The sequence below is a fragment of the Salvelinus namaycush genome, chromosome 32, assembly GCF_016432855.1.
Source record: "Salvelinus namaycush isolate Seneca chromosome 32, SaNama_1.0, whole genome shotgun sequence".
Taxonomy (NCBI): domain Eukaryota; kingdom Metazoa; phylum Chordata; class Actinopteri; order Salmoniformes; family Salmonidae; genus Salvelinus; species Salvelinus namaycush.
This window is the reverse complement of record NC_052338.1, coordinates 26,138,259-26,261,751: the sequence shown is the minus strand read 5'-3', so window position 1 is coordinate 26,261,751 and position 123,493 is coordinate 26,138,259. Positions and strand designations below refer to the sequence as shown.

General features: G+C 42.5%; 9 protein-coding genes and 1 pseudogene across 18 annotated transcripts; 4 read left to right on the top strand and 6 right to left on the bottom strand.

The window, feature by feature from the left end:
- Positions 1-1,861: 1,861 nt before the first annotated feature.
- Positions 1,862-22,518, bottom strand: LOC120026991 (nuclear pore complex protein Nup153-like). Of its 4 annotated transcripts, none has more exons than XM_038971822.1 (21): positions 22,411-22,518; positions 14,067-14,286; positions 13,578-13,865; positions 13,155-13,327; positions 10,740-10,868; positions 10,497-10,613; positions 10,163-10,207; positions 10,019-10,072; positions 9,035-9,163; positions 8,513-8,695; positions 8,154-8,303; positions 7,785-7,889; positions 7,526-7,610; positions 7,323-7,424; positions 6,575-7,135; positions 6,207-6,398; positions 5,181-6,032; positions 4,659-4,976; positions 4,138-4,392; positions 3,789-3,972; positions 1,862-3,540 (listed from the first exon to the last, which is right to left on the bottom strand). In XM_038971822.1, exons 1-21 carry the CDS (start codon positions 22,486-22,488, stop codon positions 3,450-3,452), a joined length of 4,311 nt encoding a protein of 1,436 aa, XP_038827750.1. In that variant the 5' UTR covers positions 22,489-22,518; the 3' UTR covers positions 1,862-3,449. The 4 variants fall into 4 exon arrangements, with proteins under 4 accessions (XP_038827750.1, XP_038827752.1, XP_038827751.1 ...); XM_038971824.1 differs by having other exon boundaries at positions 13,188-13,327; XM_038971823.1 differs by having other exon boundaries at positions 14,067-14,283.
- Positions 22,519-22,995: 477 nt separating this feature from the next.
- On the bottom strand, positions 22,996-35,160 carry LOC120027031 (phosphatidylserine synthase 1-like). Of its 2 annotated transcripts, none has more exons than XM_038971877.1 (13): positions 34,892-35,160; positions 34,495-34,586; positions 33,900-33,944; positions 33,671-33,795; positions 27,880-28,038; positions 27,433-27,584; positions 25,902-26,043; positions 25,477-25,589; positions 25,188-25,253; positions 24,606-24,705; positions 24,216-24,284; positions 24,028-24,094; positions 22,996-23,927 (listed from the first exon to the last, which is right to left on the bottom strand). In XM_038971877.1, the coding sequence occupies exons 1-13, from the start codon at positions 35,152-35,154 to the stop codon at positions 23,884-23,886; spliced, it is 1,437 nt and encodes a 478-aa protein (XP_038827805.1). In that variant the 5' UTR covers positions 35,155-35,160; the 3' UTR covers positions 22,996-23,883. The 2 variants fall into 2 exon arrangements, 1 of the variants encoding a protein (XP_038827805.1); XR_005473268.1 differs by having other exon boundaries at positions 23,875-23,927; positions 24,028-24,109.
- A 295-nt stretch (positions 35,161-35,455) lies between these two features.
- mterf3 (mitochondrial transcription termination factor 3) lies at positions 35,456-43,785 on the top strand. The gene is made up of 8 exons (XM_038971878.1): positions 35,456-35,551; positions 39,683-40,057; positions 40,152-40,304; positions 40,558-40,747; positions 41,304-41,451; positions 41,631-41,702; positions 41,801-41,962; positions 43,530-43,785. Exons 2-8 carry the CDS (start codon positions 39,691-39,693, stop codon positions 43,722-43,724), a joined length of 1,287 nt encoding a protein of 428 aa, XP_038827806.1. The 5' UTR covers positions 35,456-35,551; positions 39,683-39,690; the 3' UTR covers positions 43,725-43,785.
- A 303-nt stretch (positions 43,786-44,088) lies between these two features.
- LOC120027033 (cytochrome b-c1 complex subunit 7-like) lies at positions 44,089-46,169 on the top strand. The gene is made up of 4 exons (XM_038971879.1): positions 44,089-44,133; positions 44,839-44,907; positions 45,042-45,208; positions 45,966-46,169. Exons 1-4 carry the CDS (start codon positions 44,115-44,117, stop codon positions 46,041-46,043), a joined length of 333 nt encoding a protein of 110 aa, XP_038827807.1. The 5' UTR covers positions 44,089-44,114; the 3' UTR covers positions 46,044-46,169.
- Positions 46,170-46,842: 673 nt separating this feature from the next.
- Positions 46,843-49,645, bottom strand: LOC120027075 (annotated as a pseudogene).
- A 1,176-nt stretch (positions 49,646-50,821) lies between these two features.
- On the bottom strand, positions 50,822-60,430 carry LOC120027404 (protein naked cuticle homolog 2-like). The gene is made up of 8 exons (XM_038972327.1): positions 60,215-60,430; positions 60,077-60,103; positions 59,893-59,978; positions 53,040-53,100; positions 52,693-52,787; positions 52,335-52,430; positions 51,940-52,219; positions 50,822-51,792 (listed from the first exon to the last, which is right to left on the bottom strand). Exons 1-8 carry the CDS (start codon positions 60,237-60,239, stop codon positions 51,299-51,301), a joined length of 1,164 nt encoding a protein of 387 aa, XP_038828255.1. The 5' UTR covers positions 60,240-60,430; the 3' UTR covers positions 50,822-51,298.
- Positions 60,431-64,182: 3,752 nt separating this feature from the next.
- On the bottom strand, positions 64,183-69,246 carry LOC120027004 (GATA zinc finger domain-containing protein 1). Its single transcript, XM_038971846.1, has 5 exons — positions 68,823-69,246; positions 68,524-68,646; positions 68,361-68,420; positions 65,351-65,534; positions 64,183-64,785 (listed from the first exon to the last, which is right to left on the bottom strand). The coding sequence occupies exons 1-5, from the start codon at positions 69,000-69,002 to the stop codon at positions 64,616-64,618; spliced, it is 717 nt and encodes a 238-aa protein (XP_038827774.1). The 5' UTR covers positions 69,003-69,246; the 3' UTR covers positions 64,183-64,615.
- Positions 69,247-72,836: 3,590 nt separating this feature from the next.
- On the top strand, positions 72,837-77,496 carry LOC120027003 (chromatin accessibility complex protein 1-like). The gene is made up of 3 exons (XM_038971845.1): positions 72,837-73,049; positions 75,917-76,040; positions 76,357-77,496. The coding sequence occupies exons 1-3, from the start codon at positions 72,897-72,899 to the stop codon at positions 76,434-76,436; spliced, it is 357 nt and encodes a 118-aa protein (XP_038827773.1). The 5' UTR covers positions 72,837-72,896; the 3' UTR covers positions 76,437-77,496.
- A 12,610-nt stretch (positions 77,497-90,106) lies between these two features.
- LOC120027416 (protein argonaute-2) lies at positions 90,107-113,744 on the bottom strand. Of its 6 annotated transcripts, none has more exons than XM_038972341.1 (20): positions 113,489-113,744; positions 111,456-111,503; positions 104,341-104,521; positions 101,464-101,584; positions 101,009-101,190; positions 100,527-100,663; positions 100,029-100,181; positions 99,706-99,793; positions 99,313-99,460; positions 98,977-99,096; positions 98,627-98,749; positions 97,380-97,516; positions 96,959-97,143; positions 96,551-96,710; positions 95,952-96,042; positions 95,251-95,457; positions 94,799-94,933; positions 94,591-94,692; positions 94,066-94,265; positions 90,107-93,783 (listed from the first exon to the last, which is right to left on the bottom strand). In XM_038972341.1, the coding sequence occupies exons 1-20, from the start codon at positions 113,511-113,513 to the stop codon at positions 93,675-93,677; spliced, it is 2,652 nt and encodes an 883-aa protein (XP_038828269.1). In that variant the 5' UTR covers positions 113,514-113,744; the 3' UTR covers positions 90,107-93,674. The 6 variants fall into 6 exon arrangements, with proteins under 6 accessions (XP_038828269.1, XP_038828271.1, XP_038828270.1 ...); XM_038972343.1 differs by having other exon boundaries at positions 95,263-95,457; XM_038972342.1 differs by having other exon boundaries at positions 97,380-97,513.
- A 6,171-nt stretch (positions 113,745-119,915) lies between these two features.
- Positions 119,916-121,416, top strand: LOC120026713 (homeobox protein Dlx5a-like). The gene is made up of 3 exons (XM_038971422.1): positions 119,916-120,279; positions 120,670-120,854; positions 121,105-121,416. The coding sequence occupies exons 1-3, from the start codon at positions 119,916-119,918 to the stop codon at positions 121,414-121,416; spliced, it is 861 nt and encodes a 286-aa protein (XP_038827350.1).
- The last annotated feature ends 2,077 nt before the right edge of the window (positions 121,417-123,493 follow it).

Sequence of the window (123,493 nt, the reverse complement as noted above, 5' to 3'; positions counted from 1 at the left end):
GATCTTGGAGATCTCGGAAAATGTACTGCAAGTGTATATATGTTGCGCCGTGAAAACAGTTCTCATGGGCACACAAATTCTCAATAACCTAGGTCTATGCCATTGCAAAATCAATTTCTTCTAACTGAAAGAGTCAACTATATATATATATATATATACACTGCTCAAAAAAATAAAGGGAACACTAAAATAACACATCCTAGATCTGAATGAATTAAATATTCTTATTAAATACTTTTTTCTTTACATAGTTGAATGTGCTGACAACAAAATCACACAAAAATTATCAATGGAAATCAAATTTATCAACCCATGGAGGTCTGGATTTGGAGTCACACTCAAAATTAAAGTGGAAAACCACACTACAGGCTGATCCAACTTGATGTAATGTCCTTAAAACAAGTCAAAATGAGGCTCAGTAGTGTGTGTGGCCTCCACGTGCCTGTATGACCTCCCTACAACGCCTGGGCATGCTCCTGATGAGGTGGCGGATGGTCTCCTGAGGGATCTCCTCCCAGACCTGGACTAAAGCATCCGCCAACTCCTGGACAGTCTGTTGTGCAACGTGGCGTTGGTGGATGGAGCGAGCCATGTCCCAGATGTGCTCAATTGTATTCAGGTCTGGGGAATGGGCGGGCCAGTCCATAGCATCAATGCCTTCCTCTTGCAGGAACTGCTGACACACTCCAACCACATGAGGTCTAGCATTGTCTTGCATTAGGAGGAACCCAGGGCCAACCGCACCAGCATATGGTCTCACAAGGGGTCTAAGGATCTCATCTCGTTACCTAATGGCAGTCAGGCTACCTCTGGCGAGCACATGGAGGGCTGTGCGGCCCCGCAAAGAAATGCCACCCCACACCATGACTGACCCACCGCCAAACCGGTCATGCTGGAGGATGTTGCAGGCAGCAGAACGTTCTCCACGGCGTCTCCAGACTCTGTCACATCTGTCACGTGCTCAGTGTGAACCTGCTTTCATCTGTGAAGAGCACAGGGCGCCAGTGGCGAATTTGCCAATCTTGGTGTTCTCTGGCAAATGCCAAACGTCCTGCACGGTGTTGGGCTGTAAGCACAACCCCCACCTGTGGACGTCAGGCCCTCATACCACCCTCATGGAGTCTGTTTCTGACCGTTTGAGCAGACACATGCACATTTGTGGCCTACTGGAGGTCATTTTGCAGGGCTCTGGCAGTACTCCTCCTTGCACAAAGGTGGAGGTAGCGGTCCTGCTGCTGGGTTGTTGCCCTCCTACGGCCTGCTCCATGTCTCCTGGTAGCGCCTCCATGCTCTGGACACTACGCTGACAGACACAGCAAACCTTCTTGCCACAGCTCGCATTGATGTGCCATCCTGGATGAGCTGCACTACCTGAGCCACTTGTGTGGGTTGTAGACTCCGTCACATGCTACCACTAGAGTGAAAGCACCGCCAGCATTCAAAAGTGACCAAAACATCAGCCAGGAAGCATAGGAACTGAGAAGTGGTCACCACCTGCAGAACCACTCCTTTATTGGGGGTGTCTTGCTAATTGCCTATAATTTCCACCTGTTGTCTATTCCATTTGCACAACAGCATGTGAAATTTATTGTCAATCAGTGTTGCTTCCTAAGTGGACAGTTTGATTTCACAGAAGTGTGATTGACTTGGAGTTACATTGTGTTGTTTAAGTGTTCCCTTTATTTGTTTGAGCAGTATATATATATATAGTAGAGAGATGAGCTCTCCCCTGGCTTCCCGCAATTGGCACCCTGGTTTCATTCTTTTTCTCTTTATTCTGATATACTAGTTCCTTATAAAAAACTCTTCTGTCAAAATTAATCCTATTGTGTTATGTGGTAAAGGAATGATAACATGTTAGTTATGTTTTAATGGTTTTATTGATGGCAATTACCCATGGTTTTTATTGTGTCACTCATCCAGTAAGAATCATGGCTTTAAAATTAAATTGACTTCCTTATTATCCAAAGTCACCCTAGTCCATTTAAACAAGCAATAAAAAAATATATACTAATGCTTTGTACAATACTGGTTTTGGTCCAAACAAAAGTGGATCAGAAAAGCCAATATACCTTTAGTCTTCAAAGGATCCCAATTTGCATTTAAGTTTTTTTAAATGGATTTCAGGCAACTTTGAATATAGGGATTTACATAAATTCTAAATGACAAAATGCTGAACGCAGAGTTGATTTAATGCCACGTTCACGTGCTAGTCGGAACGCTGACATTTTCAACTCGCTAACTGGTTGAACTGTAACTAACTACAACCAGCAAGTCAGAAATTTCTGAATTTCCTAGTGCTGACTAGCACGTAAACACGACATTACACGAATTCAACTTCACAGATAAAAAACAAAAAACACTATTTACAAGTTTTTATAATAATATTCAAAGGCCAATTAAGAGAGGCAGACAGAGGTAAAGGGAGAGAATATGAATCAGAATAAAGGGAAGAGAAAGAGAGGGCACAAGAGAAAATTAAGGAGATGGAGACCGACAGAGAGGGAGGGGTAAAACCCCCCACAAAAGAATAAGAACAGATTTGGAACTACAGATTTACAAAGTCGAGGAGGAAACTTCAGGCATCAGCCTCTGGCCCCGATCTCCACAGTGCAGGAGTAACGGTCCTCTCCTTCCCCACCCTCCTCACTTCCACCATTTAAAACACATTCATGTTTCTCACCTTCGACTGTCTGATGGCCGCCGCCACGTACGTTCAGTTTATACACACATGCCACAGACACACACACATCTCAGCATGTACAAAGAAACCAAAACACACCTCAAATCTGTACACGGATAACAAGCACGCGTCATTCAGCACACAGAAACCTGTACATACAGCATACACTCCATTGACAACATGGCTACATCTCAAATGGTACCCTATTCCATACCCCATGTTGTGCACTGCTTCAAACTCAGGTTAAATGAAGTGCACTACATAGGGAATAGGGTGCCATTTGGGATTTGCCCTACGGCTCTTATTAACCTCTGCATGAACTTTTGCAGTTCATAACTTGATCACCCATACTAATCAACGCAACAGTAATATTTTTACACTATCAACTTTCAATTTCAGTTTTTGCCTTTGTATTTTAATCAACAAAAAAGTCATGCCTAAATTCTAGCTGACGTTTGCAGGTGTTGAAAATATATATCTTTGCTTTTGTTAAGCAGAAGTCTCACTTGATTGTGTGGTTGTTTTTGCTGTCATGGGTTATTTTTCAGTTTATAGTTTGAATTTTTAAAGTCTGACATGTCCTGAACAAGGGTCCCTCTCTCTAGTTTCTTTGAGGTCTCCACCCCCCCACATCAGAGTATAACCCATACATCCCCAGATAGCATGTGAAGGATGCTCTGATGAACCCCCTAAGTACTTCAGTGTTTGTCCAGAGGAAGCAGTCCCATCTTTGCTTGAAAGGGTCAAGTCTAGTCCGATGGATGTTTTACTTCTTACGTCGGACGGCTGTTTTGATCTTGCGACCGGGGATTGAGTGCTGTCCAGCGGCAGCTGCAGTGAAGGTGGTGCTCTTTGATCTGTAGTAGGGGATATGACATTATCGTCAACATTTGTTTCAAATGTAGCACACACACATCCAATAACTTGCAGGTTTTTTTTCTTTCTTCATTATCGTCACAATTGGGACTAATAACTGAATGCATGCACTAAACCAGGGCATGCAGAAATTCAGAGAGAATATGAATACCAATGTATGTGTATATGGGCAGTTGAATTTGCACCAATCCAATGGTCCCTTCTCAAGAGTAGGAGCTGTTGGACTCACCCAATATTAAAGGTAGGGGGCGCTGCGAAGTTGAAACCACTTCCAGGTGCACTGGGTTGGGGTGCGATGGAGGGCGTGGCAGAAGGGGCGGGGGACCCTCCTGGTGCCCCTCCGAAAGCAAACACCCCCGTGCTGTTACTGGAGGTGCCGAACACACTGGCTCCGCCAAACTGGAAACCTCCACCTGGTAAAACCATGACATCAGGCATAAAAAGGGAGTCTGACATTGCGTGATATAATTATTAAAATGTAATCACACTGCAATCAGACTGAGCAGCTCAAATGTATTTTTAGAAATCACACACGCATACAAAAAACAACACCAAACAAAGTGACAGTAGTAACCCACCTGGTGTGGTGGGGGCAGATGAGCCAAAAGCAGGAGTGGAGTTGGCTTGGTGGCCAAACACGGGGACAGAGTTGGGCTTGGCTCCGAAGGCAGGGGACTGGGAGGCAGTGGCAGAGAAGGGGGACGGGGCGGTGGAACCAAACGCTGGGGCACTGGTTTGGGAGGTGCCCTGACCAAAGGTAGGAGCTTGTCCTGACCCAAACCCAGTCGAGGAGGCAGGGCTGAATACAAACGGAGCAGGGGCTGCTGATGGAGCTGACCAGAGAGAGGTGGGTAAGTGTTATATCATTCACAGACTACATTTCAGCCAACTAAAACAAGAGTGCTAAAGTGGTAAAACATATTTGGTCAATCATTGGTCAAAGCCGTCAACAGCTATACTTGTTAGATAAAGAAAAGTTATTCTCTGTGCAAAGTGTGTAGAAAAAGCACTATACTATAAATTGCAGATTAGTAAAATGATGCAGTGGCATGTCAGGGGTGGAAACCCCCCTCTAAAAGAAGTCCCAAAGGGAACCAACCTGCAGTGGAGGGCACCGCTGCTCCAAAAGTGAAGGAGGGAGCAGCAGCATTAGGTCCAGACCCAAACAGGAAGGGCTGAGCCGGGCCAGGGTTCAGAGAGACTGCAGGGGCAGGCAGGCTGTCCTGGCTCTGCCCAAACAAGAAGGACTTGGCTGGGGTGGCCTCAGTGGAGGCACTCTGCCCAAACAGGAAGGTACTGGGGGTTGGGGCAGGAGTGGAGCTGCTGAGGGTCCCAAACAGACTGGGGGCAGGGGTGGTGGAAGAAGAGGTGGTGGTGCTTGCCATGAACCCAAATGCTGGCTTTGGGGCTGCAGCATCTACAAGGAAAACAACGGAATTAAGTGAAGAATTATATCATGGTTTAAGTGTAGACAGTGTTTACATTAATTACAAACAGTTGAATAGTGAAAAATAAAAATTGCGCAAAAAAAAGATTTCCATAGAACATCCATTCATAAAATTGACAAATACAAAACAGGTTAATAACAATATTAACTACTGCAGCAGAGTATTCCTCTCACCTGTTGTGCTTTGCCCAAAGCTGAATGAGGGCTTAGGGGCTTCTGCTGCTGGGGTCTCACTCTGGTCTTCCGGCTTCCCAAAGGCCAAGGCAGGTGCATTGGGCTGGTCTTTAGGTGGGTCTGGCTTACTGAAGGAAAAGCCTGTAGATGGAGCTGATGCCCCCCCCTCTTTACTAGGAACACTGAACAGGAACCCAGAACCCATAGAGGCAACCTCCTTCTCATGCTTCCCAAAGGTGAAAGGGGCCTTGTCTTTCTCTTGTGATTCCCTGAATATGGTGCCCCCTAGTGGTGTGGTCAGCACTGTAGCCTTGGCTTCAGCCAGCTTCCCAAACATAGGAGCTGCTGCTGTGGTGGTGGTAGTCGTGGTTTCTGTAGAAGCTCCACTATCATTCTCTGTAGAAACAGCGAGGCTGAAAGTAGAGGAGGAGGAATCAGAGGTTGCCACCAGATGAAAGGAGAACCCACCGTAAGGGGGTTCGCTCTCCGTGCTAGCAGCTGCTGCAGTGCCGAACGAAAGCCCACCGCCGACGCCAAATTTGAACCCGGCACCCATATTGGGGGCTTCAGCCTTCTTCCCCTCGTCCACTGCAGGGGTGGAAGCAGCTGAAGCTGCAAATTTGCATCCCTCAGATGAGCCGCCAAATTTGAACCCTGCAGAGCTGCTGGTGTCTGTCGAGGTAGAGTCCGATGAGGCAGATGCACCAAATTTGAAGCCCCCTGAAGGGGAGTCCAAGAGGGTGCCGCCGAATTTGAAGCCCCCAGAACCAGAGTCCGATGACGCCCCCATGCCAAACTTGAATCCCCCCGAGTCAGAAGAGGACTGGATACCAAACGATGAGGAACCAAATGCTGAAAGAGACCAGTGATCACATTAACTAACTAGTTCAGAATTCTGTACAAAAAAAATACTTATGAATTTCCTTAGCACGTTCAGGCTTCACATCTATCCTCAAAATCAAAGATCTCGCTAAAATGACAAAGTCTCTAGAACACACAAAGATGGCAGTTGACAGCTGTACATACCTTTGGGCTCTACTTTAGCTCCAGGCTTGGGGGTCTGGCAGGCCACACACTCCTTGTCTGCTCCCTTGTTCTCAATAGAGCACACATCACACTCCCACGCTCCCTCTGGCTTCTTGAACTGGGCCCCAAAGCCTAGTAGAGGAGTGACGCTGACAGGGGCGGGAGTTAGAGATGGAGGCGCTGCCGTTGCTCCTGTTAGGTAGATGAAGATATGAGCGATCAGCAAAAATATAAACACTCAGATTCACATCATTTAAACACTTCCTTGAAGATCTTCTGATGTAAACTGAACATTTGGCCAAGATAGCAGTATGGGGCAACTTAAAAAAATAAATAATAAGCACCAGGTTGTTCTCTCGTCTCACTACCTGGCTTAGCGATCCCACAGGAAACACACTTGGTGTCCTGCGCCTTGTTCTGCACCATGCACACGCCACACTCCCATGCTCCCTCTGGCTTCTTAAACTTGTCTCCGAAGCCCAGGAGTGGGGCAGCAGCGGGCAGAGTCTTAGCCTCCAAGAAGGCAGGCATAGTCAGTTTGGCCTTAACTCCAGTCCCAGGCTTGGCTGTCTCACAGGCCACACATTTGACAGCATCAGGCTTGTTCTGAACAAGACAAGTGTCACAGTCCCAGCTTCCTGCAGGCTTTGCGAACAGGGACCCAAAAGTTGCAGCGGGAGTAGTGGTGGTGGTGGAACCCTCCAGCCCGGACAACAAGGGTATACTGTCGGTTTTTGCTAAAGAAGAGCCAGAGTTTAGTCGTGGGGTCACACACTTGGTGTCAGTGGGTTTGTTCTGCACCACACAGTCCCAGGAACCTGTTGGCGCTTTGAACAAGTCCCCAAGGGAGGGGGTGGTGGTGGACAGTGCTGGGGTCTCCTGGTGGGCTTTGGGGACAGGGGAGGTCTGAGTAACAGGAACAGCAAATCCTATGGGGAAGACGACAAGGGGTTAAAAACCACTAAAACAAAATAGAAAACTAATGGCACTATTTGAACCCTCCCATTAAAATGGCAACAAAACAGATGCCATAACCGTCATGACAGCTGATGGAGTACCAGTTTATGGCAACGGACTTGAGTCATCAAGATAAATCATCAAGCAGGTAATTCTCACCAGGTCCATTCAGGAGGTCCAGAACACTGCCCTGTTTCAACACCTTGGCTGGTTTATACGGCCCTTCAAACTCATCCATGCTCTCACTGGCAGCGTGCTTCACTACAGAGACACCAATGGAAACAACTATTAGCTTTGAAATTAATTTCCCTTTACATCAAGGTTTGGATCTTGTTCTTATCCTGGAGTTGATCCAAGCTTACCTGCTACCAATACTGGGGTGGCCATCTTCCCGTTGGATAGTGACAGACCCGTTTTCACTACAGGTGCACTGAAGGTAAATCCAGACTGAAAGACGAAAAAAATTACCAACATCCGACAGTGCAAGGTTTGGTTTCAATACCTGGTAGAGGAGTAAGAATATGAACTCACTGTTGAGTGTCAAAAACAACAATATTCTATAGGGGTAATACTGTCATCACAGCAGGCATACTCAAGCTGCAGTAAAGCTGTGGGACTTACAGACGGGGAGAAGGACGGTGGGCTAGCAGCAGTTGCCATGACGATAGGGGAGGAGAAGGTGAAAGGTGTGGAGGGAGGGGTAGAGGGGGCTGTAGTCGGTGGCACCTGGAATAAAGACGACAACTGATCCATGTCAGTTTCAGCAGATGACACACTATTTATTCACTAGGCCTTCATGGTCATTAGGATGAACACTGAACACATTGAAATAAAGCTAGTGGAAGTCACAATGTCAAAGCCTGCATCCCAAATGGCATCTTACGGGGCCTGGTCACAAGTAGTGCACCATATATGGAATAGGATCAAAAGTAGTGCACCATATAGGGAATAGGGTCAAAAGTAGTGCACCATATATGGAGCTGGACGGACCTTGTTAGGGATGGGCTCCTCCAGGACAGGTGAGGTAGTGAGAGCGGCAGTGGGCGTGACTGTGGGAAGCGGGAAGAAGCTGAAGCTGGGCAGACTGAAGGACGGGCTGTGGGGGAGCGAGATGGCTGGCAGGTCCGATAGCTCAGCGATCTGAAGAGAGAGTCAAATGGAAATTTAAAACAGCACGCAGCACCGGATCATTTCTACACAGAAGGGGTAGTAAGTGCCATTTTTAAATCCCACTTTTAATCTTTTCTGAAGAGATTTAGAACCAAAATTATTTGTTTATCATTTGCCAGGAAACCAAACTTTTCTCCCCAGAAAGGAGAGGGGTCACAGAGTGAGAACGGAGAACCCACCTGGTCTTCAGGACGTTTGGAAGAGGGTCTTGTGCTGGTCCTCTCCCTCTTCATCTTCCCACCTCCTGACCCTGTGCTGCTGGATGCAGGAGTGCTGGACAGAGGGTAGGTGGGTAGAATGCTGCTTGTGCTTTGAGAAGGACCTGCCACTGCTTCAGGAATCAGAGGGGATTGTCTTGTGGGCTGGAGGCAAAGCAGAGGTGGAACATGAAACACAAGCAGCAGTCTGGCTGTAATTTGGAAAGCAACTCTGGAATAAAACAGACTTAGTTTTTAAAGGCTTCTACACATCTATCCAACCATCTATGGACAGGTCTTAAATTAATCAGCACGGTGTGTAGTCTCAGTTGATCGCCGCTGGACATCATAGTTGGTCCCGATTCAACATGTAGAAACAGTCATTGACAGTCTGAGTTCGGGGAAAACTTCCCAACACATCATCTATAGTTAATTTGTGGTAGTTGGATGGATATGTAAAAGCCATTAGCTGACTAATGTGGAGGTGGTGCTGGGGGTCCTCACCGTGTCTCTAGGGGTCCGAGCCAGGCCCCCAGGGGTCAGAGAGGGCCTGAAGGACATGGAACGGTTCCCCGACACTGACGCTGCCACCGGGATCACCAGCTTCTGGACTGGGGGGAGGGGAGAGTCCAGCTGGAGGGGGAACACACAGAAACGTCAGATAAATACTCAAAATAATGTGTCCCAGGCCCGCGAGCACACACAAATGTACAACGTTAAAATGTTTGTCTCAGCTCTCCAATCCATATATGGCCATTATCCACAGCTGGATTAATCTGGCAAAATAAAACCAAAGAAAAGTTCTAATAAACTGGCACGTACCACTGCCAAACTTTCATGGTAACAAAATGTTTGTATGGTCCTTGAGAAATCTCAAAAAGGTAGCACTTAGTCAATATGGCCACAACATTGAGAGGAACCAGCCCTCGAGCCTTCTGCCCCAAAAACCCATCTATGGACCTGGACAGTCTTGTCAGACCCCCTTACTTCTCAACGGCCCATTGTCAGGGCTTAGTGACCAGCTGTCACAGCTAGACCATTTAACAGTTACGGACAGCCATCCAGCTTTGGCATAGCTAACTCTACTAGATAGCAACACAGAGAGACACACATGCTCACAAATGCTTACAAACACACTCTTCACTCACTCACTTAAAACACACGCCTGCTCACAGACTCAGGGCATGAACACAGCAGAGCAGTGGTGAACAGCTGCCCCAGCCTGACACCCTTTAACTACAGCAGACAGGAATAAAAGGGGCAGGAGGAACTAACAATGACGCCACTGTTCACACCAACTAACTGCAGTGTTCGGCTCAAGACCTTTCAGCTGCTGCTGTGCATGTTAGTTGTTGGGGTTCATAATATTGTGGACTAACAGTTGGGAGAAAACTGGTCAACAACACACGTAGAGGAGAGGAGACCAGCCATAATGTCAATTGTCAGTGTCAAGAGATTTTGTAAAGGGTGTTTCAAAGAAACACTTACCAGTTTCTTTTTGGCCTGAAAATGTGAAAGGTGTAGAGTGCTGCCATCCAGTGACTGAAGGACATAGGAGAAATAACTGTGAGATTGTGACAATGACAACAATTGAGGACCTAAAAAGTTTAAAGAGAAATACTCAACACTTACTGTTGACAAGGGAGAGGACACTGTAGAGGGGATTCTCTTGGCATCCTGTTAAGACAAACACACAACTGTGATGCACTTGTTAACATAAACAACCAATATTTACCATTACTTGGTAACCAAGTTGAGATGTTAACTTCACTTCCTTGTGAAGATTCACCACTTCTCAAATCGCTTTTCCAGAAATAGAATAGAAAATGTAAGGTATAAAGCTGACTGAGGTTGAAAGGTCTACACAATAAAATAGAACGGTTCTGTAACCATTGTGCCAGGCTAAGTAAGCCCCTGTTCCTGCTAATCTGAGGATTTCACATTCAATTAAAACATGTGTACTCACAGCGAGGGGGCTGGACATGCGCTCCAGGGACTGTAGGATGCGTCGGGCGGTAGCGCTGGTCACCCCACAGGGCTGAGCCCCAGCAGGCTTGGCCTTGATCTGTCTCCGCAATGGAGCCTAGAGGGGAAAATATAGCAATCAAATTAAATATAGCAGCACTTTTCAAAACCATTTCGCACAGAATATTGTTTCTTACCTAGGAGAAAATCAATAGTGAAACATTGTTGAGTTGTAGAGAACTACCTGGTAAGGTATGGCTGTGCGTGAACGGGCTGTTCTAACAGCAGCCGCTCCCCCGTAGGTAGTCTTCCCTGGGTAGAAGGGGGAATCCCCCAAATGACTGGAATTCAGCACTGAACTGTTCATCGTAGACTAGATGAGGAGAAGAACACAAATGCCAAATGTTAAAAAACACAATCATAAATAATGCTGCAAAAGCCAGAGTTTCCAAGATCCTATAGAAAGTCAACAGCCCCCTTGGATTTCGTCACATTTTATTTTGTTACAAAGTGGGATTCAAATGGATTTAATAGTCAGTATTTTGTGAAGATCCTTGGCAAAACATATGTAATTTTGTAATGTTTTTTTTAATTTAACCTTTATTTAACTAGGCAAGTCAGTTAAGAACAAATTCTTATAATGCCAGTAGTACACATTTGTGGCCTGCTGGAGGTCATTTTGCAGGACTCTGGCAGTGCTCCTCCTTGCACAAAGGCGGAGGTAGTGGTCCTGCTGCTGGGTTGTTGCCCTCCTACGGCCTCCTCCACGTCTCCTGATGTACTGGCCTGTCTCCTGGTAGCGCCTCCATGCTCTGGACACTACGCTGACAGACACAGCAAACCTTCTTGCCACAGCTCGCATTGATGTGCCATCCTGGATGAGCTGCACTACATGAGCCACTTGTGTGGGTTGTAGACTCCGTCTCATGCTACCACTAGAGTGAAAGCATCGCCAGCATTCAAAAGGGACCAAAACATCAGCCAGGAAGCATAGGAACTGAGAAGTGGTCTGTGGTCACCACCTGCAGAACCACTCCTTTATTGGTGTTGTCTTGCTAATTGCCTATAATTTCCACCTTTTGTCTATTCCATTTGCACAACAGCATGTGAAATTTATTGTCAATCAGTGTTGCTTCCTAAGTGGACAGTTTGATTTCACAGAAGTGTGATTGACTTGGAGTTACATTGTGTTGTTTAAGTGTTCCCTTTATTTGTTTGAGCAGTGTATATATATTTTTTTATCTCGGTCAAGGTGTTGGGGATCATGGCTAGACAGCAATGTTCAAGTCCTGCCATAGGTTTTTAAGCATATTTAAGATGAAACTAACTTGGCTACTCAGGAACATTCACTGTCTTCTTGATAAGCAACTCCAGTGTATATTTGGCTTTGTGTTGTTGATTACTGTCCTGCTGAAAGATGATTCCTCTCCCAGTGTCTGGTGTAAATCAGACTGAAGCAGGTTTTGCCTGTTTCCGTGACATGGTGAAAATACAATCCAATAAAGAGGCAGAAACTTCAGTTTAGGCTATTTGCGCAGGCAAACATGAACACCACCACTTCGCTCAATACACAACACTTAGCTCCATCACGTTCTTTATCATGTTTTTTTATATTTTTCCATCGGCAAAGACTGCCAAGTCTTTGTCGATGTCAAGAACACCCATACCATGATGCAACCACCACCACGCTTGAAAATAAGAAGGCAGTTACTCAGTGATGTGTTGTGTTTGCCCAAAAACATAAGGCTTTGGTAAAAAGTGGATTCCTTTGACGTATTACTTTAGTGCCTTGCTACATACATATGCATGTTTTGGAATATTATTTATTCTGGATATTTGTATTCTTCTTTTCAATCTGTCATTTCAGTCATTATTGTGGAGTCACTACAATGTTGATCCGTCCTCAGCTATCCCATCACAGCCATTGAACTTCGTAGCCATTTTAAAATCACCAAATGGCCTCATGGTGACATACCTAAGCAGTTTCATTCCGGTCCTGCAGCTCAGTTCAGAAGAACAACTTCATCTTTAATGTGTCTGGGTGGTTTAATACATCATCCACAGCATAACTTAACTTTATCATGCTTAAAGAGATATTCAACGTCTGATTTGTTATTGTTACCCATCTACCAATAACTGCCCTTTATGAGGCTTCAAACAGCTCCCTGGTCTTTGTAGTTTAATCTGTGCTTGAAGGACCTTACAGATGTTGTATGCATGAGGGACAGAAGGGGTAGTCAAAAATAATTTCAACTCCATTATTTTACACAGTCCATATAACTTACTATGTGATCTGCTAAGCCAAATTTGACTTCTGAACTAATTTAGGCTTGCCTAAACAAAGGGGGTGAATACTTATACAGTGACTATATCTTAGTTCTAAAAAATTTATTATTTGTATCACTTTCTTTTCACTTTGACATTATGGAGTGTTTAGTGTCGATCAAATGACTTTTTTTTCTTTTTCATTTCAATCCCACTTAACATAAAATGTGGGAAAAAAGATAAAGGTGTAGACTTTCTATAGGCACTGTATGCATGTTGGTTTTTCTGTTAAAAATTTACTTACATTTGTGTAAATGATCAACTAGTCAAAGTAAATCAACTGAACATCAGTAGCTAAGCGAGTAGAGTTTGTGGACTCTCGACTGGCACTCACAGTGGAGGACTGACTTGACTGACTGACACTCACAGTGGAGGACGTCCCAAAGACAGACAGGTTGAACGCAGGCTTCTTGAGACTGGACTGGGACTGCTGAGGCCCAGAGTGGGTCCGGTCCGTCTCCGGGGACCAGAGCTGGGGTAGCGATGCGGTCTTCGAATTAGGTACATCTGGGGACAGAGAAGATTCAAATTTGAGTAATCATACAAAATGTGTCATACATCTATGCAACAAAGGACTGAATTTTAGCAGTACCGACTACAGATGCTAAAATCCTATATTCAAGATTTGGGATACAATTTCTCAAAGCCACATCCTACCATAAAAATCTCTTCTGCTGACTCAAGACCTCAACAGGATTGCTAGTGGCCAAAACGTGATTCCGTACTTTTGACACACACAATCCCCAACACACACTACCTTTGTCTGATGCACGTGAAGAGAAGCCGCTGGTGGTAGAGATGTTGTCGTCCTCGTGCTGTGAGCTGTTGTCCTTGATCTCTTTGACAAGGGAGAAGCTGGGCGAGGCCCCAGCGAAAGGGCCCCCGGAAAAAGGGGCAGAGGAGGTGGAGGGCTGGGAGAAGAGAGAGCTGGGGCCCCTGCGGGCTGGGGAGGTGTCCAGGGAGGGGAAGTGGAGATGAGAGCGGTTGAGGGGGGGCCTCGACAGAACATCCTGGAAGTTCAGGGATGCCCTGCTTGTCGAAGGTTCTGGGGGTGTTGAGATATTACTAGGGTTAAGATGGGTTGATACATATTTTGAGGTTCAAAATTGCACTGAAGTCCCAAGGCAACTCCAACTACTGAAATTAGGCTTTACAATCCAAACACAAAATATGAAACATTAACAAATATTATAAACTGGGTGGTTGGAGCGCTGAATGCTGATTGGCTGACACCATATCTGCTAACCTGTATTGCTGGTACCAGGCTCCGGAGAGTCCCGTCCATCAGGAAGGGGTGCTACCTCCTCGCTGCCATTTGGGGGAGGGGCCTGGCTGTTTTGCTCCGCCCCCACTACAGCCCCTCCCCCTTCTGCAGCCTCCCCATTCCTGAAGTATTTCTGCAGCCATGTAGGAACGATGCTCTTGACTGTGTCTGTCACTCGACTAATCAGGCCAGGCTGCTGCTGCTGGAGAGAAAGTGGAGAGCGGGATGGAGAGAATAAAGGGAGACATTTAACACAATAGTGAAACTTTCCAAAAGAAAATAAAACCGTGATGAACATTGTTTTGTGAACGTCTAGTGTTACACATTATAGCAAAGTACAAATTCATTCAGGGCAACAAACTAGAAAAAAGACAAACCACACCAATGATGAGTGTCACTAGGTAACAGAGAGAGCGAGCGAGCAGTGGGCGCACAGGAAAGTAATTCCTCTCAAGCGAAGCGCAAAGCCCTACTTACTCAAGCTCTCAGTGAAAAGTGGGTCAGAGGAGTCTGTCTGACGCAGCACTGAGCAGCACAGGTCTAATGCTGTAACACACACACCCTTATACAGGAGATCTAGGCTTATCTACAAGCCAGAGGGAGATGCTTCCTGTTTTTAAATCAATATCACAAAAACGGTCCCGAAGTGCTCTACAGCTTCATTAACTACACTAAATGTCCTTTTAGAATGGGTCTACAGGAGCCTCAAGCCCAAGTTAAATTTTGCCGCAGCAGTAAAGAGCAACTGTAAAAAGGAGGTAGCTCGCACACCGCCCAGTCTCCTGGTAGCTTTTGACTCCTGATAACGACCATATGCTCCACTCCACTTCTGCTCATCTGTAAAAACCACCAGTCGAGGGCAGCGCAGCTGTCCACAGTTTTTACCAAGCAAAGACCAGTGTAAACAATCAATCAATTTTACATGACTTATCACAAGGCAAATTGTTTATTATTATAATAAGCCTTTAATTAGTTACATTGACTGCTAAAATTGACCGGCAAGATATAGCTGTAAAAGAAAAAAATGTGCCACTGCGAATGGTAGTTCAAGAGCTTTTGACTGTGATGGTCCCGGAATGGAAAAAGTTATGAACTGCTGCTCTAGATAAGTCTAATTAACCTATGTACCAGCCCCAGCCTCTCAGACCTACGTACCAGCCCCAGCCTCTCAGACCTACGTACCAGCCCCAGCCTCTCAGACCTACGTACCAGCCCCAGCCTCTCAGACCTACGTACCAGCCCCAGCCTCTCAGACCTACGTACCAGCCCCAGCCTCTCAGACCTACGTACCAGCCCCAGCCTCTCAGACCTACGTACCAGCCCCAGCCTCTCAGACCTACGTACCAGCCCCAGCCTCTCAGACCTACGTACCAGCCCCAGCCTCTCAGACCTACGTACCAGCCCCAGCCTCTCAGACCTACGTACCAGCCCCAGCCTCTCAGACCTACGTACCAGCCCCAGCCTCTCAGACCTACGTACCAGCCCCAGCCTCTCAGACCTACGTACCAGCCCCAGCCTCTCAGACCTACGTACCAGCCCCAGCCTCTCAGACCTACGTACCAGCCCCAGCCTCTCAGACCTACGTACCAGCCCCAGCCTCTCAGACCTACGTACCAGCCCCAGCCTCTCAGACCTACGTACCAGCCCCAGCCTCTCAGACCTACGTACCAGCCCCAGCCTCTCAGACCTACGTACCAGCCCCAGCCTCTCAGACCTACGTACCAGCCCCAGCCTCTCAGACCTACGTACCAGCCCCAGCCTCTCAGACCTACGTACCAGCCCCAGCCTCTCAGACCTACGTACCAGCCCCAGCCTCTCAGACCTATGTACCAGCCCCAGCCTCTCAGACCTATGTACCAGCCCCAGCCTCTCAGACCTATGTACCAGCCCCAGCCTCTCAGACCCCTCTCTGGGTCAGTTAGTGCTCGCAGGCCTTTCTTGTGATTCTAGGGATTTAAAGACGCTGCATTACTCTTGTGAATGGGGCCATGAGATCACAGGACTGTGCCAGAAAGCTGCTCTCATTGTTCTCCCAGGAAGCACTTGTGTGTGTGGTTGAAACAGTAAGACGGGATGGAGGCGTACAATTGACAGAAGTTCAAGTGAACCAATGAGCTGTTAGGCTATACAAACCGGACAATGTGTCTGACTCAGATTGTAGCATTTCATTAAAAAAAGGAACATAATTATTTTAGCCATTTCAAATGTGTGCAAGGTAATACGGAACACCAGTTGAACTTGCATCTGTCACTTAACATGTGCCACCACAACCATAAATCATAATATAGGACCACTACAAAAGCAGACAGGTCAAGTGGTCAACGTAGCTAAATATACAGATCCCAAACCCTGTCAACACTGGCTCGGGGTTCCACACAAACAGATGTAAATGCAATGTTCATTATTTCCTATATGACTGGAAGAGCTGACTGTCACACCACAATAGGCCCCTCACCTGGGGGAGGTTAGTTCTATGACACATCCTGTCTACAGACCACACAGGTTTAATCTCTAAAAGTCTAAGCCTTGGGGGGGGGGGGGTGAGTGTGACTCCTTTCCATATTAGTTAGTTGGCCAAACCATTCGGACGCTACAGATGTTTTCGTGAGATGACCGATTTTCGTGATGTCTCCTGGTCTGACAAACAGCGCTTTAGCTCTGCTATACATTCCAGCGCAGATGCGGAAGGCCAACATAGGCAGTTTGAGACGCAGCCAATGCAAAAAATAATGTCTCTAGCTTAAACATTTGATGGGTATTTTTTAATGTTAATTCAACTGATGCACCCGGTTAAGTTAAAGACTACTAGCCTGGTAGGCCTAACTATACTGAGCAAAAATATAAACACAACATGTAGTGTTGGTCCCATGTTTCATGAGGTAAAAAAAAAGATCCCAGAATTATTCCAAACGCACAAAAAGCTTATTTCTGTACAATGTTGTGCACAAACTTGTTTACATCCCTGTTAGTGAACATTTCTCCTTTGCCACTCTAAAATATGTAGTTTTGTCACACAAAACAATGCCACAGATGTCTCAAGTTTTGAAGGAGCTTGCAATTTGCATGCTGACTGCCGGAATGTCCAGCAAAGCTGTTGTCAGAGAGTTGAATATTAATTTCTTTACCATAAGCCACCTCCAATGTAATTTTAGAGAATTTTGCAGTACGTCCAACCAGCCTCATAACCGCAGACCACGTTTAACCACTCTAGCCCAGGACCTCCACCTGTGGAATTGTCTGAGACCAGCCACCTGGACAGCTGATGAAACTGAGTATTTCTGTCTGTAATAAAGCCCTTTTGTGGGTGGGCCTATACCCTCACAGGCCGACCCATGGCTGCACTCCTGCCCAGTCATGTGAAATAGATTAGGGCATAATTACTTTATTTCAATTAAAATATTTCCTTATATGAACTCTAACTCAGTAAAATCAGAGAAATTGTTGCTTTTATATTTTTGTTCAGTATATAGCAAAGTGTCAATGGCATGTGGAAAAAATCTATTCCGGATGCATTTTTAAAAGGGAGGTCCAACGCTTCGTGTTAAATTCAACAAGGCGGGATGAAAGACTGAAAGTGATTTCACTCTCGTGATTTTCCCTCCCTCCAAGGCCAATAACCTGAAACCAGCTGCTGTGATGACACAGTTCACAGTTACATGTCCATTTAAAAGTGAGTAGGCCTACCGCTTCCCTCACCAACACTTCCCAGCTGACGGAAGAAAAGCACAATAAATGCGTGTGGGGACCAACCAAATAAGTGGAATGTGCAGCTGACATGTAGGCCTACACAAACATATCCCTAACTGGAAGTTTGAGTTCACTGGTCTGAAGTGAACTCCAGTCAAATATTCTGCTAGTTTGGCCTACACGTCCTCTTTGTTATTACTGCTGGCGGGGCTTCTGGCCTTCACTTTCCAATAGCCAATCTAAAAGTCCCAGTCTTTGCCCACAGGCTATTGATAAAATTACTTTATAATAAACTCCTAAATGGTGCATTGTTCCTGTCAACTGAAAAAATGTAAAGATTTACAGACGTGTTTTGACTTTTGAAAACATACTGTGGCATTTCATGTCAAGGTGTTTTATGTTCCAGGAAATCTGGATACTGATATGACATAACAGGGATGGGCAATTAACTTTTGTAGGCCAGCGGATCAATTCCCCACCCCCCGAATTAAAAGACTAAGCCACAAGTTGAGGAACAACGTAATCAGATTCCCTCCCTCTTGCAAAGATTGCATTATCATCCCCTTCATTTGAGGAAGACTGATTAAATATTTTATTAATCAAATGTGGTCAAAAATAGTGATGTTAAAATTAGGTCTGACACCCCTTAGTCGACTGGTTGATTGTCGACAGGGCCTAAAATTACATTTGGCCCACCAGCCACTGTGGCAGGTAGATAAAAAAATATATATAATAATAATAATAATAATAATAATCTACCAGCCAAAATGTTTTTTTCCCCCCGCTAAAATTACACAAACAAAACAGATGAGCATGCTTTGTAATGTTTCTAAAACAATAAATGTATTACTAGCTAATTTGTCCTGGGATATAAACACTGGGTTGTTATTTTACCTGAAATGCACAAGGTCCTCTACTCTGACAATTAATCCATAGATAAAATGGTCAACAGAGTATGTTTCTAGTAATCTCTCCTCCTTCCTTCAGGCTTCTTCTTCTTTGGACTTTATATGGTGGTTGGCAACCATTTTAAGGTGTCTTACCATAAACTGACTGAACTGGAGTGTGAACCTCAGTTCATCTTTCAATCACTCACGTGGGTATATGCTCCTCAAAACCAATGAGGAGATGGAAGAGGCAGGACTTGCAGCGCGTCGAGTGTCACAAATAGAACCAAGTTCTATTTTAGTGCCTGGCTACGTTGACGCGCGCGAGCCGTGTGGGTGCAATGACTGAATAACATGTGTACATTAACTTTGCAACGCAAACGGCCTGGTCAGCATGTAAGAGCTTGTGCTGTTTAGTCTTAATACTTAGGCCTATATTTAAATAAACATGCTACTGTATCAATCAATCCTGGAATAGAACCACGTTCTTTAGTGACGCCTCTAGCACAGATGCAGTGCCTTAGACCGCTGCGCCACTCGGGAGCCCCATGTCATCACACAGCATATGAGTCATTCATGCTCCTCCCGGGTGGCGCAGTGGTCTAGGGCACTGCATCGCAGTGCTAGCTGCGCCACCAGAGTCTCTGGGTTCGCGCCCAGGCTCTGTCGCAGCCGGCCGCAACCGGGAGGTCCGTGGGGCGACGCACAATTGGCATAGCGTCGTCCGGGTTAGGGAGGGTTTGGCCGGTAGGGATATCCTTGTCTCAGTATGTAAAATGTAATAAAATGTATGCACTCTACTGTAAGTCGCTCTGGATAAGAGCGTCTGCTAAATGACTAAAATGTAAAATGTAAATGCTTTGAAATGCAATCGAGCATTTCCGTTTTAAAATTAATTAACAAAGGGAGCTTTGAATAATTATCCAAAACAAGATATAAATCACAATTCACGAATGCATGCAACCTTTTTTAGTATTTGCTGTAATTAAGGCTTTATACGGTAATATATATTATTTACCTTCATTAGAACAGACTCTAGTACATCATTTATTTTGTGTTTTACACTGTTCCAAATGGTCCGAAAATATATCGTAATCTAACAGCACCTGTTTGGCACACATAATACTCACACAGCGCTTGCTCATATACCCTCTTTTCTTGATCGCCAGTAGTTTCCACAACTATGTCAAATGTCTTCCACAGATCTGACTTCCCCTCCTGAGAAACCAGTAAACATTCGCCTGTTTCAAGTTTCTTTTTCATGTCCTTCGCATCCATTTTGTCCTCCCACTTTACCTAGAGTGGGTGAAAACGTGCTTTGGTGATGCCATTTCACTTCCTTGTGTTCTAAAATAAATTTGACCAAGACAAATATCATTCTTCGTGTTCTGAATCGTTCAGTGATGTCTTTCTAACATCAACATTATATCCAAAAAGTCAGACTTCGTAAAATAATAAAATCTGATAAAAAGCACCCGACAGAGTGGTGCCACTTTCACACAGCAACTTTTTAGGATTTTACATATGGTGATCGTCTGCAAAGTTGTTTTACAAAAAAAATATTAAAAAGACAGACTCAGCGGTATGACGTAGATGCAGAAAGTAAACAGCAAAATGGGTCAATTTCTGCAACAACTAAGAGCTTTGAAGCACGAGGCTCAAATTCTGTTTTGGTGCCCTGGCTAGCACGCTGTGAACTGCGTGAAGCGAACCCGTGCACATAGTGTGTGTGACAGAGTGAAGTCTTGCATCTCACTATCTGTGGTGCTGCTCATGGCAACATTGTTTAGGTGAGTCTACCTTTAACATGAGACAATCTGAATTATATGTTAAAGCTGTGGTGTAAAGTACTTAAGTAAAAATACTGTAAAGTACAACTTAAGTCGTTTTTGGGGGTATCTGTACTTCACCATTTATATTTTTGAAGACTTTTACTTCACTACATTCCTAATGAAAATATACTTTTTACTACCCGCATGTTCCCTTTACACTCGTTACATTTTGAATACTTAGCAGAACAGGAAAATGGTCCAATTCACACACTTATCAAGAGAACATCCCTCATCATCTCTACTGCCTTTGATCTGGCAGAATAACTCAACACAAATGCTTTGTTTGTAAATTGTGTCTGAATGTTGGAGTGTGCTCCTTGCTACCAGTAAAAGAACAAAAACAAGGAATGGTGCTGTGGTTAGCTTAATATAAGGAATTTGAAATAATTTACACTTACTTTTGAAACTTAAGCACATTTAAAACCAAATACTTTAACTCTAGTATTTTACTGGGTGACTTTGTACTTGAGTCATTTTCTATTAAGGTATCTTTACTTTTACTCAAGTATGACAATTGCATACTTTTCCCACAACTGTAAAAGGCTTTGAAAATCTAACGCTTGTGCTACACTCAGTGCTCCGTTGACATTTCAGAGAGATTTCTCACAAAAACTAGACAAAAAATAATAATTTTGCATTAATATGAAAATAATTTGGTAAAATATTAAAATGCTACATGTCATGTCTCAAAATCGATCTTACCTCCAAGAAGAAGACTAGTTCAACTAATTCTCGCACAGCATCCAGCCTAGCTGACAATGCTATTTTCCAGATTTGACCACTTACTCTGGCTTCCATTCATTTAGCCACCCTACAATGTTAAAAACTACAATAACTTTAACATATAGAGACATGAGGTTTGAACCGTATTGTGTTTGATTGTTCTCGGGTCCGGGTCGCCCTTTTAAAACATTGTATTATCCGGTTCGGTTACGATTGTCATCGGGTCCAAAAGAAGACCTCTAGTCCACTGTCCTCAAAGCAGCTCAATGCCCCAGGCTAGGCTACGTTTCCACACCGCCTCACATTTATGCCCCTTTAGAGATGAACAAACCCAAGTCATAATATTGCCTTGTTTTTAAGAAATCTGGAAACTGACTACTATCACGGCCTAATGTTGATAATATATTTATGTTGCCTTAGTAGATTGTAACCAAGTAATGTTTATGTTAAAAAACGATCTAGCCTCTAACGTTTCTCGCTTAGCTAATATTGAACCAGTCAACCATGTGGTCACTTGAAACGGTTCTGAAATTAGCTAGTTAGCAATGTTAACTAGCATTGTGCACTAGCTACACATTATGACCTAACCGGCTATGAAATGACAAAGACCAATGCCAAATGTCTTAAAAATAGAAAATATATACATTATTGAATTGGGAGAAACTATCACTCATCACAACTGATATGATATTCCATAGTTTACGTTGCATATCAATGTAGGCAAAGAGACAACGCAAAACTAGCTAGGTAGATATATTTAGCAAGCATCCGAAATTAGCTAGCTAACGTTAGCTACTTGTCGACTGCTTGCTAGGTTGAATAGCTACGCATGTAGCCAACGCAAACTTGACAAGAAGCCAGTAACGTTACTACATATAAACTAGTACATTTCAATATTTCTACAAGACAGCGTGTTAAATAACTATGGCTGTCGTTAGTCTTTACAGTTTTAAAAGATACACACCGGTTACCTGGCTAGTAACATTAACGTTAGTTCCCCGAACCGGCAAAATGTTTGTCTCACTTCGCTAACTTGCTCGTTTCCTTGACACAGCGTGGAGGCCATGAGCGCTAAGACTAGGCCACACAAAATGTCTCCAAGAAAACAATAACACAAGAGCGAAAAGACAACTGTCAATTAACTACATGCTATCCTTCAATGTGGAACATTCATACGAACACGGTCATTTTATTTACCTGTTTGCTTTTGGCGTATGGTTTCGAAGCGCTATGACATCTTCTGCTTCTAATTTTCCCTCCACCCGTGGCCGCCATGGCTAGATTGAATATCGACTCGGCACCGGATAGCTGTTCCAACTGTCCTGTCATAGCATTAACCATAGAGTTCAGCGACTCGGTCCTCTTGGAAGGAAGCTTCACGTTAAAAGAGAACCATGGGAAATGCAGTTTAGGCATTCACACTTGTGAGACTTTTCATGGTTTATTTACGTAGTGCCCCTGAAAGCTATAAATATCAGACATATGAGTGACAAAGGAAATTAACAGACTTAAAAATGTGATGTACATTTCCCAATGAAAAATAAATAAATTAAAACAGTTGCACTAGACTCAGATCCTCAAAATATGTGTACGCATGCATTCTTTTATCAGTGTCATTTATTCAATACACAATGCATGGGAGATTAATGGAAATATTTTAATCACTCCAGTCCAGTAGTAAGACTGATCAAAATGATCCTCTGCTACCTGACTCTCTGCTACCACCAACTGGTACAAATTGGTCATAACACAAAGGACCACAAAACACTCATGTTTTAAATATTGACTGTATCATGTTTTAATTATTTATTAGAAAGCTATAGTCATATACATTATCTTGCAACAGTGTGCGGTTCACATCATTCATATAAAAACACATGCACTCTTAATGCTTGTATAAAATCAAAGGTTAATCACATTACCTTTCACACACTCACCTGAACAAAATAGGTCACCATGACATTCTAAACATTTAAGGCCTGGAATTACTTCTACAAATCCTCATAGAAAAAATGTGAATTCTGACTTTCAATATACATGTATAACTTTAACTTATTGATTGAAAAATAATTGACTCAAATTCTGAATCAAACTCTGAATACTGAAGTTGTAAACTGGGCATCTCAACATTTCAGGCTTTACCTTCAGATTATTACATTTTTCATTGTTAGTTAAATCAAATCCATCCTGTAATACTTACGGTCATCATTTGAACAACACAAAAAGAGAAGGGGGAAATAAAAAATTGCATTCGGTACCCCTTGGTGTACAGTAAATTATGTGAAAAGTGTAAACTCAAAAGTTGGTGCCTCCTCATCAAAAGGTAAATGCAACTTTTGTTGAACAGTTCTTGATCTCACACACACAGTAAAGTGGGAGTGGTCACCAAAGTGTAGTAAGTCGCTCTGAATAAGAGTGTCTGCTAAATGTTTAAAAGGTAAATGTAGTAAAGCTCTCCGCTCAGCCTATGCTTCATTTACTTTCTCCTTGTTCAAACATCTATTCAACCAATGTAATATCCCCACCTCTTGAACCTCCTCTCCCAAATTCTCCTCCTTCCATCTCCCCACAGAGTTGTTGGGTGCAGTAGGGATGTAGTCCCTTCATTGGCTCTCTTTGCTTTTAATCATCGTGTCCATTGACAGCTTTGGTTCTCCCAGAGCCTCTCCTTCATTTAGATGAGCTGGCTGAGTTATTCCAAGAGTCTCTCTCACCTACAAGAGGACAAACAGGAAATAGGCTCCTTGATGAACATCAGCAAATATGATTATGCTTTCTATATAAAAACACATTCCACTTGACTCTGATGCTTACCTGTGATGTCATCAGGGACGTAACCACACAAGTCTATTAGGTTACCATCCTCACGCTCAGAGACGCTCTAAATGAGAGGGTTCTTGATAGTCAGTCAGAAGCAAAAATAACAATTAAAAATACTAAACTGGACAAAGACTCGTATGGCCAACATAGTCTTTCTGTGCAACAATTGACTGTGGGCTTACCTTTAACTCAGGCTCATACTTCTGCTCATACCGCACCATCCCATACAGACATAGAAGTGTGATGAAGGCCTACAGAGAGAGAGGTACAGAGCACTGACACCACAATGAGAGCACTCATCTCCTACATAGCAGTCACATGTCAGAGCATGCCAATGGTATTACACAGCCTAAATAGCACATCATTGTTATGGACACTTGCGATATAGGAATTGGAGCAGGGAGAATTGTTTAAGGTAAACACATGTTCGTGCACACACACACACACACACACACACACACACACACACACACACACACACACACACACACACACACACACACACACACACACACACACACACACACACACACACACACACACACACACACAGAGAGAGACACGGCTCTTACCACACACAGAAGCCACTGGAACACATACCGGCCTTGTGTTTTGGAGAACACATCCTGACCAAACTTGATGCACGCTAGGGCCTCCAGGAAGGCTATGGCCCTGTGGGTTAGATAGAGACCGTTGTTAACGGACACTCACCACCAAACATTCACCTCTAACAATAATTGCATTTTACAACAAGCATTATCTATAGCAAAATATGTTTTTTTGTTAATGGCACTATGTTAAAATGCACACAGTCACAGAAAACAAATACATTTCCTCAGTAATTCTAGTCACCAGACTGCAGAGGGTACATAGACCTTTGCTGCGCTTATAATATTGAAGGGGTGAAGCCAGGGGCATATAAAGCCCTCAATGTTTTCTATTTAATAGTGAGAGAGCAAGTCTGGTCACCATGGTTACTAGAGCCTAGTCAGGGCAATCCCTAGCTTAGGACTGAGATGAGGTCAGCATCTTTACAATATTTTGAATAAAACTGTACATGACCTAATTTCCCATTCACAGCATTTCTGAGACGTTTGTCAATGACGTGGTCGCAACATTAGAAATGGCCACTAGAGGATCCAGACAAGACTCACCCAAACATCCAACATTGTGTTCCCACTCTTTTGCACTGTGTGTCTGTCAGATATGCATAATACTGTCTGAAAGAACAGGAAGACGAACATTAGATACAGTTTATATACAGCCATGACAAAAACGGCTGTCAAATCATTACGATAAACAGAAAGGTTTATAGAAATAGTTCAAAACTTATTTCAACTCAATTCCATCTATATGAGAAGAGACTGCAGTTGTCTGTCAAAACCCCATTGTGCCTCTATAATGTAGAGCACGTGTGGAGTGGCATGTTGGAGGGGTCCCTACCGTACAGTAGGGGCTGTGATGATTCCAAGGAGGAGGATCCGGCACCAGCTGAGCGTGTGAAACGCCTGGAACACGAAGATGTGCTTCAGGAAGAAAGTGTTCAACTCAGTCAGCTGTTTAGAGGAAAGGAGGACAGACAGGAATTAAGTAGTCCAGCAACATGTATATTAAAATCATCACTGAACACACAACTTAGATACCATAACATCTAGCCCATAATCTTCAGCACCGTCAATTAGACAAGATCATAGAAAATCATTTTTTTTAACATACAAATAAAAATATTGTTCAACTCCGTTTGTTTCCCAACAGTGTTCAATCGCAAATGACTTATCAGTCAATATACACAGAGTAATGACATAAATGGACTCTGACTTCTAACCCTGACACTACATACTATGTATCATTTCCAGGTCAGAGGTCACCTGCCAGAGGATCATAAAGAGGTAGATCCCAGCCAACCTCTGGAAGGAGGACTTGGGGTCTAACCAGCGTATGTAGGTCCAGCTGGCTGGGGTGAACTGGAGCAGAACTCTTTTCAGCTTCCCTGTGGTCGTATGGATGTCTCTGAAGACACATCATAGATACAGATATACAACCAGAGGTACACCTACACACTGGGAAGTACCACTGATGGGTGTTCAGACACAGTTAGACACATAAGGTTAAACACACAGATACAGGCATAAAGAGAATTACATACGCTGAGTGTACAAAGCATGCCTTTCCATTACATAGACTGACCAGGTGAATCCAGGTGAAAGCTATGATCCCTTATTGATGTCACTTGTTTAATCCATTTCAAATCATTGTAGACGAAGGGGAGAAAACAGGTTAAAGGATTTTTAAACCTTGAGACATTTGAGATATGGAAAGTGTATGTGTGCCATTCAGAGGGTGAATGGGCAAGACAAAATATTTAAGTGCCTTTGAACGGGGTATGGTAGTAGGTGCCAGGCACACTGATTTGAGTGTGTCAAGAACTGCAAAGCTGCTGGATTTTTCACGCTCAACAGTATGGTGGTAATTACAAGATTATGTTATAATACTTTTATTCCATCAAATGGTTGTTTTATTCAACAGCATAGAGGGTTTTTATAACTCTATTGTGTCTGTGTGAACTGAAAGTGGGCCTCTGGGAGATAACACTGACAGGAGATTTACAATGTCTTTCGGATATCGCATTCCAGAGCATGAGTTAATGTTTCTGTTCTATAGGGTACCAGGGAGAGATGACCCCAGGGCCAGACCTTGGTATCTACACAAAGATAACTGTTTTTAACTGCAGATACTGTCTGCTGTGAATTATCAGTATCTTTCATACAAATCTTAACCTTGTGACCCATTCCATACATCTGTTGTTCGTCATATAGACTGAAGGGGGTTTATCTTAGCTATAAAAGACCTTTGTCTCGGGGCTCTGAACGAATCATCTGAGGGTGATTCATCGACCAGCCATCATAGAGCACTCAATCAATTCACTTTATATGTGTGTGTTGTATTGACCGGCTTCCTTATTAATAAGTGAATACAGATTTAGTTGAAGTATAACTCTAACTTGTGTGCTAAGTTTGTCTCTACTCATTTGATAGTAAAGAAATTAACCACCACAACAGTTTCCTATGTGTATCATGAATGGTCCACCACCCAAATGACATCCAGCCAACTTGACACGTGGGAAGCATTGGAGTCCACATTGGCTAGCATCCCTTTGGAACGCTTCGACACCTAGTAGAGTCCATGCCCCGACTAATTGAGGCTGTTCTGAGCATTAAACGGGGGAAACTCAATATTTAGGTGTTCCTAATGTTTTGTACACTCAGTGTAAATGAGAAAGCACACATGCAATTAATCAGAGCAGGCAGAAATTCAATAGAATAATGTAGTTTAACTGAATTGTGCCATCTGTCATGAGACTACAGGAAAAGGGAGGAATCCAATAGAAGGATAACTCACTTGATGCTGGCCCATTGGTAGGTGTGCATCTCCAGGAAGTTACACACAGTCATGCCCAGCCAGATGCCCCCTCCATTACAAAGCAGGAAGTCCAGGATCACCTGGTCCCACCAGCACTCAGAAAAGATAGGCAGCAGGTGCATGAAGAACAGCTGAGAGAGCGAGACAGAAAGAGAGCGAGACAGACAGAGAAAGCGAGGTGAATGAGGAGCTGACATTTGACTTAAATGAGCACATCCAATAGAATAAATCAGAGGCAACATATGGACTGAAACCTAAATGTGATCTGTTGTTAGAAATTGAGCAGGACTTCACAAAGACATGTGTGTCCCAAAAGGCACCATATTCCCTTTATAGTGCACCACTTTTGAGGGTCCATATGGCTCTGGTCGAAATTTGTGCACTGTATAGGGAATAGGGTGCCATTTGGGATGCACTTTTATTTACCTCAGTGAGCTCCCTGGTGACGCTGATGGTCCAGCAGACGCCGTAGCTGCGGATGAGCAGGGCCTTCATGACCCAGCCCGCAAAATTCCCAAACACGAAGATGTCAAAGTGGCTCAGGATCCGCTCCCAGGTTATCACGTGGCAGTTCACTGAATATTCCTGCAGGAGGAGAAAGGCCAGGTAAGAGATGAACACAGAAAAGGCAGATAAGACATAATACAGTGGTGGGAAAGGGGTATACCTTGTCAGTTGTACAACTGAATGCCTTGAACTGAAATGTGTCTTCTGCATTTAACCCCTCTGAATTAGAGAGGTGCGGGAGGCTGCCTTAAATCAACATCCACATTTTCGGGGCCCAGGGAACAGTGGGTTAACAGCCTTGCTCATGGGCAGAACTACAGATCTTTACCATGTCAGCTCGGGGATTCGCTCTGGCAACCTTTCGGTTACTGGCCCAACGCTCTAAGTGGATCAGCAGTATGGTGAGTCATGATGATTCTAGACTCTGACATCCAGGTTTCGCTCACGTATAGTTGAGTCAAGATTTGGGAGGAAGGCCTCATGAGACAATGGGTACATTTACATGAACACAATAATACGCTTATTGTGAATACTCTAATATAATATAGTTTGATTAAAACGTTTACATGCTTTGCAAGAAGAACGATTTCCCTACTAATTATTTTTGGGAAGCCTATTTGATTCTGAGTTCGGACATATAAAAAGTGTGTTTGTGAAAACTAATTCCTAAAATGCATACTTTCAGATTGCCCAAACTCACTTATTTTATCATTGGAATATGATACAAAATGAGGAAACGTGTGCTTCAGGACCATGCGGACGCCTCCGAGCGGTCGGGTAGGCTGTTTGGAGAGTTTATCCAACTGGATAAAAAATAAATAATAATAATAATAGATATCTAGATCTATATATAAACTCAGCAAAAAAAGAAACGTCCCTTTTTCAGGACCCTGTCTTCCAAAGAAAATTCGTAAAAATCCAAATAACTTCACAGATCTTCATTGTAAAGGGTTTAAACACCGTTTCCCATGCTTGTTCAATGAACCATAAACAATTAATGAACATGCACCTGTGGAACGGTCATTAAGACACTAGCTTACAGACGGTAGGCAATTAAGGTCACAGTTATGAAAACTTAGGACACTAAAGAGGCCTTTCTACTGACTCTGAAAACCACCAAAAGAAAGATGCCCAGGGTCCCTGCTCATCTGCGTGAATGTGCCTTAGGCATGCTGCAAGGAGGCATGAGGACTGCAGATGTGGCCATGGCAATAATTTGCAATGTCCGTACTGTGAGACGCGTAAGACAGTGCTACAGGGAGACTGGATGGACAGCTGATCGTCCTCGCAGTGGCAGACTACGTGTAACTGCACAGGATCGGTCCATCCGAACATCACACCTGCGAGACAGGTACAGGATGGCAACAACAACTGCCCAAGTTACACCAGGAACGCACAACCTCTCCATCAGTGCTCAAACTGTCCGCAATAGGCTGAGAGAGGCTGGAATGAGGGCTTGTAGGCCTGTTGTAAGGTAGGTCCTCACCAGATATCACCGGCAACAACGTCGTCTATGGGCACAAACCCACCATCGCTGGACCAGACAGGACTGGCAAAAAGTGCTCTTCACTGACAAGTTGTGGTTTTGTCTCAACAGGGGTGATGGTCGGATTCGCGTTTACCGTCGAAGGAATGAGCGTTCCACCGATGCCTGTACTCTGGGGCGGGATCAATTTGGAGGTTAAGGGTCCGTCATGGTCTGAGGCGGTGTGTCACAGCATCATCGGACTGAGCTTGTTGTCATTGCAGATATTCTCAACACTGTGCATTACAGGGAAGAGATCCTCCTCCCTCATGTGGTACCCTTCCTGCAGGCTCATCCTGACATGACCCTCCAAGCATGACACTTCCACCAGCCATACTGCTCGTTCTGTGCGTGATTTCCTGCAAGACAGGAATGTCAGTGTTCTGTCATGGCCAGCGAAGAGCCCCGATCTCAATCCCATTGAGCACGTCTGGGACCTGTTGGATCGGCGGGTGAGGGCTAGGGCCATTCCCCCCAGAAATGTCCGGAAACTTGCAGGTGCCTTGGTGGAAGAGTGGAGTAACATCTCACAGCAAGAACTGGGAAATCTGGTGCAGTCCATGAGGAGAAGCACTGCAGTACTTAATGCAGCTGGTGGCCACACCAGATACTGACTGTTACTTTTGACCCCTCCTTTGTTGAGGGCCACATTATTCAAATTCTGTTAGTCACATGTCTGTGGAACTTGTTCAGTTTATGTCTCAGTTGTTGAATCTTGTTATGTTCATACCAATATTTACACATGTTAAGTTTGCTGAAAATAAACGCAGTTGACAGCGAGAGGACATTTTTTAGTTTGGACACCTACTCATTCAAGGGTTTTTCTTTATTTTTACTATTTTCTACATTGAAGAACAATAATCATGAAGATATCAAAACTATGAAAAAACACACATGGAATCATGTAGAAACCAAAAAAAGTGTTAAACAAATCCAAATATATTTTAGATTCTTCAAAGTAGCAATCCTTTGCCTTGACAGCTTTGCACACTCTTGGCATTCTCTCAACCAGCTTCACTTGGAAAGCTTTTCGCACAGTCTTGAAGGAGTTCCCACATATGCTGAGCACTTGTTGGCTGCTTTTTCTTCACTCTGCGGTCCAACTCATCCCAAACCATCTCAATTGGGTTGAGGTCAGGTGATTGTGGAGGCCAGGTCATCTGATGCAGCACCATCACTCTCCTTCTTGGTCAAATAGCCCTTATACAGCCTGGAGGTGCGTTTGGGTCATTGTCCTGTTGAAAAACATGTCAGTCCCACTAAGCGCAAACCAGATGAAATGGTGTATCGCTGCAGAATGCTGTGGTAGCCATGCTGGTTAAGTGTGCCTTTAATTCTAAATAAATCACTGACAATGTCACCAGCAAAGAACCCTCACACAATGACACCTCCTCCGTGCTTCACGGTGGAAACCACACATGCGGAGATCATCCGTTCACCTGCTCTCTGTATCACAAAGACACGGCGGTTGGAACCAAAATGCTCACATTTAGACTCATCCGACCAAAGGACAGATTTCCCCCGGTCCAATGTCCATTGCTTGTGTTTCTTGGCCCAACCAAGTATCTTCTTCTTATTGGTGTCCTTTAGTAGAGGCTTCTTTGTAGCAATTCGACCATGAAGGCCTGATTCAGTTGATGTTCAGATGTGTCTTACTCTGTGAAGCATTTATTTGGGCTGCAATTTCTGAGGCTGGTAACTCTAATGAACTTATCCTCTGCAGCAAATGTAACTCTGGGTTGTCCTTTCCTGTGGCAGTCCTCATGAGAGCCAGTTTCATCATGACGCTTGATGTTTTTTTTTTGACTGCACTTGAAGAAACGTTCAAAGCTGTCATCAAGGCAAAAGGTGGCTACTTTGAAGAATCTCAAATATTTTAAAATTTCTTTAACACTTTTTTGGTTATCACATGATTCCTTATGTGTTATTTCATGGTTTTGATGTATTCACTATTATTCTACAATGTAGAAAAGAGTACAAATAAAGAAAAACCCTTGAATGAGTAGGTGTTAAAACTTTTGAAAGGTACTACACACACACACGTTTTTATATATATATATATATATATATATATATATACATACACTACCGTTCAAAAGTTTGGGGTCACTTAGAAATGTCCTTGTTTTCCATGAAAACATACATGAAATGAGTTGCAAAATGAATAGGAAATATAGTAAAGACGTTGACAAGGTTATAAATAATGATTTTTAATTGAAATACTAATTGTGTCCTTCAAACTTTTCATCAAAGAATCCTCCATTTGCAGAAATTACAGACTTGCAGACCTTTGGCATTCTAGTTGTCAATTTGTTGAGGTAATCTGAAGAGATTTCACCCCATGGTTCCTGAAGCATCTCACACAAGTTGGATTGGCTTGATGGTCACTTCTTATGTACCATACGGTCAAGCTGCTCCCACAACAGCTCAATAGGGTTGACATCTGGTGACTGTGCTGGCCACTCCATTATAGACAGAATACCAGCTGACTGCTTCTTCCCTAAATAGTTATTGCATAGTTTGGAGCTGTGCTTTGGGTCATTGTCCTGTTGTATGAGGAAATTGGCTCCAATTAAGCGCTGTCCACAGGGTATGGCATGGCATTGCAAAATGGAGTGATAGCCTTGCTTCTTCAAGACCCATTTTACCCAGTACAAATCTCCCACTTTACCACCACCAAAGCACCCACAGACCATCACATTGCCTTGACAGATGGTGTCAAGCACTCCTCCAGTATCTTTATATTTTTTCTGCGTCTCACGAATGTTCTTCTTTGTGATCCGAACACCTCAAACCTATATTCGTCTGTCCATAACACTTTTTTCCAATCTTCCTCTGTCCAGTGTCTGTGTTCTTTTGCCCATCTTTATCTTTTCTTTTTATTGGCCAGCCTGAGATATGGCTTTTTCTTTGCAACTCTGGATAGAAGGCCAGCATCCCGGAGTCGCCTCTTCACTGTTGACGTTGAGACTGGTGTTTTGCAGGTACTATTTAATGAAGCTGCCAGTTGAGGACTTGTGAGGCGTCTGTTTTCTCAAACTAGACACTTTAATGTACTTGTCCTCTTGCTCAGTTGTGCACCGGGGCCTCCCACTCCTCTTTCTATTCTGGTTAGGGACAGTTTGCACTGTTCTGTGAAGGGAGTAGTACACCGCGTTGTACGAGATCTTCAGTTTCTCTGCAATTTCTTGCATGTAATAGCCTTCATTTCTCAGAACAAGAATAGACTGATGAGTTGCATTAGAAAGTTCTTTGTTTCTGGACATTTTGAGCCTGTAATTGAACCCACAAATGATGATTCTCCAGATACTCAACTAGTCTAAAGACGGCCAGTTTTATTGCTTCTTTAACCAGAACAACAGTTTTCAGCTGTGATAAGATAATTGCAAAAGGGTTTTCTAATGATCAATTAGCCTTTTTAAAATGATTAACTTGGATTAACTAACACAACGTGCCATTGGAACACAGGAGAGATGGTTGGGCCTCTGTACGCCTATGTAGATATTCCATAACAAATCAGCCGTTTCCAGCTACAATAGTCATTTACAACATTAACAATGCCTACACTGTATTTCTGATCAATTTGATATTATTTTAATGGACAAAAATGTTGCTTTTCTTTCAAAATCAAGGATCAATGACCCCAAACTTTTGAACAATAGTGTGTGTGTACGCACATGCATACATATATACACATACATACATACATACATACATACATACATACATACATACATACATACATACATACGTGTGTGTCCCACTTCTAAAACCAAAGTTGCACCTCTGTCTCCCGCAAATGTCATTGGATTACATTACCCTCCGGATTGGAGAGCTTTCCAAACCTAAACCATGATCACTTCATCAGAATTTAGCCTACCTTTTCATTGTGAAAACATAGCATGGATTTAAACTAAAGGATGGATGTAATAGGATAAATGCTAGAGGGAATGGAGGGGGAGTCATGGATCATCTTGAATACAAGCTCCAGGGTTTAGTTTCCCCAAAGTATAGATCTAGGAACAGCTGCCCCTCCCCCAATCATAACCTGACACATTAGTTGGAAAAATGCTGAACTGACCCAAGATCAGCGTCTAGGGGCAACTACACCCACCGAATATGGTGTCCGGCATGCGGTGAATGAATACAGTAACATATTTAGATTTTTTTTTTTAAATCACTCACCATGATATCAGCCTCACGGGTAGCATAGCGTAGGTTGGGGTCCACCCAGTACATGAGTCTCTTCACCTGAGCCCAGTTCAGGAAGAGGAGGATGACCAGGAACAGGAAGTACAGAACACTCATACCTGACAACAACAGGAAGGAACCAATCAGAGCTGAGTTCCATGAACATGGCTCCATAGAGGAGTTCCCCTTATGATGACATATACTGTGCAGTAGGCCTACTCACCAAATACCATGCGCCAAATCGCAGGATGTGGTCGGGTGAATGGACCTGAAGTGGTTAAATTAAATACTGCATTTACACACTTATACATGCATCTACCATTATAAGAGTGGCTCTACCAAAATCCTCATACACTGCACTTCCAAAGTTAACGTAGCATATACTGCAAACAGTGGGTATCCCATTCACTCGTACAATCAAAACCATGTCAAGCTGCAAAAGGCCATGTTTGAGACTAGTTTTGAATCTTTGAAGAACTCAAAAGACCTGAACATCTATTATGTGACCAATGACCAAGTCCCATAGGGGCGGCAGGTAGCCTAGTGGTTAGAGCGTTGGGCTAGTAACCGAAAGGTTGCAAGTTCAAATCCCCGAGCTGACAAGGTACAAATCTGTCGTTCTGCCCCTGAACAAGGCAGTTAACCCACTGTTCCTAGGCCGTCATTGAAAATAAGAATTTGTTCTTAACTGACTTGCCTAGTTAAATAAAGGTTAAATGTAAGTCGCTCTTATCCAGAGCGTCTGCTAAATGACGTAAATGTAAAACAGGTGCTGGGCTGGGCTATTGTCAAGTACAAGGCAATGACTGAGTGAGTACCATTGGGGAAGGCCAGGACACTGATGATGAGGAAGAAAGAGACAACCAACAGGAGACCCACTCGAAGGTTGTTGTCAGCATCTGTATCCTCCCTGGCAGAGAGAGCAGGGTTTCACATTTAAAAAAGCATTGGCTGAGATATGCAATATGTACCTTATTCTCAGAGGATAAAGTGAGGTTTACTATGATACAGTAAACCGAAAATGTGACATTTAAAAAAAAGTTTGCTTGATTTTTGTATTTATTACAATAAGTAACATTAAAATGTCTAAACGTACGTAGTTCAGTTATACAATTGAGTTTACACTTGGGTTAGATTAATAGGCAAAGTTATCACAACCACTAGGTCTACTTGCTGGTCCAATGAGCCGTCTACTCTCTACTGTCATTGGGTTACCTGGAAAATACGAAGTAAATCAAACTAGCCACAGTGAACGTCAAGAGAGTGAGAGTGTGAGGCTTGTAGAAAACGTCGATGCTGATGTCCTCCACCTGTTGCTCGTTAATCATCCGAAAGTGTAACATGTAATTCACATCATCCTTGCTTAATGTCCGGGACCCCAAAACAGGTGCCATGGCGAGGGCTAAGGACTTTCTTTTTTTTTTTAAGTATCTGTCAGCACTTCCAGACAGGACGGGTTTGTCTGCCTGTAAGTACATGGATGAGTACTGGGAACGACAAGGGGCAGAGAGAGTACTGAGCAAACCAGACAACGGCGCAACCAACTCAACAAAATATAGGGGCGTAGTAGGAATGCATATTCCAATACCAGCACTCCCAATTCATTCACTGCCATTTTTCTTCGGATAGAGTTTTATATTTTATTATTTGTAACATTAAAAATTCCCGATGAAAGAGGGAGTTTTTCTATCGGTCCCTCATAGGTTGTTTGAGCTGCCTTATTGCCTTGCTGTATTCCTATTTTGGTACAGCCAAAATATGGACACTTCCGTAATCCTTCGGTTAGAGTGCACACGTGAGTAGATTGACATTGGCGCTATCTTGTTGTTTTTACGCCTGTTCAGTGGACATATTCATGGTTTGACCCATATTTTTGTAAGTTATTGCATGATGTCATCCATTTTGTACTAGCAAAAACCACCATTTCTATCCGCTAGCTGGCTACCCCGTATGATTGTTCTACGCAATCTAGCTGGCCATTGTTGCTTCAATGAGACATACACTCTTTTAGCCAGCATTTCCGACCTGCTTGCTTACAGCTGCACTAGGGTCTGACAACATTGTTGTGTATATTAAGACACTGGAACCAGCGCGAGATATGGCTCAGAAAACATACCTCAATCCAGGGATGAGAAATGCGTTATATTCCGAATTATCCCAACTGTTACAGAGAAGATTGAACAACTGATAGTTTTGAAAGATATCCTCATGATAGGTAGCAAAAGCCACAGCAGCCATTTTGGAATGGCAGTGTCAGTCAATCAGCTCATTTGTTGTTCAACACCACATACCATCCCATAATGGATGCTGTTGCTACTGATAGCTAGAATGAAGACTAAACTGACAGCGTTTTAACTAAAGATATGAAACAAACAATCATATCAATAATAAAATATGAAATTCCCAGTTTATGCTTCAAAACCAGGTCTTTACAAGTTAAGAATATATTTACTAAATAAACTGAAGTAAAAAAGTAACACAATACAATAACGAGGCTATATAGTATACATTGGGGGTACCGGTACCGAGTCAATGTGTGGGGGTACAGGTTAGTCGAGGTAATTTGTAGATGTAGGTAGGGGTAAAGTGACTATGCATAGATAATAAACAGCGAGTAGCAACAGTGTAATAACAAAGGGGGGGGGGGGGGGGGGTGGTGGTCAATGTAAATAGTCCGGGTGGCTATTTGATTAATTGTTCAGCAGTCGTATGGCTTGCGGGTAGAAGCTGTTAAGGAGCCTTTTGAACCTAGACTTGGCGCTCCGGTATCAAATCAAATTTATTTATATAGCCCTTCTTACATCAGCTGATATCTCAAAGTGCTGTACAGAAACCCAGCCTAAATCCCCAAACAGTAAGCAATGCAGGTGTAGAAGCACGGTGGCTAGGAAAAACTCCCTAGAAAGGCCAAAACCTAGGAAGAAACCTAGAGAGGAACCAGGCTATGAGGGGTGGCCAGTCCTCTTCTGGCTGTGCCGGGTGGAGATTATAACAGAACATAGCCAAGATGTTCAAATGTTCATAAATGACCAGCGTGGTCAAATAATAATAATCACAGTAGTTGTAGAGGGTGCAGCAAGTCAGCACCTCAGGAGTAAATGTCAGTTGGCTTTTCATAGCCGATCATTAAGAGTATCTCTACCGCTCCTGCAGTCTCTAGAGAGTTGAAAACAGCAGGTCTGGGACAGGTAACATGTCCGGTGAACAGGTCAGGGTTCCATAGCCGCAGGCAGAACAGTTGAAACTGGAGCAGCAGCACGGCCAGGTGACTGGGGACAGCAAGGAGTCATCATGCCAGGTCGTCCTGAGGCATGGTCCTAGGGCTCAGGTCCTCCGAGAGAAAGAGAGAATTAGAGAGAGCATACTTAAATTCACACAGGACACCGGATAAGACAGGAGAAGTACTCCAGATATAACAAACTGACCCTAGCCCCCCGACACATAAACTACTGCAGCATAAATACTGGAGGCTGTGACAGGAGGGGTCAGGAGACACTGTGGCCCCATCCGACGATACCCCCGGACAGGGCCAAACAGGAAGGATATAACCCCACCCACTTTGCCAAAGCACAGCCCTCACACCACTAGAGGGATACCTTCAACCACCAACTTACCATCCTGAGACAAGGCCGAGTATAGCCCACAAAGATCTCCGCCACGGCACAACCCAAGGGGGGGCGCCAACCCAGACAGGAAGATCATGTCAGTGACTCAACCCACTCAAGTGACGCACCCCTCCTAGGGACGGCATGAAAGAGCACCAGTAAGCCAGTGACTCAGCCCCTGTAATAGGGTTAGAGGCAGAGAATCCCAGTGGAGAGAGGGGAACCGGCCAGGCAGAGACAGCAAGGGCGGTTCGTTGCTCCAGAGCCTTTCCGTTCACCTTCACACTCCTGGGTCAGACTACACTCAATCATAGGACCTACTGAAGAGATGCGTCTTTAATAAAGACTTAAAAGTTGAGACCGAGTCTGCGTCTCTCACATGGGTAGGCAGACCATTCCATAAAAATGGAGATCTATAGGAGAAAGCCCTGCCTCCAGCTGTTTGCTTAGAAATTCTAGGGACAATTAGGAGGCCTGCGTCTTGTGACCGTAGCGTACGTGTAGGTATGTACGTGTAGGTATGACCAACTCGGAAAGATAGGTAGGAGCAAGCCCATGTAACGCTTTATAGGTTAACAGTAAAACCTTGAATTCAGCCCTTGCCTTAACAGGAAGCCAGTGTAGGGTACCACTTGCCGTGGGGTAGCAGAGAGAACAGTCTATGACTTGGGTGACTGGAGTCTGACAGTTTTTTGGGCCTTCCTTGGCCACCACCTAGTATATAGGTCCTGGATGGTAGGAAGCTTGGCCCCAGTGATGTACTGAGCTGTTCGCACTACCCTCTGTAGCGCCTTACGGTCGGATGTCGAGCAGAACCTTTTAAGGACCTGGGGACCCATGCCAAATCTTTTCAGTCTCCTGAGGGGTAAAAGGTATTGTCGTGCCCTCTTCACGATTGTCTTGGTGTGTTTGGACCATAATAGTTTGTTGGTAATGTGGACACCAAGGAACTTGAAACTCTCAACCCGTTCCACTATAACCCCTTCGATGTGAATGGGGGCATGTTCGGCCCTCCTTTTCATGTAGTCGACAATCAGCTCCTTTGTCTTGATCACGCTGAGGGAGAGGTTGTTGTCCTGGAACCGCACTGCCAGGTCTCTGACCTCTCTATAGGCTGTCTCATCGTTGTCGGTAATCAGACCTACCACTGTTGTGTCGTCAACAAACTTAATGATGATGTTGGAGTCGTGCTTGACCATGCACAAGCTCACAAAACCGGGCCGCCGAGTGATGAAGCGTGTAGCAACACTCACTATCGAGTTCCAAACTGCATCTGGAAGCAACGTCAGCACAAGAACTGTTCGTCGGGAGCTTCATGAAATGGGTTTCCGTGGCCGAGCATCTGCACACAAGCCTAAGATCTCTGGAGTGATGAATCACACTTCACCATCTGGCCGTCCAACGAAACAAATCTGGGTTTGGCGGATGCCAGGAGAACTCTACCTCCCCGAATGCATAGTGCCAGCTGTAAAGTTTGGTGGTGGAGGAATAATGTTCTGGGTCTGTTTTTATGGTTCGGGCTAGGCCCCTTAGTTCCAGTGATGGGAAATCTTAACGCTACATTATACAATGACATTCTAGACTATTCTGTGCTTCCAACTTTGTGGCAACAGTTTGGGGAAGGCCCTTTCCTGTTTCAGCATGACAATGCCCCCGTGCATAAAGCAAGGTCCATACAAAAGTGAATGATGGCAGTGTGACAAATGGCTTATTTGCATATAGGCCTACTATAGCTCTGATTGGCTATGGCACACCGGTCTGCGTAGGTTCTGGACAAGACAGATGTTTATTTACTGCAGTGTCTATTAATTGTCCAAACGCACAGCCGCTTTCCCATTCTATATTGCAATCGATTTTTCACAAATGCCTTATAGGTCATTCTCAAAATTTTTATGAATTTATGAAAACATTAAAATTACCATATCTAAGTACTCGCTTTTTCAGAAAATGTTTAATAAAGGTGTCATTCTTCCTGGAGGTTTATATGAACAGATTTTAATAAGATTCCATGTTGCTAAAATGCTGTCAGTTCCCCTTTAGTAGTCGTTCCATATTCTCGGTGTAACAATAATTCGGATTAGAACTAATATCTCATCCCTGGATTGAGGTATGTTTACTGAGCCATATCTTGCGCTGGCTCCGCGGTGTCTTAATATACACAGGGTAGGCTGTCCATCCATAGTGCAGTTGTGAGTAAGTGGGTCGGATCTGCTGGCTAGTCCCTTATTCATTGTTTATAATCTATTGGTTGATTCTTTACTCAACAACACCCATCCCCATCATTCAAGCTCAATTAAAAATTCATAGCAGTGGCTAAAGTACTTGCATGATGGTGTGTTCTAGTTACATTCAATGTACAGACCCCCTTCTCATGTCACAATGTCCTGTGTTTTTATCACAGATTTCTACATGGCTTTAACCTGTATCCAGCATTGTCAGAGATGCACCAGTTTACTGAGGTCAAGGAGTGTTGGTATCATCACCCTTCAGTATTCCACAGATGCCCAGCATTGGCCTGCAGCCCTCTGGAATTCTTTCATTGTTCCAGTCTTGCCCTCTGTGCTCCAGAGAAGTCCGAATCCATCTCAGACACGAGAGAGATGGAATCTAGGAGTGCGGAGTTACTGTGAATCTCATGCTAAGGTCCAACCATCTCAAATGAAACACAGGAATACTGATGAGTTACCTGGGACTGATATGGTGTCATATCAGAATCCTCTCTCCCATCAACTCATAGATGGAGGGATGCTTCTGAAGGAGTGGCAGACAGCTTTAGGTACTAATGCCACCCCTGTGTGTACACACACACACACACACACACACACACACACACAGTGGTCATTTCTACCTAATATTTTTGTCCTCTCCAGATTTGGATGATGCCCCAGGCCACTCTGCATTAGAGGAGATCAGTCATGAGGAGGCAGTTCGTATGGACATCCCAGCTGCCCTGCCTCCTGTCTCCATCTCCCTGAAAGACTATGTCAACGAGTCAGAGACGCTTGGAAAGCTTGTACAGCTAGGTAGGTTGGGTCCATTTAGGGTTTATATCTGATTAGCCATTATTCCCTCACTGTCTAATGTACAAGAGCAATAGATGTCATGTATATCTATGTCTCTGGATCGTATTCACTAGGCATCAAACTGAAGTAAATGGGGAGGGACTACCAGAGCCCAAAAATAAACACTTGCTTTTGATTTCCACTGCAGAGCATTTATATACGCTGTGCACTAATGAATGTGACCCTGGTGTTAACCCTTCGGTTCCCTCTTCAGGTGTTCAGCTATGGAAACTGGAGCAGAGGCCTAACGTGAGTTCCATGTTGCTGAGGCTAGACTTCCAGACAGACGTGACCCCACGGCTGGTCTTCCTGAAGCAGCTGGGAGTGGAGGATTCTCGCCTGGGTTATCTGATCAGCCACAACCCCTTCATCCTCACAGAGAGCCTGGAGAACCTGCAGGCCAGGTACCAGAGTTGAGGGGATGGTTGTTGTATTGGCAGGTTGCATTTTCTACAGTCAGCAACACACAGGGTTGACTATTGTAATGGACATTTTAAATTGTGTGTCCATGTAACTAACCTTGTGAAACTGTCCTATTATAATCTACTGTTCTTCTGAGTATAATTATGTGTTGCAAACCAGCTTGCTCCTGTGTCCTTGTAGAGATGAAAGGAAAACTGAAATTCCTGCCCAAGAACAGGAAACTATAAAGATATGTGCTTATCACACAATGCTTCGGAATTCAGACTGTCTACACTGAGCTGTATAACTCTGTTCCCTCTGAGCTCAGAAATAATCTTAGTTTTACTTGGACTCCAGAAGATCCTTATTTTATAATATTCACCACACTATCTTAGGGACAGAGAGTAAACTTGGTGTTTCCAACTGATATACCCGTTTTATCTCTTGTCTGTCAGCTTCAGTTCTTATAGGACTATGACAGGTGATACATTTCATTGTTACATTATTTACAAATAATCTGTAGTATAAAATGAGGTAATAATCTCTCTTTCACATTAGGGTGGCATATCTTAGGTCCAAGAAGTTCAGCGCAGAGTCTGTGGCCTCCATGGTGTCCAGAGCTCCGTACCTGCTGAACTTCAGTGTGAAGAGGATGGACAACCGCCTTGAATTCTACCAACAGCAGTTAGGCCTTAGTGCTCAGAAGGTCAGGTCTGAATTGAGTAAACAATTAAATGTAAAAGTCGTGTAAGGATTGACCCGAGACAACAGCAATTGGTCACATTATGTCCCACTAAATTTGTCATAGAACATTATTCACACCCCAAATTACAGACAGTAAGATAATGCATAAGATCATTTCACCCATACATTCGTATCTTTCAGACACGGGATGTTGTGGCTCGCCTTCCCAGACTTTTGTGTGGGAGCTTGGAGCCAGTTAAGGAGAATCTTAAGGTATGAAAACAAACGCTATTAAACATTAACTGTGAAATGTCTTAATTCTTGGAGAGAAAAATAGGATTCATTCTCAGAATCCGTCTTTTTCATCCTAGATATGCAAACTGGAGATGGGGTTTCGTGAAAATGAGCTCCAGCACATTGTCACTGTAATCCCCAAAGTTCTTACTGCTAACAAGAGGAAACTGACCCAGATATTTGACTACATCCACAACACCATGAACATACCCCATGGCCTGATTGTAAAGTTCCCACAGGTAAGCTATTTTATTTTATTATTATTTTATTTCACCTTTATTTAACCAGGTAGGCAAGTTGAGAACAAGTTCTCATTTACAACTGCGACCCGGCCAAGATAAAGCAAAGCAGTTCGACACATACAACAACAGAGTTACACATGGAGTAAACAAACAGTTTACAAATACAGTCAATAATACAGTAGAAAAATAAGTCTATATACAATGTGAGCAAATGAGGTGAGATAAGGGAGGTAGGGCAATAAATAGGCCATGGTGGCGAAGTAAATACAATATAGCAATTAAAACACTGGAATGGTAGATTTGCAGTAGATGAATGTGCAAAGTAGAAATACTGGGGTGCAAAGGAGCAAGATAAATAAAATAAATACAGTAGGGGATAAGGCAGTTGTTTGGGCTATTTATAGATGGGCTATGTACAGGTGCAGTGATCTGTGAGCTGCTCTGACAGCTGGTGCTTAAAGCTAGTGAGGGAGTATACTGTCTCCAGTTTCAGAGATTTTTGTAGTTCGTTCCAGTCATTGGCAGCAGAGAACTGGAAGGAGAGGCGGCCAAAGGAGGAATTGGCTTTGGGCGTGACCAGAGAGATATACCTGCTGGAGCGCGTGCTACGGGTGGGTGCTGCTATGGTGACCAGCGAGCTGAGATAAGGCGGGACTTTACCTAGCGGGGTCTTGTAGATGACCTGGAGCCAGTGGGTTTGTCGACGAGTATGAAGCGAGGGCCAGCCAACGAGAGCGTACAGGTCTTAGTGGTGGGTAGTATAAGGGGCTTTGGTGACAAAACGGATGGCACTGTGATAGACTGCATCCAATTTGTTGAGTAGGGTGTTGGAGGCTATTTTGTAAATGACATCGTCGAAGTCGAGGATCGGTAGGATAGTCAGTTTTACGAGGGTATGTTTGGCAGCATGAGTGAAGGATGCTTTGTTGCGAAATAGGAAGCCAATTCTAGATTTAACTTTGGATTGGAGATGTTTGATGTGAGTCTGGAAGGAGAGTTTACAGTCTAACCAGACGCCTAGGTATTTGTAGTTGTCCACATATTCTAAGTCAGAACCGTCCAGAGTAGTGATGCTGGACGGGCAGGCAGGTGCAGGCAGCGATCGGTTGCATTTAGTTTTACTTGTATTTAAGAGCAGTTGGAGGCCACGGAAGGAGAGTTGTATGGCATTGAAGCTCGTCTGGAGGGTTGTTAACACAGTGTCCAAAGAAGGGCCAGAAGTATACAGAATGGTGTTGTCTGCGTAGAGGTGGATCAGAGACTCACCAGCAGCAAGAGCGACATCATTGATGTATACAGAGAAGAGAGTCGGCCCAAGAATTGAACCCTGTGGCACCCCCATAGAGACTAAATTCAAAAGGCACTCGCACATCTGAGCAATCTTATTTGCAGGTGCATGGCAACAGTTGAACAAGATGAAGGAAAAAGTTAACCGCACACTGCTCTTGATAGTATCACTGATTTTTAATAAGCTTAATTACGTCACGTAAGCTTTATACATGTCACAGATTCAGTTAACTTGTCAGACAATAGGTGATAGCAAGTCTATCTGTCCTCTCTACAGGTCCTGAATGCAAAGTACCTTCGTATCAAAGAAAGACACCTGTTCCTGCAATACCTGGATAGGGCTCAGTATGACCCTGCCAAGCCTAACTACATCTGTCTGGACAAGCTAGTCTCCCTGCCAGATGAGGCCTACTGCACTGAAGTGGCATCAGCCACACTAAAGGACTTTGAACTGTTTCAGAAGACAATGTAATTGATAAAACACTACAGTTTCTGTATATGTGTGTTATGTGAATAAATATGATTTTGAAGATATTCTACAATTGAATATTGCTGTTTAATATTGAACTGGTTGAATGAGCCGATGAGCATGTTTGTACCAAGATGTACCAGAAAGGGCCACATTTCGACACATTGTTGAGATTTTGGATGAAACTGAACTGGACCTTTGATAAATGTAGCTAGCCTTCTTCATAAGGACTAACATGTAAATATATAAATGGAAAAATAGCGAGGATAATTTCAATTCGTGTGATAATTAAATTCTTACATTTTGTGCAAAGTTGCGCAAACGCGGATGACCTATTTCTCAGGACGTCATTTTACCCACAATTCCACTCAAACTTTTTTTAGACAGAACAACATGGCGTCGAGGGCACCAGGTAAATACAACCACCCGTCTTTTAAGCATTTCTTTACCCGTAAATCGAGATGATACATTGCAGATATTGTTGAGTATAGGGGATATTGATTTGTGAAAACACCAATACGATGCGGAGTGTTTTGGTGTGTTCAAATCAATGTTTTTAAGGACTTTCTGGCGTCCTCTGTGTCCCCGCGAAAGGCAAGAAGTATGTTGTTAGCTAGCTATGGCAAATTATGGAAATCTGGTTTGTGCCAGTGACATATTGCGCTTTTAAATTAAATGTATGCCAGTTGGCTAATGGTTAGGTAAAACAGTACTATAACAGTTATAATAATCTTCTATGGTCTGATCAACCTTCAAACGCCACGCCAGTGCAACTTGATTATCTAACAGCATCTAACGTTAGCAGTCCCCACCTAGTTAGTAATATGTAGGTCATGTGACTTACTAGCAATCTATCCACTTAACCAGCACAAATGTAATATTTGCATTTTGAGTGCACTTCTAAGGTCGCCCAAATAATACTACTGTCAAATCCTCCCTCCAGTCCCTACTTCTATAATTCACTCATTTCTAGTGGATCCACTCGTGTCTTTTTAGATTCATGGATAACATTATTGGGTGTCTCGTTGCTTTTGTGCTACAGTGATTGCAACTGGATTTTAAGCTGTTTTAGTGAATAATCTTGACATACAAATTACTCTTCTGGTATCCCCCACAGCAACTACAGGCAGACTCCTGGTCAGCTTTCGTAAATGGTACTACAATGCTGCTGGATTCAACAAAATTGGTAACTCTTGGGAGTCTTAATGTTTTTTATTCTATTTGGGGCCATCTCTGAGTCTTAAGACTAATTAATGTACTCAGTCTTAAACATCTAGAATCTTCAGTTAGATCTCGCCTTGTGGATATTTTTGGTTCCAGGTCTGATGCGTGATGACACAATCCATGAGGATAGCGACGTGAAAGAGGCCCTGCGGCGTCTCCCAGAGAAAGTGTACAACGACAGGATGTTCAGGCTCAAGAGAGCCCTGGACCTCTCCATGAAGCAGGCGGTTCTCCCCAAGGAACAGCGGACTCAATATGAGGAGGTACAGCAGACCTGGGCTCAAATGTCATTTGAAATCATTTCAAGTACTTTGTGTTTGATCAACCTTGCCTGGTTTAATGGACTAATAAAATGGTCCTAAAACTGCAAACTCCACTCATCTGGCACTCCAGGCAGGCTAATGCAAACGCTAAAGTATTTGAAATCATTCAAATAATATTGAACTGAGGTACAGTGCATATAGTCTCACACATTAGTTTGTACAGAAATGGCTTAGCGCTGCCACTGGAGAAATGGAAGATATGTCCAAAGTTTCATAGCAGTTGATGCTATAGTAAAGAGGTAATCAACTCCTGGAGTTCTGTTCTACCTGAAAATTAATTGCTAATTGCACCCACCTGGTGTCCCAGGTCTGAATCAGTCCCTGATTAGAGGGGAACAATTAAACGCTGTGGAACTGGCTTCGAGGTTCAGAGTTGAGGGTTATAGTGTAACTTTGGAATGAAGGGCAAAGTCTAGCCTCTGAGGCTAAGGTGGAGATATTGTTACTATATTGATAGTGCTAAACTAATTGAAGAATCAATGAAGCAAGTAGGAGAATTGATTTAACTATTAGATTATGAAGCAAGTAGGAGTAGAGACTAAAGGTTGGATTGGAATTGGGCAATAGTTGAGTTGGGAGATGCCTATAAAGCTGTTTAATGTTGAAAAATGACATACTAAAAACCACATCAGGTAGAGTTGGTGGAAGAAAGTTGACAGAACTAATGTTTTGTTTTTGTTTGACCTTTTTTCTGCAGGACGTACATTACCTGGAGCCTTACCTGAAAGAGGTCATCCGTGAGAGGAAAGAGGTTGAGGAGTGGTCGAAGAAATGAGATGGACGTGGAGGGCTGATGTTCCTTCTGTTTGGTCTGGTGAATGGTTGTCCTCTGTAATATTTAAAATAAAGTGTACCCTGTGGGAAGACTGCTTAATAAAAATATAAATTTTGGGAAAAGATGTACAAGTGTGGAGAGTTTAAGAAGCATTGCAAGATTGGTAAAATAGCTTTTGGGTTAAGATGTGAACCAGGATGTTGATCACCACAGTAATGTTTATTTATAATGAATCCACTTTAATCCCACATTTTACACTTTTGTAAAATTGAATTTTCATTCCATTTTCATAATATACAAGGAAACATCTAAACCAGAATATATATATATATACAGTACATGTAAATACATGTTTGGTATACAAGTAGTACTATTCTCAAATGTATATAGAATGCATTACTCTGCCATTCATGAATGGAAGGCGGAAATAACAATTGACTAAACTATAATCGAAAGGCAGTTGCATGTTTAAAAAAATCTTGTGATAATGGAGCAATACATTTGTCAAAATCTGTTGCAAGTACTTATGAATCAGTACATATGGGTGGATATAAAACAAAGTTTTTCAAGGCCTTAAGCATCCCAATACGCTAAAGTTGTCTCCTTTTTATTTGCACTAATTTCTTAGACGTCTTTGGATAAGTGGAAATGAAATGTTGCAAGCCACAATAGACGATTGAGAAAGATGAACCCTTTGTATTGCACACACCCTTGATCTATCAAACCTCTCTTTCCCACCCTCTGGTATGGTATTCTACCTGAACTTCAATCTACCTCTGGATCTCCTGTTGTCCACGATCTAAATGGTATCAAAGTTTCCAATGACGCTGTTGAAGGATTTCACCATGGACACCCCCAGTTCCTTACTGGTCTAATTGATAGCTGCGTCATAAGCGCCCAACGGGGGTGACTACTTCCACGTTCCCCACCCCCTGAAGGATCCCCATCAGTTGACCGCCTGGAACATCTCCCTGTTGTACTGCAGCAGGACCGTCTCATCCAAGGGGTAGGTGACATCCTCAGGTTAGCAGTCCCGGGGCACTGGCAGCTCCAAATACCTCAGGGCTGGGAACCCGGCGGCCAGAGTCGAGAAGAGGCGGCGAAGGGCCGTGGCACTCAGAGGGTTGCCCAGTATCTTCAGGATGTCCATGTGTTCATCCTCCAGGGTGAGGCTGTGGAGTGTGGCGGGGAAGAGGCCGCACACGTCGTGACCATTATGTCCAGACTGACCAGGTTCTCACTTTGCAGGCTGTTGGCCAGATAGGCCATGTCCACACAGTTCAGGTTACAGTTGGCCAGCTCCAGGCATTTCAGTGGGGTGGTCAGGGGGCTCTGAACAAGGCCAAAGAGTCACAAATGTATTGTATTCAATTTTCACAATTTTGCTATATCACTTGTGCATGCTTGCAATGTGTGTCTGGGTGTGCGCCTCACTTCACGCAAGCTTGACAAAAAACTAAGCCAATATGAAATCTTTACAATGCATGCCTAATTAATGGACAGTGCAGGTGTCTGCTTGTTGTTTTGGGCCATGACCTCAGTGCTATTTCAAAGTCAGCTGTAAATGACACCCTATTCACTTTTAAGTGCACTACTTTCTACCAGGGTCCAAAAGTTTTCTGGTCAAAAGTAGTACACTATATAGGAAATAGGGTGCGATTTGGGAAGCCAACAATATCAACCATTAAGTGTTCCCTGGTTTCTGGCCAACCTGCAGATTTAGCAGCAGGCAGCTGTCTACATTCTCCCCCACAGCCAAGCAACAAAAACAAAATGCAACTGAGTGCAAACTGAGTACCGGAAACTGAGTACTGCGAACTGCAGCCCCCATGCTATGATATTACACAGTGGAAATGCATCAGCTTGAATAGACATCCCCAAAGCTATATATACAGTAGACATCAATACCTTCTACCCATGCACACACACACACACTCTCCCCACACAGAGGTGAGCCTCTAACCTTAGCAGTCTTCGCAGGTGTCTGATGAAGGTGCAGAAGCCCATGTAGAGCTCTGTCAGCTCAGTCAGCCAGCTCAGCAGATCGCCAATGGTCGCAAGCAGGTCATCTTCATCCGAGCCCACAACCTTCGCATGTCCATCACCTCGGGCAGCATCAGGGACTGCAGCTGGGGGAATTCTATCCGGGACAACAGAAACTCCAGGTGCGGGGCCTCCTGGTGAACATTATGGACCATTTGTAGTCTCCTCATGGCCTCCGGTTGGGCCACACGCAGCACATAGAACAGCTGTTTCAGGACCAGGGAGTTGGCTCAGGACCTGACGAAGCGCAGCTTCAAGGGGCAGTGACGGAGTAGCAGGAAGGCCTGGGCCACCACCTTGTAGTTCCGCCCGGTGACAAAGCCGTTCAGGCGCACGTCCACCTCGGTCTCGAGGGCTGAGGGTGCAGCGTCGCCCGCCTGGATGGCCACCATGACTTCGTAGCACATGCAGGTGCGGGCCCACCGAGCCAGAGTGGATCCACAGGCGCAGGTATGGTACTCTGTGTTCTTCAGCCCAGTCAGGTCCACCATACGGAGGGTCTCGGTTGGCCGCAGCACGCAGGACTGGAGATGGAACAGATAGAGATAGAACATAACTGTTTATTGCCATCAAATGGGAATTTGTCTTACAAATCAAAGTTATAGGCCCTTATATGATGTAAGGTGACATTGTGACCTTGTATTGCCCCAGTGGCAACTCAAGTAACTACAAACACATTGAGACTTGAAGCAAAACAAAAAACGTGTCACATTGTCCAAGATCCTGTGCCTCAGTTCACAAGCAGCATTTTTGACCAGTGACAGATTGCGCCTCTAAACACAACACCAGAACACACAGTTAGCCTACTTTCAGCCCAGTCAACAGAGCCATCTAGGCACTGCCGGCAGGTGCAGGAGATCCTCCTGGCAGTCTACCGTCCTCCCCAGGAGCCTTTGCAGGTTAAGCTCGTGCAGAGGCAGATTTGGACCAGGTCGTGGAGGAGGAAGGCCTTCTCGTGCAGGTAGCAGGCATTGAAGAGGAGCGGGTAGAGATTGAACAACAAACAGCTGAGGTTCTCCATGGCGCTCGGGTCACTCTAAGCGAAGCCCTCGGCAGCAAGAAACGTCAGGCTCTTCGTGGCTCTCTCTTCTCTGTTCTGTCCTCGAGGTCTGGGTCTTGAAGTGTTAGGATCAACCAATCAGCCCTTGTGACTGGATGTGTTTGTGTTGTTGCTCTCTCCCCGACTGTCTCTCTGTCTGTTGATTCTTTGTCTTTGCTAGTACTGTATATCTGTCTGAACCTCGTTTGCTGTGGTATCGCGTGGCGAAAGAGAGGCATGGCGCGTGAGTTAGGTGAGTAGGAGGGCTATTTTTTAGAAACAGCCGTCTCATTCCCTTCGCCTCTCGAATGGGTTATCTATTTGCATCTTTCACCAAGGGGCAGAGCAGAAACAACCTTTTCCTACTGCTTACAAAATTAGGTCCAATCTCCCTCCATACCACCAACATTGAAAAGACCTGTTTATGCAAGAAAGCTATATATAGACGCTAGTGACAACAATAACAGTAAAGCAATGTAGACAAACATAGCATGTACGTTGTACAGGGTAACATTGGCATCATGCCCACACTGAAATGATAGATTTACTGAAGGCTTAGATGTTAATCAAGACCAAAGCAGTGGCGGATCAGATATCATAATGTACTAGCCTAACATGACTGGTTATGAAAACATTATGCATTTGATGAGAGTACTCTGGAACACCCAGAGTGTTGTAAATATACTGAACAAAAATATAAAAGTGTTGGTCCCATGTTTCATGAGTTGAAATAAAAGATCCCAGAAATGTTCCATATGCACAAAAAGCTTCTTCCTCTACAATGTTGTGTAAAAATGTGTTTAAATTCCTGTTAGTGAACATTTCTCCTTTGCCAAGGTAACTCATAATTCACCTGACAGGTGTGGCATATCCAGAAGCTGATTAAACAGCATGATCATTTCACAGGTGCACCTTGTGCTGGGGACAATCAAAGGCCACTCTAAAAGGCCCTGCATCTCAGTGCTAGAGCTGTCACCACAGACCCTGGTTCGATTCCAGGCTGTATCACAACCGGCTGTGATTCCCATAGTCCCATAGGGCGGCGCACAATTGGCCCAGGGCCGTCCGGGTTAGGGTTTGGCTGGGGTAGGCTGTCATTGTAAATAAGAATTTGTTCTTAACTGACTTGCCTAGTTAAATAAAGGTTCCATAAAAAATGTGCAGTTTTGTCACACAACATATGTCTCAAGTTTTGAGAGAGATCCAATTGGCAAGTTGACTGCAGGAATGTCTACCAGAGCTGTTGCCAGAGAACTCTACCATAAGCTGCCTCCAATGTCGTTTTAGAGAATTTGGCAGTACTTACAACCGGTCTTACAACCGCAGACCACGTGTGGTCACACCAGATACTGAATGATTTTCTGATTCACCCCCCTACCTTTTATATTTAAGGTATCTGTGACCAACAGATGCATATCTGTATTCCCAGTCATTTGAAATCCATAGATTATAGCCTAATCAATTTATTTAAATGGACTGATTTCCTTATATGAACTGTAACTCAGTAAAATCTTTGAAATTGTTGCATGTTGCGTTTACATTTTTGTTCAGTGTATTTTCCTAAATATTCATAGAGCCTTAGCACGGAATGTTTTGCCATAAGAGAGAACACATTTTACATTTGACAGCTTCCACATGACGTAAACAAAGTGTATCACTTTATTACTTCTTACAAATTGTTTTACATTTTTCTTCTTCCCAAATCTGAAAGCGTCAGCCTTCATTAGATTGTGACTTTTTTCAATTGACAAACTACAATGATCACAAGCAAAGTGTATCATGCTTTCATACATCAAAATACAGAGAATACAAAACATATTGCATATACTCTCATATGTAGATGTAACTGTTTAAATCATTATATTAAATGAAAGTGGTAATCTATAGAAACCTGAGAAGAAACTTCAGTCTAGAGGGCTTCGAAAGGTGAGTAGCATATTCAACATGACACATTCAACATGAAACTCAGTCATCAATACAAGGCACATAAGCTCATTTTTGTACAAAGTTGCTATTATTCCTTAGTATGGAGAGTGATGGTGTCCCACAGCCCTATACTATATTTAGGCCCACCTGATCTGACCAGGAACCACTCAGGGCCCTAGCTATAGGCTAAACCACAGGGAGGTGTGTCTCTCAGTCTTTGTATCCCTGAGTGGAGTGCAGACTGCAGTCATGCTGGGGGGTGGTGGTGATGGTGGTGGTGCTCATGGTGGTGGTGGTGTTCATGCCTCTGAACCAGGGGGATCAAGCCCCCAGAGGAGGCAGGCAGGCTGGACAGCACCACACTTTCTCCCCCTGACTGAGCTTGAGAACCAGGCTGCTGCACGTTGAGTAGGGTTCTGGAGGGGGACCCAGCCCCTCTGGCCCTGGAGCGAAGCCTCTTGCTCTGGCTGTGCTGTAAGGGGAGTTGGGGCTGGGAGTGTGGCTGAGAGGGGTGGCACCATATGGAGGGGTGTTGGCCATGGAGCTTGCTTGATTTATCCCCACCTCCTCTGTCTCCCCCTCCTCTGTCTCCCCCCACTGCCTTGGCTTGGCCCCTGAGAGACCTGAGGAAGGAAAGGCCCCTGCCTCTGGACTCTGTAGGGCCGCATTTCTCCCCCACCACCACTGAGCGGCGCTGCTGGTCTGAGCGGGCCTCCGGTCTGGGAACCTGAGAGGGGGCGTCTGCAGAGGATGGAGAACATCATGTTATGCTGTCATTTCTCTTTGTTGAATGTCATTCATCTTTGGTGTATTTTCAGTAAAAACCATGTTGACTTTAATGATCTGTGCCTCAAAAGTGCTGAAAATAAATGGTCATTATGTACCTACCTGCATCGTCAAACATGGAGGAATAGTTCTCTATCCCAGCTAGGTCTAAGTAGTGGTTCCTGCGTTCTGTGTTTTCATCCGCACAGTGAAAAGTCCTCTCTGGGCTCCCTGCCTCCTCCTGCTGGACTTCCTCCATTCTGTCCCCTGTTCTAGAGCCCCGGCCAGAGCTGCTGGAGGGGGCCACCACCAGTTTGACCTTCAGGGCTGTGCTGTTACATGAAGGCTGCTTGGCCGACACTTCAACCACCTCATAGATGGACTGCAAGAGACTGGACATATCCTGTAACACACAGACACACACACATCATTAGTAAGGCTGCAGGGTTGACTTAATCTTAAGAGAAAACTCATAATGCGCAAAATTTGCTTGTTGTAGCTGTGTGAAGCTACCGTACCTCCTTGGTGACTTTACCACTGTTGTCAAAGTGATACAGTGTGAAGATCCACTCCTGTCGAGTGTCATCCTCCAACACCACATTGCACTCTGTGTCCTGTAACCATGAATAATTGTCACCATTATGCAGACCCTTTTATGCGTGCTTACATTTTACGTACAAGTGATCCCAGGAATTGAACCCACTAGCCTAGAATTGACGTTCCATGCTCTACTTATTGAGCTACAGAGGACCAAACACAACAGGTACCATATTATGGTCATCAAACAAATCACTGCCATACTCTGTAGAGATTCTATAGATCAAATCCTTTTGTAGTTGTAGTGTACAGGACAGTAAAAGACCAAAAGCCACTCACATCGACATGGCTGTTCCTCTTCTTGGGCTGTCTGAATGGAACGTGGATGTAGCTCTCTCTCTCCTTCTCCCCTCCTTTCTCTGATGGCAGTACCACTGTAAAACAAACAAAGTATATTCTCATTAGCCTTTGTGTTTGCTGTTTACAGACGATAATACACACACAGTATCCCAGGTTTCCCCGACAAGCAAGGGGAATTCTTTGGTTAAGATATGAACCATACCGAATCAAACAGGTCAATCATTGAGTAAGTCTAAGATGTTAAGTTAATGATGCATGCTAGACTAGAATCAGTGCAACAGTAATGTGATCAGCCTGATCCACTGAGCCGTCTTTTTTCTACTCACCCTGTAGGGGGCTCTTATCGTTCAGGGACTGCTCATCCTTCACTTGCCTTCTGCACAACTCCTGGAAAAAGAGGGAGAGGAGCGATAGACCAAGTGAGAATTAGGAGAGAAAGTCACAGAAGAGGGGGGGGGGGTAGAGATAGGGAGAAGGAGAAAGACAAGAAAGTTTAAATGATGTGAGAGCAGGAAATCTTTGATCATCTGGGGGCCTATTGTTTGTCATCAGCTGGGTAAATAATACTGTGAGAACCAGCTCCCAGCTGATGTTTTCAAGTTCACCTCAACTTCCGATAAATTCAATAAAGCCATATGTGTTCTATAACTATTCAGATGTAATGCAGACACAGCTCTAAATCCACGCACACACATAATAGAACGCTAATTCGATATACAAATAGCTAGCAAATCAAATTTTATTTGTCACATGCACAGGACCAGTAGTAATTAATTTCCCCTTTGGGATGAAAGCTGTACTTCTAATCTGTCCCCGGATCTTCTCCGCTCACTGGGACAGAGTGTGTTCTACAGTTGATGTACTGAGGGTCAGCGGAGAACCCCGGAACCTTGTCACATGGGACCGAGTGGGGAACAGAAGGTCAAGACGTCACTACCCTGAACACAGGAGCCACAGACAGATGACTGACCTTCTCTGTCTGTGTCTCGTTTCTCATCTGACCTTCCTGAGAGATAAAATCTGCCAGGGTCTGTTTTCCTAACATTTGAAGAGCTACTTCTGATATCAGAGTCCAAAAATGACTGACATTAGCTCAAATCTACCTCATAATCTAATATCCAAGAAGCAGAAGACAAATGTCTATTCCACTTCCAGCAGCATACCACCCTGCATCGCACTGCTGGCTTGCCACTGAAGCTAAGAAAGGTTAGTCCCTGGATGGGAGACAAGATGCTACTGGTAGTGGTATTGGAAGGCCAGTAGGAGGCACTCTTTCCTCTGATCTAAACATTTTTCCCCAATATAGTACCACAGCATGAGTCATAATACCCATAAAGCCTAGTGGTGAAACAAGGAAATGGTCCCAATTGTTTTTCCACCATTCATTTTCCCAATAGGGGATTTTAGAAACATTTAAAATAAGGGCTGTATTTCCTGTAGGCTTACTCTGGTGTGACGTTTTGATAACCATGTAAATCTCTCTAGGACAAGGTGACTTTTATCAATAAATTCACCTGTATTTACCCCCAAAAAATGAAATGCTAATTAGCAGCTAATGTGGCTATGATAAAGAACTACAAATGCCATGATGATCTGGACAAGACTGCCGAATCGAGGCAAAGGTAAGAATCTCTGGATTAACTATCTAATGTTAGCTGAATTGAGTAATTAATAAACTGGCCCAATTTCTTTAAATGAAGAATTCTGTGAACTGTCTTGTGCAAGTTTTATATTGACACAATACCTGTTAGCAAAGGTGTCAGCTAGAGATGACGTGCAGGAACTTGCAGGGATTTGTAGTTTTGCATGAAATCTACTTTGATGCTAATTAGCATTTTTGAATCTGAGCGTAGAGCTGAATATATTTATAAAAGTCACCTTGTTCGAGAGAGATTTACATGGTTATCAAAACATCACGCAAGGGTAAGCCTACACGAAACACAGCCCTTATTTTAAGTTTTTCTAAAATTCCGGATGGGAAAAATGACTGGTGGAAAAACGATTAGAACCATTTCCCTGTTTGACCACTAGGTTTTATGGGTATTAATACACCTCCACTGCCAGGGCAGTGATTGGGGATGTTGCCCTGTGTAGTGTGCTGTCTTTTGGACAGGATGTTAAATGGGTGTCCTGACTCTCTGTGGTCACTAAAGATCCAATGGTGCTTATCGTAAGAGTAGGGGTGTTAACCCTGGTGTCCTGGCTAAATTCCCAATCTGACCTTCATACCATCATGGCCACCTAATCATCCCCAGCTTCCAATAGGCTCATTCCTCTCCCCTGTAACTATTCCCCAGGTCTTTACTGTAAATGAGAATGTGTTCTCAGTCAACTTACCTGGTAAAATAAGGGTAAAAAAAATTATAATCTGTTCTATTTTATTCTGTTCTCAGAGAGGGAATAAAGCACTGGAGAAAAATAGAACCTATAAGGGTCCATTTACTGTAAAAGAAGGCAGTCATGCTCATGCCATGACCATGCCAGCTGTGACATCACTATATCCAGTAAAAGTAAATGCATTAAGTCACTCTTGGTATTAAAGTAATATCACCTACAGAGTTCCCATATATGTGTACAACTGAGCGTCCCATATGGAAACAATAACACACAGTCTATACATTTACTATGTTCAAAAACCTGCTGAGACTACAACCTATTTATAATGCCTATGGGCTCAAGGCGGATGTTAACTTCAACTAAATCCACTGGGTAGTTGTTGCTTGGTGAGTACCCACACTTTGAAACTAGGTGTTCCCTTGAACGGTGTTGAGCATATTGCATGTGCTATCAAGACCAATCCAGATCTGAGCATATGATATCCAACCCTCTGTTGCAACAAGTCAGAAACCATCCCTTCAAAAAAGGACAGTGAAAGCACCAAAACATTAGATCTGTGCGTCTAACTGTCTCCACCACAGACATTCCCAGCAGCCAGCCGCCCACAGCTCTGACAGATGCAGATGAGTAACAAAGAGCCTGTGGAGTCTGAGAGGACCATGCTGACAGATAACCCTGACTGCTGATGGCTTCAACCAGCATACCAGCCAAACCTCTGCCATCGACCGCCACGCTCTGCCTGCTACGGGCCCTTTCATCTGGGGTCGGGTTACCGACCGAGAGGGGAGAGGAGCGGGGGCCTTTTCCTGCACTCAACTGGGTGTCACCAAGCTTTGCATCCTGTCTTGTAGCCCCCCCTCTCTCCCACCCGCCTTTAGTTAGAGTCAAACGCAGAGCCCTGAGAAGAGAAGAGAACAGTACAGAGCTTTGTTTTAACAATCTCTCTCCTGCCAACCAATACCTGGATAGGTGGTTGATCATCTCTCTTCCTGTTAACCAATACCTGGATAGGTGGTTGATCATCTCTCTTCCTGTCAACCAATACCTGGATAGGTGGTTGATCGTATGGGGGTGGGGATGTATGGGGAAGGATGGTTGCTTCATCGCAGGAGTTTATGTGAAGCAGCTTCTGTTATATACATAATAGGAAGATAAGTCTCTTGAAGTTGGTATACAAGTTGATATTCAAAGAATGTAAAGGGGGTTGGGGTTGTTTTCAGGCTCAGGCAATAGTTAACGTTAAGTCAGAGAATAACCATTAAGAAGTTCTCATTTTCAGAGGTCTGGCCTTGCTCACAGAAACCAGATGTGAGTGATTTCTGGAGGAGGGGAACTGAGGGAGGGATTTGGATGTTGAGCTGTGGTTGGGTGAGGAAACGCTGGAGCCAGAGTCTATACGAGTATCTAGCTATAGAACTGGGCCTCTCTCCAACTGGCCAATCAGTTCTGCAGGCCATGAGGGCGGAAAGCAGTGGGACATTTTCAGATCATTGTGGGTAGAGATGTCCAAGGGTTCTTACCACCTAATGATATGACCATGGTCTCTTTCTCTCTCTGTCTTTATCTGTCTCTCTCTCTTTCTCTCTCATCCTCTGTCTGAGCTACAGCCCAACAAACAAGGTGGGTAACCAAACATGAAAGGGAGAGCCAGCCACCTGAACAATCCAATCTGTGTTTGGGAAAATCAGTTTCCCTGGCTTAGAGCTGGAATGTTCTGGGAGGTGATTTCAGCCCAAATATAATCACAGTCCAGAGTCTGAACAGTAGAATAATAAACAGAAACCTCTGGTACAACAAACAGAACAGAAACACCTTGGTGGAAACAATAAGAGGAGGACTAGAAGGAAGATTCCTTCTCCAAACCCAAGAGAATGACTGGCCCAGTTTAACCAACACTGTCGTTCCAAATACAAATCCATACAGAGACAGTGATGCAAACTGCAATCCGATTCTGATATGGTTGGTTGCATTTCATCAGACAACTTTTTTTACACTTAGTGTTTGTACATTTTACAAACTCTCTGGCTCACTTGACTGAGCTGTACATGATCCAAACCTGCCTTGGATAAACAGGTTTATTAATGAAAAGTGACTTTGTTATTGCATCAGGTGATATTGTCAACACTCCACCCTGAGTCATTGTAATTAAACAGAAACAGTATGTCAATATTGAGGTTAATTGTTCTACAAGTCTGAAATTGTTTAACATCCTGATGGAAATAAGGTCGTGTTACAGATATCGAAATGGGATTTAAAAAAATACTCACACTGAGTAGATTCACCACAGAATTATCTTTACGGAAATGAAAGCACACATTAATTCAGGATTTTGCTCCACTCTTTGAAGTTGAGCAGCCAGAAGATGAGAAGCTGGAAGAAAGAGGGATTCTTCCAGGACTAACAGTGAACAGGGTGGGTGACGGAGAGCTTTGGTGTCTCACTGCAGGACTAACGGTGAACAGGGTGGGTGACGGAGAGTTTTGGTGTCTCACTGCAGGACTAACGGTGAACAGGGTGGGTGACGGAGAGCTTTGGTGTCTCACTGCAGGACTAACGGTGAACAGGGTGGGTGACGGAGAGCTTTGGTGTCTCACTGCAGGACTAACGGTGAACAGGGTGGGTGACGGAGAGCTTTGGTGTCTCACTGCAGGACTAACGGTGAACAGGGTGGGTGACGGAGAGCTTTGGTGTCTCACTGCAGGACTAACGGTGAACAGGGTGGGTGACGGAGAGCTTTGGTGTCTCACTGCAGGACTAACGGTGAACAGGGTGGGTGACGGACAGCTTTGGTGTCTCACTGCAGGACTAACGGTGAACAGGGTGGGTGACGGAGAGCTTTGGTGTCTCACTGCAGGACTAACGGTGAACAGGGTGGGTGACGGAGAGCTTTGGTGTCTCACTGGGTCTATGACCTGAGGCTGCAGGATGTTGACACAAGTGATCCAGGACGTGTGACCGCTACAGCCTGGACACCCCAATGAAGGCATCAAAGTTGACACTATAATCAAGCTTCATTACTGAAAAGAGGACAAACAATGAACATAATCTTAGACAGCCAGACACACACATGAAGTGCCCAGGCAAATAACATAGAGTATACCAGTACACTACAAACTGTAGCTAGACAGGCCCCCTGCTGACAGTTACATTTGCGGTTGTGCCATGAAGCCGCTAATGGTGGAGCTGGAATACAGAATCACAGGAACAACTGAACTGCCATTAAAAAGACATGGAGGACCTGGGTCTCATTACAGAAACCTGGCAGGCTCAGCCTTTCTTTCCTAATAACAGGCTCCAGAGAGACAGCAACATGGACCAACACTTCATTAACACCTCCTCCCCACCATGAGTTCAAAATGACACTACAGCAGGCATTCAAAATGGCTCCAACAGGTCTTTCCAAGTGTTGAAAGATGATTACGAGAGAGAAAAGAAGACATTCAAAATATGTGAGTGAGGCGGTGAGTGGCCACACAGTTAAGAGTCAAAGAAGAGTTATGAGCATCAAGATGTTGTACTCTCACTATGCTACATCTTCCCAAATGTGACCATCTCATTAACAGTACTAAGCCTACATGTGAAGGTGTTCCACCCACAACCAGACACTCCGCCTACCAGACCTTGTCTCCCCCTGCCAGCACCAGATGTGGGGTTTCAGTGTGGCGGTAATGAAAGACCCTGCTGTTCTGGACAGCGGCCATATGCATTTCACACAGACATGACAGCCTCCTCTCACAGAGAGCAAAGGAAGGAGCAGGGGGGGGAAAGCCCCTCTACAAACACCTTTCATGTCCCTGGCTTGGCTGTGTGCTTATACTGTTCTATCATCCTGTGGTTGCTTTGCCTTGGTTGGGACTGGGAGGAGCAGACCTGGCTGAGACATCATGCACATGTGATTCAGAGTCAGTGAACCCTAGTGCGAACACCAGTGTGGACTCAATGTGAGCATGAAGTGGTGACTGACAGTGTCAATCCTCTATCGATGGATGAATCAGGATGTAAACAAGACTGAGAAGGCAGCAATTCAAAATGTTATTTGTTGTTTACCCAGATGGTACATAGTTTGGCTGTGATGTCTGTATAAAGATTGATGAATACAACACCATGTATTCAATAGAGAATTGTCAATTTGCTTACCTTTGTCTTAGATAAGAAGCGATGTGTGATACACTGCCTTCATCTTTTCATTAGGATTCTAAGCTCTTCCACTCTGGACGGCTGTGTTCCATTCAGCTACCCTTTCACAGGACTCCACCATTCTGGTTCTTGTTAGCGTCATTATCCAAGTTCAAGCCTCTCAACTCTAATGACACACATGTGTCTGCGTTGCTTTCCATTTACAGGCCTTTCTGGGCCAGAAAGAGCCAGAAGCAGATGCATCATGAACATGGTCCAGAGAAGGATGCTAACCCCCCAGGATGCAAAATACAAACTAGAGTTTGGTAAACAACTGACTGTTAGCATTGACAAACTAAAGAACTGTCCTAGAGAAGTAGGCCTATGGGGATTTAGGTGTGAGAAGGATTTGGCAGCAGGGTATTTTTATTTTTTATTTAACTAGACAAGTCAGTTAAGAACTAATTCTTATTTACAATGTCGGCCTAGGAACAGTGGGTTAACTGCCTTGTTCAGGGGCAGAACAACAGATTTTTACTTTGTCAGCTCTGGGATTCGATTTGGCAATCTTTCAGTTACTGGCCCAACACTCTAATCTCTAGGCTACCTGCCGCCCCAAATATGGCTAGTGACTGTGTGATGACTCTTTCTCTTTCACTGAAAATCTGCAAACAGATGAAATGTTAGTCATATTTCAATATGTCTGGAAAATGCGTTGTACAATACCTGCTTGAATCTGATTTTGTGGGTGTGGAGATCCGTACATTCCAGCTCTCTCTGACAGGTGAGCACATTGGCAGCAAAACTACCACCTGGAAGAAACAAACAAATAAAAAAATGAAGTCTATATCCTGCATAACACTATGTTTGAGAGACATACATTTGAGACTTTCCTAAAGGTGATTCTTACCTTCAGGATTTTCTCTGCGTTTACAGGCTATCCAAATTATGCATGGAATGGAAACATAAAAGAGAGAAAGAAAAGATTGTTACATTTAGGTTATTAAGAGATATATTGTAGCCCCTGAAACGAAATACTAAGTCTTACCATGTTTTGATTGGAGTTTGCCCATATTTTTTTATATTTCCTCTCGTGCCTTGAACTTTCATCTATTTGCGCATTGATCAAGACGTCTTCATCATCTCCCATTGATAACAACAAAGACAGTTGTATCCTGTATGCACCGATATGTCGATTTTGCCATCAAGTTATTATAGGGTTGAGCTAGACAAGAGGACCGAAGCGTCGTGAAAGTGCACACAAGTATGTTGGACAGAGAGAACTTGCGGAGTTTATTATGGAAAAGAAACGAATAATCAATATACAGAGGGTACAGCACACCCTGCTGGCCATTAGGGGAAAGTATTTTCTACATTTTTATTGAGCGCATAAAACAAATTAGCTCACAGTGACATAATTTAACGCGTGTGTAACAGTTTAACTTTAGTCCGTTCCCTCGCCAAGACCCGCGCGCGAACCAGGGTCCCTCTGCACACATCAACAATAGTCACCCACGAAGCATCGTTACCCATCGCTCCACAAAAGCCACGGCCCTTGCAAAGCAAGAGGAACCACTACTTCAAGGTCTCAAAGCGAGTGACGTCACCAATTGAAACGCTATTAGCGCGCACCACCGCTAGCCATTTCACATCGGTTACACGTGCATGATGTGTCTTTCTTGTAAACATAAAATAAGAGCCCTTAATTATACAAACGTTTTATTTGTTTAGTATCTAGATCGCTTTTTCCCCTAAATAGGCTACTGTATATTGGGGCGGCAGGTAGCCTAGTGCGTTATGCCAGTAAACTAAAGGTTGCTAGATCGAATCCCCAAGCTGACAAGGTAAAAATCTGTCGTTTCTCCATTCCTTAGTGAGCTATGTAGTACGCCGATGGTTTTAGTAATGCTGCTTTGTTACTCCATGTTGTAATGTGTTATTTCTAGTGTTTGTGTTCCAGGGTGTTGAGGGTTTGGCTATGATGGTCACCATCATTATGTAGTCCATCCCAGACATGACCAATATCTTCGTCCTCCTCCTAATCATGCTTGTACTGTAGATACCCTCCTCTCTGTCTCTCTCTCTCTCTCTCTCTCTCTCTCTCTCTCTCTCTCTCTCTCTCTCTCTCTCTCACACACTTCATTATCAGTCATCTTAATCCATTCCCACTTTTTCATCTCATTCCTCCAACTTTGAATGAGAAAAGAAACGTTAGAACTGTCAACTATACATTAATGCCCCAGTTCTTGCCTCTGTTACTATTTGTTATGTTGGTTTGTTGCTATGGCCCCAGATGAGTGTGTGATGTTTCAAGGAGTGATATTGAGACCATAGAAATAGAATCCATTTCTATGAGTGAGTCATCTGCTCAGTTGTCCCGTGTTTGTGATGGTGGAACATCTGCTCAGTTGTCCCGTGTTTGTGATGGTCTGCTCAGTGGTCCCCTGTGTTTGTGTCTGATGTCTCTGTTGATGTCCTGCCTGTGTCTGTCAGGTGTTTGTGTCTGATGTCTCTGTTGATGTCCTGCCTGTGTCTGTCAGGTGTTTGTGTCTGATGTCTCTGTTGATGTCCTGCCTGTGTCTGTCAGGTGTTTGTGTCTGATGTCTCTGTTGATGTCCTGCCTGTGTCTGTCAGGTGTTTGGAGTGTTTGGCTTGACTCTGTTCAGTGCTGCTGTTCCATCAGCCTTTGGCGACCTGCCCTCTACACCCTGTTCTTCTGCATCCCTAGGACGGATGGATGGCCATCTACAGGGAGTTTGAGGAGTAAGAGACACAAGGCCCTACATTTCCCCTTATCCAGTTCATACAGTATGTGTCCTTGGATAAAGACTACATTTCCCCTTGTCTAGTTCATACAGTATGAGTCCTTGGATAAAGTCTACATTTTCTCTATCCAGTTCAGACAGTATGGGTCCTTGGATAAAGATTTTGAAAAGCAAGAAGAGATTGCTTTATCAAATGGGGCTTAAAATGTTGCAATAGAGTGAAAAAGCTTATGTGAAAATGCCAATATATTGTAGACATATTTCTATGTATTTTGTCCCAATGTGGTAAGAGTTGTCCTTTCTGTCTGCACAGTAGTGATGAGGGGCTGATGTACGGACCGGCTCTACTTCTTCATTTTCACCAATCTCCTCGTCGCCGTGGTAACCACCAACCTGGAGGTATAGATGGCTGACTACGACGACAAGAACTCTAACGAGTGTTCGCTGGCTAGCGGTAAGTCTGTCACTCTTTCCGTTCCCCCTATAGTTTCCATGTCACGTTAGTATTATTCATACCAAGGCTCTGTTGTTGATGACAGAGGGGGGTGGGGGTTGTGTGATGAATTGCGTGTCTTCCACATTGTTGTATACTGATTATTACTACAAGCTGCCTTTCAAAATCATCAATACGACCACTCCTCTTTCGTTGTTTTCAATCACATATTACCACCCTGTGTATTAAGTCCTCTCTCCCTACACACCACACCAAACTCACTCCTCAACCCCTTCATTCTCCCACAGATTATACCGGAAGATACGGGAGTCCTGACGGACCAGGGCAGAGGTGGTAACCAAGACCAACATGACCCGGCGCCAGAAGACCTGGAAGAACCTGACCATGGACACCTTGGAGGAGCTGGCCCTTGTCATGGCTGCTATGCAGAAGAACATGGCTGCCTACAGGGAGATATGGCAGGTATATTTCAGACCACGTGTATGTGTTTATCCACAGTATAGTGGAGGAGGTGCACAGCCTGTCGTTCAACGTACAGCAAGAGGTGATGATGATGAGGAACCATATGACTGCAACCCTCCAGGACAAACTATTGAATAATGATATTGCCACCGGCCATACTGGAGACATACTGTCCACCCTCATCACCCTGGAGAAGGTAAGAAGGCAGTGGACATGGCACTATTCCCCATATAGTGCACTAATTTTGATCAGAGCCTTATAGGTGCTCAATAGATTCAATGACTTCCTGGAGTTGTCTATAAACTTATATGTACTGTTCTGTTACTAATGTCAGTTGTGTGTCAGGCTCATCAAATCCAATGTATTTATAAAGCCATTTTAACATCAGCAAATGGCACAAAGTGCTTACACAAAACCCCACCCTAACACCCCAAACAGCAAGAAATACAGATGTAGAAGCACGGTGGCTAGGAAAAACTTCCTAGAAAGGCAGGAGCCTAAGAAGAAACCAGGCTCTGAGGGGTGGCCAGTCCTCTTCTGGCTGTGCCGGGTGGAGATTTTCAGAGTACATGGCAATTAAGGCCAGATTGTTCTTCAAGATGTTCAAGCGTTCATAGATGACCAGTAGGGTCAAATAATAATCACACTTGTTGTAGAGGGTGCAACAGGTCAGTACCTCAGGAGTAAATGTCAGCTGGCTTTTCATAACCGAGCATTTAGAGGTCGAGACAGGTGCGGTAGAGAGTCAGTCGAAAACAGCACGTCCAGGACAAGGTAGCACATCCGGTGAACATGTCAGGGTTCCATAGCCACGGGCAGAACAGTTAAAACTTGAGCAGCAGCACGACCAGGTGGACTGTGGGCAGCCAGGAGTCATCAGGCCTGGTAGTCCTGAGGCATGGTCCTAGGGCTCATATGTTCTCAACTCGAACACAGCATCCCCTCACCTGTTCCAGCAGGGGGATATGCGTCATGCAGCCATGAGGCTGTCCATGGACAGCCAGCTGTCCTACCGGTCTACTTCTACACATGTGGATGTGGGACACAGTAACAATCCCAGCACACACCACAACACAAGCTGAACACACCTTTAACTGATTAGCTGAAATGATCTCAAAGATAATGATAGATTTCATGGTTAAGTCAGACTGTATGCTTGCTGCACACATTTGCACATGCAGATAAATGTTGACCATGTACTGTGAAATCAAGGGGGATTTTGTTTTTTTAATCAAAAAGATTGGAGATTTGTGGGGGGGGGGGGTAAATTATCATAAAGGTTTCAGTGTCTCAAAAATATAGTCAAAGGGATATAACTTGGAAGCTATTAACAGCTTATTTCTAAATAAATGTTCTTTATTTAAAAATGTTAGTTGGTCTCGATCAAATATTCATTAAACACTTCACATGAATGACACTGATGTCTAAAGAAAATTAAGTTGGTTGTTTTAAAAGCATTCTAGTAGACAAAGCTTTTGAAAACGTATTTTCCACATTACTGAATATAAAAGTCAATCCCATGTCTGACGGTGTCATCTCTGGATGATCATTTCATGGGTAGTTATCGTACTGTTCAAGATGTTACTATTTAGATTGGTTTGTAAACATCCACAGGTTCCATATTCAAAGACTAATAATGTGTCTTATACAGTCTAAAACTTGTCTCCATTATGTTACAAAAATGTACATGCGTCCATTAGCAAGCTAACAGACAAAGTTCATATCTTCATGGTAAATGGCCCAGCAGCTAATTGCTGTTGCCAAAAGATTATTTGATAGCGATGGCCGGCGTGGGTCCAATATGGGTCCAGATGTAGCCTTTCTCTGGACGGATAGGAATGGTGGGGAAAGGACAGCTCCTGGACTTGAAGTACTCCGAGGGGGCGTGGCACACAAACTCCAGGTACTCCATCTTCCTGGGAAAATCCTCCTCTGGACCTATAGAAGTCAGATAATCAGTAACAGAAACATTATCGGCTAGTTGTGGTGTTTGAGTCTACTGTGACATTACTCACATTTACACAATGTCCAAAGATAGACATAACTTATTTCTGTATTCTCAAATATAACTTTCAAAAATGTGACAAATTCAGCCTTCCGGGTGGCGCAATGGTCTAAGGCACTGCATCGCAGTGCGATGTGCCACCAGAGATTCTGGGTTCGAGCCCAGGCTCTACCGCGACCAGGAGGTCCATGGGGCGACGCACAATTGGCCCAGCGTCGTCCGGGTTTGGCCGGCAGGGATATCCTTGACTCCTGTGGCGGGCCGGGCGCAGTGCACGCTGACCAGGTCGCCAGGTGTACGGTGTTTTCTCCGACACATTGGTGCGGGTTGGGTTGTGTTTTGGAGGACGCATGGCTCTCGACCTTCGCCTCTCCTGAGTCCGTACGGGAGTTGCAGCGATGAGACAAGACTGTAACTACTACCAAATGGATACCATGATATTGGGGAGAAAAAAAGAAGAAAAAAAAAAAAAGTGACGTAAGTTCAATCATCACTCACCAACAATGTAAGTGGCAGGATCAAACAGGTCCTTAGGACTGGCCTGGGTTGGTATCAACCAAGTCAAGGCTGCACTCTTCTCACAGTATTGGTCCTGGACAAAACCTCTGATCTGTGCATAGTATGGCCTCCCATCATCCTCATCTGTAACTTTGATGACATCTCCTATCTGATAATACACACCCTGCACAATAACTGACAGTTAAACATATCTATATTTTTTTTATTTAACCTTTATTTAACCAGGTAGGCAAGTTGAGAACAAGTTCTCATTTACAATTGCGACCTGGCCAAGATAAAGCAAAGCAGTTCGACACATACAACAACACAGAGTTACACAGAGTAAAACAAACATACAGTCAATAATACAGTAGAAAAAAATAAGTATATACAATGTGAGCAAATGAGGTGAGATAAGGGAGGTAAAGGCAAAAAAAAGGCCATGGTGGCGAAGTAAATGCAATATAGCAAGTAAAACACTGGAATGGTAGATTTGCAGTGGAAGAATGTGCAAAGTAAAGATAGAAATAATGGGGTGCAAAGAAGCAAAATAAATAAATATAGTAGGGGGAGAGGTAGTTGTTTGGGCTAAATTATAGATGGGCTATGTACAGGTGCAGTAATCTGTGAGCTGCTCTGACAGCTGGTGCTTAAAGCTAGTGAGGGAAATAAGTGTTTCCAGTTTCAGAGATTTTTGTAGTTCATTCCAGTCATTGGCAGCAGAGAACTGGAAGGAGAGGCAGCCAAAGGAAGAACTGGTTTTAGGGGTGACCAGAGAGATATACCTGCTGGAGCGCGTGCTACAGGTGGGTGCTGCTATGGTGACCAGCGAGCTGAGATAAGGGGGGACTTTACCTAGCAGGGTCTTGTAGATGACCTGGAGCCAGTGGGTTTGGCGACGAGTATGAAGCGAGGGCCAGCCAACGAGAGCGTACAGGTCGCAGTGGTGGGTAGTATATGGGGCTTTGGTGACAAAACGGATGGCACTGTGATAGACTGCATCCAATTTATTGAATAGGGTATTAGAAGCTATTTTGTAAATGACCGCCTAAGTCGAGGATGGTCAGTTTTACAAGGGTATGTTTGGCAGCATGAGTGAAGGATGCTTTGTTGCGAAATAGGAAGCCAATTCTAGATTTAACTTTGGATTGGAGATCTTTGATGTGAGTCTGGAAGGAGAGTTTACAGTCTAACCAGACACCTAGGTATTTGTAGTTGTCCACATATTCAGAACCGTCCAGAGTCAGAACCGTCCAGAGTAGTGCTGTTGGACGGGCGGGCAGGTGCAGGCAGCGATCGGTTGAAGAGCATGCATTTAGTTTTACTTGTATTTAAGAGCAATTGGAGGCCACGAAAGGAGAGTTGTATGGCATTGAAGCTCGTCTGGAGGGTTGTTAACACAGTGTCCAAAGAAGGGCCAGAAGTATACAGAATGGTGTCGTCTGCATAGAGGTGGATCAGAGACTCACTAGCAGCAAGAGCGACATCATTGATGTATACAGAGAAGAGAGTCGGTCCAAGAATTGAACCCTGTGGCACCCCCATAGAGACGGCCAGAGGCCTGGACAACAGGCCCTCCGATTTGACACACTGAACTCTATCAGAGAAGTAGTTGGTGAACCAGGCGAGGCAATCATTTGAGAAACCAAGGCTATCGAGTCTGCCGATGAGGATGTGGTGATTGACAGAGTCGAAAGCCTTCCAGGTCAATGAATACGGCTGCACAGTATTGTTTCTTATCGATGGCGGTTAGGATATCGTTTAGGACCTTGAGCGTGGCTGAGGTACACCCATGACCAGCTCTGAAACCAGATTGCATAGTGGAGAAGGTATGGTGGGATTCAAAATGGTCGGTAATCTGTTTGTTGACTTGGCTTTCGAAGACCTTAGAAAGGCAGGGTAGGATAGATATAGGTCTGTAGCAGTTTGGGTCTAGAGTGTCTCCCCCTTTGAATAGGGGGATGACTGCAGCTGCTTTCCAATCTTTGGGAATCTCAGACGACACGAAAGAGAGGTTGAACAGGCTAGTAATAGGGGTTGCAACAATTTTGGCAGATACTTTTAGAAAGAAAGGGTCCAGATTGTCTAGCCCGGCTGATTTGTAGGGGTCCAGATTTTGCAGCTCTTTCAGAACATCAGCTGACTGGATTTGGGAGAAGGAGAAATGGGGAAGGCTTGGGCGAGTTGCTGTGGGGGGTGCAGTGCTGTTGACCGGGGTAGGGGTAGCCAGGTGGAAAGCATGGCCAGCCGTAGAAAGATTCTTATTGAAATTCTCAATTATAGTGGATTTATCGGTGGTGACAGTGTTTCCTGTCCTCAGTGCAGTGGGCAGCTGGGAGGAGGTGTTCTTATTCTCCATGGACTTTACAGTGTCCCAGAACTTTTTTGAGTTTGTGTTGCAGGAAGCAAATTTCTGCTTGAAAAAGCTAGCCTTGGCTTTTCTAACTGCCTGTGTATATTGGTTTCTAGCTTCCCTGAAAAGTAGCATATCACGGGGGCTGTTTGATGCTAATGCAGAACGCCACAGGATGTTTTTGTGTTGGTTAAGGGCAGTCAGGTCTGGAGAGAACCAAGGGCTATATCTGTTCCTGGTTCTAAATTTCTTGAATGGGGCATGCTTATTTAAGATGGTGAGGAAGGCATTTAAAAAAAATAACCAGGCATCCTCTACTGACAGGATGAGATCAATATCCTTCCAGGATACCCCGGCCAGGTCGATTAGAAAGGCCTGCTCGCTGAAGTGTTTCAGGGAGCGTTTGACAGTGATGAGTGGAGGTCGTTTGACCGCTGACCCATTACGGATGCAGGCAATGAGGCAGTGATCGCTGAGATATTGGTTGAAAACAGCAGAGGTGTATTTAGAGGGCAAGTTGGTTAGGATGATATCTATGAGGGTGCCCGTGTTTACGGCTTTGGGGTGGTACCTGGTAGGTTATAAACAGATACGTTTGTTATGTTTGCTAACATACAGTACTGAATGTTTTTTTTTTTTTAAGTAAACATACTGTACCTTATAAAAGACTGATTCTGATGTGATGATAGTGGAAACAGATTCTGGTGCTTTGATTGGCTGTGGAAGAAATCACATTTTGAGGAGCTTCAATTAGAACAATTGTCTGACAATCCAACACAAAGATATCTGAGTTCCTGTGTATTGAACCAATGGTACTGACATTTTTTAGTTTGAAGATGTGCCTTCTTCCTTTTCCTTTGGTAGAGACCTTTTTTTCGGTAGCAGGGGTTTTGTACTTGGTGCTCCTCAACCGTGCTGATCTCCTGTGGATCTCTTGTTTAGACTGTGGGCAAGATGTGTCAAATACCAATATTACACCTCCATCAGGATGACAATGTGGATCACACATGCCTATATGATTGATCTCTGCTTTGCCTTGGAAGTAGAACAGTATGGAGATACAGCCACTAAGGGGAGCACACTACAGTGCAGGCCTATGTATATTTTATATGTGCAAACCTGCTTGCCCCCGACATTATTCTGCTGTGTGTTGGAGGACGCAGAGGGTCCAGATGCTCCACTGCTGGTGCTCTTCCCCGTACAGTTATTGCACAGGATCTCTCCTTGGTTTCCCTTTTTCCACATAGACGATGAGTTTGTTTTGCAGACAGCGCAACATGGTTTCAAACCCAGCGGCATCTTGATAGGAAAAATGTAGGCCAGCGAAATGAACGCAGAGGCTAGCTAGCTATTTAGCCAGCTAACTGTATTCTGGCTAACAACATCAGCAACAACAACAAAGCCGCTCTTGACAGACAGACTTAGACAGACAACTACAGCATGCAAATCAAATAGCAATAAGCTAGATCTAAAGGAACAACACAAATGGCTACATCGATTTAGCCCAGACAGCTAGCTAACCAGTCTGTAAAAATGTCTTCTTCTTTCATGTTCAGCTAGCTAGTGTGGGCCGCACTAAGCGAAGTGTAATGCTCCACCTACTGTGATGGCGTATATCGACAGCCTTATATCTAGGTATTATATTTATCTAACAGGCAGGCTTATAAACTATCTATCACCTACTTCTTAGCAAAAAGGAAGCAAAAAAACAACAACAATCATAGTGTCTTAAACAGGAGTACATACTGTTGAGGGTTCGTCAACTATGTTTGGCCTCGGCCCAAATTTTTTCTGAGCTAATAGTCGGTGGGTCAGAACATAATTAGCATATAATATTAGCACAATGAATTGGCCTACACTACAAATTGAACAACATGTTTAACAAATCCGATTAGTACATAATAAATTCAGTGACAATAACATTATCATTTTTTCGATCTGATTACGCTCATAAAATCACCATGTCTCTATTCAAATATTATTTTGTCTATTTCTCTGTACGTTGATTGGAGGGGAAAAACAGGTCTACGTAGTCTACTGTAGGCTACACTACTTTTGTAACGCCAACATTCGTTCTGTTCAGATCATATTGATAGCAACAGAAAATGTCGCTCTCAAAACGTATCAAAAGAAAAGTGGATAATGAAAATTGAAGTTTCAGGGAATAATGTACAGATCAATCTCAGACGTCATTATAAATCTAAACATGGCATATTCTCACTTAAACTGAAACGGGTTAAATCTCCAGTTACAAGGAAGAGGGAAAACAGTCGTGGAAATGGTGGAAAAACTTGAGCTGTTCGATTTGGAATGGTCATCTGGAAGGCTACTGCACTTCAGCACACTGGAGAAACGAGAGGAAGAGGGACCAGGTCGCAGTATTGTCATAGAGGTGATGGAAGATTTCAATTTACAAATTATAACTTCTCCACCAGATTTAAAGACTACAGCATGCCCAAGGATATTATTGCATTTGTACGTGATCCTCTCACAGTCCGCCCAAGTGGAGAATTACCCTCCCTTGCTAAGAAAACGATACCCTTGCTGGATGAGACCGCAATTCAAACTCAGCTGATTGAATTCCAGACATCCAGCCAAATCAAGGATGCGCTCCGAATCCTTGTGTGCGTTTTGGGTGGCATGCTCAGAGGAATACAGCACAATAAAAAAAACTAGCATTTTATGTACTAACATCAAGTCCTCATTTTCCTCTATGAACGCAATATAGACTCATGACAGGAACCAGCTTTCAATCGAGGACAGCCTGCGGACACAAGATCGTGTCCGAGAGGAAATGCAACTTTTCCCATTGAGTAAGTCACTTAGTGGCCTATATGAAAGTATTTAGTAAATACTAACATTATTGTGAGTGCTTTTCCAGGGATATTTAGGGCTCAAACTGACAGTCATTTCTGTTTGTTCTGTCGTTAAAGGAGCAGGCTATCTTTAAATGATTGTTTTATGTAGGATGCTACATTTTTGGCCAGTTGCAATTGTAAGTACGCATAATAAAAAGATCCCACTTCTATTAGGCCATTTATTTTTGTTATTGTGAAAGATGCTGTTAAGCCTCATAGCCCACCTCAGCCAGTTAAGGTATTTTATATATTTTATATAGGCCTAGACTCGGGAAGAAATAGACTCCAATTAAGCACTCTTGTTGTTATTTTTTATTTAAAAAAATATTTAGGGTTAGATCAGATTTAATACTGCAGATAGATTGTAGCTACCATCAATGTAATTGTCTGCATCACGTCCAATCCCCCATATTTTCTTTTGCAAATGTATATATATGTATATATATATTGTGGCTACAGCAAGTCAGCCACCAGGGGAAGACTCGTCAAGGCCTGGTAACAGGTGGAGTATACATCACGAGGCGATGGCTCCATCTGCTGGACGTGCCAGGTCTCGACGGGCTCCAGACAGGACTAATTGGGGCTGATTGGGAGCTGGTGAGTAATCAAGGCCCATAACGCTGCCAGAAGGGCAGCACACAGGAGGACTAGGGGAAGTGAGGGGACTTCCATGTGGTTGGATACGGTTACCTGAGCTAAGACGAGGGAGTTGAGTTTGTGTGCCCGACAGGATACAGGAGGACCCGGAGCCCAGGAGAAGGTATCCCGGAGAGGGTCTCATGGGGGAGACCTGTTCTTTTCTTTTTGATTTATTATTTAATAAACAACCTTGAAACCGAGCTAATCATACTCTGTCCGTGTCTGATCTATGTAAACTTCTTGACCAAACCCCCTGGTCTGCCACAATATATATATATATATATATATATATATATATATATATATATATATATACACACACACACACACACACACTACCGGTGAAAAGTTTTAGAACACCTACTCATTGAAGGGTTTTTCTTTATTTGTACTATTTTCTACATTGTAGAATAATAGTGAAGACATCAAAACTATGAAATAACACATATGGAATCATGTAGTAACCAAAAAAGTGTTAAACAAATCCTTTGCCTTGATGACAGCTTTGCACACTCTTGGCATTCTCTCAACCAGCTTCATGAGGTAGTCACCTGGAATGCATTTCAATTAACAGGTGTGCCTTCTTAAAAGTACATTTATGGAATGTACCATATTAACAGTACCTAAACAAATGATCTAATGATTAAGCCTCTTCGCAGCAAAATCTGCAGAGCTGGGAAGGTTGTATCCTCCATATAAATAACATTATTTTAGTTATTGAGAGAATTTTGTATAATAATTTAAATTGAAAAATTCTACATTTTGAATCTGGTGTCGTTTTGCGTGTCAGTTCATAAACCATGTGCCATGGAATTGGTAAGTCAAAGATCTCTTCCCAACTATTTTGCAATCTATATGGCACAGCTGTCAATTTTTTTTAACATAAATTAAACTGATATTTTTTTTAATTTATCACAATATTCTTTAACCAATGATGATCTTTATTGCAGGGCCGACAGACCAGTTCCTTACTTTTTCCCCCTTCCACTTTCCTCTTCCATTTTTGTGGTAATGCTGCAATTAATTGGTTGTAATTTTGGGTAGAGCAGACATTTCCATATGTTTTTGATAGCTGCAACTCTTATTGTTTGTAAAGTAAAATTAAAATGAAGATTATTGTTTAAATGGATTACTCGACTGATGTAGGTTTTCTCAATCTGTTGCTGCGCAACACTTGCATAACAAGTTAGCTATATTTTCAGCACCAGGCGCTGTTCACCTCCTATTGATTGCACTGCGGTTGCAGCTTTACCTTTCAGCACCACAAAATGGTCCGCTGCCTGTTTTATTATATGACTGTCTCCTGTATTCACTCTCCTCATGAAATAAGTTAAAATGCAACTTTTGCCTTATTTAGGGGGAGTAACTTCCTTCTTGAGACATTGCATTTGGGAGTTTTTGCAGCTCGAGTCCTTGATTTTTAAAAATTATAATTTTATTTATTTATTATTTAATAAAAAAAAATATATATATTTAGGGGGCAAATCATATTTCTGGTGGGCCAGATTTGACCCGCGTGCCGCAAGTTGGGGAACCCTGCTCTACTGGTAGAGATACTTGTTAAGGATTTGGGGGGAAATGGAAGAAGAAAAAGACTAACCACGCCCACGTCACTGCTCTAAAAGTAGCGGGGTACTTCCGCTCTTCGCGAGTGTTTATCAACGGTGTGCGCTTACTACTGAGAAACATACTTAAGATGTCGGGCAACAACGTGGAAGAGAAAGTGAATCATGCATCTAACAGCAAAGGCATCTCTCTTCCAATGACTCGTGTGAAACTGATCATGAAAAGTTCTCCCGACGTCTCAAGCATCAACCAAGAGGCTCTTCTCCTCACCACCAAAGCAACAGTAAGTTTAGTTCAATCGGCAGTTTGTTTATTGGTTTAGCTATGCTAGCTAACGGTACGTATTAGCTAGGCCTACAAGGTAATTTTGCAGTAAGGTCTGAAATGAATGTATACATATACAGACAGTGCTAGCTATCTACTTTAACAAATTGGAACTTTAATCTCTAAATGTACTGTACTTGTCAAGGTAGGTAACTAACCCTGAATGGCTGTAACAGTTAGCTAGCTAGCTAACTAACGTTCACCCCGAAGTGACATTACTGTTGCACATAGTGGAAATATATTTGGCTTTAACTTAAACTAAAATAGGATGTACAGTTATCCCGTAATGAATGCAAGGCCTAAAATTCACACGCGCCATGTACGGGAAGATTTTGGCATTGGCGATTAAGAATGTCTAATTCACTAGCCATGTTGGCGGGGTGGCCACACAGGGCTCTGAGTGCGAGCATTTAATAAAATTAGTCAAGTATGGGTACGTTGTGATTTCTACCAAAATAAATGCTGCAGTTGTGTAAAGTATTTCTCCCGTTTTTGTTTCGTATCTGGTCATGCACAAAGCTCTGAATCCTAACGTCAAATCTACCCCACCTCGCGCAGCAACACTGCCTGTATCTACCGGCCACAGTGGCTGTGATACACAAACGTGCACTGCATCTCAGTGCAAGAGGCGTCACTACAATCCCTGGTTCGAATCCAGGCTGTATCATATCCGGCCGTGATTGGGAGTCCCATAGGGCAGCGCACAATTGGCACAGCGTCGTCTGGGGTAGGCCATCATTGTAAATACTGACTTGCCTGGTTAAATACAATTTTTAGTATTTTCTAACATGTAGTATGTGTAGACAGTAGAGGACCGAAAAACAGCTTCTATCTCTTCTTTGATGAGGCTTAACCACGGTTGGCATCCAAAATATGTTGCATTACAGCACCTACTAGACTAGACCTCTGCCTCTTTTTCCCTCCATTCCTCATCTGTATTCCAAGTATACATACCCTTATGATAATACTGCACTTCTCCTGACATACAGTTGAAGTCGGAAGTTTACCTACACTTAGGTTGGAGTCATTAAAACTCGTTTTTCAACCTCCACAAATTTCTTGTTAACTAACTATAGTTTTGGCAAGTCGGTTAGGACATCTACTGTGTGCATGACACAAGTAATTTTTCCAACAATTGTTTACAGACAGATTAATTCACTGTATCACAATTTCAGTGGTTCAGAAGTTTACATACACTAAGTTAACTGTGCCTTAAGTAGCTTGGAAAATTCCAGAAAATGATGTCATGGCTTTAGAAGCATCATTTGAGTCAATTGTGTACCTGTGGATGTATTTCAAGGCTTACCTTCAAACTCAGTGCCTCTTTGCTTGACGTCATGGGAAAATCAAAAGAAATCAGCCAAGACCTCAGAAAAAAGATTGCAGACCTCCACAAGTCTGGTTCATCATTGGGAGAAATTTCCAAACGCCTGAAGGTACCACGTTCATCTATACAAACAATAGTACTCAAGTATAAACACCATGGGACCACGCAGCCGTCATACCGCTCAGGAAGGAGACACGTTCTGTCTCCTAGAGATGATGTACTTTGGTGCAAATCAATCCCAGAACAACAACAAAGCAACTTGTGAAGATGCTGGAGGAAACGGGCACAGAAGTATCTATATCCACAGTAAAACGAGTCCTGTATCGGCATAACCTGAAAGGCCGCTCAGCAAGGAAGAAGCCACTGCTCCAAAACCGCCATAAAAAAGCCAGACTATGGTTTGCAACTGCACATGGGGACAAAGATCATACTTTTTGGAGAAATGTCCTCGTCTGATGAAACAAAAATAGAACTGTTTGGTCATAATGACCATCATTATGTTTGGATGAAAAAGGGGGAAAATTGCAAGCCACAGAATACCATCCCAACCATGAAGCACGGGGGTGGCAGCATCATGTTGTGGGGGTGCTTTGCTGCAGCAGGGACTAGTGCACTTCACAAAATAGGTGGCATCATGAGAAGGAAAATTATGTGGACATATTGAAGCAACATCTCAAGACATCAGTCAGGAAGTTAAAGCTTGGTCGCAAAAGGTTCTTCCAAATGGACAATGACCCCAAGCATACTTCCAAAGTTGTGGCAAAATGTCTTAAGGACAACAAAGTCAAGGTATTGGAGTGGCCATCACAAAGCCCTGACCCCAATCCTACAGAAAATTTGTGGGCAGAACTGAGTTTGAAGGTAGGCCTTGAAATACATCCACAGGTACACCTCTAATAGGCTAATTGACATAATTTGAGTCAATCAGAAGCTTCTAAAGCAATGACATACTTTTCTGGAATTTTCCAAGCTGTGGCACAGTCAACTTAGTGTATGTAAACTTCTGATCCATTGGAATTGTGATTCAGTGAATTAGTCTGTAAAAAATTGTTGAAAAAATTACTTGTGTCACGCACACAGATATCCTAACCGACTTGCTAAAAATATAGTTAGTGGTTGAAAAATGAGTTTTAATGACTCCAACCCAAGTGTATGTAAACTTCCGACGACTTCAACTGTATTTATATTCCAGACTCTGACGTTGCTCTTTCTAATCTTTTTTTTAATGACATTTCCGGGATTTTCGTTTATTGTTGGGGATATTACTGCACTGTTGGAGGTAGGAAGTGTTTCGCTAGACTTGCGATAACATCTGTGGAATATGTGTCGGTGACCAATAAAATGTGATTTGCCCCTCAACTTACTTTACGTGGCTTTAGTGTAACCTCCACCAGAGCCTTGTAAAGAGAAGACTGCCCTCCATCCTAATGGAGTCACTGGTAATGATATGGAACTGTCCCATGTAATAAGTTGATTCATCACTCTCATCTCTCTTCTAGGAACTGTTTGTTCAGCACCTAGCTCTGTCCTCATTCAACAATGGATCAGGGAAAGACCAGACCCTCTTGTACAGTGATCTGGCCAATACTGTTGAGGAGAAAGAGACTTTTCAGTTTCTCACAGGTAAGAACTATCTCACAGATAACCTTATTTATTATGTATTGATTTTTACAAAATAAATTCACTCTTTATGCGATGCGCAATGCAGAGAACACCAGAATAATTATCATTTTATTACCTTAGTGAATTATTGTAATGTTTGTGTCAATTAATCCCATAAGGGATGGGTTGCCAATTGGTGATTTGACACAATTTTTTTGAATGAAATGTTATTTAATACATTCGTCACCACCACCAGTTGACTGTCCTTCTCTTCTCTCTGAATGATCATGACACTGAGAAAGCAAATATTTGTATCTGTTCCGTATACCGTTTGCAGATATCCTACCAAAGAAGATCTTGGTTCGGGATTACCTGAAGCTTCTAGAAGAAAATCCAATTGAGGAAGCAGACAATTGAAGCAAAACCCCTTGAAGCAACAGTGGTTGTATTGCTAGCATGGAGTCTGAATATTTTTCTCCAGCTCATTCCTGAAGTAGACCACATTCATACCACTTCCATTCAATGGCATTGTGTAGGCCTACGTCTTGATCTGAGATTTACTAGAGCATATTATGTTTACTACAATTAAGTTGCCTAGTCATCTGCATGCTGAGCATCCAGTTTTGGGTCAGAAAGAATCAGTATGTGAAATGACTACAGATAAAGCGTTAAAATCATAATTGTATGTTGACTATGATACCCCCCGCCACAGCAATAACCTGCTGCCAAAGAGAATCTCTGTACTCCCCCAGGTTTTTGATGCCAGCTGATGCAAATAGTGCACAGAGATGAGGGCTTTCATTTGTTTTGGGCATTATGTTTTACAGGAGACCTTGAAGCAAAGGGTGAACAGATCAGGTGCTTTTTTTTTCTTTCTTTTTTTTTCAACAATGTCTTCCATACAAGCGATTTAGTTCTCAGGTCGAAATAAATTTAGCTCATTGGTTGTATCCTTTTATAAAGAGGAACAGCTATTCACAGTCTTTGCTAATGGACTTTAATTTCTTTTATTCATATACCCAATGAAATCTGCAGAAATATAGACATGCAAACTACAGTGTTTGAATGGGGTATTTGACTAAGGAATATACAGACTTTAGATTTTTGCTGTGTTTAGTGTGATCTATTTTCTTTACTAATGGGTACTTTCAGTCCTGGGTGGCTGCAGGTAGCACTTATTTAAATCTTCTCTTATTTAATTTTTTGTAACAGCTCCTCCGATTGCAATGTAAGTTATGCTACAGTAGGCATTGCCATATTTTTTGGTTTTTCATGTGAAATCATCATACAGACTTACTACATTTTATTGAATCAAAGTCAAAATATGCTGCTGTGTGTCTGTGTGCCATGAAACTACAAAGCAAGGTCCTGTAATGTGCTGTCTCAAGAATGCACTGAACTAAGTAGCCTAACTGTCCAATTAAAACATAACTTAATCATATTCTGTTAACTCATACCCAAATAAATGTTGACTCATCCTATACTCTTTGTGGCCAAAGCATGAAATTGAAGGGGGAAAAAAACACCTCAAACTCAATTGCATACTCCTGACTTCTCATCCTCCGGAGGATGAGCTGGCCAATCTACTTGCACCATTCTGTTGTTGGGGTACTTAACTTGATAACCATTAAATAACCTTTTTTTTTGGAAGGAAAATAATCACTCCTATTGTAATTATAGGTCATATTTAATAGAAATCAGGAAACACTGGACAGTTACTTTTAACAGCTATGAATATATTTTTTCTACAAGAGTGAAAAACAGCTATTTCGATCCCACCTAAGTAATGAGACTTGCCTTTTGTATGTTTTTGTACCATAGTTTTATTAATGAAAATGAAATCCTCTTCATGCTACAGACTATTCATGTTGAATTACTGTAGATACAAGTTTTCGCCTCGTTGCAACAATGTTATGCCATACACTGAGTGTCACACACAGCTGTACTTCATTCAATAAAACATCTCTTTATGGTACAGGTCTAAAGCCTGGGAGTATAAACAGATTGTATTGCCATCAGAATACCCCTGATGCTGTAGGCTTTGCATACAGTTTGGATTTTAGGTACATGTGATTAAAATGCACCTAATAGGAATGTGACGCTATGGAGGAATAAAAGGCAGAGAATACAGTACATATACAGAGAAAGTGCACCTCTTGTTTGTACAGGGTTTCCTACCCTGAATCTGCATGCATTGCTAGTGGAATATATTACATGGTACGGTTCATTCAATGTAAAATGCCTAAAGAACATATTCGCTGTGCCATTTTTTCAAGTTGGAGTTGCATGATGTAAAGACCTCTAGGCTAGAGAACTGTTTCTCTAGGAGGGATGCCACATGGTCTTTCCTGTTGATGGAGTCCTGTGTGTTGGCAATGTGCTCCTTTATACTAGAAACACAACATAAAATCAATCGCAAAAGGTTCTTAATTAACCTAAAAACGGGTTCCTAGTCCAACAATCCTTTTGCGCAACGATGCACTCATGGAACTCCTAAATATTTACATCTGAGAGGTTACTAGTGGGATTGGTTCAAGCTGTATCGTACTAGAAAGATGTGGGGAGGACTGAAGATGTACAAAATTTGCAATTATTCAGGTGACGTCTGGATAACCGTTTCCGCTCTGTTTTTGGACCCCTCCGTGTGACAGGTCCTGAACAAACTGTTCTCTCTACAAACTGCTCTCTTCTATACTATATTGATTGCTGCACTGTTGAGTTTAGAGCTTGCAAGAATGGCATTCCATTGTACATGTGGCATTAAAACTTGACTAGTGGCTGATCATGCATAACTTCATACGCTAGGAATTCACAATTCTGGTTGGGAGCAGAAAGCTCAATATTACCTTTCCTCTTTGTTCTCTTACTCCCCTACTCTGCTTGCACAAGCCCCTAGAGGAAGTTCACTCAATCACCTTTGATCAACTAACTTCTACAACCATTTCATTTCTCAATAGTATTACCTTGCCTATAATAACAAATAACAATCACTGTGTAAAAGGTAGTGGTGGAAAAGTACCCAATTGTCATACTTGAGTAAAAGTAAAGATACTCTAATAGAAAATGGCTCACATAAAAGTGAATGTCACCCAGTAAAATACTTGAGAAATTCTAAATGTATAAAAGTAAAAGTTTAATTTAAAATGCAAGCCAAACAGCACAATATTTGTTTTAATTTAGAGATAGCCAGACATAATTTAGTGAGTCTGCCAGATCAGTGACAGTGGTGATGACAGCGCGTTCTCTTGATAAGTCCATGAATTGGACAATTTTGCTGTCCTGCTAAGCATTTGAAATGTAACGAGTACTTTTAGGTGTCAGAGGAAATGTATGGGAGTAAAACGCACATTTTATTTAGGAATGTAGTGGAGTAAAAATAAGTGGAAAACAAAGTACAGATACCCCAAAAAACAACTTTAGTAGTACTTCAAAGTACTTTTACTTAGTTTATTTACACCACTGGTAAAAGGGCATTAATATGACTGCTTGAATATTCCCTCTAGGAGCAAAGCCTAGCACAAGCCTACTGCTGTGCAAGCCTACTACTATCCTGGTCCCGCCCGCGCCGGGCACCAGGCACTCAGGAGGAAACAGGACAGGCAGAACTCAGCTCGTTGTTCTATCCTGGAGCAACTACACCACGATGGAACTGTACCAGTCGTGTTTCTATTAGCCTGGTAAGTGAGGCTGCTGGGCTGAGGAGTAATGTAAAAGGGCATTATTATTTAGATAGGCCTAATAAGTGCAGCTAGAAACAAACAAGGCCAGCACTGAATCATTCATCCAGGACACAGGACTCTTTGTTTTGGACATTGCATTAAGTTCATAATAACTTTTATCCGTTCTTCAAGAACTCACCTACATTTTCCTGTGTGCTAGTTGGGTGGTCTAATTAAGCAATAAGGCCTGAGGTGGTGTAGTATATGGCCAATATACCACGGCTTAGGGCTGTTCTTAGGCACGACGCAACAGAGTGCCTGGATACAGCCCGTAGCCGTGGTATATTGGCCATATACCACAAACCCCAGAGGTGCCTTATTGCTGTTATAAACTGGTTACCAACTTAATTAGAACAGTAAATTGTATTTGTTTGTTATACCCATGGTGTACGGTCTGATATATCACAGCTTTCAGGCAATCAGCATTCAGGGCTCTAACCACCCGGTTTATAATAGCATGGTCCCACTGGGCAAAAACGGGTTAAATCAAAATAATTTATATTTGAGATTCTTCAAAGTAGCCACCCTTTGCCGTGACAGCTTAGCACACCCATGGCATTCTCTCAACCAGCTTCACCTGGAATATTTTAACAGTCTTGAAGGAGATCCCATATATGCTGAGCACTTATTTGCTGCTTTTCCTTCACTCTGCGGTCCAACTCATTCCAAACCATCTCAATTGGGTTGAGGTTGGGTGATTGTGGAGGACAGGTCATCTGATGCACTCTATCACTCTCCTTCTTGGTCAAATAGCATTTACACAGCCTGGAGGTGTGTTGAGTAATTGTCCTGTTGAAAAACAAATGATAGTGGGACTAAGCGCAAACCAGATGGAATTGGCATATCACTGCATAATGCTGTGGTAGCCATGCTGGTTAAGTGTGCCTTGAATCCAAAATAAAATTCCTGACAGTGTCACCAGCAAAGCACCATCACACCTCCTCCGTGCTTCATGGTGGAAACTACACATGGCGATCATCCGTTCACCTACTCTGCATCTCACAAAGAAACGGCGGTTGGAACCAAACATCTCAAATTTGGACTCAGGACAGATTTCCACCAGTCTAATGTCCATTGCTTGTGTTTCTTGGCCCAAGCAAGTCTCTTCTTATTGATGTTCTTTAGTAGTGGTTTCTTTGCCCATCCAACCTGAGAGCTTAAGAGGATCTGTAGAGAATGGGAGAAACTCCCCAAATACAGGTGTGCCAAGCTTGTAGCGTCATTCCCAAAAAGACTTGAGGCTGTAACCGCTGCCAAAGGTGCTTCAACAAAGTACGGAGTCAAGGGTCTGAATACTTATGTAAACATTTCAGTTAATGAATTTGCTAACATTTCTCAACACCAATTTTTGGGTTAGGGATAAAAAAAAAAAAATGAATCCATTTTAGAGTAAGGCTGTAACATAAGAAAATGTGAAAAGTCAGGGGGTCTGAATACTTTTCAAATGCACTAAATATGTATATTTTTTTGGTGTTTATTAATCTCCAGTCACACCATCGGTTTGAGGTTTTTTGTCAGTAAAATTTAAAACAAGGGATGTCTTTGGAGAACTCTACCACTGACGTAAGTAAATAAGATGGTGACATTTGATGTGGTTCAAGAAGCCAAAAATGTGTATTACTGAATGAATAACTTGCAGAATCGATGATGATGTCCACCTATAAAGAACCATAACTAGTTATTCAAAACATACATAAGGGACTAGATTAAACCATTCATATTTTAAGCAAATTGTTATTTGCATAGTAAAAGACAGACGTGAAGTTTCTTCAAACCTTTTTATTAATTAATGCAATTTACAGTCAAGCCAAAGTGAACTACATCAAGTAATACGTATTCACATTATTTCCTAACAGGGTTTACAGCATAGCTTGTGTTTGTAATCATAATTGTTAACAAAGTAAAATAGAAATCAAAGCTCACTTACACTTTACGACAACTAGAACGAGGAGCTTAGCAGTGGATCCGAAAACAAATAAACCAGCAACAAAAAGACATCTCCATGATTGGAATGACAGCAAATTCAGTTTTGGCATGTGGTAAAAAAACAGAGAGGCTGAAAATCTAAATGACAGGCGAGGAGGTTTGAGTTCACAGGACTGTGCAGGGCTGACTTTGCGAAGAGAAACGTTGCTCCTCCGTGGCTTACATTGACATTTAAAGAAACAAAAAAGATCCTCAATGACGGGTTAAAACGGCACCCTGAAAATTCTGTTTACTGTGAAAATAAGTAAAGACAGGACATTTTGGGCTTTAAAAAAAAGTTCATTGATTAGAATTTGAGGATGAATGTCTATGTAATAATAACAGAACAAATACATTCATCAAGTGACTGCATCTTTAGGACACTTACATTCATAGGAGGTAGATGTATGACAATGGGGCATGACATGGTTTCAAGGTGTCTATGGGAATCAAGCTTTTTCACAAGTTGTGGATTCTAGTGCATAATTTCGTACTTAAGGCCAAATATACTAGAATGTACCCCATTTGAAGTTCTAAGGCTATCTTAAGACAAAGGTGTGGGAGAGTAGGATAGAGAGGATAAACAGTTGCAGATACAGCTTTTTTATGGCAATACCTGAGTCAACAGTCATATTGAACAGCGTTTTGTTGATGGAAAAATGACATGAATTCGTCATTGACTGAACCCATTGTTTTAGGTTCTATGGACACTCACAGCATCCTAACAAAAGCAAAACATGGTAACTGTGTGGATGCAACTATTCAGATGATCAAATGTTTTGTTAACAAGTGCATACAAGACACACAAATCACACAACCATTTCTTTTGGCGTCAGGTTCAGAAAATACCCTTTCACTTCTGACAGTGAACATGCAGAACATCCTACAAGACCCATCGAGTCAGAAAGCAGGTTTTGCATGGCATATGCACAGCCTTGTGTGACAATCAAACCTCCCAGGGGGGGGATATTGACATTTTATTGGATAATAGAAAAAGATTAAATGAGAAGTCAATGCAGCATTTATCAGGCTTATGAGGTACTTCATAAATATATATCTATATCTTTCCTTTTTTTTTATTTTTAGAAAAGCTCTTCAAAGTCATATTATTCCTTATAATTCCTATTGATGGCATAAAATACCTTTTTATTTTTCTGTCCGCCCAGCCTCAAGCTGCTTTGAAAGTGCAAAACACAAATACTGATCGTTCTATGCAGCATGTTCACTCAAGGTTGCACGATAACTCATGTAGAAAGTATTTTGTGGCTCTGTGAATCAAAATGTGTAAGCAACCCATATGAGGTGGAAAAGAGCTCTAAAAAAAGGCACACACAAAACGATAACAAAAACAGGATGGTTTTAGTTCAGATGACCATAATGACAGAAGAATTTGAATTACATTTCCATACAACCTTTTTTTGTACCTTTTCTTGAGTGACTGAAATATCCCAGTAGGCTACATCAGTGTGTGTATATATATATATATCTCATGTCACAATGTATTGATCAAAGTATAGTTCAAATTTTGATTCCCCTTGTAAAATGTAGCATGCAAAAAGACATTATCTTCATCAAAAACATTACCAAATGTCGATAATTTATAGCTTAATAGTTTATTTTTCTGGGTTATTGCGATACTGGATAAAATCACTTAGAGATGCAGATCATGTCAGCCACTCAGCTTTAACTGTGGACCATTTATGTTTGGTAGTGTAGGTTTGTTAAGTATATTCCATTTATCAGACATCCACTTGCAATCTCTTAAATGCTGAATGAAAGATGTCACACCAGACCACAAGCCAAGGTTCATGTAGCTCACTAGGTGAGACTTGCCATACACCTTGACTAGGCCCCCTAATAAACCTAGTCAAGCAAATCACAACCCTAGTTTGGGCTTCAGTAGTTATTGCTCTGCATACAACATCCCATTGACAAGCCTCTTTCTCGCCATCTGCAGCCCACTATTTCTATTTAATACTACCAAAAACCATTGCAGGAATATCGATTGATCGTCGATCTAAAAAGCCATTCCATTGGCACGCCAATATATCATTCAGTCATGACTACAGCTTATATTGCCACATGAACGAATCCCAACTCATTTTGTTAGTGTTCATTGGTTGTTTTTGTTATCACTACATAAAAAGAAGAAGAGAGGACTCACATGCATGTAAGAACATTGAGACCAACTCCAATTACAAAATTTGGTCCCTTGAACTTTACATACTAAAACAAAGTTTATCCGTAAATTTGTCGTTTTTTAATGTAAAATAATAACGTCTATATAATACACAGTATTGACTTGTGTTGTTTGGTCAGTATAAATTATCTTTGTTTTCGTCATAAATTAGGGATATACAACGCTAGCACCCGAGACCGTTCTGAGGTAGTTTACTAAATCCCTGTTTCCACTGGCACTTCAAATTAGGACCACATTCGAGCTCAAATGGAATTCTCAAATTCAAACTGGGTCGAGGGAAACCTGGGCCAGCGCAGTTTCACAACTGGTGCCAGCTCGATTAGAATGCTGACACCACGTTTAGTTAGCTTGTATGGGCTTGTTGCTGTTAGCTAGCACATGGACAAGCAGTACTGCAGTAGTCCGACTACACACATTACCACCATTGCTGTATCCTTTATTTTTTCACTACAAAATACGTTGAGAACAGTCAGCCCTCGAATGCTGGCTACCTAACATTAGCTTTCAACTCAAGAGTTAAACAAGCTAGCAGGAATTTTTGCTGGCCAGGTCGTATTGAAAGCTAGCTACATCATATCAAAACTGTCATCTGTTTTGCTTGGTTAGCTAGCTAGCTAATAGCCAATGCAAAAGCAAGGTAGGAATTATGCTAGCGATGACGCTAACTGTTTAGATATTTAGCTAACTTTAGCAAGCTAAATACATGACTGAGTCTGACTGGCAACGGTATGGGGTAATGTTAGTTACAGCATGGTGAGAGTGAATTGAACTCTTCAACGTCGTGATAGTTAGCTAGCAAGCAATATTAGCGAAGCCAGCTAACGTTATACATTGGCTACCTAGCAACATTACATAATTTATCATTTCTGGAGGCAGAGGAAACTCAATTCGAGCTAGCCCACCAATGTCAGCCCAACCCAGGCTGACTTCAAAGTGCCAATGGAAACAGGGCTTTAGTTGGTATATAAAAAGCCAAGTCATTCTGAAGCCCTCTAAGCTTTTAGAAGGATACAAACATACCCATGTCAGTATTGCATGTTATATGCAAGAAATTCCGCTATATGGCATTCGTTTGGTGAAGCTCTCGAGGTTCTCCATTCTCTTTCTAAATAGGATCTCAAGACAGCATCGCTGTGGGTTATAGGGGGTCAAGCTTAGTATGACAACAATCGTGGGCTAGGGCTTGGAATCAGCTCAACCAAATAATACTCAAAAACAACAGTGCCATCTACTCAATGGGGAGAGATGACTGAAATATGGGATTTTTTTAGCTGGGCATGCTGAAGCCGTCGCACAGAGTTTGTGGAAAGAAAATACATCTAATCCTAAAAACAACGCTATATTTCCATCAAAAAAGGAAAACAAAAGAAAAGCCAACTCGTCAACTTCTGCATCTATGACTTCAATAGAACATTCTGTAGACCACTAACAGCTGCTCATGAAGCATCGTCTTCTGCATCTATGACTTCAATAGAACATTCTGTAGACCACTAACAGCTGCTCATGAAGCATCGTGTCAGAGGTCATCTGTGTCATAAGAACTTTGACAAATTCCAAGAAAAAATTAATAAATGTTGGTTGAGGCAGCATTAGTCTCTAGTGCCTTCAAACTCAACTATGGACCTTGATCCCCTCTAAATCAGGGACTGATGTAGACTTGGGACACCAAGTGTGTGCAATTAATTATCAGGTAGAACAGAAAACCAACAGGCTCCAGACCTTGTAGGGTAAGAGTTGAATACCCCTAATCTAGTGTGTATTGTAGTGGAATTACAAAACTAAGACAAGCAGAAGCCAAAATCACTAATATTACAGCACCTCACAAGAAAAAACTGCACCTGTGTGATACACAGGTATGTATGTATTTATGTAGCCAAAACATTTGTTTTATAGAAGTCTAAATGTTCCCATGATATATCCAAAAGTGAACAAAGTTCAAAGATATTAAATGAGAAAGACAACTTTTGCATTCTGATGACCAGCGATAAGATGTACAGTATGATATTGAATAGTCATCTGAGTAAGAAATTGATGACTGAAGTGGAATGAATGATTTGACGATATGTGCCGTTAGCCTATGCTAAGGATAAGTATCTTAGGAAAACAAAGACTGACTTGACTACATCCCACTTTCAGGAGCCAATCGGTTTAAGGTTTGTGGATTGAAGTTAATGAGCACGCATAACAATTATTTTATACAACCATATTACAGGTGGATACATTTCTTAATGACATACACTGGCGTTAACTACATAAATTGTAACCTTTCAGTTAAGAAAATAAGTTATACTCTACTAAACCGGGATGGTATTTCAACTGTAGACCTTCAAGAGAAGACAGGAAAAGGCAAAGGGGATAGACCTTTCTGTATATACAAGTCTGATTTTATATTTTCTAAAGGTTTCGTTTGCCCACAGTATACAATAGCGCAAACAGATACATCTGTTGTCATTTACATCGTCTGTATCACCTCTGATGCAGGAGCCATTACTGTATTTGGATAAGATAGAAAAGTAATGGATCCATACTACTACACTCAGCACATCTAGACAATGTTCTGCCCAAATCAAAGCTATACAATCACTTAAGCAAAAACTAATATGGGGTAAAGCTAAGCAATGAAGAAACTAAACCATCTCAAATACCTTTGAAAATGTCATGGACACACACAACTCAAATAAGCATGATAAAATGAGAATAGATCCAATATTTATCTTTATGTATTAGGCTGAGACAAAATACAACCTTTAGTTATCAATATATGTGTTCCTGAAATACTCATGCTGACAGTACAAATCAGGTGGCAAATACTCAACATTGATTTTTATCAAAAAATATTGATATCAACATTCTATTATAATCAAAGACAGTCCAATAGGACTCGTTGTCCCAGCCTTATAAAGGAGAACACCTCTTTCTGCAAGGGCCTGGGACTAGAATGTATGGTCAGTTCCAATGATCTATTGACGTGATATGTCTTAATTCTAGAAAATGTATCAACATACTTGTTAGTCAGTGACCACGTTTACATGCACACCAATATTACGTTATTATTCGGGATACTCAAGTATTCAGTTTGAGTTGACAAACATATCCCGTTTACAATAACCCGAAAAGCTTGTATCCCGGTTATGAGAAATCCAGATAAGATACCTGGGATATGCTGAGCTTAGATGGGATACTGTGGCATGTAAATATCTTATCCCGTTTACCATTTTTTTCTCTTGGTCTGCACAGGCTCAGTTTTAAATCTCATGGGTGTTGTGTGATGTCATCTGATTGTCAAACAAATCACTTTTTTATTTTAATTTTTTTAAGTAGGCTACCTGTGCAGCTCCATCCTCCATAATAATATATTTTTCTGATTCTCCGTACTGGACCGTATAGCCTACTTTCACCTCTAACTTTCTGCTTATAATTTCTGACATTTAGTAGGCCAAATTATAATTTTCAACATTTGGTAGGTCATATGTCTGTCAACTATAGTTAGATACATGCAGCATAACTTGTTGTCCCAGAAGACTAAATAAAGTAGAGCTCACCAGAATAAATGTCTTACATTGATAGAATTAATGCATTAGTAATGTAGTTAACACCGGTAAAGTTGTCTATTTAGTTCAGGGACCTGGGAGAAAAACGCAATAACTTCAAAAAGGTGGAAAGATTTGTACATTTTGCAAAGGACCAATGTCATAAGATTGACCGGTTTTAAGGAAATTAAAAGCTGAGAAAACAATTAAACACGTTTCTGATTAGACTTGGGTACATATTTTGTGGTGCAAATACTGTCTGCTTGCAGTAGTGTCAAAGATAACACATTACACGTGCAGTCACATTTTTGTCAAGAGATGCTGAAAGAAAGAAATCAAATTTCTCCACGCCTGTTCGAGACAAAATTAACATTTGTTCTATAATTTTACTGCAATTAATGCATCATTCTGCAGGAGTTACTATATTACTCTACATGTGAGAGGTTATAGGCCTACAGTCAGTGTCCATATTCCACTTACTATTCCATTTAACCTCTATGAACTTAAAATAAGGAATATTCTGTTTATTCACAGTGATACTCGTGAGCGGGATATCAAAAGGTGCATGTAAACAGCTTATCCCGAATAAGACCTTAAGCGGGATATGAACTATTATCCGGAATACTGTGTGCATGTAGATGTGGTCTTTTCCCCAGAAAAGCACTAGGCGGAGGTCAATATGCATCTTGGGATTTCAGGTAATAATTAAGAACCGGAGATGGTAGGTGCACAATTTAAAATGTTATTTTGCATCATTATTTACTTGGGCTTGCTATTGTTCAGTTCACTCAATCTAGCCACTAGTGTTCTTCTTGGTACAACACCATACCCATGAACTTTTGAGTTCCCTATGGCAATTGTATCTCACTTGTGTACATTCCTGATTTGGCTCAAAAAGACTGTAAATAGCTATATAACTACAGGGAACGGCCAAAATAAAGAAAACACCAACGTAGCGTCTTAATAGGGCGTTGGGCCAGCACAGCTTCAATGCACCTTGGCATAGATTCTACAAGTGTCTGGACCTCTATCGGAGGGATGTGACGCCATTCTTCAAATGAGAAATTCCACCATTTGGTGTTGGAAAACGCCATCTCAGGGACCGCCTCAGAATTTCCCATACGTGTTCAATTGGGTTGAGATCTGGTGACAGACAGCCATGGCATGTGGTTTACATAATGTTCATCAAACCATTCGTGCCCTGTGGATAGAGGCATTGTCAGCCTATGGCGGCATTGTCAATCTATGGAGGCATAGCCTTGGTAGCCAAAATAATGGCCTTCCCAGAATCTTTATATATGACCCTAAGCATGATGGGATGTTAATTGCTTAATTTACTCAGGAACCACACCCATGTGGAAGCATCTGCTTTCACTATACTTTGTATCCCTCATTTACTCAAGTGCAGAGTTTTTTCTGCATAGAAGTGGGTTTCTCAGGCTGCCTATGTCCAAACAGTAAAAAAAAAGTTCAGTGTAAACATAAAATGACTAAAACCAGATAAAGTATGCAAAAAACAGACCTAGGGGTTGGGTTAAATGCAGAAGACACATTTCAGTTGTACAACTGACTAGGTATCCCATACACACACTTTCTTTTTTTATATAACTTTTGAGAACCAACAAATCACCAAAATAAAAAGCTACAGTCAAGGAGAATCTAAAATCCCCAAAATGATGCTTTCAGGAGTATTTGTCATGGCATGAGGCCCCCATTGATTGTGTTATGTTTGAGTCACTCGGATAGCATAAGCCATGGCAAAATGTGTAGAAATGCAGAAGATGTGCCTAAAACAGCAACATTTTGCCACTGCGGCCAACAGGAGGGCCTCTAACATTTCCGGGTGCCACGCAACCACCCAAGCCCCATTTTGACCCAGAAAAAAACCCTGAAATGTTACCATTATTTTGGCAGTTACATGTATGTTGACAAAAAAAAGCTTAAGGTTTGCAGATAACTCCTACATACTGATATGACACTAACGTTAGTTCTGCCACATTCGTTGATGCATGCGATTTCTCTATGGAAGTCGTATTTCTGGCGACCATAAACGCAAATAATACATATCTAACAACCAACTTGCAGAACACATTCCACACACAAACTTTGGCATCAGACTATAGCTACACATTTACACAACCAGTACAATATACAAATCACAATGTTCACAACTATCAGACATCCACCCAGTATCCTAATACATGGTAAGATGTCAGTTTCATCTTTGTTACTTTGCATATGCTGTTGTCTCACTCACAACCTTCAAGCTATCACTCACAACCTTCAAGCATGGCCATAGAAACAAAAGCTCAAAACAAATAAATGCATGAATAGCACCCTCTTCTGGGAGGAGTTTCAATCACAACCCAGTGGCAGTTATTTATCTGACAAAGACTTTAAAAGGCATTATTTTCAGTGAATCACCCACTGTACGCTGGTTGGCTGGGAGAATCCCTCAACAAATAGGCCTAGGTGTAACCATCTGAATGTCTGACTTCGAAGTGCACGTGTGTTTATCTGGGACCAGTTGTCAATGCAATGAGTTAATGGTCTCACCAGACAAACTAGCCTGCTATTTAAACAATGTAAGCATCATGATGACTCAAACCAGCTCATCTGATCTCATCTCTCATTCCTTCTGAGACAACACTAGTGACTCAACTAGACAACAGCTCCAAAAGTATTTTTTTTATTTTAGTGCAAAAAAGAACATTATTAAATGTTTTGGATATTTTCAGGAAAAGCAATGCTGTACAGGTCCGATATAATCTAAGGTGCTGTGTATAAATAGGTAACTTAAAACACGTATAAGCAGTAAAAACAAGACCACATCTCCCAAGAAACAAGTTTAGGATGAACAAAGGGTGGGGCAGACTACAGGTTGGGAAAACCGGTGAAAAATGGTAGTATGAAACATTGAACATTATCCACATTGAAAGGGAAATATTCACATTTCAATGGACAAGCACACATCTTGTATCATAGTTTCCATAGCAAAAAACAAACTCAAGTTATCAATAACATCAAGTCCACTTGACTACATGTTTCTGCCCTCTGTACGATTGACTGTAGCAAACAATAACCTGAATAAACGTGAGGCAGAGCTTAGACGATGCATTCCAAAACAAAAATGTCAATATTTCATTGAACAGCTACATTCAATGAACCCAATTAAAGCAACATGGGAGATGCCTTTCCATGTACCCCATGTGTATCTATGGGAACACAGCAGTACATGTTGCATATTCAGTATCAAGCTAATAGTTTAAAAGACATGACATAGGCTACAATAGTAAATCGACAAATTGTGGGTGAGCAGCTATAATTGTTATTAGCGTGGCTTGACCAACATGTTTCACAGCAGTCAGTTAGGTAACATACCATCCATCTCCAAGGATATGCAATGAAGTTATTGTGATATATTTTTTTATGTTTTGCATTGGTTGGTTTAAAACATTTTACCACAAATAAAAAGGTGCTAAATGAATGCTGTTCCATGGGCGCATAGGGAAAAAAAGGCCAAGTCAAAAGCTTGGTTGGACCAACATAATTTCAGCTCAACACTAAAGATCATGTAGCTCTCTAACCACTTTTAAAAAAAGCAGCTTTAGGATCGTGCACAAGAACTATGATTACAGAACGCCGGTTCACCGACTGTCACACGAAAAACGTTCAAAATCATTCCATTTCGTGACAATGTAAGATTCAAATGATGCCTACCAGATATAATATCCTGTGTAATTATGAAGAAATGACCAGCAGTGTGACGTTACCATAACACTTGAACAGGTAACAAGAGGTAGAACACACAGCCATTTCAACACAATTGCACCAGACTCATAATGTACGTTCGAGTTTCCTGCTTGGATCAACCAATCAATGGAATTCATACCAAGTTCACTTCTATGAAAAGTGCATCCAAATTTACAAGTCGCAAGACCAGCACCAAATAATAATATTGACATAACAGTAAATATCAAGTACTTGATTTCTAAGAATGCCCAACAAACAGTCAGATTTTGGATTACTTTACAGGGAATTAGAAATTAAAGTAATGAATATCGTTAAGGGAGAAAGAAAAAAAGTTGTTCAAAAAAGCTTAATCTATTACCATACTTACGGCAAGTGAAGTCCATCGCGGATTTAAGGTGACATTACAGTGAAGGAGAAAAAACGTCTAGCACCTGTAATTAAGCTGTCCTTTTGTGCGTCAATGTACAAAATGTGTAATCTTGTTTGGCTAAGAAGAAAGATTGTAAAACAAAGTATATACCGAATTTGTGCTAGCAAACATACAATACAAATTAAATACAATCCCCCATACCATTACAAAGGTATAGGGAAGAAGCACTACAAACGCTATTAAATGCACCAAGCAAAAAAAAAAAAAAAAAAAAGTTACTACAAATACCCTAAATTCATATTTGAGAAACATCACTGCTAAAAATGTCTTGTTTAAAAACAATGCATAGTTAGAAAAGAGGGATAAAAGCCAGTCCATCTAGGCTACATGAAGAATTCCCTGCTAAAATCGAATTATTCAGGAGAACAGAAAAGGGAATAAAAATAAATATACTAAAGATCAGTATAATTTCAGTTTTGGAAGGCATTACATTTTTTTTGCATGAAAGTTCTGCGTATACAAATAAAGCCAATTTGACTTAATTTAATTCAACTACATATGGGCCAATAAAAAAATTATTCTATTATAATTTTAACAACCTCTTCTAAAAGCTTATTCAAAATATACCATATGTCCCTCAAGGCTATGCTACAAAGAACCACAATTAAAAAACAAAACCTTTGCTTGACTACGAATAATTGCCCCCCTGTTTTGCTGAGCAATAATGAAGAGAACATATCCGTCTCCGGAATCCTTTTCCACCCAATAGAACCCCACCCCATTCTTCAGTCCCTAAGCTGTGTGACACTTGGAGCATAGGCTCACTCTACTGTACCGATTCATACACCAACGCCTGTACTAAAGATGCCAGCAACACGACTTGCCCCCCAGCAGGGAGAAAACCATGATTGAAACCATTTTAAAAAGATCAAAACTACAGATAGGGTTAACATATCCAAATCGACTGTGTGAGTCATCTACACACAAATTCGTATTTAAAAAAAATTTTTTTTTTAGAAAGACAACATGAAAATAAGGGGATACAAAAATGTAATTTGAAGAGACTTGACCTCCCCCCTAATGTAGATGTCTTAACATGTAACAAGGCTCAGAGAACATAAAAAGGTGTCTGTTGGGAACCAGTCCCATTCTATTAGTAAGTTTCTCTTGCAACACTGACCATAGATTGACAAAACGACTCAGTCCAAGTAAAAAAGGCAAGAGAGCGACAATTGCCGACAGTTTAGATTTCATATTACTAATTTGTATAGGTCTTGATTAAAAATAAGTGTGAACAGTTTCAAAGTCTAATGAAAATCTAATGCTTGCTGTCATCAGATGCAGCATAAAAACATGTGTTGGTCACCAGTGTTGATGGACAAATACTCTGCGACTGGTACTGTACACAGGCCTGTTCAATTCATAGCTGTACATACAAATGAAAAGACAACATGTTAAGTATTTGTGTCCTGGTCAAAGTATCCATCTGGTCAGTGCACTTTGCTTTGATTGGCTGATAAATAATAAAGTTGTGAAGCGAAAGAATGATTATAAACCTTCCATTGGGCCCGTATCTTCGATATGCCCACCTCCCTTTAACCCTATAAAAAAAATATGGAGAAAACGGTTTAGTGTGACCTTGTGTCTAGATTCTAAACAATCAAAGTGTGAGGATACTGCCCTCTAGTTTTTGATAGAAGTATTTCCTAATAAAAGTTTTTCCTTTGCTCAAACTCTGTAAACTACTAATTTACAAATACAAACAAAATGTACAACATGTCAAATAAACGAGTCCACCCCACCACAAACGATTTCTGAGGAATCATTTTACATACTACTGCCTAATAATGACCAGGGTAAGGCCAGGGAGAGGGGAAGAAAGTGGTTTTGCATGTGTGGGTTTGAAAACAATTGTGGACATTTTGGAAAAGAAACCATTCCAATTTGTTTGGGATGACACTTATCATGCCCCCTTACTGGTGAGGAGAGACGATAGACGGCACAAACCCACTGATGCCCACACCTGACACAGTAAGGGGGTTAGGTGGGAGGAGTGAAGGCTTCTTCCCTGTGGGGTCTGTCTCACCCCTGCCGACCCCGGTGCCCAGGCTTGGAGCTTCAGGCGAAGTACATTGTGCGCAGTGTGTCCTGGTGAATCTGAACTGCCTTGGCCAAGGCCTGCTGGTCACGCCCGTTGCTCTGTCCCGACGTGTGACTGCCCTCCGCACTGGAATGATCACAGGGGAAAGAGTTAGTGAATTCTTCAGTGAATTCTTTAAAAATATATATATATTAAAGACCTTTCTTCATCACCTTCTGGTAATCACTCATCTATCACAATTTGAATGGTGCAGTGATGATGGAAATATCAGTTACTTTAATAGGGTATCAGAACAGGACCATGGTCGACAGCAGACATGGTGATGTCTCTTACCTGTCGTGCTCCTTGTCCACCAGGTGGTATCAGAACAGGGCCATGGTCTACAGCAGACATGGTGATGTCTCTTACCTGTCGTGCTCTTTGTCCACCAGGTGGTAGCGGGCACGGAATGCCACCAGGTGGGCGTAGTAGGCCGGTGCTGGGATGGACACGGAGCGGGTGCAGCGCACATAGGTGTGGCACAGCTGGTAGGTCAGTACCTGCAGCTCGTCTGAGGTGAAATGGTTGTCGTCCCACAGCACGTGGTAGTGGGATGGTCGGCTGGTCCCCTGAGGGGAATTACAAATTATATAAATGTTTATTGTAAATGGATTAGTCATTTACTTTTTGGCTCTACTATAACCAACATCTAGAAATGTGAAAAGTCCCAATTATAAAAACATTTAGAGCAGAGAAACTACAATTCGATTCTCTCAAAAGCACATTATATTAGTAAAGCTGGCGGTGGGTCCATTCTCCACGACCTAGCTCTATAGTGTCCTGGGTTGTGTCAGACATTGTACCCTATTCCCATATAGTGCACACAAAGTAGTACCCTATATAGGGAATAGGGTGCCATTTGGGATGCACCCCTGGATGCTGGCTGGTTCTTACCTGAATGCCAGCATGGCTACACAGATAGAAGTCAAACTCCGATGGGTGAGTGATTTTGGTGTCTACTGTGGTGCCGGCAGGGATGTTGCCACTCTTACCAACCTGAACAAAACACATTAGGAATCATATAATATCCCAATGTAGGAATTTAATATGCACATTTATTTTACAGTAATAGTGGTCAGTATGAATTGGAGAGATTACGAACCCTCTCGTTTCTGTCCATGCAGAACAGTCGAGTGTGGTGTCTCTTCTGCACCACCACGAAGGTGATACCGGGCTGGTAGTCTTTCTCCAGCTTGATGCAGGCCTCACGGATCGCCAGTAACTCATGTTGGAGCACCTGGATAAACCCCAAAACGACAGCAGGTCCATTTATACCAGTTCAAAACAAGGAGTCAGAACGGTAACCAATAGAAACACAGCAGTGCAAACCAAAAAGGAACAATTACAAATTAACTCCCAAACAACCAAAATATCTGATTTGATCTCGGTAAAGACAAAGACAGGGCAGTCAGAATTAAATTGGAACAGTAACCAATAAACAGAAACCAATACAAAACCCAATTATTTTTTTATTTTTTTACTCACGCCCCACGGTTTGTACAGTACAATTACAGATCATGCAATTGAATTGAAATCCTATTTCCTCAAGTCTACCTCAAGTCTAACCTGGTTGAACTGGCCCTCAGATATGCCGTCGCGGTAGTAGATGATCCGGGTGGGCTTGAAGCGGGTGGACTTGTAGAACTGGATGAGCAGCTCTCTGACCATTGTGGCCAGGTCCTGGATGATGTCCTGGCGATGCTGCTGTACCCGCACCGTGGCACAGTAGCGGCTGGGGTGGGCATCCATGCTCCCCACCACCTAGAAAAGAGGACCAGGGATGTGATCTGGACAAAATTACACATCAGGGATTTTGGCTAGGAGGATGGCTAGATAAGCAGGAATTGCTGATTAATCATGAAGAATCACGTCTGAGGAAGCACAGGTCACACTTAGGAGATTTTTTGCTAGTCAGGTGAAAGCCCATCAGTGAGCTAGGTGGAGTGGTAGACTATAGTTTTCCTTAGTCCTCTCCATTTTAGATGATGTTGGACATAGTCAAATAAACCACAGTAGACTATTGACATTCACCCCTAGACCTTAGACTATCAGTGCCATTGCTTCCACCATTTCAGATGGTGATGTTTGACATAGTATAGGAAACCACAGTAGACTATTGAGATGCACCCTGCCTCCCTAGCAGAACATGGTTGTGGGTATAGTAAAATAAACTACTGTACACTATTGAGATGCACCCCTACATTCCCTGGTAGTTGACACAAGGCCCTATGGAGAGTCTGGTCTGTCTGACTTACTGCTGCGATGGAGGGTTTCTTCCCGTCTCCAGCAGGAGGGTGAGTGACGTCAGCACCCAGGAAGATGACTGGCTGCTGGAACACCAGGGGCCTGGGAAGAATAGACACCCACAAGGTTAACCAGAACCATCCTTAGAGAAGTAGTGTGAACAGAAGAATGGACGGAAACATTATAGTTTAAACAAATGAATCATTTACGGCATGTCATGGCTCTACAGTGCAACCATTTCACTTGCATAGGTGCCAAAATATTTTGCAGTGCAACCTGTAATTTATATTTAGGAGCACCAGTGCGCCTATAATACTTAAGGATTCTAGCATTATTACCGCAAATATTTTTCACTGTGCTCCTAAATTCCTTTGTGTGTGCCTATATTTTTCAACTTAAGCACACACGTGCTCCTGGTAAAAAAGCTTTGAGCCCTACATGTGGATGTATAGGTGAATGAGCATGTTGAAACAAGCCACCAGTCTCAGATGTCATGGACAAATGTATAACGGTTTATACATTTTGAACAAATGTATAACACTCCATTTGATTGATGACAACAACCAGCAAGTACTCATGCCCATGTTAATGAGAGAGGTTCTACACTGACCTGCCCTGTGGGAGGAGGATGTTGTTGACCCCGCCCAGCTTGACGTTGATCTTCAGGCAGAGGTTAGAGAGGGTCTGGGGAGTGGTCTTCTGAACGTTCTTCACCTGGACACACTGGGTGGCCATGCCCAGCACCGTGTCACCAACACGCTTCACCTCAGCTACACCACACAGGGAGGGAGGGAGACAGGCCATGTCAGCGCAACAGGAGAGATATACAGCTAGCGGTGTGTGTGTGTGTTAGAAAGTCTACATATGAGATTTGATACAGTTGGAAAGATGATCCAGGAAAAATAACAAAAGCCCTTTTAGAGCACAGCGTTCTAGCTGAACCAAGAGGGTTTACAGGTTAATCTATAAAAACAGGAGACAGCCATTCACTTAGGAACATACTTTCCACTTTCCTCACCATAGACGGGCGTCTTCCCAGGCAGGATGACCACCACCAGTTGCAAGCCTTGATAGGTGTACTTGAGATGTTTGAACATGGGCTCCACGCTGTCCGCCCCCTGGGCGTACTTACAGAAACAGGGTTGGCCCTGGATGGGCATCCCCGCGTCACGAGAAATCTTACGCAGCTGGTCTGTAAACGCCCTGAGAGAAACAGGTTTATCAGGGGTTAGATGGGGAAACAATAGTCCTAAAATATGTTAATCAGATTCAGAAAATATGGAAATCATAAAGGGCAAACATGCAAGGAATGTGTAGAAGTAATGAATGTTTTTAACACCATCAAGGAATTGGTAGAAGAAATTACTGGTTTTTAATACTATCAAAATTTCTGCAACAATAACTTAATAGATCCTCATCCTTGCAGATGCAGTTCTTACTTGAGCAGGAGTTCAGTACACTGTCTCTGTGGGGCGAAGCAGGCGATGGCCCACACCTTGATCTCTATGCCAGTGTGGAACTGCTTGTTCCTCATGTCCCACACTCCCTGGATGGGAGTTGCTATTGCTTTATTCTGCTTGAGTAAAAGGGAGAAGAGGTAAGGGTCAGAAACAAATAGTTGTCTGTAACCACTCTTCCAGCCAACCATTTCATGCGGATGAATTACCTGACGCATGAAAAAAAAGTCACGACTAGACTAATGGAAACATAAAATACCAGTACAATTTTATAAATGCCAACAGACAATTTGTTAGTTCGACACGGTTGGATCTTTTTGTGTCTAAGAAATGGCGGTGGAAACACCTTTATGCGCAAATATTGATATAACCATCATCCTATCGAAGCGAACTTGGAGTCACACGATGATATGTTCTGTGATCCTCCCACTACACTGCAGTTTATTAATTATTAGTCTACAGATGAAATAAGTTATGATGAACTTCACAGGGTGGTGAAAGTGCAAGGTGATGAGCTTGATGCTCCTTCCAATAAATATTGAGTCTTATTCTGGTGACATGATGATCGATGCTTGGCTGCTGTTAGACAGATACAAATATGGCTCTTATCCATAATAATCTCATGTAGGTAGCCTACCCACACTGTATCTGCCAGCTGTTGGCTAGAGAGCATGTACCAAGACGAGTGGGCACATTCTCTATATAACACAACAGTTTGTGACAAAACCATCAGTAGAGTTGAAAATGCGATGGAAACCTATTTAACTTGCATTTTTCATTCGGTACATGGGAATTTAATAGCAAAAGTTATTTTTATGTGCACTACTTCATCATCCATAGCCTTTTATCTGCAAAAAGTCAGTTTGATTGAAACATCTCTGGTGGGAAAATGCAATGTTAAAAATATTTGCATGAAAATCTGTTGCAAATTGGATGGAAACCTAGCTTGTGGCAAAAAAAAAGGGGGAAAAAAGAAGTAAAGTCTACACAGGTTAAGCGTTACATTTTTTTAAAGACAATTACACCCAACTGGGATATGTCTCACATTCAAAACACAAATGATATAACGTTAACACTCCAAAAAGCTCAGTACCAAGTTTATTTTTGCATAATATACCTACAGAACTGTGGTTCATCAGTGCACTGTTTTTACGCATCAGAGGCAACAAGTGGTTTTGAATTACCTAATCAGTCAATCAATCAATCCAGCTTAAATGGCAGAAACCTACCCGCCCTCCGTAGAGGATAGATGGGGCCTGGAGGACTCGGCCATTCACCTCGGTCATCTCATCCCTCACCATCACCCCAAACTCACGCACGTAAGGATCATTGTTAAAGTTGGCACTTCTCATCTGAAAAGGGTAAAGGTTCAGTGGTAATAATTCAGAGGGGATTAGTATACACTAGGACTTCAGAAAGACTGAAAGAAATAATTTGCATATGGTCAGGCCACCAATGGTTCAATAACAGCATTTCAGTCATTGTACATTCAGTTACAACCAAATACATACTTTAAGTGCAAAAAAGCAGCTTTCAAGACACTCAGTGCTGGAGTTCATTCCAGTAACAGTAACTTTACCAGTTTGCTGATCTCTTCCTGGCGGTCGGGTGCCGATCGGGCTGTGGCACGGATCATAGTGGACGTCTGATTGTCTGTCAGCTTCTTGATGCACCGCTGGCCAGCTACTATGTTGCATACCTGGACACATACAACTTTATTAATACCTTCAAGGACACATTAAGAAGGCATCATCGACCAGGAGATTAATCTCCCATACCCTAGAGATACAAGGCATTTTCACTGTTTCAATGGCAAACTGGAGTTTCTATAATACCGCCAGGGACCTCATTCTTTGTAACAATTTGAACCCAGCAGTAAACCATCTGAGGTTGTGAGGGGAGACTGCAGACTGACCTCAAGGGGGAGGTAGGTGTGTTTCTGCTCCTGTCCAACCTGTAGACAGGGGAGGTGGGGGTAGCGTAGTATGAGTTTGTACTTGTCTTTGAAGTACTGTGCTACTGTGCATTCTATGGTCTGGCCATTCTCCTGCTGCAGAGGAAACCTGAGGTCAAACAGATGAGAGAAATAAAGAAAAAAATGTTTGATTGGATTTTCAAAGGTATTCCAGATCCCAAGTGGGGATTTCTGTTTGTCCTGATTGGTAACTGCTCTTAAATCTGCGCATGAAAGATGTGTTAAGCAGTTTTTTTTGTTTTACATCCCTATGCAAACCATTCCTGGTTATGTCACAAGATACTAAAGGAATTGAGGCAGTAGTTGTGAATCTTTTATGGTGTTCTTTCTTACGTCTGGTGGCTGGCTGGTCTTCTGGTAACATTACATACTCTGTACTTCCTTTTCATCTGACCACAGTGAGTGATCTCAACCTTCAGACCTGAGAATCACAACGGCAAAACAATGGTCAGATTCACACATACTGTGAACAATAACATTTTCCTATTTTATCACATTCTACTTTGAAATAACAGTTCAAATCAGATTTTACTTCAATACACAAATAGATATCAATATTTATTATTATTATAATAATACAGAATTGTTGGGTATAAGTATTAAAGCATTTCCACTCAGACAGACAAAACAACCAACCCAACGCAACTATTGATTACCTGGTAATGAATGATTACCTTTGATTTCCTTGGTAAACTTTACTCTCTGGGAGTCGGTTAAGGGCTTCTGTTGTTCTTCAATGCTTTTGAAATCCAAAACCTCACACATGAACTCAATCACAGGCTGAGCCTTGTAGAACGCGGTGGCAGACACTGGATCAAAACACCAAGCACAGCGATGAGATTCACAGACCTATCCTCCGGCTTCCAAATACATACTGTAACTTACGATTATGTAGGTTGCACTCGATTGAGGATAATTAGTTGGGTTTACCTTTTTAGGACCTATGGCATCACCTCAAAAGTACAAGCCCTACCCAATCAGCACTTTAGGAAGAATTAAATCTATTTACTGCCTGTAACATACCATGGAATGAGATTCTATCCTCCTTCCAGTCACACACCCTACACAGAGACGTACTCTAGTCTGACACACTCCCTACGATTTAGGGAATAGGGTGTCATTTGGGACGCAAGCATTTCCTGTGTGAAACCTACCGTCAATGTTTAGCATCATCTTCCACAGGGAAGGCCTGACTGATTGGTGGAACCCAAACCAGACCTCCCTACCCCCGCCAAGGGGGTTAGAGCATCCCTCTGAAGGGGTGAAGAAAGAACGTCCGACGGGGGTGTACCTGGTGGAAGAGGGTGGGAAGACAACAATGTGATTCACCTCAGTCTCAACAGAATCTGCCTTTACAAGGAGCCTGACAGAGGAATTTGAATAAACATGGCCAAATACACTAGATGTAAATGGTGTGTACATAGGTATAGAGAAAACAGTGATTTGAGAGAAAGATTGAAGAAATTACTTGAGGGTCATTAAGTATGTGGCCCAATGTATTATAGCAGACATGGTAATGCTTAGCCTATTTGCAAATTTTGTCTGAAAATGTTGTATGCAACTCTAAATACCACCATTAAATACCAATTTTACTTAGCGAAAATATACTGGTCGTTTTCAAGGGGAAAAGACTGACCTCATAGAGGGCAAATGTCTCATGACCACATCCAGGGCCTGGATGGTCTCGAAGGGGATGTTTGGCAGTCGTCCCGAAAGGGCTTCTTGAAGAGCTTGCAAACTGACGCAGGACACCCACTTGATGGCCACTTTGAAGCTCCTGTCCTTCCCCTCGCCTGGGATGGTCACTTCCAGCTCCACCTGTGAGTGTGCGTGTACAGGTGTTTTAATGTGTTTAAAATTGGCATGACTATCCAGTCAAAGCATCAAAAAGCTTAATAAAATATATTTTTCATATCACCAGGCAAGTCAAGACCTTACATGGAATATGTATCCTATACACAAGGTAAAACCACTCTCCATCCAATATCATGGATGTCATTAATATAGTATCACATTGCATGTAATCACATCGATAGTCCCATAACATCACAATTACATCACCGACACCTCCGGTCAGATGGGGAGACATACTTTTTCCCTCCCTATGGGTAAGGGCATGGCTGTGTAGAGATTCTTCCTCCCGTCATACACTGGCTTTCGATCCCCAAAGATCTGCGTTTTAAAGTGCTGTACCATGTGCTCCACAATTTCACTGAGAAGAACAAAAATGGAGCATATGAGACGTTATCAACAGTTTTTATGCTATAAAATAGGACTGTGTACTATGTCATATAACAGAAGTGATGTGCATCTGGAACAGTTATTCTCAAAGAGTGATCATTTGAAACGGGGCTCAATTTGGAGAGTTGAAAGACATTTCAGGGTTACAAACCCCCCCAAAAAATCGGTCTTTTCGATATTGACGTTTGATTTACTTTGTCTTTATCAAACTAATGTTTTTTCATATTTTCAGTCTGGAACCTGTCTATATTTAGTGGGTTTATAGCCTAGGCTAATCAATTGTAAATGGCATTAGCAGTTCGCAGACTAGGATCGTCACTGGTTACCACAGCCACAAAGTCATAAACCCCAACTGTTTCTACAATTTCTCTTCTTAAAAATCAGATGTTAAACCTAACCCTAAACCACACTGCTAACCTTATACTAAGACAAACATTTTCCTTTTGGTTTTCATGATATGTGACACGTTTCAGGAAACTAGGTGAATGTTGCGCATCACTACTTCACAGGAGAGGCATTTGAGCATTAACATTTTTTTTTGTTGCAAAATGCGTTTGGCAGAAATGCCTTCTGGAACGTGAACTTTCATGTGCCTTATTAACAAACTTGTATGCCATCTGTAAATACGAACACAATTGTTAAATTATGAGCCTAGTTGGTTTAGCCACGGAGAAAACAGGAACCTTCCCGCTTTCCATGATTGGCTGAGATAATGGATTGGACATGCCGAGATGAGTTCGGATTGGTCTGCCATGTAGCACACTTCGGTCTATAATGAGCTGCTTAATATGTGTAGGTAATCCTTTCTAACGCAGATTTTGAATGATAGCTCTCCACTTTCTGGAGGACCGAGTTTTGAAATCAGTAGAATGCCTGTTGGAAGCAAGAGTATGATAGCTAAGGAGAAAAATGTAGGCGTTTGATTACAAGGGAGTTGAAAATAGAACACAGAAAGCTGTTGTATAAAACACATCTCTGGATTACGTCTTCAAACGAAGGCAACCATGGCATCCATGACAGAGGGAGAAGTGTTCATTTGTGTATACGGGTAAGAGTCTAGCTAGCTACAATTTAATATATTATACGTTTCTAATTTTGTCCGAAAGTAGTTCTCATTGCAAGTTAAAGCATACAGTTAGATAGCTAGCGAGAGAGCCAGCCAACGTTGGCTAATGTTACGTGTATGTATATTATTCTTATCTCAAAGACATTTACATTGCTAGCAATAGCCTAATGTTAGCTAGCTAACATTGAACCTAGTTGGTTAGCGTTTAGCTACCTGTAGATTCATGCAGGGTGGTAACGTTATGAGTTGGGATTATGGTTCATCATTTAGCTAGCTACACAATATTTTTTTAAGACTCCATTATGCAAGTAACCATTTCACTTGACCGTTTACACCTTCTGTATCCTGTGTATGTGACAAATAAACTTGGGATTTGATAGTGTGTTTACCAGAGACTAAATGTGAAGAACATAATGACCAGAACCAAAGTCAAATTACGATATAACATTAAGCCAACGAGACAGTGTCCAAGTTCTAAAATGATCTGGTAAAATGCCCTGCTTTTATTTTGTCACTCACAACCGTAAGCTATGAAAGCTTTGGTGGTTTAGTGCACGACCGTACTCACTGTTTAGCACATGGCCTCACATGTGAATCCTTAAAAAGTTGGGTGGGGCTATGGCTTAAGGGTGTGAGCGATGCTGAATGAGTGTAGACAAAGAGCTCTCCAGTAGGTGTACCAAGACATTCAAGGGCCATTTTCTCAAAAGTGGGGTTACAAGTTTATCAACTTTCAAAGCAGAATTACTTTTCAATTGTTCCTCAACTGTAGTGTGACATACCATTTTCTAGCCAAGTCTCTACTTTTATCCAATGTAAAAAAAGAAATAATACAATTTCAAATTTTGCTACATAGGACTGAATCGAGCCGGTCGGTTACATATAGCGATTGACGTTGTGCCTGTTGTAACTAGTGACAACCGCTAAGACCCCACGCAGAAAATTGTGCAATTGTTCCAAAATTTCAGCTCATTATTTTAACACATATTTCCCACCTTCAGTCAGCCAGTCCATTTTGAATTTGTGATGAAACTGTCATCATTTGGCAAGGAATGTAGCTTGTGTATCCCATCAGTAAGATACGTCTTTAATAGGCATTTATTTCTCTAAGTCCACTCAGCACGCATGTGTGGAGGGAGCAGTCGGAACGCAATTGAGTAAGTGAGACATGGAAGGGTAAGGGAATTTAGGGATCAGAATTGTGTGATACTTGGCTTCTTTTTTGATGTGTTGCCCAAATGCATATGTACAAATGGAACTCTAGAGTAAAAGCAAATTAACGTAGTCTTCAAAAAAAAAGAAAATACACCAAATAGTTGTACAGCTTTTTTGCTTTAAAAAAAAAATATATATATATATATCATCATCTCTGGTTAAAGGTAAAGTTTTGACGTCCGTTCAAGTACTCGATTACTCATGCCCATCCCTAGCTCACATGGGAAAAATGGCGCAGCACAGCTTCCAGAAAAACAGTCTCTTTCAAACTAGGGATTTCGTGGCTAATTGTGGTAAAACAATTTTATGAACTACACATTAACACCACCAGCCCAAAGCGGGAGGTTAAAAAAATACTTAGATATACTCTGGAACTTTGGCAACTTCTAACTAGATAATTGAATACTCAGGTGAAAGCCTGTAAACCAAATAAAACGGTTCCATACCGGTTGACCCTTCTGGGGCATTTCTCTGGCTTGATGTCGATGTCGTAGTGGTAGACCTCCAGTTTGGGGATCTCCATCTCAAAGAAGTTGGCCTGCAGTTTGATTGTCCTGCCCATGGTGCCAAAGTCTGGCCGCGAGGGGGGTTTGAACACATACTCTGGCACTGGGGGAGATGGGGGATCTGGATCAGAGGGGTCAGGGGTAGGAAGCAAACAAACGAACAAGTTAATAACTGTACAGATGGAATGGATTGTGCCTAGTCACAGATGTGTTTGTGCAGTTTTTCCAACTCCTATGTTCATTATCACAAGTTAGCAAGACACCCTGTTTGCGCTAACGCACAACAAGATTGTTCTAGAATATTATTTTTAGAATTTGAATAGTTGGATGTTCAAAGCATTTGACTTCCATGCTTGAACTATTTGGTTGGTGAGCCCTGACCAAGTTGGGACAACTTATTGAACACTGAGGACTGTGAAGAGACACACACACGATAACTCACACCCACATGGATTTCGTATTGGAGTAGTGGCCTGAGAGCACACACTTAATGTGTTGTGAAGTTATGAAATGTAATGTATATAACTGCCTTAATTTTGCTGGACCCCAGGAAGACTAGCTGCTGCCTTGGCAAAACTGGTTCAAAGTCAGTCTTTTCTTTAGCGGTCTGTTAATCCTAGGGATTATGTGTGTTTCCTCAGATAGAAGCTTAGCTATGACGAGGGTCAAATTTTCAACTTCTAATCAGCATGTCTAAGAATAACTGGCATCCCACGTGATAACCAGCTTTGTTGTAATAGGTAGAGAAGGGGATATCAGACCCCTGAAATTTGGGACATATGATGTAAAACAAGTCCCTTTGGAAAATAATGGTTATTCGGACACGACCTGACTTGCGTTCTAAATAGGTATTTTAGGAATGCGATATATATTTTTTTATAGTATGTGAATCTTTAAATTGAGTATGCTTTAAATGCGTCGATGTTCTACTCATTTTGGCTCATCTATTAGAATTCACTGCACACTTTTGAAGAAGAGAATCGTTATTCCTGAGTCTGTTTGACAACAGCTGATAATCAGATAAGGGGACGCCCTGTACCCAAATAAATGAATGGCAGGAATCAAAAGTTGTGCATTACATGACGCATTCTCAGGATGGGTGAGCCAAGTATCTTGATATGTTACCTACTGCATTAGTTCTTAATAGGATGCAGTAAAATTAGTACACAGTATGTCATTTTAGTAAGTAGCAGGCAAGACAGATTTCGGACATGGCCGATGTGCTCCAGTGCAGTCAGCTGTTGTCCAGTGTTTCTTGCCGGTAAACACTACCTAATTGATTCCCACAGTTATACTTGCCCTATTTTATATCCAATTTCCTTTGCCTGCCAGAATCAAGACATTTAAAGATGTGGGAAGCTCTAAAGGCTAGCAAGGGCAGGCTACTTTTCCTTGCTTTCACATCGCCCCCTTGTAAATGGTAGCGGGACATCATGTTACCAAAAGCTGTCCGCTGCTCCAAAAATCCCACTCCACCCCTGGGCACGCAAGCGAGTAGATCAACGGAATGAAGCTTGTAGTAACCTTAAGGGTGTTTTCACACACAGTATCAGTCAAAAGTATGGACACACCTACTCATTCAAGGGTTTCTTTATTTTTACATTATTTTCCACATTGTAGAATAGTGAAAGCATCAAAACTATGAAATAACACACATGGAATCGTGTAGTAACCAAAAAAAAAAGTGTTAAACAAATCAAAATATGGTATATTTGAGATTCTTCAAAGTAGCCACCCTTTGCCTTGACAGCTTCGCACTCTTGGTATTCTCTCAACCAACTTCACCTGGAATGCTTTCCCAACAGTCTTGGAGTTCCCACATATGCTAAGCACTTGTTGCCTGCTTTTCCTTCACTCTGTGGTCCAACTCATCCCAAACCATCTCAATTTGGTTGAGGTCAAGTGATTGTGGAGGCAGGAGCATCTGATGCAGCACTCCATCATTCTCCTTCTTGGTCAAATAGCCCTTACACAGCGTGGAAGTATGTTGGGTCATTGTCCTGTTGATAAACAAATGATAGTCCCACTACATGCAAACCAGATGGGATGGCGTATTGCTGCAGAATGCTGTGGAAGCCATGCTGGTTAAGTATGCCTTGAATTCTAAATAAATCACAGTGTCACCAGCAAAGCACCCCCCCACCTCCATGCTTCAGTGGGAACCACACATGCAGAGATCCGCCGTTCACCCACTCTGCGTCTCACAAAGACACGGCGGTTGGAACCAAAAATCTCAAATTTGGACTCAGACCAAAAGGACAGATTTCCACCGGTCTAATGTCCATTGCTCGCATTTCTTGGCCCAAGCAAGTCTCTTATCATTGGTGTCCTTTAGTAGTGGTTTCTTTGCAGCAATTTTACCATGAAGGCCTGAATCACGCAGTCTCCTTTGAACAGTTGATGTTGAGATTTGTCTGTTACTTGAACTCTGAAGAATTTATTTGGTCTGCAATTTCTGAGTCTGGTAACTAATTAACTTATTTTTTGGACTGCCCTTGAAGAAACATTCAAAGTTCTTGAAATGTTTCACATTGACTGACCATCATGTCTTAAAGTAATGGACTGTTGTTACTCTTCGCTTATTTGAGCTGTTCTTGCCATAATATGGACTTGGTCTTTTACCAAATAGGGCTCTCTTCTGAATATACAAGGCCCCTACCTTAATTGAAATGCATTCCAGGTGACTACCTCCTGAAGCTGGTTAAAAGAATGCCAAGAATGTGCAAAGCTATCAAGGCAAAGGGTGGATACTTTGAAGAATCTCAAATATATTTTGATTTGTTTAACATGTGTTTACTACATAATTCCATGTGTGTTATTTCATAGTGTTGTCATCGTCTTCCCTATTATTCTACAATGTAGAAAATTGTAAAAAATAAAGAAAAACCCTAGAATGAGTAGGTCTGTCAAACTTGACTGGTACTGTAGTTCTGAGCAATAGTTGAATCAGTGAATATTTCTTAATTTTTTTGTTGGTCCGGCTGGTTTCACATTGCCAAATGTCAAACTAAAATGGCTCAACAAAATCGTGTTCATACCAGTCATTTGTTTATTAGAGAAAACTCACGTTAAATCCATGTATTATCATTAATCAGCATAACTTGTCCCAAACATCATATTACTTTCTCTTTGGTCTTCCAACAACATGCGGGAGAAAACAGCACAATAGCCGCTCCATCTTACGACGTGAGTAGGCTAAATTCAGTAGCCTATAGGACCACCCTTTGAGCGACCCACGTTGTGTAATTTTGTGCATTCCCAAGTGCAGATAGTGTATTCACACTAGGGCTGGGACTACACCAGTATCGAGAAACTCGTTAGCATTGTTGAAAGGAAACAAAACAAATTTTAATTCTTTAGGAAAACATTATCATCCAGTCACATTTATTTATTTTCCAAGCTATATATAGCCAGTGCTGAGCGATTAACTGAAACTGGTTATTTTCCTTTTTTTTTTATTAATTGACTGGTGTCAGTTCAATTATTTGAATTCCATTTGTGTTCCTCTCTGTGAGCTCAATGCACACATCACAGTTCGTCTAGAGATAAATCAGATCCAGCCTGAACTGTGCGATGTAGTAGGGAGTTGTAGTTTCCAACAGGCCAATAGTCTACGCACTTAAGCACCTAAAACTTGGTAATTAACTACGACCATAATCCATTGTGCATCTACATTACCAAGAGTGTGGGAAGAAGAAGAAAAGGAGAAAAAAAGAGTATGTGGACACCTGCTCGTCGAACATCTCATTCTAAATTCATGGGCAATAATATGGAGTTGTTCCCCACTTTGATGCTATAACAGCCTTGAAAGTCACTGAGCTCTTCAGCAAGGCCTTTCTACTGCCAATGTTTGTCTATTGAGATTGCATGGCTGTGTGCTCGATTTCATAAGCCTGTCAAGCAACAGGTGTGGCTGAAATAGCCACTAATTTGAAGGGATGTCCATATACTTGTATAAAATATATACACTGCTCAAAAAAATAAAGGGAACACTAAAATAACACATCCTAGATCTGAATGAATGAAGTATTCTTATTAAATACTTTTTTCTTTACATAGTTGAATGTGCTGACAACAAAATCACACAAAAATGATCAATGGAAATCAAATTTATCAACCCATGGAGGTCTGGATTTGGAGTCACACTCAAAATTAAAGTGGAAAACCACACTACAGGCTGATCCAACGTTCTTAAAACAAGTCAAAATGAGGCTCAGTAGTGTGTGTGGCCTCCACGTGCCTGTATGACTTCCCTACAACGCCTGGGCATGCTCCTGATGAGGTGGCGGATGGTCTCCTGAGGGATCTCCTCCCAGACCTGGACTAAAGCATCCGCCAACTCCTGGACAGTCTGTTGTGCAACGTGGCGTTGGTGGATGGAGCGAGACATGATGTCCCAGATGTGCTCAATTGGGGGCGGGCCAGTCCATAGCATCAATGCCTTCCTCTTGCAGGAACTGCTGACACACTCCAGCCACATGAGGTCTAGCATTGTCTTGCATTAGGAGGAACCCAGGGCCAACCGCACCAGCATATGGTCTCACAAGGGGTCTGAGGATCTCATCTCGGTACCTAATGGCAGTCAGGCTACCTCTGGCGAGCACATGGAGTGCTGTGCGGCCCCCCAAAGAAATGCCACCCCACACCATGACTGACCCACCGCCAAACCGGTCATGCTGGAGGATGTTGCAGGCAGCAGAACGTTCTCCACGGTGTCTCCAGACTCTGTCACATGTGCTCAGTGTGAACCTGCTTTCATCTGTGAAGAGCACAGGGCGCCAGTGGCGAACTTGCCAATCTTGGTGTTCTCTGGCAAATGCCAAACGTCCTGCACGGTGTTGGGCTGTAAGCACAACCCCCACCTGTGGATGTCGGGCCCTCATACCACCCTCATGGAGTCTGTTTCTGACCGTTTGAGCAGACACATGCACATTTGTGGCCTGCTGGAGGTCATTTTGCAGGGCTCTGGCAGTGCTCCTCCTTGCACAAAGGCGGAGGTAGCGGTCCTGCTGCTGGGTTGTTGCCCTCCTACGGCCTCCTCCACGTCTCCTGGTAGCGCCTCCATGCTCTGGACACTACGCTGACAGACACAGCAAACCTTCTTGCCACAGCTCGCATTGATGTGCCATCCTGGATGAGCTGCACTACCTGAGCCACTTGTGTGGGTTGTAGACTCCGTCTCATGCTACCACTAGAGTGAAAGCACCGCCAGCATTCAAAAGTGACCAAAACATCAGCCAGGAAGCATAGGAACTGAGAAGTGGTCACCACCTGCAGAACCACTCCTTTATTGGGGGTGGCTTGCTAATTGCCTATAATTTCCACCTGTTGTCTATTCCATTTGCACAACAGCATGTGAAATTTATTGTCAATCAGTGTTGCTTCCTAAGTGGACAGTTTGATTTCACAGAAGTGTGATTTACTTGGAGTTACATTGTGTTGTTTAAGTGTTCCCTTTATTTTTTTGAGCAGTGTATATAATATTTATTAGGGTACTTGTCCAATCTGCGTTGTTTAATGACCGCCACGGAATAGAACAATGCTCAATCGTGAGGTGATAGAGAGCAGCTGTTGCTTCACGAGGCATTTACCTGAAAATACATGATCTAAGTGATTGATAGTTGGTATTCAGCAATCATAAAAGTATGACTTATTTACTTTACATGTTGCGTTTTGTATTTTTGTTCAGTAAAGTGTTGGTGCCATGTTTAATGAGCTGAAATGAAAGACCCCAGAATTTTTCAATACACACAAAAAAATATTTCTAAAATTTTGGGCACAAAGTTGTTTACATCCCTATTGGTGAACATTTCTCCTTTGTAAAGATAATCCATCCACCTGACAGGTGTGGCATATCAAGACACGGATTAAACAGCATGATCATTACACAGGTGCAACTTGTGCTGGGAACAATAAAAGGCCACTAAAATGTTCAGTTTTGGCACACACCACAATGCCACAGATGTTTCAAGTTCAGGGAGTGTGCAATTGGCATGCTGACTGCAGAAATGTCCACCAGAGCTGTTGCCAGATAACTGAATGTTCCTTTCTCTACCATAAGCCACCTCCAATGTCATTTTAGAGAATTAGGCAGTACACGTCCAACCGGCATCATAACCGCAGATCACGTGTAACCACGTCAGGCCAAGACCTCCACATCCGGCTTCTTCAACTGCGGGATTGTCTGAGACCAGCCTCCCGGACATCTGATGAAACTGATGAGTATTTGTCTGCAATAAAGCCCTTGTGGGGAAAACTCATTCTGATTGGCTTGGCTCCCAGGTAGGTGGGCCTGTGCCCTCCCAGGCCCACCCATGGTTGCACTCCTGCCCAGTCATGTGAAATCCATAGATTAGGGCCTAATGAATTTGTTTAAATTGATTGATTTCCTTATATGAACTGTAACTCAGTAAAATCATTGCATTTATATTTTTGTTCAGTATGGCAAAAATCACAATTTTGTAGACAGCATAGCTCTATAGAGATGAGATGCTGACTTGGAATTAAATAGTCAAATAAAACAAATGTAATATATACAATTTAAATATTTTATTCAAGTGAATAAATGATGGTTAATAAGTGAATAAGTAAGTAATAAGTAAATGGGCAGTCACTACCATCATGGGACTTCAATTGTTTTATTCTGTGTTACAGCATTCAACCCACATAACGCAATTAATGTTTAAAAAAAATTACACCCCGATTTGTGATTTAGTTTTATAATCTAACATAAACCTCAAAATGCACTAGTCGCTCAACACTAGCTATAGCACACAATATTTTACATACAGCAGATTATTAAAGGACCAAAGAGCTTGTTAGCACACAATATTTTACATACAGCAGATTATTAAAGGACCAAAGAGCTTGTTCTGCTTTGTGTTTTCATTTTTGCCATGGAAAAAAATATTGCGACACCGGTATAGTCACAGCCCTGGTTCACACCAGTCCAAACAAACCGAACTAAAGGGGGGAAAACATGCCACAGTTCTGAAAAGTCACTCCAAACCAATTTAGTGTTAAAGTACCCTAAGACTGGTGTGAAAGAAGCTTACCAGAGCCAATTGACCCAGAGGAGTGAGGTGGTTCAAGCAGCTCAGCAGCTAGAAGAGAAAAACATTTGTCAATTGACATGACTCACAATGATTAAAATGAAGGCTGCATGGATCACAAAATGTTCTGTAATATTCTTAGAACTTCCTCCTATTCATAATGCCCAAATAAAACCGTGTCACTTCATTCTCCATTTTTGTATTTTTTTATTTTACCGTTATTTTACCAGGTAAGTTGACTGAGAACACGTTCTCATTTGCAGCAACGACCTGGGGAATAGTTACAGGGGAGAGGAGGGGGATGAATGAGCCAATTGTAAACTGGGGATTATTAGGTGACCATGATGGTTTGAGGGCCAGATTTGGAATTTAGCCAGGACACCGGGGTTAACACCCCTACTCTTACGATAAGTGCCATGGGATCTTTAATGACCTCAGAAAGTCAGGACACCCGTTTAACGTCCCATCCGAAAGACGGCACCCTACACAGGGCAGTGTCCCCAATCACTGCCCTGGGGCATTGGGATATTTTTTAGACCAGAGGAAAGAGTGCCTCCTACTGGCCCTCCAACACCAACTCCAACTCCAACACCAACTCCAACACTCCATGTTCATTTTCATGCCCTATAGTTTATTGCTGCATAGCTAGCAACTACAGACCCTACCAGTACACTTGTTTACACCGGAAAACTAGCAGTATTTCAATCTTCGATGGAGTAGTGTGGATAAAGGTACAATTTGGACTACAGTGGAATCCCTCATCCCTGCATTGAGGTAGGTTTTCCAACCCATATATCGTACCTGCTTGCATCTTCTCGCACACTGACTACCCATTTCCAAATGCCTCACCCTCTTATCAGCCTTAGAACAGAATCATGTACAACTGCTGAGCCAATTTTTCATCTCCCTTATCAACAAGTACACACCAGCAGCTCAGCAATCTGACCACTCCTAAAACCACCCATCTTCCTGAAACTGGTCACCATCATTCTCAGTAACTGAAGGATTGGAAATAATTAACTGGAAATAGTCAACCAGTGTATCAGTGGTGCAACCTTATTTTCTAGCAAATATTAATTTTCACATAACTGGCTCCACTTTGAACAATTTAAGAGTAATGAAAAATTACCCACTAGTAGTATAGCATAAAATATCTGTTCGCTAACGCTACTAGTCACCATGGATGCTTTCCCCAACCTAAATACCAGGCCATGTTCCCACTTGCAAACTAAAACAGCATGTTAGGAGAGGATATTTTCTTTAATTGGCCTTCGCTTAACGGCATTTTGTTAGTGATCAAACAATTAGTTCCCCATTCTCAATTTCAACTCAATAGCTAGTTAAATGTAGCTAGCTAATGATGCACAACTTAAGTATTGTTGCTTGCTCAATATATAGTAAGTTGACTGGTACCCATAATGGTAGCTAACGACAAAGAGAATAACTCGGTGCAAACAGTCTCCGAAATGTAGCGGGTTAGTCAGCTAGAAAGTTAGACAACAAGCAATGGTTAACAGGTAGCTAACTAATTCATTAGAACGCAAACCAAGTTAGCTAGCTAACATTTGAAAAGGTTAACAAGCCGCCGTTGGATAACAAGGCGACTACCCGTTAGCAGGCTAACGTTAGCTAGTTTACTAAAAATGAGTTTGAGCTAGCTCGGTAGCTAGTTACTGCCCAACCATCTATTTGATTTTTTTTTTTTTTACTATTTGCTATTTATACAAATGTCTCCTGCTTTAGGATTGGACTTGAACAAGATTGAAGTTAATCGACTTCCAACTATCGTTAGCCAGGTCAACAGGCTTAGCTAACATTAGTTAACTAGCTAACAACAACAGGCCAGGCAAACGGTGGCAAGGCTTGCTAACGCGAGATCTAGCTAGCTAACTAGGGACGAAATGTTAAACTGAGCTTGGCGAACAATGTTACAAAATGAAAACAAAACCGTGTAAATGATTGGAGGCCCCAAAGACCAAACTATCACCACATTTATTCGCTATCCGTCTTGCTAACTAGCAAAATGCTAAACTTACCTCCAGCTGCTCCACTGGAATACATTTTATCGTTTGTATAGCGTGCACTCTGTGGTCGTACGTACGGGTACTCCACTTTTCTCAAACGTCGCCAAAATACATACGTAAATGGGTACTATATATATAAAACAGTGTGGGCGGCTCTGTTAGGAAGTGGAAGGTTTTAGCCAAGCAGTAAATTACAACACCACGATAGCTTTATCATCCTCGGCACGGCACCATCCCCCCAACACAAACCGGAGCTATGCCGAGAGAGGCTAGCGAAGGATCTGTGTGATGTCACACGCACAGTCCACTCTCTTATCCCCGCGCGGTCTTTCCTTGGCCGTGTTCATTTTACAACATTGCGAAAATCAGAGGAAGATGAATCAACCAAAGTGCAATGAATGTATTTAATTTAGGCCCTGTAAACACTACAATATTAAAATAGCTGTAACGTTACCAACCAAATGTGTAATTTTACTTAATTTGGCCACTGCCGAATGCCTTTCGCTGGAAGAAAAAACAGCAGTCTTTTTCGGGGCATGTTGTATTTGAAATAAATGCTCACTGATAAACCCATCTCGTGGATTCCACAAAAGTCCTGCGAACTAGCTTAACATTCATTATTGTTACTGGATGATTTTGTATTGATTTTGTAATGGTGTAGCTAGTAGGCCTAGGCCTACTGTACACATTGGTAGAGAAGGGGTGTAGGCCTAGACAGCCCAGCCTTCTCATGCCATATGTCCTATGTCCCCCTACTTATCCTCCTCAAATATGTTCTCCCGAGTGGCGCAGCGGACTAAGGCACTGCATCTCATTGTTAGAGGCGTCACCACAGACACCCTGGTTATACAGGCTGTATATCCAGGCTGTGTAGGCCGTCATTGTAAATAAGAATTTGTTCTTAACCGACTTGCCTAGTTAAATAAATAAAAACTGTGGCTTGACCAGTAGGGGCAGCCTAACATGCTAAACTGAGTTTAGGGGCCCAGCCAACTCCTCAAAAAAATTCACTTCCACTTGTAAACTTAGGCCTACCAGAAAGAGATCAACATCAATGGGGTGGCAGGTGGCCTAGAGGTTGGAGAGACAGACCAGTAGCCAGAAATTTCTGAAAAAATACAGAACTGAACTGGCAACCTGCTGTGGGCTGCTGCGTTTTACCCCTGGCACCATTTCCTGCCATTGTGCCCTTGAGCAAGGCACTTAACTACCTAAAACTGCTCTTGATCCAGGGGTGCTGCTCCCTGGTGGCTAACCGTGTGCCTCTCCAAGTGTGTGTATTTGGTGGGGTTGAGATAGACATATTTCTGTATTTCACAAAATGGACACTAATCCTATTCTATTCAGAGGACTCATCCCATTAACTTATTAGGTCAATATGAACAAACAAATCCAATCATTAGACTACCTCATAGGCCTATTTACACTTCACTCCATAAGTATTTGGACAGTGAAGTTACATTTGTTGTCTTACTCTATACTCCAGCATTTTAGAATTGAGCTAGAATGTTTCATATTAGACGCCAGTACAGAATATCACCTTTTATTTTAGGGTATTTTCATACATACAGTATGTGCCGAAGACGTGGATGTCGGTTATGGCAGCCGCCCGCACCTCTCTGATTCAGAGGAGTTGGGTTAAATGCGGAAGACACATTTCAGTTGAATGCATTCAGTTTTACTACTGACTAGGTATCCCCCTTTCCTATCTGTTTTACCATTTAGAAATGAAAGCACTTTATGTATCTAGTCTCCCCATTTGAAGTATTTGAATAAATTCACTTTTAGTGTATTAAAGGAGTCAACATTTTAAGTGTTTAGTCCCATATTCCTAGCAAGCAATGACTAGGTCAAGCTTGTGACTCTACAAAGTCGTTGGATGCATTTGCAGTTGATTGTGCTTTGGATTATGTTTTGCCAAATAGGAACAGAATAATGTCCTATACAAATTTGGTGCCAGTTTTATTGTAAGTAAGAATAAACTCAGAAAAAATAAACGTCCTCTCACTGTCAACTGCGTTTATTTTCAGAAAACTTAACATGTGTAAATATTTGTATGAACATAACAAGATTCAACAACTGAGACATAAACTGAACAAGTTCCACAGACATGTGACTAACAGAAATGGAATAATGTGTCCCGTTAAAATCAAAAGTAACAGTCAGTATCTGGTGTGGCCACCAGCTGCATTAAGTACTGGAGTGCTTCTCCTCCTCATGGACTGCACCAGATTTGCTAGTTCTTGCTGTGAGATGTTACCCCACTCTTCCACCAAGACACCTGCAAGTTCCTGGACATTTCTGGGGGGAATGGCCCTAGCCCTCACCCTCAAATCCAATAGGTCCCAGACTTGCTCAATGGGATTGAGATCCGGGCTCTACGCTGGCCATTGCAGGACACTGACATTCCTGTCTTGCAGGAAATCATGCACAGAACGAGCAGTATGGCTGGTGGCATTGTCATGCTGGAGGGTCATGTCAGGATGAGCCTGCAGGAAGTATACCACATGAGGGAGGAGGATGTCATCCCTGTAATGCACAGCGTTGAGATTATCTGCAATGACAACAAGCTCAGTCCAATGATGCTGTGTCACACCGCCTCAGACCATGACGGACCCTCCACCTCCAAATCGGCCTGTATCCAGAGTACAGGCCTCGGTGTAACGCTCATTCCTTCGATGATAAATGCGAATCCGATCATCCCTGGTGAGACAAAACTTTGACTCGTCAGTGAAGAGCACTTTTGCCAGTCCTGTCTGGTCCAGCGATGGTGGGTTTGTGTCCATAGGCGACGTTGTTGCCGGTGATATCTGGTGAGGACCTGCCTTACAACAGCCCTACAAGCCCTCAGTCCAGCCTCTCTCAGCCTATTGCGGACAGTCTGAGCACTGATGGAGGGATTGTGTGTTCCTGGTGTAACTCGGGCAGTTGTTGTTGCCATCCTGTACCTGTCCTGCAGGTGTGATGTTCGGATGTACCAATCCGGTGCAATTGTTGTTACACGTAGTCTGCCACTGCGAGGACGATCAGCTGCCCGTCCTGTCTCCCTGTAGCGTTGTCTTAGGCGTCTCACAGTACGGACATTGCAATTTATTACCCTGAACACATCTGTAGTCCTCATGCCTCCTTGCAGCATGCCTAAGGCACGTTCACGCAGATGAGCAGGAACCCTGGGCATCTTTCTTTTGGTGTTTTTCAGAATCAGTAGAAAGGCCTCTTTAGTGTCCTGAGTTTTCATAACTGTGACCTTAATTGCCTACCGTCTGTAAGCTGTTAGTGTCTTAACGAACGTTCCACAGGTGCATGTTCATTAATTGTTTATGGTTCATTGAACAAGCATGGGAAACAGTGTTTAACCCCTTTACAATGAAGATCTGTGAAGTTATTTGGATTTTTACGAATTATCTTTGAATGACAGTTTCTCCTATGACAGTTTCTTTTTTTGCTGAGTTTAGAATATGTTTTTGAAAACTTCTATACTGAACAAAAATATAAACACAACATGCAACAATTTCAGCGATTTTACTGAGTTGAAGTTTATATTAGGAAATCAGTCAATTGAAATAAATTAATAGGCCCTAATCTATGGATATTAAATGACTGGGCAGGGGCACAGCCATGGGTGGGCCTGGGAGGGGATAGCCCCACCCACTTCAAATCAAATCAGATTGTATTGGTCACATGCACATGTTTTGCTGATGTTATTGTGGGTGTAGCGAAATGCTTGTGTTTCTAGCTCCAACAGTGCAGTAATATCTAACAAGTAATATCTAACAATTTCACAACAATACACACATCTAAAGTAAAGGAATTGAATAAAGAGTATATAAATATTTTGACGAGCAAAATCGGAGCAGCATAGACTAAATTACAGTAGAATAGAATAGAATACAGTACATACTTATGAGATGAGTAATGCAAAATATGTAAACATTATTAAAGTGACTAGCATTCCATTATAAAAGTGGCATGTGATTTCAAATCTATGTATATAGTGCAGCAGCCTCTAAGGTGCTAGTGATGGCTATTTAACAGTCTGATGGCATCTCGGTCCCAGCTTTGATGCACCTGTACTGACCTCACCTTCTGGATGATTGCGGAGTGAACAGGCAGTGGCTAAGGTGGTTGTTGTCCTGATGATCTTTTTGGCCTTCCTGTGACATTGGGTGCTGTAGGTGTCCTTGGGAGCCAGGCCCACCCACTGGGGAGCCAAGCCCAGCCAATCAGAATGAGGTTTTCCCCACAAAGGGCTTTATTACAGACAGAATTACTCCTCAGTTTCATCAGCTGCCCGGCTGGCTGGTCTCAGATGATCCGGCAGGTGAAGAAGCTTGATGTGGAGGTCCTGGGTTTGTGTGGTTACACTTGGTCTGCGGTTGTGAGGCCGGTTGGACATACTGCCAAATTCTCTAAAACAACGTTTGAGATGGCTTATGGTAGAGAAATTAACATTCAAACCTCTGGCCACAGCTCTGGTGAACATTTCTGCAGTCAACATGCTAATTGCACGCTCCCTCAAAACTTGAGACATCTGTGGCATTGTGTTGTGTGGCAAAACTGCTAATTTTAGAGTAACCTTTTATTGTCCCCAGCATAAGGTGCACCTGTGTAATGATCATGCTGTTTAATCAGCTTCTTAATATTCCACACCTGTCAGGTGGATGGATTATCTTGGCAAAGGATAAATGCTCACTAACAGGAATATAAACAAATTTGTGCACACATTTTTTTTGTGCATATGGAACATTTCTGGGATCTTTTATTTCAGCTCGTGAAACATGGGATAATAATGGGACCATTATTTTTATAATAATGCTAGCCTCCCCTGTTAGGTAATGGTGAAAAGTTTGCATGTTTTGTTGTAGCCTCTGAATGGCATCTCACTCATTAGGCATATTAATTATTCATGACATTATCAGGATTCATGTAGAAGTGTTCAGAAACATCTTTATTATAGACTTAGAAAGAAAATGACTCCAGTCATCATTCACCATTCAGTTAATATTGGGCAACATTTCTGAACGGTAAAACAGATATGTATGGAAATACCCTCAAATAAAGTTAACATTCGGTACTGTCGCCTCATATGAAACGTTTGATCTCAAATCCAAAATGCTGGATGGAGTAGGTCTACAATGAATAGACCTATAACAATTAAAGAAACCTTCATTATTTTGGATTTGGCATGTTTTAGTCTTAATTGATTGATTACATACAGTATGCAACAACAGCCAACTACGTTGAGTATCCGGCTACGAATGATGCGCAGTCCCCAAATATTTTCTTGGAATGTCTTGTCGCGTGTGGCTGACGCTGATTCCACTGCTTCGCACCAAGTAATGATACGTTCCCTCATTCACCACCGAGCGGCGCCATTTTATACTGATTCCTGCTTCGCACAAAGTGATCATACGTTCCCTCATTCACCACCGAGCGGCGCCATTTTACTACAATACGCGCGTTGTTCAGTTGCGTGCAACATCCACAGAGCTGAGTGAACATAGTGATAAAATAAATGAATGTTGTCTGTTTCCGTTGTTTCAATGCATTTTCGGTGTGGTTAAACGTGGCCGTTGTTGACGGACAAATAATCGAGTTTAATTAGGTAGTTTCCATAGATTTTCCACCGTGGTAAGAGAAATGTGTGATATAGCCTAATAATAAATTGTATGCAGAAATGTTCATCTTTATGAGGATGAGGTAGACCTTGCTGTGACCTTAAAATTAACATAGGCCTACAAATGAATGGGCATATAGGCCTTTAGGCTGACAATATGGGGTAAAATCACACAAAAACACTTGTTTCTTCTTCATTTATGAATATGCAAGTAAAACACAGATCTAGTTTTATCTGTTCGTTGCATCACCTGCATTTTATGTTGTGACAATCGAAACTGTTTCATTTCTGTCTCTGCATTAAGTCCAATCATGAGACATTTTAAGATAAATACTGTAGTAATTTCATTTTTTTGTTTCGTTTCTTGTCGAAAGCTGAATTATTAATGGCAGGCAACACAACAGTCGTAATGTTTTAATACTGAAGCTCATGATAGACTGATATATTCTTGTGGACGTTTTGGAAACTGCAATTTACCACCCTAAATTGTCAATCGATGACATGACACCCAGTTTAATTGCCCGTTTTGATTGATAGTAAAAACACAACGAAGTAGCCTGAGTCGTATATCGCCTATGGCAAACTGGTCGAGCGAGTTGGGGTGTATGCTGTCTGCGCGCCTTGGCCAATGGAACCAGATCCTCCCTGCAGTGCGTAAGAGCGCAATTTAGGATTTAACCAAGTCTTTGCTGAGGGGCTGGCAGAAGTTCGAGAGACCCCGTCGGTGTAAGCACATATCACACAATGCAAGTGTAGTCTTCAGTCAGTCTTCAGACGTCTCATTGGAGTTAGACTGCCATTTAACGTTGCTGCTTTCGAACTATGACTGGAGTATTCGACCGAAGGATTCCGAGTTTCAAACCTGCCGACTTCCAGAACCCTTTTCAGGTTTCCACCACAATGCACCACCCGTCTCAGGAATCCCCTACGCTACCCGAGTCTACGGCCACGGATTCTGGCTACTATAGCCCGGCTGGAGCAGTGCACCATGGCTATTGTTCGCCTAATTCCACCTCGTATGGGAAACCTCTCAATGCCTATCAATACCAGTACCACGGCGTAAACGGATCTGCGGGAAATTACCCTGCAAAAACATACCCAGACTACAGCGCATACACAGCCTCTGCTTACCACCAATATGCTGGAACTTATAGCAGAGTACAACCACAACCATTAAGTCCGCAAGGTAATTACACAATGTTTTATTGAATTTGTATTAGGCTATTATTATTATTATTGAATCAAATATGTGTTGTGTTCGACCTCACACAATTTTTACATGCGTGTATTTCAAACTGGGGTAGGCTATTTTTCCATCATGGTAAAATTCTTGAAATCAAATTTGGTAAAGGGGCACAAAGTTTTCACCGAAGTTATTCTGTAAAAAGGACGTACTTTTCCTTTACTCGTTAGATTCTTTGCGAGACGCATTGGCTTCAATATCCGCCTATAAATCGACAGATGTCCTCTTGATTTGATCGCTCTGAAATAGATGGAATACCCAGGAAATATGACTGTGTTATGCAAATACTTTGTTAGTACACCACAGATAAAGCAATTGAATTCTTTCTTTCAGAAAAAGAAGTAGCAGAACCTGAAGTGAGGATGGTAAACGGAAAGCCCAAGAAAGTCAGAAAACCACGGACAATCTACTCCAGTTTTCAGCTAGCTGCCCTGCAGCGGAGATTTCAGAACACACAGTACCTCGCGCTGCCAGAGAGAGCAGAGCTCGCGGCTTCGTTGGGACTCACGCAAACGCAGGTAAATAGGTTACTTTTCTCTTTTTCATTGAGTGTTCAGTTTCATTCTGTTTTAGTTTTTTAAATCAAAATTATCAGTTCAAATTTGCCTTGTGTTTTCAATATACATGTAATGCGTAAAGTGTGCGTAATGAATTATTGAAAAATGATCGAAAGCTTAATTCGTATGCATACTTTTGTATAATGGCATTCTGGGATGTTAATATGCTGTTATTTTAACTCACTTTGACATATTTCTCATCCATCCCCAGGTCAAGATCTGGTTCCAGAACAAAAGGTCGAAACTGAAGAAAATTATGAAGAATGGTGAGCTTCCACCGGAACACAGTCCGAGCTCCAGCGACCCTATGGCATGCAACTCTCCGCAGTCCCCCGCCGTCTGGGACACGCATGGCCCGTCCAGGCCTCACAGCCACCAGGCGCAGAACATCAACCCCGCGGCCTCCACCTTTTTGGAAAACTCCGCGTCTTGGTACTCCACGGCTGGTGCCATGAATTCTCACCTCCAGGCCCCCAACTCGATACAGCACTCTTTGGTTCTTGGATCTGGGACGTTATACTGAAACCCAGTTCAACAAATATTTACATTGTATGGGACTCGTGTTTAAAATGTCCAGAGGAATATGCAATGTATTGATGACAGTCATAGAAGAACGTGTATAATGTGTAAATGTGTGCATGTAATTTATTGCATTTTGGAAGACTAATTAAACGTTTTAAATCGACAATGCAACCCAGAGACTTTTAATGGCGCCCTCCTGAATTATGACTTAGACAAAAAACAATTACTGATAGCCCTCCCACAAGTCCTCCCTCATAATTAGGCTATTCGCACTGAAAATCAATGACCCCGTAACATTACAAAATTTGCCCACATTCTGAGACACTTTAAATCCACGTACAGATCAAACTCGAGATTAATTGCCTGGGCTGTCTGCGTGACATATTTGGTCAGTTCTGCACATTTGTGATTGACTTTAAATATTAATTTGGGGACAAAACGATCAACAAGGAGATGTGTATACTGACCAATAGGCTATAGGCCTACAATTAGGCTATTTTTCATTTTCAACAAGCGCGGAATTCTCAGGGGGAGTTACCTGCTGGTATGCCAAAAGGTTAGGCTGGATTTGTTTTGTGTCATGTCATGTAGTTATTCATGTTTAGTACTACAACCTGTTTTATGGTTATGCGCATATTACATGCCCAGAGTACATTATGTTTCGAGCGGATCCATAACGGACTGAAACAGAACCGTATCGAAGAGAGCATCATAGTTTATGAGTGTCTATTGGTTTTGACATCCAGTTAAATGTGGATGAATTGATTGCAGGTACAGGCCTACTATTGCATTATTAGAGTTGTAAATGATGTTCCTCTGAAAGACAAATATTCAAGGAATGGTATGCTGTTGTTACTACTTTATTAAACAGTCATAACAAAACATATTATTTAGTTTGTTCTTGTTGTCCGTGGTGAACGAGATGTAAAACCAAACAAAATAATCAATAATTCACACGATTTAAATCAGATTATTGTAAAGATACAGACATTGTTGTTGATACTATTTTCTTGCAGGTTAATTCTACTATACATGTATTATTATTATGCCTATTCTTTAAATCATGTTAGCACATTTCAGTCTCGTGTTTTGGAGTTGCATCTGGATTTCAACCTCCCCCAAAGAATGTGGGTGTCGGTCTGGCAGACAGTCTGCAGCCGTGCTCTCTTTTTGTCCCCTAGAATTAGTTGCTTTGAATGGCAGAGAGGAGGCGAATGGGCGGTACGAAGATCTGAGACAATTTGCATTCCTGTGGGGGCAAACCGGCTCCAGAGCTCTGCCACTCCCGGCCACAGCCTACCTCCGTCAGACCTTCCGGGTAAAATAAAATCTTCAACATTTGAACATATCATTAACTACCAGCAGTATTGCCACTGAATACCACTAAACAAACTATACTCCACTGAAGCGAAAATCAAGGCCTATGAATGTGTTGTAATTGGGTTCTTGTTCCAGACTTTACATAAAACATGTTATCATTATGGATATATAAACGAATCAACCAAGAAACAATCACACACACACACACACACACACACACAGTGAGAGGACACGTGTACCACAAACTAAATCTGGCCTGGACACAAAATAATGTTGCGAAGCATCTGACCTAAGGATACACAATGCATAATAAACAATACACCAATGTTAACATGGTGTGCACGCAACTGAATGCCCGTCTCCTCTGATTTTCCCACGGACCTGACTGTCCTGGCTGAATATAGCCGTAGAAAACAACTAATGCACTTGGGAATGTTCACTTGAAATCATTGTGCAAAAAATAAAATGGTTTGCTGAACGCTAATCCGAAACCTCGACGTAGTGCACGTGGTCCCATAATTACACTGCCAGTGCTCGAGAACTCTACGTTTGATTTTCATATTACTGTTTATGCCCCCTCCACCCCCGTCCCCCAACACACACACACACGCGCACGCACACACCATGCCATTATATCAAGAGCCACGTTAAATTCCAACTGAACATGTTCCACTCCCCTACAAATCGAGTCTAAATAATGACAGTTAGCTTTACTGGACAGCTTCAACCGTAACACTCAAAAATAATTATACTCCAGG

Coding starts and splice junctions, on each gene's coding strand:
- LOC120027004 (XM_038971846.1), bottom strand. CDS start 69,002: ATGCCGCTGGGTTTGAAACCATGTTGCGCTGTCTGCAAAACAAACTCA. Junction 68,647..68,822: donor ATAATGTCGGGGGCAAGCAG/GTTTGCACATAT, acceptor TCTTGCCCACAG/TCTAAACAAGAGATCCACAG. Junction 68,421..68,523: donor ACATCTTCAAACTAAAAAAT/GTCAGTACCATT, acceptor TTTCTTCCACAG/CCAATCAAAGCACCAGAATC.
- LOC120027031 (XM_038971877.1), bottom strand. CDS start 35,154: ATGTACTTACAGGCAGACAAACCCGTCCTGTCTGGAAGTGCTGACAGA. Junction 27,585..27,879: donor TCACCAGGGAGCTCACTGAG/GTAAATAAAAGT, acceptor TCGCTCTCTCAG/CTGTTCTTCATGCACCTGCT. Junction 24,095..24,215: donor AGTATGAGCCTGAGTTAAAG/GTAAGCCCACAG, acceptor CCTCTCATTTAG/AGCGTCTCTGAGCGTGAGGA.
- mterf3 (XM_038971878.1), top strand. CDS start 39,691: ATGGCTTTAACCTGTATCCAGCATTGTCAGAGATGCACCAGTTTACTG. Junction 40,058..40,151: donor GGAGTGGCAGACAGCTTTAG/GTACTAATGCCA, acceptor TGTCCTCTCCAG/ATTTGGATGATGCCCCAGGC. Junction 41,963..43,529: donor TGATTGTAAAGTTCCCACAG/GTAAGCTATTTT, acceptor TCCTCTCTACAG/GTCCTGAATGCAAAGTACCT.
- LOC120027033 (XM_038971879.1), top strand. Junction 44,908..45,041: donor TGCTGGATTCAACAAAATTG/GTAACTCTTGGG, acceptor TTTTGGTTCCAG/GTCTGATGCGTGATGACACA. Junction 45,209..45,965: donor AGCGGACTCAATATGAGGAG/GTACAGCAGACC, acceptor TTTTTTCTGCAG/GACGTACATTACCTGGAGCC.
- LOC120027416 (XM_038972341.1), bottom strand. CDS start 113,513: ATGTATTCCAGTGGAGCAGCTGGAG. Junction 111,504..113,488: donor TTCCAGTGGAGCAGCTGGAG/GTAAGTTTAGCA, acceptor TTTCTCTTCTAG/CTGCTGAGCTGCTTGAACCA. Junction 93,784..94,065: donor GTGGACAAAGAGCACGACAG/GTAAGAGACATC, acceptor TGATCATTCCAG/TGCGGAGGGCAGTCACACGT.
- LOC120027003 (XM_038971845.1), top strand. CDS start 72,897: ATGTCGGGCAACAACGTGGAAGAGAAAGTGAATCATGCATCTAACAGC. Junction 73,050..75,916: donor TCCTCACCACCAAAGCAACA/GTAAGTTTAGTT, acceptor TCTCTCTTCTAG/GAACTGTTTGTTCAGCACCT. Junction 76,041..76,356: donor GACTTTTCAGTTTCTCACAG/GTAAGAACTATC, acceptor TACCGTTTGCAG/ATATCCTACCAAAGAAGATC.
- LOC120026713 (XM_038971422.1), top strand. CDS start 119,916: ATGACTGGAGTATTCGACCGAAGGATTCCGAGTTTCAAACCTGCCGAC. Junction 120,280..120,669: donor ACAACCATTAAGTCCGCAAG/GTAATTACACAA, acceptor TCTTTCTTTCAG/AAAAAGAAGTAGCAGAACCT. Junction 120,855..121,104: donor TGGGACTCACGCAAACGCAG/GTAAATAGGTTA, acceptor ATCCATCCCCAG/GTCAAGATCTGGTTCCAGAA.
- LOC120026991 (XM_038971822.1), bottom strand. CDS start 22,488: ATGGCGGCCACGGGTGGAGGGAAAATTAGAAGCAGAAGATGTCATAGC. Junction 14,287..22,410: donor CATACGCCAAAAGCAAACAG/GTAAATAAAATG, acceptor CTTTCTCTCCAG/CAGCAGCAGCCTGGCCTGAT. Junction 7,890..8,153: donor AGGAGCCCATCCCTAACAAG/GTCCGTCCAGCT, acceptor TCTTTATTCCAG/GTGCCACCGACTACAGCCCC.
- LOC120027404 (XM_038972327.1), bottom strand. CDS start 60,239: ATGGGCAAACTCCAATCAAAACATG. Junction 59,979..60,076: donor ACGCAGAGAAAATCCTGAAG/GTAAGAATCACC, acceptor TGTTTCTTCCAG/GTGGTAGTTTTGCTGCCAAT. Junction 53,101..59,892: donor ACAAAATCAGATTCAAGCAG/GTATTGTACAAC, acceptor CTCTTTTTCCAG/GAGTTGTGCAGAAGGCAAGT.